Raw genomic sequence first — 144,179 nt, forward strand, 5'->3', positions numbered from 1 at the left:
AGTTGGCTTGTCAGGGATGGATGGAGCCTCAGGCCTCAGGGTCTGCACCGTAGGTCTGACTGCAAACAACAGACTCTCTCTTCAACAAGCACTTTAATCTTCCGGACTTCTGGTCAGTGGGCTGCTGCTGGCGGAAGATGTGTGTATGTATTCATACACTGCTTCTCATGATTTTCAAATTAGTCACAGTATACAAAATAAGACGAAGATGAATATAGTCACCAGCCTTACATAGTATCACCAAATGAGGGCCTCACTGCAAATGATTGCATTTGAATCTACAAAGCACATAACTGGAGCTGTTGAGGACAGCATGGTGGTTCTAGTGGTACAGCATCAACAGAGGGGAATTCCTGTTCAGAATCATTTTAAATCTCTCGCCAAACCTTAAAAATGTTGTGGTAGAACAATGAGATGGGTGTTAAGAAATGGTAGACTGGAAACTTTCCATTTGAAAAGGAGTCAAGCTCATGAACTGAGTGGATTCACCTCCATGTCGCCAACAGTGTTAGGGATACTGTGCTACAGTAATTCATGTTATAGCGCTCACGACTGGTCTTGGGGTACATTCCAAATCACATGCGCCTTGAACTTTGACCCTCTTGCTCCAATACCCATCGGAGTCTGTGTCATCGCAGTATTGCAGGATAAAGAACATAGTACAGACACTTAAATGTGGCTTCATCTGTCTTTCTGTCGGTAAGCTGTCAAATGTGTGTGCTCTCTTGGCTTTGTTTAGATTAGCATGACACATTGTGATGTATGTGACGTATTTGCTCAGAGGATTGTGGGTCAGAATAGCCACAAAAGCATGCTGCCTTCAATACTGTGAAATGCAGTAGGACATCCTGGTATTTTTGGCATTCTGCATTTCACACACTTGTATTGGGACATTCTAAATCTTTTTCTGGTATACTGGACAGCATGATTGTATGTGTATTGGAATGCAGGGTGAGTCTCAAGACCACTTTTTGAAAGTCTTGGTTTTGTCTTGGAATCAACTTCATTTTTACTGGGTCTTGTCTCGGTCTGAGACAAAGAGGACTCTGAAATTTATTTCGCAACCAGTCAGACCACAGCAGCAGGATCACTGTATTGTTTATTACATGCTGTACTTTAGTTGATTTGGTCTCGGACTTGTCTTGGGCTCGATATGCTCTGGTGTTGGTCACGACTTGGTCTTGGTTTGGGTGGTCTTGACTACAACACTGACTTTAAGTAATTTAAAGCAAAAGTATTTTGGTAATATCATAGTTACCATGTCATTTATTCACACCACACCACTTGAACCAGTTTACTACCAGAGTAGTAGAGTTTGTCTTCAGTCTGACCTCTGACTCATGTCAGCACTCAACAGAAACTCAGTTACTTTCTGTTATCCACAGCTCTTTTCTTTTTCCAGTCTAATCTCTGTCTGTTCATGAAGTAAGTTCCCTCTCCATGGAGCAGTCAAATAAGATAAAATGAACTTTACACCATGTTACAATGGAGTTCAGCACCTCCGCAGCTTGTTTGACGTCAGAAAACAGAATGAATGGGATATAAAGACTCTCTGTGTACTTAAGAAACAAATTACATCAAATATGTATTAAGTAACAAATAATTTAAAAATCCTTATCATATTTATTCACAACACTGAAAAACACTGATTCATTTTGCTGCTGTTTTTTTTGGTAAAATTTGTTACAAATTTTCAGTTCAGTTTCATCAATGATCATCTGAGAAAGCCTTACTTTATTTAGTGTAATTATCCAAACAGATTAATAAAATCTAGACGTATTAATGACACATTCAAACAAATCTGTTAAACAAGTACTACAAGTTGTGCATTTTGAGTTAATGTCTTTTAAAAATAATTAAATTGTCTTTTGATTATTTTTTTTTTTTTTAAAAATGACCTTTTCTCTTTATAAGAGAAAAATACTTGGAAAATATGCATATATGTACTTTTTGAAGTGTACCATGTGAGAAAAATCAATGAATAATGATGCAGTTCAGCTGACTGTAATATCACTCTTAATCAATATGCTTTTATCAAAAATGTGTTTGGAATATACTTAAGGCTCAGTTATAATGATTTTAATATAATGAAGGTTTCATTAAAGTAGACAGATTATGGAAATTAGGATGATTGTTGGATATAGTTATTCCACATAAAGTTATAAGGTAGGTTATTATACAGAGTGCTATATGTTTAATTGAAATTGGTAAAGGACTATAGTGTTATTTTAGAGACTGTTACATTAGAGTACATAATGTAATGTTATATTGTATTTCAGTGGGTGACAGAATAACACATTGTAGTGCACAGTGCCCCATGTATTATGTCTTTAAGTCAAAGCACTGTCTATCAATGCCAGATGATCTCATTACATCTGTATGAATAAATGATTAATTCTCCTCCTCTCTGTTGCCAGGGGGCCCTCTCTCGCTGGCCCCTCACTATTCATCCCTGTCTACGACATGATGTAGCCACATGGGGCCAAAGTGCTGACTCCAGCTCCTGACATCCTCCTCACTCGCAACCTTTGACCCATTACAAAAGAGGATATCTCCCTGCACAGTGATTTCCCTGCTGTTTGACGGCTGTGCAGCACAAAAGCCGCCTGGCCCTGTTGACACGGGCATTAAGGGGGACAATGAGGGGACAGACTGGGAGGCCCCCATGGAAAACAACATTTCCTGTGGCTGGATGGGTATATTGGCAAATCACCATATCTGTCTTACCTGAATGGTACTCTTCTCACGCTGAAACTGACAATTTGAGAAAATATCAAATTATCATTAGTGATGGTAGTATTAGCAAATGAGCAGACAGTAATATATAGGTCATTGGGTTTTTTTGTTGCAAACATCAAAGGTAAAGTCACAGAATGATTAATCTCACATGAAGATTGGGCCCCTTCCACAAAATACAATGGACTTTCTTTATCTGACAAATATTACATTTTACCTCAAGGTCCACTTTCCTCTTTGTTTCTGGAACATTCATTTACATCTCACGGTGTACAATGCTGGATGGAGTTGGTTCAGTTGACATTGTTCAAGAATGGTTTCGAAGTAGGATGTGTTGTCACGATCAGTTCCATACATCGGTCACATGAAGGCAACTGAAAACATCCCATCCGGTGATAAAGACTGTGAGAGGTTGGTTGAGAAACAAGTGGTGAAAAATAGTAAGTGGACCTTGGTTTAAATGCACAATTTGTCATTTCTGCCTCCCAAAGTTTCTCAGTCAAAACACAACAAAAGTCATAGTGGCGAAGTATCACGGGAGTTGCTGTCTTCATTGTTCAATGACCATTACAGGGCGGCTGTTGCTCAGGAGGTAGAGTGGGTCATATAGTAATCGGAAGGTTGATGGTTCGAATCTTGCCTCCCCTTAGCTGCATGTCGAAGTGTCCTTCAGCAAGAGACTGACACCCACCCACACTCCTGGAATGGCAGCCTCTGCCATCAGTGTGAGAATGGGTGAATCTGACAAGCGATCAGTAAACTGGAAGTTGTTACAGAAACGCAAGTGCATTTACCATTACTTATGAAAATCAGTCGCAGAAATGTTCACAGACGAGGTAACATTTTCAAATTTAATTCATGTTTTATTCTCGTATGTCTTCTTCCTCTCTCTAGCCCAGGAGTGCCCAATACGCCGATCGCCGGTAGATTGCAAAGGTAGTGCAGGTCGATCGCATCTCGGAAAAGTCAAATCTGTGCCACCGGACTGATGTACAGGACGGCCCATCTGAGATCTCTTCTTGTATGGGTCATGTGTCACGGGTCATTATGCATGCACAAGCATGCTAGCTACTGCAAAACACAAGCAGGCTAAGTGACATGGTAAGCAGCTTCAATTCATATCAACAAAAAAGGGCTATAAAAAAATGAGTGGGGAAGCTGGAGTAAAAAAATGAAAACATACCACTTCCATGCGGAATGGGAGGAGGACTTTTTTTTTTTTCACTGTGTCTTTTTCAAAGTGGATTTGTCAAACTACCATCACTGTTCCGGAGATGAAGAATGTCGTGAGGCACTTTCGAATTGTTCATAAAAAGTACGACGCTGACTTTCCCTCCAAAAAGCGAGCTGAGAAAGAGAAAGGTGAGGGAGCTAAAATCACAGGTAATCGGACGACAGTTGTTTTCCACACAGCTGAATTCACAAAGACACCAAAGCATCTTTACGGGTGAGTCACTCCATCATTAAGCATAAGAAGTCCTTTCCAGATGGAGAGATGATAAAAGCTGAGGCAGCTGACTCCTCGTTTTGGGATTTTAAAACAAACCAGAAATATTATCATCAATCAAAGCTCTTCAGCTCTCAGAAGTACAGTTACACAGTGCTGTGAAGTAATGGCTGAGAGATACAGCCCAAATGTGCAGTTTTATTTGGTTGTTGTTTACAGATAAGACTGCAAAAGAGGAGCTATTAACAATACTACCCATGAAAGAACGCACGCAGGGAGGGTTCATTCAAAAACTTTATGGAGAAAACCAGCAGCTCCCGGTGTGTAAACTGTGAGCAGTATTGATGGCTGTTTGTCACCTATGTGCATTACTGCTGTCAATTTATATGTGCAATACCAAGGGTTACATTACTCTCTCAATATCAGTTATGCATTGTGTTATATAAAGTATACTCAGTATGTATGAATAAATAGATGTTTAGTATTTTTTATGTAGGTGGATCATTTTGACCTGGTCATTTTAAAAAAAATAGCTCACAAGCTAAAAAAGTGTGGACAGCCCTGCTCTAGCCCCTTTCACATATGAACTGCGAACAATATCCAGAGAATCAGATCAGGATATTGTCCACATTTGCATGTTCACACATGTGGCACACAACAGGAGACTGTCCGTGTTAAACGTGTTTACACATGTAAAACACAGGTTTTCTATAAACTGATCAATGTACAAGTTGTAAAGTAATTGTGTAGTAAGATGCTTGGTGGTGGTGATGTTTAAGTCATGTCACCGTGATGTCATTTATAGCCTTATATATGTTTATAGCCTAACATTTGCTTTTTACTGCTACACACTTAAATTATGCTTTCGAATCACAACAGTTGTGTTCGTCTGTGAAGATTATCTTGCTCAACAAAACATGTAAGTATCATTGTCTTTTCCACAGAGATTATTTCGGTTATATTCCAAAATCCAATTCCAAGTCCCATAGGCTTATGTGAAGGGAATCAGGGTGATGCTGACTTCCAGAACTATAGGCCACAAGGTAATGGTCAAAGATATACTTTCTTTTTAACAAAGTGTTCATGTAGGATATTACTGAAGGGTACACCTGAAAGCTCAGGCCATGTAGAACTTGTGTATTTGCAAACACTAAACATGGTGACATTCAAGGAGGTTTTATTTAGTTAATTCTGAGATGTCAGCATAAAACCAATGGCAGCACCATGGTAGATGGCAATGAAATCAAGTACATTGTGACAATGGCAAGTATGTTTCTCTCTTTTTCTGTGTGTGTTGAAAATACTCAAACGTGTGTTTGAGTGTCTGCACCACAACACATACAACGACCCCGTCAGCTCGGCAACCTGCTCTAACCTTAAGCATCAAATATTATCTGAGGATGTGCACAACCGAAGACGAAGGATATGTAAAGAAGACGTAATGAACACATAGTTAAAAGCAATACATACGACCAGCTTGGTCATGGAGGAACAATGCTGCTAACTAAATTCGACTTGACCTAAGGGATCATGAGGCCATTAACAGGACCAATAAAAAAAAAAATCACTTTCCTGCAACACAAATGAGCAAGCCAAGAGTGTGGTATCTCATTTAACTGTCACATGGTTATTATGTTACATTTGCATTTTGGAACTTTGTGAATACTGTCAGTTTGGAGCTGTAAGTCATGCACGTGCCTGTATTGTCGTGACGGCACAGTAAAGTTTAATATAGGTTATTACCAAGTTGGTCTCATCAATACTCAACGGAAACTGGCGACGAGGATAATTTGCAGGGGAAGAGAGACACCTGGGGTCAGTACTAGTGAGTACGATGGCCCTGTTTGGACAAATTGATACATTTAAGCCAGAAAATGAGCAATAGATGGTGTACATCGAGCAGCTGGAGCAGTTCCTGTTAGCTAACAACACAGATGAAGAAAAGCATGTAGCCATGTTGCTAAGTCTAATGGGTGCAACTACATACGGACTCTTGAGAAACTGCAGTAAGCCACAAGAAAAAACGTTTGGACTGCATTATGGAAAACCTCATGAAAGACCTACAGTACCAGTGGTAGTTTTCCTGGATCACCTGCTCATCATGGGGCACTCAGAGAAGGAGCACCGTGACATACTGCAGGAGGTCCTGCAACACCTTCTGGAAAATGACCTACAAGTACAACACTCAAAGTGTGAGTTCAGCAAAACTCAGGTAGATTACTTAAGCCACATTCTGGATAAGCAGGTTATTCACCCTTCCAAAGATGAAGTGAGAGCGATACAGGAAGCTCCTTCTCCCACTAATGTGAAAGAGCTCCAGGCTTTTTTGGGACTTGTTAATTATTATGGAAGATTTGTGCCACAGCAAAGCACAGTTTTAGCCCCACTGCACAAACGACTTAGGGAACATGCAACTTGGAAATGGGCTGAGGTTGAGCCGGCTGCTTTTCTTAAATGTACAGAACAGCTGCATGGGTTAAAGCAAAAAAAAAAATCTTTTGACTGAAATGTTTTTTTCGAGCTGTAGCCAAGTCATATTCCCAATTTGTAATTTGTGAAACATGTTACAGGGCACGTTACTTGACAAGTGCTAAAAAAAAAAAAAAAAGACTTACAGCTTCACCCCACACCATGTTCTCTAATGCAGACATCAACTTTAGATATTTGACCAACAGTGTTTTACAGGAGGTTGATCTGAACAGCTGTTCTATTCACACTTAAAATGTTTTTTTTTTGTCTTTGATATCAGAGGCTGGAGTTCACATTCCATCCCCTGGTTAGGTTTAGGCAACAGAGGCACTTGGTTATGGTTAGGCAAAGACCAAGGTTTCTGCTCGATGTCAGTGTAGTAAACATGTCCTGTCTTGAGTTTCAAAGTCACTTTGAACTTTTTCACAGATTAACTGAGATCATCACTTCCACTCAGCTTGTACATGCCTAAAAGAAACCATTAAAAACCCTTCCCTTTGATGGGAAAGATGTCATTCCCATTATAACATTATTACTGTAGGCTGCTACTTGTGCATGGGGCAGCAACAACAGTCAGTTTTAGACTGTCGAAATTAGAAGTATTTGAGTGTAATCCCGAGGAGACGGCTGCGGTTTACTTTCTCTGTGCAGGAGGTCAGTGGCTTCACCACCCTGCTTTGTTTCTCCATTTGTTTTTGTAGTTTCACTTTAGCCTTGTTTTGGCCTTGTGGGTGGTGTCAAAGGGCTATGAGCCGACCTTTGACGGGGTCATAGTGGGTAACCTGAGTGGGGGCATCATTATTTTAAAACAGCATTCTCTGTTCTTCTATGTCTTTGAAAGTCTCGTGTTGCTATTCATATATTTGCATTGTACACTTCTATTTTTCTTTTTGTACATGAACATTCTTAGTTTTGTCTGTGCAAAATAAATTAGAGAAAGAAACATTTATTACATTTAATATTGAATATTTTAGATGTAAAGTCCATGTGGAGCCCATGCGCTGCATAGATATGCATTATATTGATAAAAATAAGGTTACATGACTCCGTAAACAGTGTCAGAATTTAGTACACATGTACACAGTTCGCATGCAATATTTAGTGAATAATGTTGCAAAAGGGGGCAAACATTCACCCCTAAACTATAATGAATTTAGTCTACTATGTTATTTGAACCCCAATCTCATGTTTTTTTTTTTTTTTTACTGTTTTTTTCTAAATCCTCACCAGAAAACTGCAGTATACATACATAGTGTATCTGTAGGCTATCAAAAAGATTGATGTAGATTTGAATAAGAAATTCAGACTTAGAATAGTAGTTTTAACAATATTAATGAGGTAATATTATTAACTTAGAACATTTGTCTTTTTTTCCCATAAGTGAATAATAAGAGCTTTTCTCAGAGGGAAATAAAGACACAAGAAAGGTGGCAGGGTCCGCCACATATCAACAAAGTAAAGCAGTATAAATTGTGCTTGCCTTTAAGTTTGTCTATTCAGATATTTCAGTCATGAAAACAAAGAGAGTTTGATTATTGAGTTTGTTTAGGCATTAAAAATCAGCCAATGAAGATCTTTCTCTGCTCATTAAAATGTGAAGTGGGAGGTTAACACAGGCTATTGTCACTCAGTCCATAGGATTAGTTGTATTCCATCACAAGTTGTTCACTTTTCTAAACTCCGTTTCCTGCTTTTAATACCTGCTTCAGTCACCGTTAACCGGTGTCGTTCTCCGTTCTGCGCATGTCCTCTGCTGTCCATATGCATGACTGAGAGAGAGAGAGAGAGCGAGAGAGAGAGAGAGAGAGAGAGAGGACCGGGGATCCATGGAGCATATCACAGCACCAGTGTTTTCCAAGTATTCTTGTCCACGATGCACTTTAGGATTTCAATAAGATGCGTGTGTGTTTCCAGATAATCAGTTTCTTCGTCGCCGTGAACTTTTACAGCCAGCCGCTTCGAGCTCAGGGTGAGTCTGCCTGTGTCCGTGACTTCAACTCCACAACTGTAAGCTGCATGTCCATACCGCCGACTTGTGTGTGCTGTACTGCAGATCAAACTGAGACCTGACAGGACAGCGTAGCTCCAGCAGACCGCCGTCTTATCTCGCGTATGTTGCATGTTGGGACGAACTTGTTGATTCAGTGACAGTTGGCATCCTGCTGACCCGCTAAATTCTCAGTAGTAATGTAGTGAGGACATCACACCAAACTCCATTCACAACTATTATATGTGCCATTATCTTGCTTGTAAGGTAACTTGAACATGTCGCAGACTAGTCGCAAATATTCCTTCTGAATCTTAAAAGTTAACTGGTGAATTCGGGTTGCGAAATGTCCAGCAGCCAGCACTGTATCCAATAAAACCTGTAAGTCTGAACTAGTTTCCAGCGCTAGCTACCACCCACTCCAGCGTGTCTATGGTAGGTGTGAAATGACTGGGAATAACGAAAAAAAAGAAAAAGACAATGTAATTTATTAATTATGGAACATTTATTGCGATTTGACGAGTCCGTCCTTGGGATTCACAAGAGTTTCTTAATGGTGACGTTTAGGCTTACCTTTGCGAGAAACCCAGCAACAATAAGTGGAGTTAATCCGTTATAAGGGTGAATGTTAGCATGACGCTGTGCAGTCTCACAGACGCACGGACGGGGTTAGCATCCTGTGTAGCCTCCTCTAACAACATGGGGATGTTTTGAACGCGCCTCTGAACTTGTGAAGGTACATGGCGTAGTTAGTCCACAAGTCCCCTTCTGGTTTCCTCCTCCTAGTCTTAGGCTTCTGGTCACACATGAGAGTTTTGCAAGTAGATTTGTCGGGCTCCTTGTGTGATATGCCGGGTATTGAGAGGAAACAGAGCGGACATAGCGGCTCGGGAAAAAAAAAAAAAAAAAAAAGAAGGAAAAGGAAAAGCCGTTACTTCGATGACAAGCAGCATTAACAATGTCAGAGGATTCCCTCCTCCTAGTGACAGCCTTCATACGATCCCTTATGAATAAGGAGGTTATACTCCCTGAAAACTCCAACATAGCGTTTCGTGTTTTAACTGCTGTTCTCCAACATATACCCAGTTAGAGCACAGTCATTTTTACTTCATACCAGGGACTGGATTATTTCCCATGGGTGTAGGTAAGGATTTAGTTCTAAAATCACGTTTCACCAGCTTCACTCGGCGAGAACGAAAGGAAATTAAACTGCCTGTCATTCTGAATGGAGTCTGGCCACTGCAAGAAAAAACAAAAAAAAAACTGCATGTGAGCAAAAATGTGTCTGAATGAATAAGTGTATTAGCTGTTCAGGGTGCTAATTAATTCACCAGGTCTTGTTAAGGGCGTTAGTCAAACACAGAGGTGTGGTTGGTGCTGTGGGACAACTGGCCTTGAAGCCGCTTTCACATGTTAATTGACCGAGTCAACATGGAGCAGCCACTTTGTGCCCTCTTGCTACATTTTGAGCCATTTGGCGAGGCGTCTTCTGAAGAGACCTTTTCTCCTCAGTGTCATTTGGGACGTGTATCCTAGCCTCCTTCAGCGAGGGTTTTAGGGGGTTCCATGGGCAGGGTTATAAATCGGTCTAACATGCTGGTGGGTAGGTCTTTGATGTTCTGTCCACATGGGTGCAGGATGTGGATTTGCTCTGGCTAAATATCACTTTGTACAGTTTTTTTTTCCCCCCCCTCTGACACATCTGCCAAGAACATGAAAGAAACGCGGCTCTTAGATCGTCATTTGGGGTGCACATTGTCTCCTAAAGTCTCGTGACAGTAATAAAGGTGTGATAAATCGCACCATGTGGGAAAGTGATCGGCTGGTTTCGGCCATGGAAGACAACGGCTTCTTCTCCAACTTGCCCCCTGTGCTTATGTTGTGTCGAAATTCCATACATTTTTTTTCCTGTGCCGAGTTTTGCAAAACCCTTCTCCTTCGTTTCTTTCATGTTGCGATTTGGTTATGGAGGCTAGCCGTGAGAGAATGCATCTGGAACCAATTTGACTCCTCAAAGCAGAAGGGGAAGAGGAGGGGAAGGAGGGAAGTGAACGGCAGCCCTTTTCTTTCCATGTCCACTGTGAGCAGGCCTTAGTCCCACAAAACCTAATTATAGTTTTCTGAACATAAGATTTAAGTGCAGTATACACAGTTGAATTTCTCAGCCACCCCACGGTATAGTGATTTTCGAAATGGCTATGAAACACAATGTTTTTCAAACCAGCAACCCGTTACCCTGAAAGAGAAATAAACCTTGTTACGTTAGAAAGCCTTAGGGTCAGTTATTTGGTTGACTATTTCTCATTTTCCTTAAATGAGTTCTGTGTAAATCTGGCATGTTTCAGTCTGTCTTAGTGCAGTAGTGGATTTTGCTTTGACTGAGACTCCTGACCCCGCTGTGTTCCCTGGAGAGTCTGAGTTCAAAGCTCTGTGCTATCGAAGGCAGCATCAGCAGTCTCGTCATAGTTGAGGTTTACATGCTAGTAAACAGTGCAGACATTTGCAGAGCGACGGGACCTCTCTCAGAGAGCAGGCTTAGCTGCCTACTATAATACCTTAAAATATACTAGATGCAGTTTTCTCAATAGTTGTGTAACCAGCCTGTATTTAACAAAGAGATTTCTGAATACACTTGGGGGTTAATGATAACATGTTGGTGGCCGTAGCTGTCAGCAGCACATCAGCATCCACGCACAACATCAGATTGTAGGTCCACATTAAAGGCCCGATTAGTAGGATAGTTGATTGTTGAGTGTCGTTTCCATTTCATCAAATATTGATTCTTTTGATAGGAGGGTCAGGCCTCAAAACCATGTCTGTGGTCAGTTATTATCTCTCCCAGGCATAAGTTGGGAAAGAACCATGCTTCGGCGATATAATGATAATATATTTTATATGAAATATCACATGAGATAGCATTTATGGATAAAAGAATCAGCAGCCCAGTTCTCTTTGTTTAGGCGTAATCAAATGAATGAAATACCCTACAGATCAAGGCGTGTCATCACAGTGATGTAAAATTCATACAAAAATCTGACATGACCGTGAAGCAGTCCTGCTCCTTGATTTGCAGTATAGTTTACCATAGTCTAAATCTCCTGAATGAAATTAAAGGGTAACTCCTACAATGTTACAGGTGAATGTGTGTTTACAGGTCTTGGGGAGTACTACAGCATATGTAAAAAAAGAGTAAAGATAAATTGCTTCCGGTGATTAAAATACGTAATTGCGATTAATTGCGTTAATGTCATAGTTAACTCTCAGTTAATCACAGTTAATCGCACATTTGTATCTATTCTAAATGTCCCCTGATTTACTTCTGTCCCATTATTTTTTCACATTTTAATGCTCTTATTAACATGGAAAAGTGCATTGGCTTTGATTTATGCAAATGTTTCATTTTATTGAAAAACAACATTGGCAAATAGGGCGATACAAAATAGAATTATAAAGTGTCAGGTAAACTAGGACTCAGCCTATTCTGCAGTTAAACCAGGGCTTAATACTTCCTTTTTCTCAAGTTTGCTTTGAACATAGCAGTTCATTCACCAGAGGCTCATCAGCCCAGCCAAAAAGAACGTTAATCTCACAATAAGAACATTAAAGCCGTTAAAATGGGTTTGCGTTAACACCGTTAATAAGGCATTTAACTGACAGCACTACTTTTAATGCATTGCAGTGGTCTAGCATTGCACTCCTATGACACTGTGGGACTCATTATGGACAGTATGACAACAAATGATCAAAATCCCTAGAGCAGAAACAGTGATACCGTCTTCCTCTTTTTCAAAACCTGTTGGCTACATTATGGTTGGGTGGTGATATGCTATCCCCCGGGGAATTTAGAAAAAAACAACAGTGTCCCTTTGATTATGGTAAAGAAATCATTTTGCCGTGCACTGTTCGCATGTTAAATGTTTGCCTTAAGATTGTGTGTCGCACAGCACCACTGTCTTTGTGTTTGACAATACAATAAAAGTGATGAGAGAATTTTATAAATGACGTTGTAAAACTGAAAAAACTAAAAAATCTGTAAAAAAAAAAAAAAAAAAGAGACCAGAATCGCTCATTCTCACCCATCACATGACAGCCTCTCCTCAGAATGGAGAACTTTCCGACTTTTCTCTCTGGGGCTTAGTGGTGGTGATAATTCCAACAGACTGTTACTGTAGTTCTCCCAGTAAACACATTGCCATCCTCAGCAGTTCCCTCTGGTTGTGTGCTTCTTGGGTTGTACTTCAATTCTGGAGCCTCTTTTTGTTGCCGAAGAGTTTGTTGGCTTAGTGGATAGTGGACAGGCTGGGTGTATGAAGGGCAGGCTGCCTCTGTCTAAAAGACTTGCATGAAGAGGGTGACAGCCAAAGATGGTTATAATTAAAATTGTTAGCGTAGCTCAAAATACACCTCAAAATAATTAAAATGACATACAATGAGTGCTTCACATGAAATCAGACCTCAAAAATGTCAATGAAATATGAAAAATGACAGTTGGAAGTGCACTGCAGCAGTACAGCCACTTTGTGGCAGAAATCATTGAATACTGCCTAACCTAGCCTACAGCTTACATTACCCATACTGCAATTTAATCAGAATCAGAATGTCTTTATTTGTCCGTCAAACAAGGGAAATTTCTTCATCACAGCAGCCAAAGGACAGTGGTATTGTTTGTGCACCTTAAGGAGATAGCAAACACGGTAAGAATATGGAAACACTTTAGATGGTGGATAAATTTGTATGACCGTATGTATAGCAATGTCATATAAAAGACCTCTTTCAGCTAATTAAAGTAGTGAGTAAAAGAAATATATCCAAAAGGAGCTGAATTAGAGCTGTTGACACTCAGTATACTGAAAACCAAACCAACATGGCAAACATTTTTTTCAGAAAGTGATCACAAAGAATATAACACTGATATATCCATGACTTTTAAGCCAATTTTAAGCTGGTCGAAGAATACCAAAAGAAGTTCACACACAAAATAACTGTAAAAAAATGATGGCTATGACATGACTGAAATATATTGTGCCAACGCACATTATGGAGACATTCACCAAATACTGTGACTGCTTTAACACGGGAGCTCAGAGGGGATAGCGGGGGATTTTGGGAAGATGGTTTTAGCGGGTACACTGTTTCGCTTTAACCAGTGTTACTGATGCTGTAATCTGTAAATATATGGGGCTGTCAATACAGTTGTGTCATGAGGTAAACCTTTCACCTTTTGGTTGATTGACATCAGAGTGCATAGTTGGACTATACATTCCTTGCCCCCACACCTCTGACCAGGCGTTGATTAAGTAATTTTCAGTCCCCGCTTTGCCTGGTATAAGGAGCACCTCTGCTTACAGTAGAAAAAGATTCTTGACTTACACACAGCAAAGACATTTTTGGAGGAAGGCATCTAGCACACCACCTCAGCCTACCAATATACTGTACTTGGGGAAGCCCTCCGCCCATGGTTGAGTAAGTGTAAGAGTGTAAGCTGTTAAATTCTCCTCTGTGTTCACCTGCTCATCTCTTAAGTGTGTCTGCTGGCTGTTTGGTGCAGGGAGAAAAGCTACCAGATTTGTAGGAGATTGTCAGGTATTGACCCATTTGATGGCCTCTGCATTTTGTGATTTTACTACCTGAATGTTATTGCTCTTCTCAAAGTAAAATAGAGGCTCTAAGTGGATCATTAATAACATTCACAAAACTTGCCATGCAACATACAAACGGACAATAATTATGTGAGTCCAGTCAAAGTAACACTGAAGGAAAACAAGATCGTAAAAGTCCTTGTGCCTGATTTGGAAATTCAATGGTAGACCAGTAAACGAACTAAAAAGTTGTCGATAAATTCCTTATGTTATTCCTTCAGCTGCTGACAAATAACAAGTTATCCACCCGCTAATATCAGTATGGATTTTCACTGCCTTTTGGGTTGAACCAGTGCAAGATATTTGACGGGTCCTGCCAGCCAGCCGTGACTGAGGGAATAGAGAGAGTGGCACCGTGGAACAGTTCTCATAACGTAAGGTTGCGTGCTGAGTAGCCAGCCAGTGCTGTAGAGAAAGAGGTAACTATGGTAACAGCATGAGAAGACAAGCTCTGTTGTAGACCCCGTAGTCAGTTTGATTTATCCTTTGGGATTGTCTGCTCATAATAAGTACGCCAATAAAACCTGTCGTCTGGAATACGGGACGATGCTGCACCTTTGTTGTGGTCCCTGCAGCATGAGATCTAACAGCTTACAGTAGAGCTGGACTCAGCAGGACAGAGTTCAGTGTGACAGCACAAGTCCACAGTAAATGAATGCCTGTTTGAAGGTATTGTGTACTTTTTTTGAGTTTTGAGTTACATACACTTTGCACTTCTTCTGTGGTTTACAGCTAACTTTTCATTTCATTCAGTCCTGTCACTATGAGTATGATGATTTATTACCTCAACATTTATTAGTGTTTATAACTACAAACAACAGATGACAACAAATAGAAGTTTAGGTTAAACCTGTTGGTGAACCCCTCCTCTGTCCCTCCTTCACTCAGTTTTCTCCCCCTCGCTTCACTCTATGTGGCCATATGAGCCTCATTATGTCATTTCCCATTACACACACAGGATGCAGTCGGCAGGGTCTGCATCCTTCTTTGATTCTGCTAATTGAATATAAAATGAGGGGGCGGGGCACACTCCGCCATCTGGAGGTTTGTGTGTGTGTGTTTGACATCTGCTCTTTCTCTGAGAGGATTCAGGTGTTACAGAAGTTTTGTTGATGCGTGGTTGGTGTGTGTGTGTGTGTGTGTGTGTGTGTGTGTGTGACTGTATGCTACCTTGGACACACCTGGTCAGCATGTTGTTGCACTTCAGCCCCTTACATAACTTCACAAACACACACACACACACAGACACACTCACACACACACACACACTCACACACAAACACACAAAGACAGCGGGATGCATTTTCAAGCTACTGAGATGCAATAAAGACATAAAGATACATATTTTTATTTCTTGAAACGTGCATATGAACGTTTTTATAGTGGATTAAATCTTCATTTACTTTGGGTACATCTTTTTAAGCATTTTTTTCTGAAAATATGGCCAGGGCTTAAGAGGCTAACCCTAACTCAGTGGTTCTCAATCATTTTTTGTCATGCCCTCCTAGAAGACAGACAATTTTTCAACCCCCCCGAATTGAAATACTATTGAGAACCTGATAATATTTATTTACTTATTTATCTGTATAAACCACTGTATGAATTGCAGCATTCCGCATACAATCACCTGATTCTCAGAATGGTTTCATGCTGTCCGCTGCCAGCGTTTTTAGGCATAAAACACAAACAGGTCTTTCCTCATTTCCAGCCGTGTTCATGGTAAACCCAAGGGCTATGTAAACATTGTCATATTTCCTGCTCCATAGTTCCCGACCGAAGAATTAGCAGAAGAGCTTGTGTTTGTCTCTTTCACATGAGAGATTTGTGTGCTGGTGTCAACACGGATTGTTTTATTTTGAAAAGTAACTGATGTTATATTGTTATTTCGGCGCTTGACTTCCTGTCTGCTCGGTGAAAAATTTAGCTGAATTGCTGCGTCGTGCTCCGGCATCCGCCAGATATAGAAGTCCTGCATAGCTGTTCCAGAGGGCCCCCCCGCCCCAGAAAGAAGTTCTGTTCATTACTGTCACCCATTGAACATTGTCAGAACTTAATAGAGGCACAGGGGTTTTTAAGACTCACAAACGTACATTTTTGCATCAGGAGGAAGTCAGGGATGGATGGATGGGTCAAGTGCCATCCACTTCCATTTGAAACTTTTAGGTGAAATACACAAACATTAAACGCTTTATGTAGAAGTTACCTTTAACTTTATAGGTAATAATTAGACAAACCCATGAGATGCATGTATATGTCTGCATTCATTATATTGAATCAGAAAAAAAAGTTGTTTAATTTATACACACTGGCTTAACATGAAGGAACAGCTTTGAATTAAATGTGATGCTTTACATTGAACGTTTCTAATAAAATGAGATGGAAAATGTGCGTGTTGTTTGAATAGTTAAAGTCAGTGTAGGAAAAACAATGTGTTTCTGAATCCTCTCTTGTTCTCTTCCAAACATGCCCTGTTGATCCTTTAATGCTCAGCTCCCTATGGCATATCTCAATTAATCAATGCACAGGAAGTGACCTCTGACCTCCATCCATTAAACTCTCCCCCCACAGAGTCTGCTGCGGCTCTGAGGAATGCAGGGAGGAGAGTGGCTACAAGAGGCTTCTCTGCTCTGTGTTTGTGTGGCTGTGTATTCCTTCGTACATACGCATGCCACCGTTGTTCATTCTGTTCAACATAATCGACAAAAACTTTACATTGTAATTACCTCCAACAAAAATTTGAGCTCAAATCTTTATCATGTCATTAATTTCTTCAACTGCACGATAAGTGGCGCTAGACATTAGCTGTATTTTCCTCCCCTCCAAACAGTAGTTGCTCTGATTAATGTGATTGCTTATCTTGCAGAGACCGGGACCGCATATTTCAGCTACTTCATCTGTGTTTCGTAGCAACATTGATGTGACTTAAACAACAAACAGATGTGATATTCATTGTGGAGGATTTGCCTACTTGTAGAGAGTGCTATGTCTCTGCTGTGTTCCTGTAGTGGAATGATCTTAAACCGGTATCTGCCTGGAAGGAAGGAAAGCACAAACCAAATATTTAAAGGCATGAAAGACTGCACCACACACAGGAAAATGGCCTCCAGTGTGGAGTAACTGGGCAAAACCAGCAGTGATGCCGTTAGATGACCAACTGCACCAATTTGTCAATTTTACTAGAGTTAAGGGGAGAATGAAACTAGACATTACAAGTGCAAAATATAAAGCTATATTCACAGTTCCTTAAAGATGGCTAGTGTTTATTTATCTGTGTGTTGAAAATGGTAAGGCACAATATTTGATACATCTGCTGTCGGGGCCGTCACCGGTCTCTGCCGAATGAGAATTATTTCCTGTCTTTGACATAATATATGAATACCTCCAATCATTTTAAACACATTTTCATCTAAAAAAAAATTTGTTGGGCTCTGGAACCTCCAAATGTCCAAGTGCCATACCACACCATCATGCCCCCCCTTCCCTCCACCCACATATACACACAGGAAACCGGATGGCAGGAAACCCAGAGTAATGTTACATTTAAATAGAAGGGGGTGCAGTGAAATTCCTCTCCTTATCGGCCCAGCAGCTGGCTCTCAGTCCTGAGCATGGCTGCTGTTCATTCATTGTTTGTTATAGCTGTAATAGTGCTTTTTAACTTTGCCATTTGAAGTGGGGACCCCAGTGGCTTTGATGGCTGGAATTTCAGACGAGGGAAAACAAAAATGAAGAAAATAGCTTTCTGTTATCGTCTGCACTCCATGATGAATTGGACTGGTAACAGCGCAGTCAGAAAATCAGGATGTTTCCCAGTTTGAAATGAATTGAAAATCTACTGACTGCTGAAGGCTGTGTTTCTACTCAACACCACCTCAGTTTAGTGATGTTTGTCCTGCTCGCCTGGTGCAGCTGTGATAGTTTGCCATCTTGTCCCGTACTGTGACATTCATATTTTTAGCTATGTTGTTTTTTGCAGCTTGTACATTGAAGCGACACCGCCAGGGTCAGTTTAGACTTCATTAGGAGCACTCCAAGTGTGAAAAAGTCTGTATGATGTCTTCTGTGTCTGTAGAGAGTACAACTGATTGATTCTGAAGGTTGTTTGTGCAGGTGTTAAATAGTTAACTAATTTGTTTGTGGATTGTGTCCACTTAATGGTGCCATATTAACAACTGGCTGGCTAACTGCTACCATTAGCTATTTAGCTCTGTTAACTGGCATCTAGTGGCTGAGACGGGGGTTGGAGCAGTGTTGGTGTTTACACCACTAGGACAGGAACTTTGGACTGGGATGGGCCAAGTCTCAGTTAGACTCATCTTTCCACAGTCTCACACTAATCCTCATTATATTTAATCCCTTTATATTTTTTTCCTCTCATATATATTTCCTCAAATGCTGCTTGCAATACCTGGGGCCCTGTTCTGCCTCTGCTTACCCACATATAACCCTAACCACTCATCAGTCCTAATGCCTAAGTCTAATCAACGTTTCTAGATTTATAAAATGTATCCTTACATTGTCACCACAATTTACAGACCAAGGGAAATTATGTCAGTCCAGATATTCATTTCTTCTGTTACATAACTGATAATAGCTGCTACTACACGGAGGATCAGTACACTAACTAACTAACTAACTGCTAACTATGCTAGCGTAAACACCGAGTTCAACCACTTCAGCCAGAAGAGCGTAACCAAATACCGCTGTGAACCATGGGTAAACTCACAAAGTCAGGAAAAAGGTGGATAAACAGGAAAAAAAATGAGTGGAGGAGGAGTGGCTGTGAATGTAGACAAAAACCTGAATTAAATAGCGTTAGAATGTAGACGACTTATTAGAGAGTCTAATAACTGAAATCTACATAAAGAAAGACAAATATATGATGATTAGATGTGTATATAGCGCACCAGGGTCTTGTGTTGAGTCTTTCAGGGACTGGATGGAGGAAATATTTTCAAAAATAAGTCAGAAGGTATTTTTCATATATATGATATTGATCTGTTAAATCCAGATAAACAAAAAATGAGTGAAGAATTCATCAACACAATATACAGTACGAGCCTATTTCCAAACATGACCAGACCTGTGTAGAGTAACATCCCACTGCGCCACTTAAATAGATATCATATTCCCAATCAGTTTTTTTACCTTGATCCTATTCCGAGACCTTTAATATTTAGTATCTGCCGATACTAAGTCCTGATCGGATACTCAGCCTTAAGATGCTGCACTGTGACAGCAGACCCTCGTGTACAGCAGCTGAAGTGTGAGAGACAGAGAAGTGAAGTGTGCTCACGCTTGGTACCTCCATACCATCCACTGCTTTTTTCATATTCCTTACGTCGTGTTGCTTGTCTATTTCACACGTGTTCAGCATCTCCTCGGTTGCCTGTTTAGATGCTCTACTGTATGAGACCCACGAATCTAGTGCGCATACTGGCACGTTGTAACTTGAAAGAGGAAGAAATGTAATGTAATGCTGAGATGGTTGGGCACACTGGGCATTCAAAAACTCCAGGTGACGAAGAAAACCCTGATCCTCTACCGCAGAGATGAGCTGGTTATCCAGAGCGATGAATTCAGTTAACTTCTCTGTAATATTTCATCGTACCAGATTTGTAGAATTAAATGCAGCTCTTTTGTCACCCCCTCGCAAAATGGTCATATTGCATATGTTAAATGCTGCCGTTGGACGGCTTTTGCTTTCTGTACTATCTGTATTACTGGCAGTTCACTGAGGACTGATCAATAATTGATACTAGATATTGGGTGGTGAAAATGGCACATTGATCATGCAGTTGTGGCAGAGAAGGAGGGAGTCAGATGAGTTTGCCTGGGGATGAACTCAATAGGCAGGAACAGCAAACAAGGCTGTGGATTTTATTTGGAATGTTAATGATGAGAGTCAGCATCCAGTTTCCTTAATCAATTAGAACATGGTTGACTGTGAATGTGTGCTGTAAATCAGAGCTGTTGTCAAGTAGCAGTTCAGATTGTGAACAGCCTCTTTAACTTTAGCCATCAAAAAAGTAACTCTATAGTTATGGATGTTATTAGTTATTGACAGACAGAACTACATAATGCATGTAAGGTTTATGGTACGCGGAGGGAAATGAGTCCCACCAGGAGCATATCCAGAGTGCTTTTCATGTGTAAAAACTCTGGAGTATCATTTCATATAGATTTGTTTGCATTTTGATCTAGTACAATTTTCCGTCATATAAGCTGTAGCTGAAATGATCAACGTAATATGACAGAGTAGAGTTAGCAGCAGTTAGCAGTTGCTCTGGTAACATGCTGCCCCCCATTTGATTTTAGTGTGATAGGACACTATTGATTACATAGAGGACTAGCTGTCAGACTGTGGCAGATAAACAGGACTCAGATGCAGGTAGCCAACGGTAAAGACAGGTTTTATTTTCTGAACAGTATCTCTGGAGTGAGAGACAAAACAAGAGGCTATGAAATACTAAATGTCCAAATGACAACACAACAAGAACAAAACACAACAAGAACAAAAAACACTCCTGCAGGAGGAATAACTACTCTGATCTTGTAATATTAATTCTATGAAAATTAAACAAAAAAAAAAAGAAATCACTCAAACAGGAAAAGAACACAGGCTATAAAATTAACTACTCTTTCTGTACTGAAAAATCTACAAACAAAAAAACGCTCCAACAGAGGAAAAGCAAAATGCTATGAAGTTAAACTGACTAGAACAAACAGAAGACTGACCAAAACATTACTAAGTCAAAATTGCTCTTCTTCAGAGGAACACTTTTGCAGAAAACAAAACTTGACAATACTTAGCTTGGTACAAGACAAGACTGTGAACAAGGCTGGAAGTACTCGACAGGACGAACAAAATACTCTGGCAATGAGGACGGGGAAGACAAAGACTTTATACACATGAGGGGAGGGAGCACAGGTGGAAACATTCAGGGATCAGGGGAAACGCCTGACCGGTGACACAAGAGGAAGGGCAAGTGACCTGAAACGAGAAGAGAGTTACTTTTCAAAATAAAACGTGAAATTCACAAGACAGAAAACCCAAGACAGGACGTCCTTCACCGCAATGTGACACTAGCTTACATTGCTCCAACCCAAAAAAGAACTCTGTGAGGACAACAGCCCTGTGCGTTCACTGTATAGAAAATAAAAACATTTTTAAATCATAAATGCAACACAAAGCACAATTCAAAATGTTCCCCCCTCACAGATGCCTTTAATATAAACTTTGTGATATAAATGTACCAGTACGGAGGTGCAATGTATGAATCTGATTATCCATTTCTATGATTATTAAAGCTTCAGTTATACTTAGACACCACAGCAAAACTTTAAAGGCACAATTTGAAAGACAGTTGATTTTTGAGTCTTATTCCCAGATTATTCAGAGAATATGTATTTTTTAGTATTAATATTAATAGCTGGCCTTCATTTTTCTGATTGGTGTGTTTTGAATTATTTAATGTGTCTGTTAATGATGATTAAATGGTGGTTTACACTGATCCAAAATCTATCCTGATGCTAACTGAATCTATTTATGAGATATGAAATTTGAATGAGACATTATTTTCTGTAGAGGTTGTGTACGATTTACTTTGGCATTCCTAGCACAACACTTATCAGTCTATAGGCAAGAATCAAAAGGTTTTTTTTTTTTTTTAAAATCACTTCATTTCAAATTCACTTTATTGGCATGAATGCCACAACAGCAATATTTCTAAAGCACCAAGAACCACGAAAAGAGAACCTAGCACAGTCCCGTTACTTGTGTGCTGTGTGAGGGATGGAAATTAGCACCCGCCACCCGCCAAATGCAGGTGAATGTGTGTGCTGGTGGGTGAATTGAATCAGTTTACCAGCCACTGTGGCGGGTTCGTTCCAGTCAGATCTGATCCAATTAATCTTAATGATCTTTAGTTAAGGCTTAACAGTGAGCTTTCCATGATCCTAGAGTTGGATCCGGTCAAAATGATATGTTTCCGCTTGGACCAAAGTGTCAGTTGGACTTCAGAAAGGTCAGAACTCAAACAATAGAATGGCCGCTAGACAATAACCTATATACTCTCATTACCCAATTGAGTGATGAATGCATTCATTGTGTCATGATATAAAAAAAAAAAAATGAAATAACACCAAAATGAATTGTACATTTATCAATATTCATATCATCGCACATAGTAGACCGTAATTATTGCATACATTTACACAAGAATTTAATAGAGAAAAATCCGAACACAAAAATTAACAGTTAAAAGTAACTTAGTGATTATGAAACATTTTATTTCAACACTTAATAATATATAATAAAACAATAATAATAATCGAAAAAGCTGGAAACGTGCTGATCTAACACACAAGGAGCTGTTGTGATCCCTGGTCACAGTCTGCAGATTCCCTCCGCTCTCCTCACAGTTACCACACTCGGGATGCAGACATTGTTCCTCAGCTTTCCCTGGAACACAGTCAGAATCATCACTTCAGCACCTTCCTGTTGAACAGCTCCGCTGTTTTGCGGAGGCGCAAGTCCCATTTTTATTTGCCCATGGTGCCAACCAGGCGATATAATACAACTATATGATATTTAACTCACAAGTAAATTCGTGGGGAAGCACAAAAAACGTAAAGTATGAATCCCCGCAAAATTGATGTGCGGTCGATATGACCGCTTATGGCCAAAATAGGTAAAACATAATCCGTTGTGACAGCGGAGCAAAAGTCAGCAGCTGGATTTTGCACCCACAGTCAGAAGTGTTAATAGGTGTTTAGGCAAACACACAAACAACAACCACTACGACCATTATTCATTGTGTTATTACATTTGTGGGAAGTTATTACAAAAAAGATGTATTACATGTGTGGGTTTATAACATTAAGTGCTGCAGATTTTTATTACGTTTGTGGTTTTATTCCATCAGTGGGCATTATTACATCGTGTTACATATGTTGGATGTGGTGTTGTTTTTGGAGGCAGGCATGATGCAGATATTTGTGGTTTGGAGCTGCAATTTGTCCATCAGGTGATAAAGAAAAACGGTGATTTGCAGGCAGGACAGTGAAGACACAAAAGACACAATTTACCCCCCAGTGGTTTGAGTAACCGCCTGCATTTTGGCCACATGTTCCCCCTGGAGAGCTCTCAGACCTCATGCCGACAGGTCGCTTGTGTGTATGTGTGTTCTTCTTCTCACAGTGTATCGACAAGTGATGTCCCAGCTCTCCAAATTCACAATGAGATTTGTCTTTTGATCTCAAGATTACAACTACATTCAACTTTTTTGATTTATATTATTTATTTTCAGCACTGATGGCCATACCTTTGTTAGACTGTCCTATCTGGATTTGTAAAGATCAACAGATGCTTGGTTTGACTTTATGGGCGACATTTTTGAGGTTAGGGTTAATCAAGTTTGAATAATGTCACTAATATAATATCACCAAGAGTCACTAAGAGAATTCCGAGTTCAGACAAAAATACCACCCTCCAACAACAAAAAAAAAAACATCCATTGAGTTTGTTACGAATGTTGGCTTTTCAAATCTGACCCAAGTAAACCCTCATGCCAAACCAATCAATAAAGGGTCTCTGTTAAATGTATGATCTGCATGATTATGAAAAGATAGAAATAAAGGCCAAACTACAAAAACAAGGCCCAAGTCGGACAAAACACCTTCACTAGAATCCAGAATTGTTACAGTTCTCATTGATGAGTGAAGCCCTGTGCTCTCAGTGTCCAAACAGATTTGTATGGTGGTATACGAGAAACTCTAAACTGTAATTTGGATGGCTGGATGAAGTTGAGCAGTGCAGCTGAGGGGCTCGCTGCACTGTGCTTCATTCCAGTGACTGAATGTAACAATGCAGCAGAGGGGGAGTTCTTGTTCCTGTTGTGTGAATGCTGATGAAGAATGGGGCCAGCGCTCATTAGCAGCTAGCCAGGGGCCTCATACTGTACATGACTGAATGGCCTCCATCATCCCTCCCTCAAACTATTATGTCACCTGCCATTGTCCAGGAATGATTTGTATGTGTGTGTGTGTGTGTGTGTGTGTGTGTTAGAGAGAGAGAGAGACAGAGATAGAGAGAGAGAGAGAGCAACTGTTCATTTGTTCTCAGTTCATCCAGGTCACGAGGTTCACCGGCAGATGAACAAAATCAAATAAGGTCACCAAAACTTGATTTGTGTCATGCACGCTTCGAGGGATGGCGATGTCTCTACATCACCCAGATGGACTGGACATTTGTACAGACCCTCATGGTTCCCAGATGACACATTCTGCTGACTTAAGTGATTATCTTGAGATATTTATCAAAAGACCTCATCAAAGGTTACATGGTTTGCCAGGATATTTGGTCCTAGCATTTGTTTTCCCCCTCAAGATGAATTGGAATATGTTTGGTGATCTTCTGAATTTTTAATCCTAGCCCCATCATCATGTCAACATGAAATTACAAATCATATCACGTTTTATTGTCACGTACACAATCATACACATTAGAGCATATTGTGAAATTCTTAGGTGCCTCGCTCCAGAATAAGTCTAACAATAGACACATAAAAAAGATGACTACTAATATAATTGCAGATAGATTAAATACAGTCAAAATATAAAACATCATGTGGAAATGTATGGAATTTAAAATGCAACCACTGCACATTACTATATGCAATAAAAAAGGATCTCAGTAGGACAGTGATGGAGCAGGATCCATGACTGCCGTTTATATTGGCGCCATCTTTAAAAAAGGAAAACTAAGAATGTTCCATGTGGTCCAGTGATTTTGTGCTTATTAGAGAATGTTAGCATGCTAAACTAAAATGGTGAACATTGCAAACATTATACCTGTGTAACAGCTATCTGCATGTTAACATTATTATTGTGAGGACTTACATGTAGGACTGCAACTGAAAGTCATTTTCAAGGTATGCCATGTTATGAAAATTGACGAGTATTATATACATTTGATAATCTATGGTATTGAATTTTACCGTTGAAGTGTTCTTAAAGAAATGATATTTAAAGTTTCTCGCCTGTCGGGACAGTAGTCAGAAAAAGATCTTCTGTTGTTTTCAGGGTAAAAGCTCTAAAAATGCAGGCTACAATAACTCGGCATCAGCCAGCAGACGGATAAGCTGTAGCAGCATAGAGACAGACATTTCCCTCAAGTAAATATTGGACTCACGGTTAACAACTGGACACAAACACCACCCCAAATTAAATGCTAATGTTGTGTCTGCTGGATATTTAAATAGGCAACAGCTTGCTAACACATTTATAAACTACACAAAATAATGGAATGCAGCCGTACCAATATTAAGAAGAAATATGAGATCCGACAGATTAAAGGTTTCTTTTTAAAGAAGACATGTCCAAAGCACAGTCTGTGTAAGCTAAACTGAATCTATAGATAGAACAGACACGTTTTTCATGACTCTGCGTTTACCACATGAAGTAGTCATTAAACCCTAAAAGGCTCAATTTAGGGCAAAAAGCAGGTTTTAGTTTCAATCTTATTCACTCCATTCATTATGCTCTCTCTCTCTCTCTCTCTCTCTCTCTCTCTCTCTCTCTCTCTCTCTCTCTCTCTCTCTATCACACACACGCACACACACACACACACACACACACACACACACACACAGTGTAAGCCTGCTCGTCTTTAGAGCATCAAAGATGAGTGCAACGGACTCAGTGATAGAATCCAGAAACTCCTCCAGTGTCAGGCAACTTAAGACACACACACACACACACACACACACACACACACACACACACACACACACACACACACACACATTAACAAACTGATAAGCGAGTGTTATGGTTTTCATCAGCCGGTGTCAGGCCTGTAGAGTACACTGACTTTCCTTGAAGTCTCATGATGCCTGCCAGCAGGGTCAGTGTATGGGTGTAACAATGGGACTCATGGCTGGTTGGTCGGGCCACAATGACCGGAAGAGAGAGAGCTCCAAATAAGGTCAGAAGACCAGAACACTCAAATGACATACATTTTCAACTTTCACATCAGATTTACACAAGTATATATTAAAAAGTCAGACTTCGACTATTTTTACATTTGAAAGCGGATCCTGTTTTGGTCACTTCAGAGGTTTCCCCATAAAATGGCCTGTTCTTAACATGTGTTTCCTTTTAACATTTCTGAAATATTGTGTCTTGACTGCCATCAACAGTAATGTACGTTTTAAATGTTTCTGTATGTGTTTGTGGCTAAAGGGTTGATCATAGATTTATGATGCAGGGCATATTCATTATTAGGTTTCTGTTGGTCTGCAGTTAATGCAGTTAATGTGAAGGAAACTATCGAACGTTTTATTGATGATGACAGTCTCAGTTTAATAAAGACGTGTCTATATGACTTCCACGAGTAAACAATACCATCAGTGAGAAAAGAGAGAGCGCAAACAAGCCCATTACTTCAAATGTTGAACTGATTTATGTCACTTTGCGCTCTCTGTTGAGAGTTCAATGACAGTACCCAGGAATTACCCTGAGCCTTGTTTGGCATGTACCCTTTATGTCCTTTAACCACTATTTTATACTCGTGCTGCTGTCTGAAAACAGAAAAACAACTCAGGTTTCAGCAACAGATTTCAGGTGTTTAGTGGCGTGCAGAAATGGTGATTACTTAGAAAAAGTGACGCTTTATAGTCATTGAGTATTAATCTTTGAATTATTTCACTCTTTGAAATAGTTTCACTATGTCTGATTTTTGGTGTGAGCTGTTCTTTTTAACTCATTGAATGACTGACAAGAGATATAACAAATTAAATCAGATTATCCGTTGTCCCACTACCTGCATGTCTGACCTACGTGTCTGTACAGTCCTTACAGGAAGAGTTCGGCCTAGCATCACTGTGTTACAGTGTTGTGAAGTCCACATATGAGGAGGTGGAGGCAGTTTTTTGGACGGCAAACGTAGCCAAGTCATTACTGGAACCCAGGGCAGGGCTTGTGGTTTAGAGCTCCGCCGCAAGCCAGCAACTGCTGTCTTTGTGTGTTTACTATGCTGCTGAGCTGCGAGTCGCAGTATTATTCACAGTTTATGAGTGATATGAATGTTGCATTGAAAGGATGAACATATCTTTGCTCCAACACCAAACATTTATGAACTTAATGTCAAGGAAAAACAGGGTGATGCTAACTTCTGGTTAGCCTTCAAAAATACATCACTGCACCTCTCTGTAGGCTGCTTTCTCAGTCAGCCCATAAGGTCATTACTGTGATGAGGATGGGTGCCCAAAATGTTTTCCTTGGAGGCCCACAGCTGAGCGTTAATGGTGGGCCATGGGCTACAGCACCGCCCACTGTACTGTATTGTAAAGATGCAAAATGGTACGAGGAATTTTCTTGACCTTTCTCCCATGCTGTCAGTTACAAGAGATGCTTTGCTATGACGTTTGCTACATATTTTAAGAGCATTTTTTTTCCCTCACAAAATCAGGCAGCAGAAGTCTATCATACGTATAACAATGTAATACCCCAACTGTAATGTGCCTGTCTGCAGATCCCTCCTGTTGCCACCATGCTGCCGAGTTCTCGCCTTGCAAAGAAGCTTGTGACCAGGTATAAACACACACACACACGCACACATTCACACTCACACAAGCCTGCTCCTCAGCCCATTATACTCGGCCTATGAATAGAGGTTTCTGAAGGGGAGTGGTGTAAAGTTTTTTGTCTCCCGGCTCTTTGAAGTGCCGAATAAAAGTTCTGTCTCACCCTGTTTCAATTGGGAGCAGGTGATGCTCTCTCTCTCTCTCTCTCTCTCTCTCTCACACACACTCACACACACACACACACACACACACACACACACAAACACCCTGAAGCCCCCGTGTCCATTATGGCAAAGAGACACAGAGTAAACGTGAAAGAAGCCTTTCTCTGGCAAACAGGCAGAGAGTTAAGACCTTCCTCCTGTTTTTGAAGTGGTGGAACGCTGAAGAGGGATGCTGAACAGAACTTACTGCATTCTCACTGGCTGACATGCCCATTTCGCTTTCCAAACAAATAATGAAGCGGACGGAAACGGCAATAAAAGTGAAGAAAAAAACAATATACACAGAGAAAGAAGGACAAAAAGAGGGAAGAGGTAGGAGGTGGGAGGTATACCTTAACAGAAAAATGAGAAAGGAAGAGAAGGGAGTGATGAAAAAGATGAGGAAGGAAAGATAATAGCCTTTTACAAGTATAATGGCCTCAACATACCCTTCAAGGGTTGTAGTTAAGGCCTTGAGTGTGTGGGTGGGTGTTGTGATGTCACCGATGGGTGTCAGGTCCATCCTGTAATCACCAGGACCATTTTAGCTCTAATGGAAGCTGGCTTGTGCCCGGTTACACCCAGAAAATGAGTGGTTCTTCAAAGGTTCTATTTGTAGAAGCATAACGGCTTCTTTTTACTATAAATTAATGAATCAGTAAAGATCCTGATATGGTTCCAGGCTGGTTTGTTGATGTTGGTCAATTTCAGCACATGGTGAATATCTATATCTAGTGATATCTTTTAGGGATTCAACATGGAAGCTCTGTGTGACATGTGAAAACTACATTCTGCTGATCCATTTGTCAAGTCCAATCTAAACTGCTTTTTGTCCTGTGTTAATGACTGAAGGAGTTCAGTGTTTTTTTTCCAGGATAATATTTTCAAGCCTCTCATTTCTTTTCACCTACTAGGGAAAAACGGTATCTGGTGAAAATAATAGCTTTGGCAGGATGACCTTTCTAAATGAATTGTTTGTTTTTTCCATCTGTGAGACCAAGCGGAGGAAAAAAAGTTTGGGCAGGAAGAATAGGAGGTGAGCTTCCTCGGGAACAATAGTCTTCATTAAGCCTTAAAAAGGAACTTATTGTAATTGGCTTGCTTCGCGTTACTCACGTGTTTGATTACAGGCTTTTCTTTCGTTTTGACTCACGTCTGCTTGTGCGAGTAGCGCAAATAAAATTGACCACAAACACGTGCAACAATATTTTACACTTCGCTTCAAGGGAAGAATCGTGCCATTAAGGAGTCTTCAGACCTGCATGAGCGAGACTGAATGATTATGCCACTGCAGACGCTGAGAATCTGTAGCTACTGTATGTTATTGGCATTTGCATGTATTCGTTCTTAAAGAGCAACAGCCAGTGGGTAAACTTAAACATGGCTGTCCCGTGGTGTGACTTCAGTTTTATCGGGCTGGTCCTGCGTCACTGTCATCCAACCAGAACCAAGAAAGAGGAAAGACCGTTCTGAAGACACTTCATTAATAATAAGTCATCCAAATCTAAAAGTTTCTGTATTGCAAAATTCTGCAATAAACTTTGGTTTTATAATCATTAAATCCCATTTGACCTCTGCAGATATGGTATCATTATCTGGGGTAATATGGAGCTCAAAAAACTGCAATTATTCATCTTAAAGGTGCACTACGTAGTTTGGGGGAGACATTGAATCAGAAGGGAAAGATCTTCATGTGCTGGTAAACATAATGACCAGCCAACGCTGTCAGCGTTTTTTTGTGCCTCTGATTCATGTCGTCATGTCACTCCGCGAGTACTCCATTCAATTGTCACGATGGAACTTCATTCAAAGCAGAGCTCCACCAGAGAGCCCGCAATCGCTGCAGAAGGTTGTCTGATGATTTTGATTTTGCTGATGACATGATTTTTGTAGGTTTAATATCAAACCAAGTTATCTTGAAATCGATTATTATTTCATTTATGCCATTTGCATAATTTCAACAAGTCCCTGTTTAAGTTGAACTGACTGAAGTGACTGAAATCTTCGTCATCCTACTCAAAGGCTGCAACAGGCGACTCATCGAACCGGGATGAAGTTAGTTTCAGGTTGGATATTCACTCGGATCCATCCTTTACTGAGGTTCACCCAGTGTTAGCAGCAGGAGGACGGCTAGCTCACCTCCCAGAGCCTCGCGCTGAATCACTGGACACTGATTTAGGAACCGTCATTAAATTACTTAGCATAAATACATTAATACAAAATAATTGCAGTTTTTTCAATATCTTCCATGTCATGTGACCCAGTGACTCCAAACCAGCAGCAGATTGTATTAGTAAACTGGATGAATGAGACACAGCTCGTTTTATTGTATCTTAGTGCTTCCTCTATTTTACATGAATATTAATATGCAGAAATTATGATTTTTTTTTCTCAATAGCTTCCGTGTCATGTGCCCCACTGACTTCTGAAAATACTGGTAAAAAAGTTTTCTTATGCTCAAGAGGTTAACGTGTGTGGTTTAAGATACAAGGCAAAGAAATGATGACAATTTATATGCACACCTGGTGAAGGAACCTTGTTCCTTGTGCCAACACATTGATGAAAAAAAATCTCTCTATTTTTCACAGCCCAGTGTTGGCAAGTATACACTGCCTGATTTTTTTTTTTTTTATGTCTACACAAACAGTGTTCTTTGGAACTTCATTATTACTTCAGTTTGAATTTCCTCTCCAAACCTCCAGTGCCCGTTTAAATGTCTGTTAAATGTACTGGACTTGTTACAGTACCAGATCACTCCACACTGGATGGCGCTCTGGTGATTTGGTTTCTAAATCTCTGCAGTTAGTTTGGTGACTATGACACCAGACTCATCTGTAACTCAAAGGAGATTTCATTGCGGCTAAACACCACAGGAGTTATTTTGACTGTCTGACGTACCTTCATACATAGAGAGGGAATCAATGTACAGAATCTGCTATTTTTTACTCTTGCTGTATTAAAAAAAAAAAAAAAGATAGATTCTCTGGCACGTAATTGGAACCTGCTGCTTTACTTAATGTTCTTTCTTCGGCGTGCGCTGTTTGATGAGCCCGACCCTGGAGAAAGAACCCATCAGTCTGCCAGCAGGCACTTATTCACCTTTCCTACAGACTGAGACTGTTACAAATGGTGTGCTTGGCTCATTGGTTTTCAGAGTTGGCTTTTGTTGCATCAGAGAGATTTTTTTTCTCTGATTATCTGCCAAACAAATCAATGTTGCTCTGTTTGGTGTTGTGTTCTCCACGAGTTCAGCAGGGACGTAACGACATTTGTGGAAGGAGTGCATGAAGTTACTGTCAATCTGCATTGTTCTGATTCAGTTTGTTTCAACAAAGAAGAGTCCAAGAACACCTGATTACAAACACATTAGGAGCACCTGCAGCCTAGAATGAACAAAACATTTGCTGTTGGGAAATCAGCTTCAAATCCTCATGTTTTACAACTGAACAGAATTCTACAGTTTCTCAAATGAAACACCTTTAGTTCTCCCTTTTTCAGTGAAAAATAAGACATGTTTTCAGTAATCCAGGCTGGACACAAGACTGTCACAGCAGAAAAAATAGAACTATCATTAGAAATTCAGCAAATTGAGATTATTAAACATTGCAGATAAATTCCACTTCAGTGTTTTCCGAAGAGCAAATTAAGTACAAAAGTGTGTGAGATTAACACAAAAACAGGTTATAAATATACATACAGTAACTGTAACATTTCGTTAAATGTCTCTCGACCACTCTCACCTCAGTTAGGTGCTTTTGGTTTTGGCACCTGTAACTGCTTTGAAATGGCTCCAAATGAATTTCCTGTCAATAATGTGCTCTCTCAGATCAGTGCTGAGCGCTTAAGTTTGGGTCACATTTTCTGCAGACCTGTAGTAAATTCCTTATTGAACCAAACTTCATGAATGTTTTTGCGACAAAGTCGTTTTCATAGTTCTGTTTGGGGAATAATTGTAGCGTTGGAGCTATAGTTTCCATATTACTGGGGGGATGTGAACAGGAAGTATCATGTTGGCATAGATTCAGCTAGTTAGCTGTGACGTACAACATTCAAACCATTTTTTTTTTTTCGTTTACATACTTGCTGGTAAACTGGTACAATTAGAAGTGTGCAATAATAGCTATTAGCAGCTGTACAACCAACTACCTCTGGATGACTTGACTAAAAAACTTGATCAGGCAAGTTCTAAAGTTATAAGGGGCATGTTTTAATGATTTTCGAACATTGGAGATAATAATATCCATCAAACGTGTAACAAATGTGCATCATGTCTGTGTGGTTAGACTTGACTGAGTTATGACTCCTCAGTGGCTGAACTACAAACAAATGGCTGCTTTTCATTTTTAAGAACACTGTCATTTATTTGCATCCCCTCATGCAATATTGATGCCTCAAATCTCTCCCTCTGCACCCACTCCAACTTTCCCCTGCCTCACAGTTTGGAAACCTCTGCCATTGTTTGAGAATGTCTCCGCTCACAACCAGCCTAGTATCTGTTTATGGTTCGTCTAATGGTTTTATTTCAAAGGCCAGAGCGAAAGACAGCTGAGTAGACCTCTGTAACGTTCCTTAGAGCGGATAAAAACCATGACTGCAGACCATCAAACATCTTTGGTATCTTTGTTAATTTCCACAGTCAGTGTTCTGAGTCACTGTAATGTCTAATAGTTGTGTAAAGACAGAGATAATCCACAAAATCATGGAGTCCTCCCAGCAGCCTCAGCGTGAAGCTGTAAATCTCACTCACTCGGTTTCATGACTTCACACTTCAGCCAGAGACCGTTGGCAGTGGCTGCATTCTCCCAGGCTCTCGCCTTGTATGTTCACACAGCACTTGGATGGGGTATGGCTGTGTGTGTGTGTGTGTGTGTGTGTGTGTGTGTGTGCGCGCGCGCGTGTGTGTGTGTGTGTGCGCGCACCACAAACTTGGATGCATTATTGATGTCTAAGTGAGCATATCTCAGAAGTGTTGGGACTGACTACATTTTCCAACACTTTCCCATGGCCTGAGCACATTCCTCTATGTAGGAAAACAACATAATAAATGAGTAAAGGTGCAACACGTACATTTTAATGGGTCATGGATCAAAGGGAGCATGATAAACTGTGTCTATGATACTTGTCCGTACCATTGACTCAGTAGAGTTTAGAAGTGTGGTGAGCTGCTGGCTCTGGAGGTATGTTTCCCACTGTAAATTCACTTTCAAATTTATATGTTCCTCGTCTTAGAAGCACGGGAGTCTCCTGGATTATTTACAGTAATTGCACCATTTCTATGAGCAAGAACTCATTTACACGTGGAAATCAGAGCTGTGACGATTTGGACCTTATTAGTGATCCTTTAGAAATGTGTCTAGAATCTGAAAGTGGATTGATTCTGCAGCGTTCACATTTGTACATGTCATCGGCTACATTCTGAGTGTCTTTTGTTCTGTTTCTAAGCAGCTAGAAGAGTTACGGACAATTGTTAGTAACAAACATTGGCGTTACTGCCGTCACTGGAAAGAATTATCCTGATCCTGATTCCAGGAGTGTGTGCTTCATGTGACTTCTGTGTGTTAATCTCTGAGTCCCTCTGAGAAGATGGGAGCACTTTTTGATGCATACTATGTTCACTTAGTTAAATTATTTTATTGCCACACTATGACGTGTAGCTTTTTGCTAGAATTAGATTGGGAGCTATGATGTGTGGTAGTCACCTACCTTTTGGCTTTTTTTAAAAATTAAATAATCTGCTGTTTTTCTACACTTTCTTATCAGCCAGGAGAGATTTGTGTCCATCAAAGCCTTGCAGCGTTCCAACTTTAACTTCAAAGAATGAATGTCGCTAGTAGGTACATTAAATTGATTGCGTGCATATTCAATACTGAAAAATTATTATTGAAGAACCAGCTGTTTCCGTTCCATTTGTTAGGGTTTCAGTCACAAAATTGGTCACCCAGGGTTTAAAAGAGGAACTGTGCAGAGCTTGGGATCCTGCTCTCTGAAACCAGCAGACAAATACATAATGAATATAGCCGTGTCAGTAGTTGTTTTATAGGAGCCAAATATATTACTACAGATCTGAGCTGTGATGGAAAAGAAAGGAGTATGGCAAGGTTGTAAGGCTTATGAATGTCATTCATACCCGAGAGAAAATTCATAATGTAAAAATTGTTATGAATTTAAGTGTTCTCTTCAATCATGCATGCGGCTGAATTGTTATCCAGATGAACAACTGCAACTTGCAGAAGTCAAGAGGAAGTTCACTGTTTATCTCATACTCATAGTTGGAAATTGGCAACATCAAAATCCAGCCCCATGGGAAGTGGGGCAAAGGCATACTAAACTTCTGTGCTATCTCCTGCTCAAAATCAGAAAAGGGCACATAACTATGGATTTCAAATGTGTTACATGGCTTCTTTATTTTGCTCCTGTCTTGCAGCTCGCTACTATAAAGAGTGAGTCTCGTCTGAAGCATCTCCTCCAGAGGTTACCGGGTTACTGTCCAGAGTCCATGGTGAGTTTGCTGCCTCTGTTACACTCTATGACAATAACACTCTATTACAATAACACTTATAAGCAAAGACAACTGCCCTTTTAACCTGGTTGGGTCGGCAACATTCACCAATTCAAATGAATGCAGTGAGACGAAGCATCCTGAGCTGTGTTGTGTTTCATTGCACCATAAAAAAGGTCTGAAGGGAATCATAGTGAAACTCTGGCTTGCTTGATTGAATCTAAGATGCGTTGAATGATGTTGACTCTGGTGCTTTGGTCTTGCTGTTGTGGTTCACTGGTCGAGAGGTTACTGTTTTTAAATGAGGACTGTATATCAGATCTGCTCCTGTGCATGCTGTATTCACAAAATCATATCTAATTACTAAATAGCCAATTAACTGATGAGAAATCTTACTGGTGGCGCAACCAACATGATACCACTGGCCTTTCTAAACTTCCTTCAGAGATGACTTGATTAACTACATTAAATGAATCAATTTAAGTTGACAAGGTGATGTTATAAAAGATCCTCAACACTATTATGTAAACATGTATACAAGTTTCACGAGTTTTGTAAGAGTAGTTATGAGGTGATATCACTGCAGGGAGAAGAATCTTATTAGTACTGAACTGTGCTCATGAGCTGTGTTCTTGGGTTTTTACCAATAGTCAAACACAGAATCTGCATTTACGCCACAAAGCAGTCTCGCCTTTAAGCCGCCTTTGTTTGTTCATACTGAAGCAAGCAGTGCCACTGTAAAGCTGCCCCAGTGTGTCATGTCATCAATGAGGAACCAAAACAGGCATTACGGTACACACCATGACGTTGACATCTGTGTTTTTTTGGTGGGGGTTTTTTTTGTCATTTTTTTTTCAAAGCATTTCCCCGAATGCAGCCCCCAACATCCACCACCCAGGTAGACCTTGTCTCGCCTCTGCTGCGGCTCTGACAGTACCTCCAGAGGTGGATCAGAGCTGCAGCAAAACTGTCCTCCCTCACTGCATCTGTAACTTTCATGCAGACAGCAATGTGGAGAATCAGCATCAAACTCATGTTTGATAGTACGGTCCTGAAGCAGGTAAGGCCATCAGAGGTGAGGGTTGGGGGATGTGCATTGGAGTAAATGAGGGGCTGATGTCTTTTTTCCTTTCTTGGAAAAGAAAGATCTGCTGTGTTTCAGCCGATACTGTCCTCACATTTTAATGGATTATCAGAAAGCAAACCAAAATGTTATGCTGCGATGATTATAACCAAAAATATGTTGGAAGATGTTTATCATAGCAATGAAACCATGAAGGCCTGGGATTTGAACTGGAGTGGACAGTACAGTATATTGCATTTATATAGTGTTGGACACACACTATAGCTTGCTTTTTTTTACAGCTGATTAGAAATGACTTTAAATGCAGACATCTGTTGCTCTTACTGCACAGACATTCATGTTTCACATGTTTAGGTTTCTTTGGATGTTAATAGATGTAAAAGAACATAAAGAAGTCTGTCATTTACTTTACCCACTTTATATCCAACGTTGTGGCCCTCAGACCTCATCAGGTACAATGAATATGTCGAATATTTAATGTGTGGCTTTTCTGTGTTTGTTCGTTTTGTCCACACAGTTTATGATGCGACTCAGCTGTCTGTTAGACGCCGCAGTGGAAGAACTTTGTAGAAAGAGTTTCCTGCTAGATGTTTTTTGAAACATAATAGCGGACGAAGGGACCACACGCCCCAGCACAAGCACTTCGCCCCACTACATCAGCTGGCCGACTGGTACCGCCATTGCTGAGAGCAAACACCTAGTCGTGACTCTTCTCAGTGGTGGTACAAACTCCCGACCAATGCCAGGACAGCAGAGTCACGCGCCATCTGCCGCAAAAGACTCAAGGCTCATTTGTTCAGACTCAACCTCGACCCTGCATGGCATGACTCCCCTACTCCCTCTCTAAGTGAGGTAGAAGTAGTTTTCCATAACTTTTGAGTCTTTTATTTGAGTCCTTGTCACGCAGAATCTAAACATGGTGTTGTTTCACTGAATCCATGGCAACACTTGACCAATGGAATTATGATTGAAAAAAATAGCTTTTTTTTTTAGTTCCACTTTATTCTGGTGCTCTTTTGCAGGTTGGGGTCAGACAAGTTCAAATGATATCCAGCAAAAATATTGATTACATATATATATATATATACTGTGAGACATAACAATGTTTTTTTTTGGTCCAGTGCAAAGATTGTCAATCATATCAGCTTTGAACACCAAAGAAAAGCTAATCAGATGTTTTATTAGACACGTACACAAAGGCCCTGGCTCACTGGGTAGACGGGAGGGTGTTCTGCTTTGGCTCATCTGATCTTCAACGTTACACTCCCTGACGTGTTCTTGCCTTATTGGCCCCCCCCCCGCTTCATCACAAATCATGTTTACACCTCATTTACAGACACTGTTACTCTTCGGCCTGCTTTATAAGTGCTGACGCCCTCTGACAGGAGTCTTTGTTCCCCAGCCAAGAGGCACGGGGGGTGTTAACAGGGATGTGTATTTACATAAATGACATTCCTGTAAAGCATAGGAGCATGAAAAGGATTCTTTTTTCTAGCACTCTGTGTCTTTCTGTGCTGCTGTCCCTGTCTGTGCTGCTCTCTGTCCCTCAGGCAGAGGAGACAGACAGGCTTGTTTGTGATGATTAATCCCACAACATTTCACCACAAACCCAATGGAAGTTCATAGGATTCACATGTTTTCCTGTTTTTCAACACTGTTTTGATCCAAGGAATGCAGTGTTTGTTCTGTGTGACATGAGAGAAACTTCTCACAGCTTCTTTAGTACCCTTTACACTTCTTCAGCATGTCAGTAGATTGTTCAGTATATATACACTTCTCACAGGGTCTATAATCACCAATCAACACTAACCCGAATAATATACATTAGACCTTTTTTAAACAGCTTAAGCTATGAACATAATGAAGCACAAGTGTGACAGTTACTCTGTAAAGCTATAACCAAGAGTCTACAATCGCAGCGGAAGCAAACTGACCAGCCACAAGATTCTTCGACACTGAACGGGTGATTTTAACTTGATTTCAAAAACCACTTATAAATCCTTCTTGTGATCAAGAGCAGGTTAGGAAGTGATCTCAGAATTGGCTATTGAATGTAAATGATGTATTAACCAAGGTAACATGTCATTTTTCAGTTTACAAAAACTGAGTTACAACGTTTTAGTACTCTTCAAGTGACATGTGACCTATTTACCTTCTTTGTTTTTTAGAATGAACTGTGGATGTGCATCAACTCTACACTTCCAGGTAAGAGAAGAGCACTAATATGAATACCTGTATGTGCAGCATTTTTAAATGTCTGTGAAGTTGGCACCTCATAATACTATCATAAAAGACCCCCATCCATAAGTCTACACGAACAATGGGTCATCCATCTAATGTCGAAGGTGTTGCTTGTAAGATAATTATCACTTCTCAGGGTTAGGATTAGGGTTAGGGTTCTTCTCAGCTCTATGGAGCACTTTAGCCTCTTGATCTGTTATCTCCTTACATCATCCTGACACACCCACTGTACACTGTCTTCCCAGTGGCAAATAACAGCTGGCTCACAGACTAGCTGGTGAACATAGTGGCGTTGTTAGCAGCTAAACAGTGAGATATAGACCAAAACAGAGCCAAAAGAGAGTAAATATTTGTCTTACATCCGTCACGTCATCAAGTGGATGTGTCAATAGGAATCTCTTTGATTAGTCTAGCATACATATTGTCAGTATTATACAAAGAACACAAAATTCATACTTGAGTAGATATTGTGTAAAAATATGACTTTGGTAAAAGTGAAAGTCACCCATATAAGTTACAACTTTTGAAGTATCTGATATTAAATGTACTGAAGTATCAAAAGTACAATTTTTACATATATTGATGCACTTTTTAACATTGGTCCACTGAGTATACACTGTCGAATATCAGAGCTGACATTTTTCTGATTGTCGGAATTAGTGTTTTTTTTTTTTTTTTTTGGTTTGGTTTTTTATCCAATTGCTGACGAAACAGACCAAGTTGAAATATACTACCTTGGCTCTAGCGCAGCCTGTAACCTGTAAATTAATCAGTAGCAAAAGTTTTAAAATCAATGTAGTGAGTAAAAGTACAATAATTGCCTCCAAACCTTAATGGAGTGGAAGTATAACGGTGCAGGAAATGGACATAGTGAAATAAAGTAGAGAAACCTCAAAATTGTACTTAAGTACAGCACCTAAGCAAATGATGCAGTAATGTGTAACTCATGTGGATTGTGTTCAGTTTATTATGGACTTCTGCTAAGAAACTTCTCTGACTGAAGTTTCATAGTCCACAAAACATTTCTGGAGCTCACTTAATGTCTCCAGAAGCCCCAAAATGATTGAAATGAGGTTATTTGTTCCCTCAGTGTGTGCTCGAGCTCCTGCGCCCACTTCAGACGGGTTGCACTCAAACACTTAGCAGCTCAGCATTTACAGTGTTTACAGTTTTGACTTTAAAAGCGATGTAAAGGGGAGACATTATGTAGCTAGGTACACAGTTGTTTTCATCATCATATTTATACCAATATTTAAACCTGTATGAGGCCATCATCGCATAGGTCGCAGAAATTAGGCTGGCTGTTTGGACAAATTTGTAAAAAACGTGGACTGGAAGAGTTTCCCACATCTGCTTGACTAAATTGAATGTGCAGACAACAAGTCAAAATGACTCAAACACTTTGACACATGAATCATGACATTCAACCCCAGCTGTATGTACTGTCTGTACTGTATCTGGTTGCATGGGAAGAGATGGTAGCTCATGAAGCTGTCAGAGCAGTGAAGAGAGCTGGGCCTCAGCCGGGCCGGCAGCAGGCAGGGGATCAGAGGCCTCGGTCCTGCTGCCTGTGCTTCCAACAGATCTACCTGCCAGAAGCCTAATAGCATCCAGATTGGGAGGTATTGTTATTTCTGCCTTTTTGTACCAACTAAACAGAATGCCTCAGGAGTCTGTTAAGATTTAACCAGATAAGGAACAAGCCTCCCTCAGATCTGCTCAGACTGTGAGATACCGTCGATTCTCTGATATTCACTGCATTCCAGCAGCTTTTGAAGGATTACTTTGTCAGTTTGACTAACTCTCCTGGACATGCCAGCTTCAATTAATGTTTATTTTTTCTTCAGTCTTTTGTTGGAACTCAATATATAACCGATGTTAAAATTGACAGCTCTGTATAGCGTGGGTAAAGCAGGGCAAACAAAAAATAAAATGTTTGCCACTTATTTAAAAAAAAGTTATTATTATGATAATGTCTATAAATCAAATGAATATATGATATTTATAATGATCTAACTATTAGCCAAATAGTAAAAGCCAGCTGTAGCATTTAAGCATTCAGAGTCAAGTGTTGGTAGCTCTTCATTATCTTTGATGTCCATCTGTCAGTAATGAGAGTACAGTATGTACCAGGGCAGGGTATAATTCCTGGACATGACCACTGGGTGGAACAGCAGACTGACTGATGCGTACAGGTCCACCTTATAATGTAACATTTATGCAGCTCCTCCATAAATTATCTCCCTAAATAAATTGGTCTTCAAAATCTCTATAAGCTACCCTCCCTAAAAAAAGATGAGACAACATGTGGGTGATTCTGGGGTGTTGGATTTGTCTCCAGGAGTGTCCAGGAAGTCAGACGGCTGGGTGGGGCTGGGCTGCTGCGAGCTGGCGATCTCAGCTGAGTGTCGCAGGGAATGCAGACAGGTGAGAGACCATGAGAAGAGCGTGTCCTACTTTGTTTTTTAAGAATGGTTGACCTCACATTAGTTTTGCATGATCATTCATTCATGTCTCTGTTAGCTCTACCTACCTAGCTGTGGTTGGCCGCTCTGTGTTTTCATGATGGAGTTGCCTTGCTTTGATTTCCCTTTCTCTTCCTTTTCAGGCATCATCTAAAAATGACATAACAAAAGTATGCAAAAAGGTCACAGAGGTAAGTCCAGTTTCAGTGAAGTTACATAGTTGTGGGTTAACTGTTTGTTTCAACTGTTGTTCACAGTTTTTTTTTTAAATGTTTTCTTACTCTGACATGACCAATAAAGATTAGGTAGAATTTAGAAGACAGTATATTACTTCCATGTTTCCTGATAACATCTAACCTCTTCTTTCTAAGCTTACTTCTACTACTTAGAAAGAATTAGCGTGTGAAAGCATAAAATAATATAATATTAGTTTAAAGTTATATAAAGATGTCACCACTGATTACATTGTTATATTGTATTACATTGTACAGTATTTATTTCAGTCAGGTGTCCCCATTTATCTGAATGAAATGTCCTTGTAAGTCTTATATCCAGTCCTGCCTCTTACTTTCAGAGTTGTCTTCATAGTTTTCGACCATTATGTTACATAACTGAGTGACCAGCCCCTTGCTGAAACAAAACCTGACCCTAACCTAACCATGTTCTTAACTGTCATTTTATGGTATTAGTTTATCATTGGCATATTGTAAGTTTTCTTTAAATTAATATTTTGTGGAACTAATCATATTGTGCAGTTTGGTTCCCCACAGTTTCTAAGCGCAACACCGCTGCTAACGATGTGTGGGAGCTAGCTCATTCCACCATTACAACACTGTTACGTGTTGAAAACTTTATCCTCTCACTGAAACTACATAGTGCTGAAACAAGCGATAGGGCAGTGACAGAGACACCATTCGTCCTATCACAAGACACAGTCCCTCAGCGTAGTTTAAAGCTGTTGTTTTAAGGTAAAAAAGTTAGATAATATTAAGTTAAATCATCACTGATAAAGGAGATCTCTACAGCGTTAACTAATTCATTAGGATGAGAATGTTTTCAAAGCTTAATGATAAAATAAAGCAGTCCCAAACTGGGTTAGGGTCACAAAAATCCCTGAGTTAAAACTGAGATGGAAAATTCACACTAAGGCCAGAAAAAAGGGTTGGGAGCCCCTGAGGTAGAGCATTATTGTACTCTCTAATTCTCTGTGAAAATAGTGGTTTCACCATAGCGTTTCTCTTCTCGTTTCAGAACTCCCTCTACAGCTGCATCACCAAAAATGAAAGTAAGTTGTTCCTCACACAAGAAGATCAGTGAGGAAGCCAAACACTGATCTCATCTCTCTGTCCAGCCAATAAATAAATAAACCCCTCCAGCATGCCGCTATCTTATTGGACCAGTAGATAGGCTTGTTTGTGTTCCTTCTCTTTTTCGCTCTGTGTCTCATTCTTGCACTGTGACACAACATGCACAGATGCACACTCACAGCACAGCCATGTTGCTCACTTGGCAGGATGTGAGGTCAGTAACTTCCTGCTGAGAGGTCCAATGTTTGTCAGTCAGAATTGGATTCAACCCACAGTGCATGGGTCCAGTCACTGTCAGTGAGACAGCATTCAGGACCAAAAAGTGAATGAATACTCAGACCATCAGAGGCACTGTTTGATGTATATAGGAATATATTGATTAACAGTCACATACGTGTAGTGGGTGCAGTGATCAGCTGTCAATTACATACATCCATCAGTGGCAACATCCACTATCACTTCATATGCAACAGTAGTTCTTTCATGCAGTATTGTGCTCTGCATCAGCAAAGAGGTAGAATGATTCACTGCCATGTTACTGTATGAGTGAACTTTTTTTGTCACTGTGCGAGCATTGACCAAGGAGCTGAGCTAACTGCCCGCTGGCTGTAGATTCATCTTCATCATACAAACACGAGAAGGGTGTAAATCTGCTTATTGCACACTCAGAGAGAAAGTGAATAAAAGTGGTTCAATGAGTCAGTAACAATACAGTACGTTACAGTGTTTAAATACCTGCGATACACAACTTAGCAAAACAGAAATTTACTTGAACTGTGATGTTATCTGACTCAGCATGTTGACTGGTTGAGACTGAAATTTCGCTGACTCACTTCTTATTCAGAGGGTTGCTATCTGATTACAAATCTATCACCACTGCATCGTGATGCTAGCAGACATCTGTTAGCTTCAGCATTTTAGCTGATTTGCCCAGCAGAGCATTTTTTTAATTCCATAGACCTGCCTACTGTGCAGTTGACTGGTTGCCTTGTTGGTTGGGTTAGTTAGGTTGGGCATGAGGAGTGAAATTATTATTATTATTATTATTAGTGTTGTTATTATTATTATTATTATTATTATTATTATTATTATTATTATTATTATTATTATTATTATTATTATTATTATTATTGTTGTTGTTGTTGTTGTTGTTATTATTAGTAGTAGTATTGTTGTTGTTGTTGTTAATGATAAAAAAGTCTTCACCTGATTACTCACAAAAGGCTGTGTGATGTTTGATGTGTGTTTGTGTGTGTGTGTTCCTCCAGTGGGCTCCACATGCTGCAGCTATGCAGGTCGTCACACCACCTGCAGAGAGTACTGCCAGGCCATCTTCAGGACAGACTCAACCCCCACCGTGTCCCAGATCAATGCCGTCAAAGAGTACTGTCAGAGTCACAGCGCTCAGCTGCTCAGCTGCGTCAGCAACTTCACCAAGTCCTACCCCATACGGAGCCCCATAGACAGTAAGGCCAGCTACAGTTTATACTGCCCACATACCGGAGCACTGGATTCATTCGTGAAACAGAGATGTATTCTTATTTTGCCTGTAGTTGGCTCTAGGGGATTTGTCTGAAGAAATTATTTGCTCCTGGGTTATACAGTATATTCATGCACAGGTTTTGTTGTTATTTGTCCAGATTTTGAGACACCTTTCTCTGGCCAACTCAGTTTCATTCCAAATACAGCTGTTTTGCCTGTGGTGTGGATTTTCTTGCTATTTTCCACATAGAAACAGGTGTGGGCTACATGGATAAAATTCTCTATTGCAGAATATGTAACTCTTTATGGTGGGAGTCATGTGTAATATCACACAGTACATTTTCCATCACTTATCTGTCCATTCGTCCCTCCAGGTCTGTACTGCTGTGATCGGGCAGAGGCTACCCACTGCCAGGTGGCTTGCCGGCGAATCCTTCGCACCATGAGCACAGAGCATGAGATCATGGAGGGTTTGATCAGCGAGTGTGGCTCCCAGCCTCTCCCTCAGGAACCTATGTGGCAGTGCTTTCTGGGCAGCGCCCACCCTCCTCCCCCACCCGAAGAGGAGACCCCCCATCCTGCAAAGATGGACTGTGCCAAGCTGCACTGCTGCTCCAAGGCTAACACCTCACATTGCAGGTATAGCTCAGTGGAAGCCAGTACATTTATGCATATATTCTGAGGCTTAGCACAGGTTGAGGTGAAATATGTTTGTACTCTGCTCTGACAGGGACATGTGTCAGGAGATTAGCACCAACTGGGGAGGCCAGACATGGCAGGACTTTGACCAGCTGTGTGAGTACAGCCTAGTGGAAACGGAGCTCATCAACTGCCTGGCGGATGTCAGAGAGCCCTGCCAGCTGGGCTGCAAGGATCTTTCCTACTGCACCAACTTCAACAACAGGTGAGACTTGGAGACTCGACAGGGTTGAATTCACATAGGCCTGCTTCCCTTCTCAGCTCTTCTCTTTATCTGTGCCCAGTATTTTATCCACTAATGATATTTTGAAACTATATATGTATAGTATAAATCTGTCTCACAATGAAATCACATTTGTATGTTAACATAATGACAAACAGTGATCACAGCTTTCTCCAAAACAACACAAAGAATTCAGAATCCTAACTCTTACTGCCTTTCAAAGCTACTATTTGTCAGTCTGACACCCACCAGTATAACTTGTTTTACGTTCCTATCAGCAAACAAAATTCATCCTCAGACAAAATGGTTTTTTTTGACCAGATGTTTTCAGAAACAAGTGATTAACCAGAGCATACTTATCTCATATTGTGACATTTTCAACATTAAATAGAAATTTAAACAGCTCAAGTGTTTCCACTTAAACTGACATTTTCACATGTTCAGTTCTGCTAACAGTCCGACTACTTCAGTTGATATGTCAGTTAGAGGTGTGGTGATATGCTGGTATTGAAATGTTGTATCTCAATAATACACATACTGTCTGTTAATATCTTGCAAATCTTTGCCACGGTGGGCAACATTTATGTGCCTTACTGCAGTAACGAGTTAGTTACTGTATATACTACCACAGTGAGTTACTACTAGTACTGCACAAAAACATGTCAGATACTCTACCCATGACTTCTTTTCGTCACAATAATGGCACATCAAAGATATGATATAGTGACAGACCTAATCTCAACTGCTGTCTCTGTTCCCATATGTATAGGGCTCTTACTTTGACTGCCTCTAGCTCTACAAATGAAATTAGCTGCTTTCATCTTTCATTTCAGCTTACAGTTCATCTTCTTCCAACTTATACACTTAACTGTTAGTTCCATCAGGAGAGACTTGTGTTTTCTTTTAATTGATGAATACATATTGTAACATGCACATCAGGTAAGAGAAATAAGAGTCTTTGGCAATTAGGCCCCATTGTGACGTCCATTAACCTTTAAGAGTGAGGGTGAAGCCTTGAGTAGTATAGAAAACTCCCCCTGTTGGAGCTTAGACACTGGTGAGGATGAAGTGGAGAGAATGGCTGAAGATCTGGATGTGATGAGGTGGACTGAAGGTGAATGGTGTGGAGGAGGGTGGCAATGATTTTTCCCTGAATTAACGCTGACAACAGCAGTTAGGAGACCAGATTTAAAATTGGACGGTAACAACATGATTAGTTGGTGGTTTTAATCTAGAAACAAAATCTGGTTGTTGTAACTGGAGGAGTAAGTGCCGCTGGTCAGCTGATTGATTAGTGGTGCAAGAGAGAGAAGGACAGAGAGATTTGCGAATGAATAAACATGGCTGAGTTCACTTCCACTGCTTTCAGCTGCTTTTAGTTCTAACACTGACACCAAAAATTGAAATGAAAAAAAATCAGTTCTTCAACAAAAAACTGCAACTCTCCCACGGTATTTTATAAAGAATTAACATTTTAATGTTTTACAGTCTTCACAGCTGCTGTAAGCGAAAACCTGCATTCTTGGGTAATACATTGGGAAATGTAGCCTCTACTCTCATTAAATTATTTTGGATTTTCACACTCATTCCTTCATGCATTCACTTTGCTTCTGAACATCTGTGTGAAAATGCGTCATTTAAAGCCTACAGGAGAGAGAAAACAAGAAACAGATTGATACTGAACCCAGTGTGACCCTGGCCTTATCAGAACCACAGCATGTTTTACACACTGTCAACAGATGGGGCCAAAGGCCAAATGGAACGGCTTCAAAGGCTGCGCTGGGAAGTCACACTAACACGCATACATCAAAACAAACTCAAATGTGCTTCACACATACACGCAGCAGTCTGCAGGTCACCTGGTGAGTGAGGCAAACACAACATCTCTCAGCCACGTGAAACTGAGCCCTGTGAGAAGCCTGGGTCATGACCATGATTTGCACCTGAGGAGAGACGTGAGCTTGTCTTATGACACGGGACTCAAATAGATCAGAGGATCAAATATTAACAAGGAGGTCAGTTCAATTGTTCGCTGTAGAAATATTTGGTTTGTGTGTTATTTTAAGTGTACCTATAAATGATTGTGAATCACCACTGGAGTTTCTGAATTCAGTAAGGAAAACGTTATGATCTGCTCGCTCCCTGTGTGTCCCGGAGTGTTTATTGTCTGTGAAGAACTTGGTAACACTTGACCAAATGACCAACAAGTGTCAAGGCAGCAAACACGGTCAAGGCTTTATTTGAAGCTTGAAACATCGCAGAGCAGAGGAGAATTTTATACCTGTCCGTGGAAAGGCGTTAATAGCTGTCTACATTTATTTAAATACTGACATTTGAAAGCAAGTCACAGTAGTAAAGAGAAGTGAACATTGAATTGAAAACTGTTGTCTAGAGAAATCTGTATGAAGAAAGAATCGACTGAAATGGCTTTTGGATGTAAAACACCTTTAAAGAGAATGTTTTTTTTTTTTTCATTATACACAGAAATACTTCACTTTATTAATAAGATACAGAAGCCTAGCCAGAACTTCAGGCTACATCAGATCACACATAAACTTGATTAGATGTATCATAACTCTAAGAGATCCTATAGTGGGGTGGTTTAACAGCATAATTCCAAAGAATCATGCACTTTGTGATAAAAGCATGAAATTTGGTACACTTATAACCAAAGACAGTCCAAAAAAATGAGATATCAGGCCATCGCAAATTTTGGCCATGGCAGCCATTTTTCAAAATGGCCGCCATTGACTACCATTTCCATGTGAATTTTCTTTTGTGTGTTGATATAATATGATATTGATCATATAGTTAGCCACATTTATTTACCTCTTTCGAGTTTGTACATGAATGACACAAGTACATTTCAAGATGGCTGTTATTTTTCAAGATGGCCGCCATGACTGGTTTGAAAACCGTTACCGCTTCAAGTTGCACGGATTTCTGTTGTATGAATGACATGGGTGTCAAATCACACATTTGTATGGTTAGGAATTCAGGTGGCAACTTTAGTATTTAGCCTATTTGGAAGCTCACAATGCAAGTTAGGTCTAACTGACAGGAGTGACTGTCCAAGCACGGGGTCAATCATGGAAGGCTCTCAGCAATCCCCTTCACAGTAACAGGGAGCCGTGCGGTCTAAGGCAGCTTTTTTGCACTTACACCGCTTAATACAACCCTTCTTACATTTGCAGGGGATAAGTTCAAAGCTGGACTGGCCTTCATCAGGCAGCATGTCCAAAATGGTTCATAATGACCCTCAGATGCCTTTGACCAGCCCCATCTACAAGCAGAAGGAAGCTCTGGTGTTGACACCTGCATCTGACCCCATACATGGCCTTCTTGATAGACTGCCCTCTTAACATGCTCTTTTAGGGCAGCCTCTGTTGGAGGCATTGACTGCACATTGTGCTTCTCTGCAAATGACTTCCTACTAGCTTGGTCTATGTCTGTGGATGTACTGGTTCGATCATAGAGCAGGATTATAAACCTTTAGTTGCCATTACCTCCTGTAGAATGTCATCTGGAGCAGAAGACAGTTCTAATAGGGCATTTGTAAGCTCTGGAAAGACAACCCACACAGCCCATGCAGTCTTTTTCCCATGCCCAGCAAATCTTGATACTGTGTTACAGCCAGTCAAAGCATGAAACACTGGAAGAGCATGGGCCTTCTCAGGCCCAAGTGCAGCTGAGATTTCATGGGCTGCTAGGTATCATAAACTCTCTCCAGTACCAAATGCCAACCAAAGCTCATCTTCTGCCTTTAGATCTTGAGCTGCTGCCACAGCAAGAACCACAACATCAGTATCAACAGTTTGGATCATAATTTTATGGTGACCATTTTGTACCGCATGGGCCACACATAACATGCGAGTGTCAGTGTTCTCATGTGTGTATGGAGAAATTGAGGACAGATCAGCAAGGGATGGCTTGCTGAGGACAGCAGTCCACCATTTGAAACGTGGTATTAGCTGGGAGTGTCACGATTCTCCAAATCCTCGACCAGATTACATTTTCGACTCTAAGGTCACGGTTCGATTCGATTCTCAATTTATGCGTTTATTTTTTGAAAGCACGGGTTGCTATGCCATTTTATAACTAGAATTTTTGCAATATAATATCTGACCTTTGTTCGCAATGTACCCCACTACATTGTCAAATTTAAGATATTTATTAATAACTTCAGTGAAAGAGAAGCAGGTTCAAGTTCCTGCATCTGCAGTTGCCATTGTTGTAAGAGTGGTGTAGCCCCTTTCAGGAACAGGGCGGTGCCTGAGGTGTGTGTGCGTAAGGTGCGTAAGATGTGAGTGGGCGAGCGAGAATGAGGGAGCGAGCATACGTGCAGACAGTGAGTGAATAGGAGAGGAAGGAGAAGCAGCAACAGCAATTAAGAGTACAAAATATGCCGCAGTTTGGCTGTGAATAAAAGGGACGACTCCTCTAGATACAGCAAAGCTCCCTGGTATTATTTCCCGACCAGCTTAACACGTGAAAGTAGTTCACCCCGAGGGGAAACTCAAACTTCGGCCCTGGAGGAAATCATCTCCCCTGTGCTTCCCGACCATGGTCCAGGTGCTGAACAGGAACGATGTAACACCATGCTATCGTTTGACTGGCTGTAGCTAATAGCTACTGGCTTAGCTAGTAGCTAAGTTAGAGCAGGTTGACTCGCAGCACTTCAACACGTGTGTGTTTTTCTCCACTTGGCAAGCCACCCAGATATGACATGGGGGTGTGGCAGCATTGACGATTCTATTTTTTAATTCAATGTTTGAGATTGTGACGTAATGTCGGTTGATTTCGATTTAAAATTGAAATTGTGACACCCTTAGTATTAACATGTTAGCACGGTAGCTATTTATTTTCGAAAAAAAGTTTAATTTATCTATTTCAAGCCTAAATAAAGCAGACACGGTTCTGTGGTATCCTCCTAACAAGTAGTCTTATATTAACAGCAATCCACCATTTGAAATGTGGTATTAGCATGTTAGCATGTTAACTATGTATGTGGAACAGGGTGTCAAGCGTCTCCTCAGTCTCTGTAGCTGTTTGGTTGTGTTAGCTTGCTGTTATAGCGGCAAGCTACAAACGGTCGCTACTTTCAAATTAAAAGCACCCTGCTAAGAACCCAGTTCTAAACTCCAATGGGTGCAACGTAAAGCTCTTAATTTGAAGACAAATTCATTGTCACTGTTCACAGCCCAACTTCGTGCTTCACATCACGTCACACTTGCCTCAGTGGCGGCAAAGTGGCAGCTTTTGTAAAAGGAGGAATATTACACCTCCCTTTTAGATTGACAAGGCGGCACATTACAGCCTTTACCTTGCTGCAAATGTGCTGCCTTTTCTATCTAAAAGGGGCTTCTGACAGGAGTGAAAAGAAAAAATGAGGAGGCATCAGAGGAAAAAAAAAAAGTGATTGTAACAGGCTAGTAACCTAGTAAGAGCAGGAAATACGATGATGCCTACATAGCCCTTGGGTTTACCGTGAATGTGAATGAGGAAAGACCTGTTTGTGTTTTATGCCTAAAAGCTCTGGCAGCAGACAGAATGAAACCAAATAAATTAAAGTTAAGTGTACGCAGAATGATGGTGCCAGCAATTCATACAGAGGTTTATACAGATAAATAAATATTATCAGGTTCTCAATAGTATTTCAACTTGGAGGGGCATGAAATCATTTATGTCCTCTAGGGGGGGCATGACAGAAAACAATTGAGAACCACTGTCTTGGGCACAGCAGTGCATTGAGAAAAAATGCTGATGCTAGTATGGATGAGCTGAAATTTTAATTGATGACATTGCTAGTTGAAAAGTCAGGAGATAAACAAATTCATTAGACTTCTTCCTCTGGGGACCACGTATGTCCAACCACAGAGCCACTACACTTGTGAAAGCATTTGGTATTCTGAGCAAAAACTGTAAAACCTTTATTGCTTTACAACCCCAGAGAAGATGATACATTCAGGCTCCAGCCTCCACTCAAGTGTTCACCCTGAGCTATCTGTTATTACTCACAAAGAAAATAATTTGACAAAGTGTGGTTCTAGATCAGGGTGGCATGGAGTCCATGTGATGAAATTGTGGGATTTAATGTTCAAGCAAAAAAAAAAAAAAAAAAAAATGTGTGTGTACGGCTCTTTGAGTTTCCTTTGATGAGCTCCTGGAGAGCCTTGTATGGTTTCCTTCTCCCCTGAGGGGTTCAAACGCTGGGCTGTGTAGCCTGGAGCAGCATGGAAGACAAACACTGCTCTGGAGGTGGTGGAGCATGGGGATAACAACTGTGTGTGAGCGTCTGTCTTTTTCTGTCTGTGTGGGTGAAAAGCAAACAAACGTTCCCCAGTCTTAAATTAGAAACAAGTGTCTAAACCTATCATCCTAACCTCGATTAAGACTACTGTGCCCAGACCTGGATGTTTCTGGATGTAATTCACCTCATTTACACAGGAAGTAATTAGCTAGATCACAAATGCAGTAATTCTTTATTCATTACATTTACTAATTGATTCTTTACTTCGCTTATGGTTAGTGTATCTGCCCCCTAGAGGTTGTGATGATGCATCGCAGTAAGAGTGAATAGTGACCCTCTAACGATGAACGCACGGCAGACATGACAGTAGCTGTATATCCCAATTCAGGAACTGGTTCCTTTACAAGTTCCCTCAAAATCAGGTCCCTCTTGGTCTGACCAAGAAGGACTTGGTCTGACCAAATACAAGCATCACAGAGACTGAAGTGATGTTGCATTTGGGCAGTAAAACACCTGCCCTAAAAGAGGCATGAAATAGTTTTTTCATTCTTATGCTTTAAATTGACATGTTTGTTAGGCACACCGTGCGTCCAAGCAAAGGCAACAGTGGTTCAACCTGTTCCCAATGGCCACCCTTGAAGTGTTGAAGCTCTATGCTCTCTGATGCAGCACTTCTCCAATGAGAACTTGCAGATCTTTGACTATATTGTGTATGTGCTGCTGCCTTCAGACAGCAGCAAAGAGTTGTTATACTGATTTAAGTTTATCTATTATCTGGAAAGTGTTTCATTAAAGTGTTTATGTTTGAAGCTTTATTGAGTAATTGCTGATCACTGGCTCCAACCCACCATTTATTTTGCTCTCGTTAAAAGTACTAGTGCATTGCCTGTAGGAAGCATGTATTCCTATAGAGAAGTGGGAGGTTAAGTAGTTTTTTCATAGATGGCCAAATGAGGTTGTGTTTGAAGGCGGGACATCAGGGATATAATTGGCTGTTTTTGACTAATTTTGACTTTACCATTATATTTCACCTTAAAAACTATTTACCTTGCCTTGTTTGGTGTCATTATTTTCAGCAACCTCACATGTGTGACTGTACAGTTCAGTTATTTTTTCATTTTGTCATACTGTATTAACACAATGGACCTAAAATCACAAAAAACATTAAATCATTGTAGGAAAAAGTTAGATTTTTTTACTGTGAAAACCACAAATATGATTAATGAACTATTTAAATTACTTATAATGCAAATATAAATTGTTGTTTGTACATTCATGCACAAATTTAACAAAGTTATATGTAACTATTTACATTTAAATGCAGGCAATGCCTCAGGCTCAGGGCTCCTCACCTCATTCCTGCCTGTTCCACATTCAGCCATCTCCTCATTGTTTTGACTCACAATACAAAAAAAAAAAAAAAACGACTACACTACACACTAAACACACTGCACTAAACACTATATAACATACTAACTATACACTCCAAACACGCTATATGTCACAAATCTCTCAACTCTCAAAACTCGCTATCTCTGTCACTGTCACTCTTCCGCCTCTGTCCCTCCCACAACTTCCCCTGTTCCCCAGCAATTAAACCACATGGTTTGCCATATAATTTTGTGATTGGTTGGTGTGGTGCCTTTTTCCACCAATAGGAATGTGTTTTCTTGCTTGCAAACACTTCCTGGTTGCGGACACTTTCATGACAAAAGCCCGTTTTTATCGTTTCTTCCTGCACCAGACACAAAGCAAACGTGACGGCAATGTTCACAAAGTGTGGCGGACATTATTTATCGTAAGTCCGGTTTTGGACGCTCCGTCGAATCAGGAGGTGGGCCGTGGGGGTGGGCTAGCAGCTAGCTACACATGAACAGCCACAGATTCCATTGTTGTCCTCGCGTATCCGGATCTCCTCAGAACAGACTCGGTCTGGACTTGTTTAGTCTCATTAATCCACAACAGTCAGTTTAAATCCGCTTGTTTCTTAAGGTATGTCGTGGGTTTGAGCTCTGCAGTGATTGGCTCTGGTGCACACGTGACTGTGGTGGCTACAGTTGACAATGCTAGCGGAATTCGTAAAGCATTTTCCACCAAAATGACAGGCATTCGTTTTTTGTGCTGCCTCGCACAGACGGGGAAATATCAAACTGTCAGAGTGCCTGGCATGAAACCATGAAAATGTGTCTGCTGTGAGTTTTAAAGGTCTTGATGCAATAAAGGGGCATGACAGTGTACACTTTCAGATAGCCTCGCTTGAAAAGGCATCCATAGTGTTGCACTCAACTGTACATACAGACAGTGACAGAGGTAGTTGGGTGGAGAGGAACAAAGAGAGAAAGGCTCAAAGTCTCCTAATAACAAGCATCTGATTGCCACATGTAGCTTTGGTTTAAGAGGACAACCACTGTTGACCATTTTGGGGTTGAATCAAATTAAGGATCCATGGTTTTACACACACACACACACACACACACACACACACACACACACACACACACACACACCCAAATAAAAACACAGACACACACACAGACACACACACCCAGAACTTCTGCCTAGAACCTTCTCTTTAAACCACCAATTAGCTGACTCACTAGAGAGCAAACCCACCAATCAGACATCAAAGACGCTTCCTGGTGCAGTGGAGGGAGGAAACCATCCTCACATTTCCCAGAGGGACTTGTAAGACCTGCAGAGCAGACAGCAACAAGGCTACCTAATTCTGCAATCACATATCGACCACATTGTTATTGCTTTTTATGCCACATTGGCTTCTTGTCTCTGTCCACAGGCCAACAGAGCTGTTCCGCAGCTGTAATGTCCAGTCAGACCAGGGCGCCATGAACGACATCAAGCTGTGGTCCAATGGCACAATCAAGATGCCCTTCATGCACATACCTGTGCTGGACATCAGGAAGTGCCTGCCAGATATGTGGAAGGCTGTGGCCTGCTCCCTGCAGATCAAACCCTGCCACAGCAAGTCCAGAGGGAGCGTCATATGCAAGTATGTACTACCATCCTGCAAGTGACAAGATACTACACAGTAGTAACCAGTAACAAGGTCCCATATGACCAGGAGGGAAAATGTGGAGTGAAACACCACATACAGATATGTTGGCTTGTCAAACACAAGGTTTATCACTAACATGACTTGTTTAATTAACTGCATTCCAAAAGTGTCCGAGTCAAAGTGTCACCAAATTCATTTGGTAACAAGAAGGACTGGAAGGATTCTGATGCTGGTTGTCATCAAGATTCACAGATTTCACAGAAAAATTCCTTTTGGACTGAATTCAGTTAAGGTGGGTGATGAAACATCACCTGCGCTGGTCATTTCGATCCTGTCTGGAGGGTGTATGTGAATGTTTTTTTTTCTGTCATCCACCCTAGTAATAAATTTAAATATTAAATAAATAAGACCTAATGTTTTTCAACCGACTCTTTTGGTCCTCCTGCACCCGGATTGATGTCTTTGTATTTTAAAGTAGATCTCTCAGTTGTTTTCTGTGCTGGTTATGCTTCTACCTTTTACTTTTCTTAGCTAAAATGTTTTTGTTTAGTTTCTCTGTGAAAATGGATGAGGTCAAAAATGTTTTTTTTTCTAATCTGGAAACATGCTAGTAGCAGCATATAGACTGATTTGGGAAATAGTATGACAACAGACATAACCAGAGACCACCTTGTGATGGGTTCACACCAGCAACAACCAGACATGTTCAGGTTCTGACCCATGACTATTCAGAACTGGTTAATACATATAACATGAGACTACACCCATCTTCAAAGTCAGCGTTCATTTGATTTCAACTGTGTACCTGTGACATCTCTTGACTCCATCAGACAGTTGTGATGATATTTTAGTGACAGAAATATCTCTGTAGGCAAACAGACATATAAACAGCAGGCACTGTATCCCACTCAATAGGTGTCTCCAGAACCACATTTTGTCACTATGACACATAATCACACACACACACACACACGCACACACACACACACACACACGCACACACACACACACACACACACACACACACACACACACACACACACACACACACACACAAACACACACTCACAAAGTGAAAACATTGCCACCTGACGCTGTCTCGGCTGGTAGCTAAAGCCACTGGGAGAGCAAGACAAGAAGCTTATTATGGGCTGTTATAATGTGAGCTGTGAGAAGGTTTTTTAGTCCATGTTTGGCAAACTGACACCAGTAAACGTTTTAATGGGTTGATACTAAAGAAAACTGTAAAACCTGATGAATCGCAGACAAGCTCTGAAAGATTTATGGACTATGGTTCTCATCGGAAATTACAGTTACTGATATTCTCGGAATAAAACAAAAAGTCAAATTGAAAGATTACTCAGTTACCATTCAAATTCACGCACACAGTGTCTTTACCCACTTCCACTGCCTTCCCCTCCTGGGCAGCTTTTGGTTTTATGCTACTAATTGTCCTTCTCTGTGACAGATCCTATCCTGTAATTTCCAAATGGTTAAAAATTTCATATGAAGCGAGGAGGTAAATCACAGAGGAGCACAGTCAATTTTTTACTCCCTCTCCCTCCATAATGTTAATCCTGCTGTCGGAGACGTCATTATGTGCAGGTAGACTAGTTAGTAGACTCAACTACTTAGTAGTCCTGACTTGCACACTATTCTAACTCAAGCTTTCACCAAGCTTATTTTCAGCAACAATCCAGAATCTAATAGTAAATTCCTCCTGGCTTTTTTTTTCAGTTGTGTGTATTTAGGACTTACAAATCTGCTTTCTCAAGAAGAAAAATAAGAGAAGAAAATCATGCTTTGCAAAAAAAAACAAAAAAACAGGTTAATCCAAAAAGGCCACATGGTACCTACAGAGTTAACATGATCAGTTTTTGCGCTGAGGCTTCCTCCAAAAGGCTCATTTTATGCATTTAGGTTGGTGTAATGAGTTTTAATTATTTGTTTTCTTCAGAACTGTCATGGTTGAAAGCGTACTTTCAGCAAGCTATATTTCTATGAAGGCATGAGTGAATTCAGCTGTCCCACATCAGTACTGAGTGATGAGAACATGAAAATGTGTACTTGGTGTTTGATGCACAAGCGGAGGATCTGCTTTGTCATGTCTGTATAGTGTGTGTGTGTGTGTGTGTGTGTGTGTGTGTGTGTGTGTGTGTGTGTGTGTATACAGTACATGTCTTGTTCAGTCATTGTTCAGCCAGCTCAGTTTACACCCCTTTTCACCTTCAAGCAGAGTCACACAGACTTTTAAGTGTTTCTGTATCTCTTATCTGTTCTCAGGTCAGATTGTGTGGACATCCTGACCCAGTGTGGAGACAGGAAGCGTTTCCATGAAGGACAAACTGCAGAGAGAATCTGTAGCCAGCTGTCGCCTATCGATGACCCTGAGCGCTGCATTCCTCTCCACAGATACCTCTGTGAGTCACGACCGATAGCACATATTCCTCACAGGGATGTGGGACGTTTGTACAGCTTCAGTGTTGAGCAGCAGTCACTCTCTCCTGGAGTGAGTTAAGTTAAATATGGAAATGCCAATAACATACTGTACAATAACTGGAAAGAAACATTTCCATGCTGCAATCAGTCCAGAGCTGCCTGTAAATCAATCAGTAGCCACCAGGGGGCAGAGGAACACAGACGCTCAGAAGCTGACAGACAACACTCACAGTATTTAATCCTAAAAACTATTAGGGCTAATATTTCAGCAAACAGTTGGCTAATTTTACATTCAGCAGGCACAGAACCTTTCAATAACTGTGCCTGTCTTTTGTTTGGTGCTGAGCATTTGGTGTTGTCTGAAAACAGCCACGTGCTGATTCTGGAAATATGGTTGATAAGAGTGCTGGGACAAAACTATTCAATAACTGTGCCCAAAACCAAAACAATGAGAAAAACAGTTATTGTTTAGCTAATCAGCGCAGAGTCAGTTCCAAGTCTTAAACGTTAGGCTCGGAGTCTCAAACTGTGTTGTAGATTGGCCTCTTGATAAATAGAAAGACACCCAAATAATCTCTAATAAACAATACAAATGAGTTAATTAACTATTTATGTCATTCAAATAATCAATTAGACGTAATTCTCAGCAATGCAAATGTGTGTTTACAAGTGCATTGAGCTACACACAAACACACAGACACACACACACACAAACACAGTGTTTGTAGAGGCCAAATCGTGTAAATTATATCATCACGTGACACTTTGAACACTTTTCACAATACTTTTTTTGAGCATTACAAGCCCCGTGAAATGTTTCATTTCACTGTAATAACTGGAGCCGTTCAGTCCGATAAAATCTGGGAAGTCTAGAAGAGCCACAGAAATAAATGATTTTATCCAAATTCAAGTTAAGTAGGTGCTAAAGTATCTGGTGCGCACACTCGCACCCCCAGCCCGTTTTATCAGCACAGCGCAACACAAATTGTCAAGCTTAATGGAAAACCATCTTTTCTAGTCACGCTGGTCTAACACAAGTTATTATTTACCTTTTAACATTTAATATTTTGCCATTTCTAAACAGGGTAACAGTACACATAGTGCATTTAGAGAAATAATTATTTATTTTAGAAACACAACTAATGCAGCACAGCGTGTACATGTGTTTAGTCTGTCACCAGAAAATACTACTTAATCTTATCTGACAGCCATGTTTCATCCCGCTGTGCATTTCCATATCCGCCCCTCATATTGCCCTCCAGCCCCCAGTCCCCTAGGCCGCAGTGTCGTTGAGGAGGTCATCCATCCATGCAACCCCAACCCCTGCCCCAGCAACCACTTATGTCAGGTGAACAGGAAAGGCTGCCTTGATGAACTCAACTGTCAGCCATACCTCTGCGTGCCAGGTACGACCATCTACTACAACAGTTCACAGATTCACTGTGTTTGCTGTGCAGTCTTAGAAATTGCAATATGGTAGTCCATCTGTGTGTGTGTGTGTGTTCAGGCTGTAAACTGGGCGAGGCCTCAGAGTTTCTGGTGCAGCAGGATGCTCGTATCCAGGTGCCGACTCGTACCGGTCCTGCTGGGTGCTACGAGGTCTGCAGCTGTGGCCCGAGCGGACGTCTGGAGAACTGCGTGGAGATGCCCTGCGTGGACACCAACAAGCCCTGCATTGTAGAAGGACAGAGGAAGAGTAAGACCTCCGTCATGACCACCTCTCTTAAAGACAGAGTTCTTAAAAAAAGTTTTAGATACAGCAGAATAAGTCTCAGGAGCTTAATTCATTGAGTGCACCTGGTCCTGTGCGGGAATGGCACTGACTAAAAAGTTACGCCATCACCGGTCTACCACACAAGCCCGGAGGACCCTCGTGAAATTAAAAAATTAAAATTTGGACAGGTGTGATTTATCTACAGCATTTCAGTTCGAGCAGTGGAGCGGAGTGCCGAGTCAAACTGTCCCAAGCTGATTTGAGTTTCTATGACTAGTTTAAGTGCACAAGAGTTGTGCTAATACACGGCCAAAGATGAACTGTCCCTGGGCCCCCCCCCAACCCAATGTGTGTTGCAAGAAGTCTGACCGTAGCCCTTTTCACAGATTCCACAATAGTGCCGAAATCGATAAATCTGTAAATCTAAAAAAGTTTCAGCACACTTTTTTTTATGATCATGTGGATGCTGTTATACTGTATTGTGATTTAGATCCTGACCCACCATGCATCCTGGAAAGCAGTTTGTTTTTCTGCCTGAAATTACATCCCATAATCACCATGAGTAAACAGCCGACCCTGTCTGGCACACAATCACGGAGAGGAATGCAGTTTTCTGGGGGGAAGTTCACTGGAGACTAAGGAGGGAGGGCTGACCGCATGGTGGCTTGTCCTCATTGAATTTGGCGATTTTATTTTCTATATAAGTAACCAGAGCCAGTAACTACGACAGCATACTAGTGGAAGGCGACAAACACATGCAAGTTAAAGATTTTTGCTCGAGATCATGTCAAAATATCACCTGTCTGTCATTTGTCCCACTTGGTGCCGGGGAGAGGGAAGGAGTGAGATAAAGGGTCGGTAGGACGGGACGACAGCCACTATATATGTATAAATTCATCCACAACTGACACATAATCCAAATCTGAATTCATTAGGGTTAGGGTTAGCACAAGGGTCAGTTATTTACACATAATGAAATGTGACTGGTGCAGCCCAAACAACTGTAATAGCAACTTAACACACAAAGACTTCAAGTTCCAATACCAGTATGTTTAAATGTCAAGGTGTGTTTTAAATCTTGTGTCTTGACCTTGCAGATAACTCGTCTGCTCAGTGAGACTTACAATCCGACTTCACTTGCTAAAAAAGTCTGCAGACTCAGAGTGATCCAGTGTCAGTCTGAGAGCAGTAATACATGAATGAAGATGAATGAGTCAGTCAGGCAAATCAGACATTCACAGGCTTATCTGTTTCTGTAGTCTCAATTTCTAAATAGAGAATTTGGACTACCCACTGCACAGATAGAGGCCCTCGCTCGAAAATCATATTGTATTTTATAATCTTGAGTCAATTTTCACAACTGGTTTATACAGTGAATCAGTATAACAGCTGAAATATGATTGGCTGGTTCACCCCATCACAAATTATTATGATAGCAGAAGTTTTGTTCGATGAAAATTGAGTCCAGTAAATCCAGGTGAAATTGGTGCAGTATGAGTTGATTTGATTCTGTAGGGACTCAGTTTGCAGGGATCATTATGTTATTTCTCACGCTGCCAGTGGGGGGCAATAAAGAGAAATCTGTCAAACCCTTCTCACAGGGGCTCTAACATTTTATCATCAGTGCATGAGCACTTAGTCATTCCACTGAACTAATGATTGTTCTCTCTGTTTAGATGTGGCCATTCACTCTGAGCACCCCCTCCTCTCTGCCTTCAGCAGCTCACAGTTCTCTGGTTTAATGTTCCTTCTAACTTTGTGCTTTTATGTTTGTTTTCGCCCGCACTTCTAAGGAGGACTGAGCTGCCCTGCTCTTATTGAAGACAGATGTTTGGCTTCAGTTGCACACACGCTGTTCTGTTTTGAGCAGAGCCGAACTCCATTTAAAAGTCTGGCAAATGAATGTGCTGTTGACTAACAGCAGCGAAGGACACATCACAAAATATGACTTTGCTTTTCTGAATCTGCAAGAGCCTCGCTTTAGATCAGCAAGCTGATGTTTTACCAAGGTGCTCACATTTCAGCGAAATCACTGAAATGGTGGACCTTTTCTTAGCAGGTGTCAGAGAGATTTTCACAATAATAATACATGATATTTGTATAGTGTTTGTCATGAGACTCAGACACTTGTGAACATAAAGCAATACTCAAATATTACATTTAAAAAAAATACATCACACAATGCTTCACGCTCTTTTGAAGCTGATTGCTCCGCGGTCATATTGTTGACTGTTGATAACAGTTAAAGGCATGTCGTTAGGAGCACATTTAGCTTTGAGTGCTGAGAAGCTTTTGTAGCCTATTGTCATTTACCACCAAAACAAATGATGGTAGGTGAGAAAGTCACGATTGGAAGGAAGTGCTGCTTGCTGCTCCTTGCTTGAGGAGTGTGCTGAATTGAAAGATTTGATATATTAATATTTTCATCAGGCTAGCAGATTATAACCACCGAACAAACACCAAACACTAACAGAGGCAGTGAGATGTGGTTAAAAGCTCATTTACTAGACAAGACTAACATTAGCCAGATAAAAATATTCTGCTCGTAACTCAGCTAAGTCCTGTAAACACAGACAGAGGCTTGATTTGTTTGTTTTGGTGATGCCGTCTTTAAATAAAGTTTTGAAGGATGGCTGAGTGCTGGTCATTTGATGGTATGACTGGCTGGCATGGCACTGTGGCAACACACGCGTTTTTACTGGACATGTATAAATACGGAGCGAAAGTCAAGGTATAGCTTTGTTTCGTAAAAACCACTGAAAGCAAGGCGACACAGCTAGCCTGGCTCTTTTCTTTGCCTCTGATTTCAGTCTTCATGCTAAGATAAGCTCTGGCTCTCAGATGATCTGCAGATTTGTTAGTGAGAGGATATTCCCTCATACTGAAGAAGCACCTGATCGGTTGCAGAAATGTCTCAGCTTGTAGGCAGTAAGAATAATTAGTTCAAGTAAAGGCTCTAAAAAGCTAATCCACCTCTTAGCATGGGTCATTGTTGGCCATTAGAACCAGTACATCAGTTTAAAGCCTTAGTTAGTCTCTATGTAGCCTGAGAAGAGAAACCCAGGGTAAAAGATCTAGAAAGTGCTTGCTGCTGCTTGTTATTGCTGTGAGCTGTGTGTCAACTCATGTTTCTCTCCAAATCAAACCAAAAACTGTTAAACCGTGGGACACATAAAGGATTTGACTGTAATGGTAATGGTCCTAATCGGGCTTTGGTTCCCCTAAAGTCTAAATTTCCCAGAGCGACAAGACATACAGGCAACTGTACGGCATTTTCATTAATCTGAAATATTTACAGTCTGCTGTCATTGACCAAGCAAGGAAAAAAGGCAAGCTCCATACCGTAAATCACCATTCCCAAAACAACACAACTGTTGCAGCCTACCAGCGAGAGGCAAACCGGACCTTTGTCTTGCAGTCCCAGTTTGATTACGTTTACGTACTAAAACTACTCGGTTAGGTTTCAGACAACAACAGTTTGGCTTAAGATCAGTATTGTATATGTCTATGTCTATGTAACTTAAGTTACAGTATGTATGTGATGTTACTTAACTACATTACAAGACAAAAAGCAGCAGTCTCCTTCATAGTCCTGTTTTTGTTTGTTCCACTCTTCCACCCTGTTCTCCTTCCCATGCAGTCACTTTTTATACCATGTCATCTCACTACCTCCGTTGCTCCTGTAGTAATAAGTATGTCCACTAGAGGTTGCCTAATAGCCAGCATAAATATGGGTAGTGATAAGATGAATTACAGACAGCAGGACAGTAATGGTAGTAATCAATTACTGTTTCAAAAAAAAGGAGAAATTTAAAATCATTTGTGACACCAATAACAAGTCATAAGACAAATATTAATCATATTCAGACAGAGGTTTATAATTTTATCATTCATGTTCTTTCTTGTCTAGTTATCTGGAGATACTTTTTGTTTTCAAGACCACTCATTAGTTCATCATACCATACCTGCAAAAATGAGGGATAAATTATTCACTCCTCTGCCCAGCTCATGTCAGTGCAGCTCATCTGCAGAGCAGGTGAACACTAAACTCATAGAACTGTTTCATGTTTTACTCACACCTGCGATGTGAAAGAATTCAAACGTGTGCCTCGTGCTCATGGTTGAGTTATTAAATCCTGGCGCGCCACAGAGCGTCCCTTCTGCCGGGCAGCTGAAAGTGCTGTCAGACCACCGCAGTAGAGAGGGTTTAACCAGATCCTGGTGTAATTGTTGTTTAGCTGACTTCACTGGCAGCACAAAGCTCCAAAGCAGAAACAGACGTGAGTTGTGTTGCCTCGCACGACCCCCTCTTCCCATCAGCCCTCTCCACTTCCATCACAGTTATGTTTTCCCACATCACCATTTCCATTGAAATCACTACATCCTAAATACAGTGATATGTTCTTCATGTGTTCTTCTGTTGTCTTGCTGTGTGTTGCTTGTTACCACCAGACCATGGGACATCTTTTAAGAAGGATTGTCACACCTGTTCCTGCTTCGCCGGTGACACCATCTGCTCCTCCAGGGAATGTCTCAGCTACGACAGCTCTGATGAGAACCGCCGACACTTTACAGGTCCGTGTGTGTGTGTGTCTATGTGTTTGTTTGTCACGTGCCACGTGTGCACATGTCTTTCAATAGTGTGATGGTTTAAACACGACAAGGTCATTTCAAGGTCGGTCAACCAGTGAAAGTGTGGCTTCTGATTGTGTAAGAGATAACATTCAAAACATTCAAAAACATGGTTATAGTGATGTGTTTGTTATATTGTGACACAGATCCTAACTGAACATTTCCAAAATTAAGTATTCATTTGCTGGGCTGATTTGTTGTCAGCTGAGAGGTAGATTTTTGTTTTGCTTTGATCAGTGACTGAGGCGTCTTTCCAGGAGGCAGTGTTCATTTTGGTACATGATTTTTATTTAATGGTGTTAGTTTAGTTTTTATTTCATTTCATTTAATTTTATTGTTGTTGAAACATATTTTAATCTAGTTTCCATTTATGATGTTTTTGTCTCATTTTTGGTGTGCAGTTTTAAGTTGACTAATCATTTTCAGGCAACTGCTGTCGCCTTTGTTGTGTGCAGATACCATGGTTACTGGTGATGTTCTTGTCCCTTGGCTGAAAAGAGACACTGCTCACTTGTTTCTTTACATTTTAGGGCTTTTATTAGATACTTGTGTCCAAAGCAACTTATAGTAATTTATACATTCATTCATACACTGATGGTGGTGGCTGCCATGCAAGGTGCCATCCAGCACATCAGGAGCAGTTTGGGGTTCAGTATCTTGCTTCAACGTGCAGACCAGGGGGAATTGAACCAGCAACCTTCCGATAACAATGGATGCTGTTGTGATGTGTTGTGATTGAAAGTGACAAAGTTTTTTTTGCTGTAAATTATATAGAACATAATCACCATCTGTAAACTGCATGCTGTCTGACTGTCACTTGCGGGGAGGAAGGCTGTTTTCTGGGGCAAAGTTCACTGAAGTCTCAGTCTGGAGGGCTGAACGTTGCAGAGATTTTTTTCAACACAAACACTCGAGTGAGTTAAAGTTTTTTGCCGGTGACAGACGCTGTTTGACGAAGAGTCTGTAGGCAGGAGTACAGACAGGAGGACAGACACTTCTCCACATATAACTGTGTATTTTTTTCCTCATACAAGCTGCCAAAGAAAGTTATAGTTAACACGTTACCGTTGTTTGGTCATGTGATGTTGCTTGGACATTTCTTTTTATTTTGTTGAGTGAAGGACCTGTGTAGTTAGACTGGCAAGCCCTCACTCCATGCCACTGGCTTATCCATTCACCCTGGTTCGGTTTGCCTCTGATACTACCTCTGATACTACCTCTGATACTTCCTCTCCTACTTCCTCTGATACTTCCTCTGATACTACCTCTGATACTTCCTCCGATACTTCCTCTGATACTTTTTCTGATACTTCCTCTGATACTACCTCTGATACTTCTTCGGACATTTCCTCTGATACTACCTCTGATACTTCGTCTGATACTACCTCTGATACTTCGTCTGATACTACCTCTGATACTTCCTCTGATACTACCTCTGATACTTCCTCTGATACTACCTCTGATACTTCCTCTGATACTACCTCTGATACTTCCTCTGATACTACCTCTGATACTACCTCTGATACTTCCTCTGATACTACCTCTGATACTTCCTCTGATACTACCTCTGATACTTCCTCTGATACTACCTCTGATACTTCTTCTGATACTTCCTCTGATACTTCCTCTGATACTTCTTTTGATACTTCCTCTGATACTTCCTCTGATACAGTGTGAATGGGGCTACCTCTACCCCTGAGCCACAGTCGCCCTGTCCCACTTTCTGTGTGACTTTGGCCTACAGAACAAACGGATTCTCAGCAGTTAAACCAGTCAACATGATGAACTCCATCTCTGTTGTTTCTGCTCAGCTACCTTATGCGTACACTGCTGAGCAGCTGATCATCCAGAAGCTAATTCACTACAATACTGTTATGTGTCTGGGTTGAACTTAAACAACAGGTATTGATATTTAAAGGGATGACTGAGATGGCTGATCATCAACACGAACTTTGGAACTTACTCATTCACTCTGATAGCAACATGAAAGATAGCTGACTGAAAGTTGTGTTGCATTCATGGCATGTGCTCCCTGCGTGTGTTTGTTCTTTGTCTCATTTGATTTGGTGCTGCTTGTTGTTTAACTCTCTGTTTTGACAAAGAATGTCAGATAACATTAGTGATAGACAGAATGTTTGTGAGTTCAAGATGCTTCTTACTAACAGTCGTCCAGCAGGTCATGCAGTTAAATCGTGCTCTGAACATGGGATATTAAATTATTACTATTATTGGGAGCTGGAGGAAACAGTTTTACTTGTCAGGAGCTACAGCAATTCTGCATACAGGTTGTTAAATAGGACTTAAGACATTTACAGCAGTAACTAGTTTATTTGTTATATTGTTCATCTTTTCTATATATAGTTCTTAATTTCTCAAAATTGAATTTTATTTAGTTCTTGTCTCATTTTTGTTGTGTAAAAGGCCATCTTTATATTATTTTGGTCATAGTTTTTGTTAATTATATTAACTCCACAGTTATCAAAAACATTTGTTGAGTACTTGTTTCTAATTTAAAACTGTAAAGGTGGCCCTTTTGTGGCCCTTTTTACGCTATTTTTCATGGATCTAGCTAGCTGTGTTAAAAGATGACTTCTCCATTCTTAATCCAACCTGTGCAGCTCTGATTGGACATATCTGAAGTTGATTACACAACAAAGTGTCTATTTAAAACTTGAAATGAATATGAATTGTTGGACAGAGGCCTGATCCAACCTGTGACACACCAGCAGTGCTGACTATTGCACAGAAATCTTCCTTTACTTACCCAAGTTTATCACAACATTAGTAATATCTTCATAGCTCTGGTCATCAGTTAGTCATTGGTGTAAATTATGAAAACATTTTGCTCACCAAAGTAATCAGGAGAACTGTAAGTATCACAATAAAAAGGTCCCAAGGGACTAGAAAATACCCAGATCTGCAGAACCCCACAATGTGGTGGTGAATTCAATATCAATCATAACCATCACAGCCAGTGACCAGAACTATGAAAATTAGACCCAAGATCCAATAACAAGTACATTTCCTTTAGACTGAAGATATATTATTGTAGCATCACTGGTGACTGCCACACTGTAAATCTGTGCTTTACAGTGACCCAGTGCATTGTGTCAACTGTTATCATTCCATAACTATTAAAGCCATGAATACTGTCCTCCCTCATACTATATGTCCTCTCCCTCCCTGCCCCCTTTGTCCTCCTGCAGGTCTTCCCTGTAGTTGTCCAGACCGCTTCGTACCAGTATGTGCCTCGAATGGGCGGACCTATCCCAGCGCCTGTGTTGCTCGCTGTATGGGATTCAAGGACCATCAGTTTGTCTATGGCTTGTGCCGTCTCAGTAACCCTTGCACCAACAAACCCTGCCAGAGAAACCAGAGGTAGGTTTAGCGTGTCAGTCAGTGTAGCTGCTGATAACAGTGAGCACCAATATCAAGGGAAATCTCACTTTGTGTCCCATCTGACTGACAGACAGGTTGTTGTTTCAGGTGGCTGTGTTTCTGGTAAGGGGGCTTCGAGGCCCTTATCAGCATGGGGTTTGTTATTCTATTAAATTTACAGATCATCATCATCCCCCACATGCACCCATAGGCTTCGACCCTTTACCCATGGTCTAAATGCTGTCTCTATAGCTTTTCTACCCAGACAGTAATACAGATCTAAGGAAGCATAGGCTGACATTTATAATCACTACTGGTCATTGAAGTTTTCTGTTGATTCTCTAACCATCTTAACTGCAGAGGCCTTTCATTGAAGCAAGCTAATATTAAGACAGGTCTCATTTCTGAACTTTTCCTGATGTAAGGGATTAAGGCTGGGTTGTACCAGCAAGGATATGTTTTACTCCTATTAAACATAGTTCAGCCTAAATTCAGTTCCACGAAACTCTAAAACTATCTTAAAATTATGAAATATTTAAATTAGACCTTTTTTTTTTTTAGATTTCCTCTACTACTCTGACCTGATGAACTTTAAACTACAATTTAAACTGTGAACCATTATCATTTTTAACGTACACTTAAAATGATAGCCATGTTGTGATGGATTAATTTCAATAATTAAGTTTATTGATTATACTTAAATAAGAGACTCAACTCAGTTGAATTTCATGATTTTGCTGAATTCCTGTAGCAATACCGGTTCAGCAAGAAAGACTGTTCTGGCGCTGAACAGAAAGCCTCTGGTATTTCCTTTGATACTACCTCTGATAAATCTTCTGATACTACCTCTGATACTTCATCTGACATTTCCTCTGATACTATCTCTGATACTTCCTCTGATACTACCTCTGATACTTCCTCTGATACTATCTCTGATACTTCCTCTGATACTACCTCTGATACTTCCTCTGATACTTCCTCTGATACTACCTCTGACACTTCCTCTGATACTATCTCTGATACTTCCTCTGATACTTCCTCTGATACTACCTCTGATACTACCTCTGACACTTCCTCTGATACTATCTCTGATACTTCCTCTGATACTTCCTCTGATACTACCTCTGATACTACCTCTGACACTTCCTCTGATACTTCTTCTGATACTTCTTCTGATTCTTCTGATACTACTTCTCATACTTCCTCTGATACTACCTCTGATACTTCTTCTGATAGTACCTCTGATACTTCTTCTGATACGACATCTGATATTTCCCTTGATACTTCCTCTGATACTACCTCTAAAACTTCCTCTGATACTACTTCTAAAACCTCCTCTGATACTACCTCTGATATTTCCTCTGATACTACCTCTGATACTTCTTCTGATATCACCTCTGATATTTCCTCTGATACTTCTTCTGATATTACCTCTGATATTTCCTCTGATACTATCACTGATATTTCCTCTGATACTTCCTCTGATACTTCTACTGAAACTACCTCTGATACTTCCTCTGATACTACCTCTGATACGTCCTCTGATACTTCCTCTGATACTACCGCTGATACTCCCTCTGATACTTCCTCTGATACTCCCTCTGATACTTCCTCTGACACTACGTCTAATACTTCCTCTGATACTACCTCTGATACTTCCTGTGATCCTTCTTCTGATACTACCTCTGATATTTCCTCTGACACTACCTCTGATATTTCCTCTGATACTACCTCTGATACTACCTCTGATACGTCCTCTGATACTTCTTCTGATTCTTCTGATACTACTTCTCATACTTCCTCTGATACTACCTCTGATACTTCCTCTGAAACTTCCTTTGATACTTCTTCTGATACTACCTCTGATACTTCTTCTGATAGTACCTCTGATATTTCCTCTGATATTACCTCTGATACTACCTCTGATACGACATCTGATATTTCCTTTGATACTTCCTCTGATACTACCTCTAAAACCTCCTCTGATACTACCTCTGATATTTCCTCTGATACTACCTCTGATACTTCTTCTGATATCACCCCTGATATTTCCTCTGATACTTCTTCTGATATTACCTCTGATATTTCCTCTGACACTACGTCTGATATTTCCCCTGATACTACTTCTGATACTTCTTCTGATACTACGTCTAATACTTCCTCTGATACTACCTCTGATAGTTCTTCTGATACTACCTTAGATACTACCTCTGATACTTCCTCTGATACTTTCTCTGATACTTACTCTGATACTACCTCTGATACTACCTCTGATACTACCTCTGATACTTCCTCTGATACTATCTCTGATACTTACTCTGATACTACCTCTGGTACTTCCTCTGATACTACCTCTGGTACTTCCTCTGATACTTCCTCTGAAACTACCACTGATACTACCTCTGATACTACCTCTGATACTACCTCTGATACTACCTCTGATCTCAAAGGGCAGTGTGATTGGGGCTACAACTTTAATCCACTTTTCTAATTCACAGACACACTCACACACACACACACACACCTTCACCCCATGTTGACATCTGCTGTCGCACTACATGAACTCTGTTGAACCCTTTTCCCTGCTTTCAATGTTTATGTCCTTGTGCGTTCACTCATTTAACAGAGTGCAGGCATGTGTGCCGACTTGGTGGTTGCTATGGTGACAGAGCAGGGTGTCTTTGTGTGTTTAGATGGCTGATGTTTGCTCATATTGTTCTTGTATTGCAGCTTTTTACCCAAATAATCTCCTGAATTTGTGTTGTCTACTTCCTACATGTGTGAATGTGTGTTTTGGGTGGTGTTGGTTTGAGCTTAATGCACAGAGGGTGCATTCCGTGCATGATAATAGCAGTCTGATCTCGACTGGTCTCTTCACACAATGAAAGAGAGCAATACAGATGAGTATATATATAAAGGAATATTTTGTGTATTCCAGGTGCATCCCAAAGTATCGTGTGTGCCTGAGTGACTCGTCAGACTGCCCACAGTACGAGTGTGTTGGCCGGCCGGCAGCCTGTGATAAGAACAGTGTGGAGCCAGCCTGCGATACAGACGGACTGGTCCACCCCAGTCTGTGCCAGCTGCAGCAGGCTGGGAAAACCCTGGCCTACATGGGCCACTGCCAGGTATGTCAAACAAGAAAGCAACACACAGCAGCATTCAGGTCTTCATCTTTACAAACACTAATGGCTCTACAAAGTGCAGACCACCTGTTTTTCCACATCCAGCCTTCAGTGCTGTTAAAACTGAAAAGCACTCAACAGAGTGCAGACCTCCATCTACGAATAATTATCCTCTGAATTAGCTGTTGCCTTCAGTCCACACAGTATAAGTCAGAGGAGCAAAAGTCACAGAGGGAAGTACCTGTACAACTGCAGTATAGTGTCCATACACACTAATGTACACAATCTGCAATCTGTACGTTTCTTAACCCATTCTGACACACCCTCTACACACCCTCCTGCACTCTGAGGTCCACTTCTGTCATCCAACTCACCCACAGTCTTGACTAAGATGAAGTCTAGAGCCTTCCTCAAAGTGTTCACTCACACATTCTCCATACGTTCAGATCCTGTCGGCAGTGAAAACACATTATTTCAGACAGGCATACTCTGTCTGATTCTGTCTCCACTGGCTATACTCACATTGATGATTTTTTTTGTATTTGTTCACTAAGCCTCACCATTTGCTTGCATTTTGCAGTTATTTCAAATATGATACATATTACATGGATGTCTTAGTATTTGGTATGTCCCCCTTTTGCTTTGATGACAGCATGCAGTCCGGCTGGACTGGGCAGGCATTCTGTGACATCATGAGAAAATTTGGGAAACACTGTCAAATAATGCTGGGATAACATGAGTCATCAGGTTTTACACTAACTTGTGGAGTCCATACTAGCTTGAGGGCATTTCTTTGAAAAATGTACTAGCTGTAATATCACACAGTGGTTTTATTTCAGTGGTAATAATTTGTGCTGAGTTTAGTTAAAGGTTTTCTATCTCTGTGTGATACCTATTGAGCATTTTGCCTTTGAGTTCCAGCTCTGGTGGTTTGGTTTGTTTTATACTAAGTGATATCTTCTTTTTCCCTGAGTCTGGACAAAATGTTAATATTAATGCTTGTCTAAACAAATGTCCTTGTAATTAATTAAGATGATTAAAATATGTAACAACTTTGTACATTTGCTTGTGTTGTTTTCTCAGGATGCCTGTAGGAAGCCTCAGCAGGTTTGTGGTCATAATGGTGAGACTTACAACACAGTGTGTGATGCCTTCTCTGACCGTGTGGCCGTGGACTACGAGGGCCCCTGCCATGCTGTGGGGGCCGTGTCTGATGTGGCCTCTGACACTGCATGCAGTGTGATTCCCTGTCCACCTTTGTCCACCGCAGGCTGCTGGCCTGTCACCCCACCTGGTGAGTGCACTGCTCTCAGAAAACCACTTTCAGACTCAATTGAATTACAAAAGGATTCAGAGTATCTTTGCAATAAATGTCAGATAGATTTTGAAGGGTCTTTCCTCATGACATGTACACAGCGTTAATAATCCATGACCTACAATCTCTTTCCAGGAGCCTGTTGTCCGATATGTGCCAGCATGCTGCAGATCCTGTGGAATAAAGAGCAGATGAATGCATTCTCTAAGGTAGTACTGGGTCACTTTCCATCCATCATTTATGTGACACATGTACCATATATTCACTGTCCACTTTTGAATTGTATGTAGGTTAAGTCCCAAAAACCAATATCACTGAAAAGCTTTTGTCATTTTTTTTACATAAAGCAGATTTTAGCTCAACTGAGTTCTCAGCTGTGCTCTCTGCCTGGATGCTGCTGGTGGTATTAGATGTAATTATGGGTGCTGGCCACTTGGGAGAGCTATAAATCCAAAGAGCTCCTTGCTGCTGCTTCATGTAGACTGCACAAATATCATACTCAAAGGAACAAAGCACTCACATTACTTACATTATACAAACAGTGCAGTTACTCAACCCACAAAATGCTGTGAAACACACATTGTTTTTAGGTGTTCATTCCATTTCCTCATAAATCAGAATTAAAAATACTAAATTGATTCCTGTACCATCTATGATAGAAATACACATTATGAATATAAAGGAGATATTGCAATATGTAATAATTGATAGGAGACACAGCATTGTCAGCATTGTCTGGCAGATGTTAAAGGACCTAAGCTTGAACCTCAGTGTTACAGTTTGTTTGTTTTGCAACACACGCACACACACACACACACGCATACGCACACACACACACACACACACACACACACACACACTGTAAGTGAGTAAAGGCAGCGCCCTTTGGAGACCCGACCCTGATGCTGTAAACCACTAGACTAAATTAACAAACTGTATATGAATAAGATCAACAGGCTCCACCTTGAGCAGCTGCTGCAGTGAAATGCAACAAGTTGTTGAATTTATAATTCAATAATGTCTCATATTTCAGTCAGAGGTGACATATTACTGCAGAATGTGTACTTTTCCCTTCAATACTTCACGGAAAGAGGATGTTGAACATTGAATGTGAAAATTCAATGCTTTTTGCTTGTTTTGACATCTTCATGAGAAGAAAAGATAGGTATACATATTCTTAAAGAAAGAAAGAAAGAAAACCCTGGAAAGTAACCATAAGTTGTTGAATCTGAATTTGATAAGGCTTGATCAGATGTTGATAATGTATGATTTATTAGAAAACTGTTTACATAACAGCTTCAGAATTGTGCTTCAGGTCAAAATGTTTTGAGTAGTTTTCATAAAAGCATCAGAAAATGACTCCAACAATGATGATTTTTCTACTTCATGTGTGCGGATATTGAAACACTTCTCTTGAATGATATTTGTACTCGTAAAAAGTAAATTATCTGCACCAGATACTCATTTGAACTGAGTACTACCTGAACCCTAGTACATTCAAAACAGACACACAGGTCCAAATGACAAGTTAAAAAGGATAGATGAGTCCAGACATTTAACTAATGCACAGTCCGCTTAATCTACATATGCATGCCAACATACTGTTAACTGCAAGTCACTGCACTGTTGTTCCATAGGTATATTCCAAAAGAAAACATTCATTACACACTAATGAGAGGCACTTCCTTCCTTCCACCTTCATCCACAGCTTCCTCTCACACTCCTCCCCCGAGCCTCTCTGGATGTGTGCCCAGCCTGTTGAACAGTAGGAAAGCCCGAAGCCCGCTGATGCTGACATGTTAGCAGCTAATAAGTACCACTGGCATCTCATTCTGATCAGCTTAATTATCCAACAAAGCCCCCTTGGCTGTTAGTCAAATTGGCTGCAATCCCCAGCACAAGCACATCATAGTAAGACTCAGCATTAAGCCTGCTAATACCGCACACAAGCAGAGCTGATTTGATCTGCAGCTGCTAAGACACATGAAAATATGAGTTGTGTTATACTGTGCTAACACTACAGCTTAGCCTGCTGAGAGCCCCTCTGAACTGTTTATACAGCAACAGGCTGCTTTCATAACACAAGATCATTTATTTATCTTTCCTTTTATTTATGTATTTGTTCATAAATCAAACGTAGGACTAAATGAGACTACAGAGTTTGACGGGGACATAAAATGTCATCACAGCGAACATGGAGACTCTTTAACTCATTAGTCCGTCTTCATAGGCCCACTTTAGTTACACACTATTCTAACTCTGATTTTACAACTTATACATCGATCAGTTTATAGAAAACCTTGATAGTAATTGTGTAGGAAGACATTACCTTTTTATTTCAAGTAATTTAATTTACACTTTATTTTTGATTATCTTGATGAACAAAACCTGTAAATGGCACCTAAATCTAGAGGCTCGTGGCTACATTAACCGCTACCAACACAAAACACCTGATTCAGAAAATCTGTACTGTCAGTGTTCAGGTTGCATTGCGGGAAAAGTCTTTTAATCGTCAACCTTTTTTTTTTTTTTTTTTTTTGGGCCTTTTCTGGCTTTATTGATAGGACAGCTGAAGAGGGTGACAGGAAACGGTACTGAGCTAAGCGGTGCCCCGTAAACCTTTTTTAACCCCATGAAATTTTCATAGTAGTGTAATGCTTAATCAGTGAAATATCCTTAATAAATAGTCTGCATGCTGTTTTCCAGCCTGTGTTCTATCAGTTCAGGTTGTATTGTCTGTTGAATTGTCTGTACCTGGAATGTCATTATGTTTTTAGGACCATCATTGCCACTCACTAATCATGTGTCTCTGATGTCACAGCTTTGTGATTCATGCTGGTTTTCCTGGAACACCATAATTAATGTTGCTCTAAAAGCCATTATTTCTTATGACCGAAAAGCTAAAAGGTCCACATTTGGAGCAAAAAGTGTGGCTACATGGGTTAAGTTAAAGACTCTCATCTAGGAAACCAGGGTTTTTGTCCCATTTCTTGCATATTGTTAGATTGTTGAATATGTCACTTAATTCACTTGTTTTTTTTGGGGGGGGGTTTCAGTCTCCTGAAAAAAACTTTGTGTTTTGGTAGGTTTAGTATTTAAAATACTTGGTTAGGGTTAGGCAACAGAAACAGATTTAAGCCACAACAATACTTGGTTAGGTTTAGGAAAACATGGTTTGGAATTAAAACACCCTTTAAGAACATTAACCATGTGTTATACACTGTGTGCACAATTATTAGGCAAGTCTTATTTTTGAGGATTATTTTTTATCAACGAACAACTACAGTGCTCTTGGCTAATCCAAAATGTTAATAAACCTCAAACGCGAATATTTAAGAAGGTAAAAGTGAGGTTTTGGCTTTCTTAGGAGAATATCTATATGTGCACAATTATTGGGCAACTGTTAGTGTGCAGAATTATCATGCAACTAAATGAAAAACACACATTTTCCCATCTCACTTTTTTAATTTTCATCTGTTTAAGTGATAATTAGAAACAAACTATTCACAACTGTCAAAACAACATTTCTGACATTTAAAAAAAATATCAATAAAAAAATTAGTGACCAATATAGCCACCCTTCTTATCAACACTGAAAAACGTTCCATTCATGGAGTCTGTCAGTTTCTTGATCTGCTGACAATTTTTGTGCAGCAGCAACCTCAGCCTCTTAGACACTGTTTGGAGAGGTGTACCGTTTTGCTTCACTGTAAATCTCCCATTTAAGAAGGGCCCACATGTTCTCAGTTGGGCTCAGGTCAGGTGAGGGAGGGGGCCATGTCATCATCTCTGGGTACTCCAGGTAGGTGGCAGTTATGGAATATGACCGAACTGGAAGATAATGGGTTCCTGGTAGCTTCACGAATGATTCTTCTCAAATCCTTGACAGTTAATTTGCGTCTTTTTTTTCTCAATGCATGTCTTGCGACCCTGTTGACTATTTGTAACAAAACATTTGATGGTTCTGTGATCACGCCCCAATATCTCAGTAATTTCAAGATTTTTTGTCATTTTTGACTTTTCAGAGTCAGTTAACACTCTTTTTTGGCCCATTTTGTCTGAGGAAAAGAAGCTGCCTAATAATTATGCACACCTTGATGTAGGGTGTCGACCTCCTTAGGCCACACCCTCCCTCATTACACAGATACACATCACCTGCTATGCTCAAATCCATTAAGCATTCAAGTTTATACAGCTTGGAGTTAGAAAATATGCATAAAAATAATGATATGGCCAAAATACTCACTTGCCTAATAATTGTGCACACAGTATATACAGTACAGTTCTGGTTGGAATCTCTTCTTAAAGCTACAAAATAAGACTACAGGCGTAGTCACATCAGGATGTCCGCGTAAAATGCAATAAAAGTTTGCTTTTGGCAAAACTGTACGCACTATATTCAAATCAGAGTAGAGACAGCACCACAGCAGAGGGAGTAGAATAAGAGGACAGTCTGTACTGCTGTCACACATGCATGTTAAAGTCTTATTTTCCTAGTTTTGTTCCTAGCTCGGTTATTATTTTTCTTGCAATCATATAATATCCATGCATCGATTATTATATGTTTCATTAAGCTATAGCTGTACTTTATTAGTTCATTCAGCCCTTATTTTTATTTTTTTTAATTTCAGTTTGCATTGTGGGCAGACATTCAGGTGTCTGGAGGCAAATAATGGTTTAACTACTGTCCAGTTTTAGGAAACAAAGCAGCAGAAGAATTTAAAGAAAATTGTAACATGTCATGATTTTGTGAACAGAGGGAAATTTTCTTCCAAGAATTTTCTTCAACTTTTTCTTGAGTTGACCGCTTTTTTGAATTTCTATAGAATAAATTGTATATTTTTTTTATGATAAAGACATACCAAATAACTTTCCTCATTTTTAGATTTAACTAATTGACACATAACTGTAATAAATCAAAACAAAAAAAAATAAAAATTTCTCATGGGTTTTGTCCTGACGTTTGAAAACTTAACTGAAGTTCTGCTTAAACATTGGACAGCAACACTCAACCCCCTCGCTGTTTGTCCTCTGACCCCTGTGTGCAGTTGAATAAGAACCAGCCGGTGACGGTTCACGACGTCCTACAGATCCTGAGGCTTCATGTCTCAGTGCCACAGTGCGATGTCTTTGGCTACCTGAGCATCGACCATGAGCTGGTGGTCCTCATCGCTCCAGTGGACCAGCAGCCAACACCACTGCAGGTAACACAACCACACACACACACACACACACACACACACACACACACACACACACACACACACACACACACACACTCATGTATTGAGCAAACTCTGATGAGATTCATGCTGAGGTAATGTCATGGACATTCCTTTACAAACACATTCTAAAGCAGCATTTAGAGCATACGTGCACATGGAGATAAATTAAACGCAAACATGATTTAATGTTTTGTAAAGTTTAAATGAGAAAAAAAAAAAATGTCCTTTTATATTTTGTGATTTAAAATGTTCTTCAACATCATGAACACACTGTAGTGTGTTTTAACTCAGCCCCACACTCACCATCCTGCTGTCCCAAATGCTCATGAGAACGAGAGGATTAATCTGTCACTAAAAAAATATTACGAAGAAATACACTATTAAGTTCTGTTTGAGTAACACTTGATTCAAACTACAGTGACCAGCTGTTGAAGGAAATTACTGACACTTTACATGTGGGACTCAATTTAAAAGATTTCCCTCTTCAATAGGAGGCAGTGGGCCATGAGCTGTGAGTGCATGAATGTGAAAAAGTATTTCGAATCAGACACCCTTTCATTCCAAACCCTTTGAATTAGTTCACATGACCCTGTCACTTTAATAACTTAACAACTGATATCTTAGGGGAATGTGTTCAATGCTAACGATAAACTACTTTTATAAAGTATTGAGGAGCTCAGCATCATGGTAGAAAGGAATGGTATCAAGCACAGAGGTCTGACCAGGCAGAAGATAATTTTGGTTGTATAATAATGTGACTGTGGCCCTTAAGTAGGATCATGACGTACTATCTGTTCTACCTAAGTATATGTTTTCAGTGTATGACACAGTAACTTCAGCCGTCACAATATATGCTCACTAATAAAATATCCTTCAAGCTTTTGAAACAATTAGACTAATATCACAGAGATATTTATGACAAATTTCATAAGACAAGATGATGTTCACAGCTAAGATTGACCCCTTATCCTAACCCAGAAGGTAGGTCTCCTGACATCAGAATTGTTTTCCAGGCTACACGGTTTCTCCCTGAACTGTTGTATCTCCCCTTTTTCTTTTATCACACACACACACGCATGCATGCACACACACACTCACGCACAGGCACGCACGCACGCACACACACTCACACACACGCACACACACACACACACAGATGAGAAACTTCCAAAGCAGCCATGTTTAGCTCTGCTAATTATCTGCCTCACTCCTTGTGGACATTAATATTCATGCACAAGGGGCTTACAGTGGTAAAGTAAGGGGGAGGACACATCTGTCGTCCTCAGTGTCTCACTTCGGTCTTTCCCATTTGTATTATTTTGTGGTTATACAGTTATGACAAACGCAGTGTGTGCGTTTAAAAACATGTTGACATTTTCCTGCTAATGTCATATAAAAATGTTGTAGAAGTGTAGTAGAAGTAAGTACTTCTTATCATCATCGACATGTCAAAATGCTCTTGATGCACCGATGCATCAATGACCGACTGTATTTGAGCAAAAACATTCCATTTGTAAATCTTTTGATTGATTAGTGGTCCTTGGGAATGTATATGAATTACCATAACCTCAAAAATTCTATGGCCAACTGAAAATTTCCAAACTGTCTCTATATACATTCGTCCTTTACAAACATCGGCAGTGGCTAGATCAGGGGCTACACTGACTGTTGTATTGGAAACATGGGTGGAAGGGCAGGTCGAGAGAATAATTTGTGTCAAAGTGTATGAAACACATCACCAAAATGATCATGTATTCTATCATTATGCTACTAATGGATGGAATTAATTAATTATAATACAAAATGATTTATTCCATTTTTGTTGGGGATCAAAGACCCACTGGGATCCTGTGACCACACTATGAGAGGCCTTGGTCTGAATTCATTTTTAATGGTGAATTTTACAAGATGAGCCATAGTGGGTAGATTTCAATGAAAGCGTATCTCTAGTAGCAGCCATGAAGAAGAAGAATCTTACTTATGATACCTGTGGCCCTTGCTTCATATATGGAAGCATTTTACCAACAGCACCACCATGTGGCTATTTGTTAAAAGCCTCCTATGGACAGGAGTAAATTAACAACCTGCTATATACGGTCATTTTGGGGCATCTGATGCTTGTGCATGACTGTATAATGCAGCACTAATGTATCTGTTATGCTCATTTCAGATAAATAAACTAAACTACACCAAAAGCACTTCGGATCTATCTTCATAGGCCGCTGCAGTGTGTCCCTCACCAATATTTTACCTATATTTTACATCTTGCTAGAATGAGTGGGACATCTCTTGTCACCATACCTAAAATTATGAACTTAAAATTGGTTCATTAATGGCATTTCCTTGGTTACCAGACCAGCTTCTCCATGCATGCAGTAATACATGCAGTACAGCTGTTTTAGGGTGGACATGTATTTATCTTTCTCTCTTTAAATAACCTTGTGTTGCAGCAGCCTTGAATCTTTATATGATAGTATTCAGTTCAGACGTCTGCTATCCTGAAAGTTGTACGGTAATGTTAATAACCGAGTAAGACAGCTATATTTAAAAGGGATTGCGGTGCCTATTTAGACGTAAGATCAATTTAATTGTATGCTATATAGCCTCAGAGAACTAATCTCATAATTTATTTGACCGTAAATCAAGTATTTTAGCCCACATTTTAACCTCAACTCACAAAAGGGGATCATAAGAAGAAATGTATGTGTGTCATTCAGTAAGTGGGTTAAAAACATTGAAGTAAAGCTGAACTTTATCTGGAGCTGAGATGTCTTCAGGCTGGTGTTGAACTGCTCCTGCTGGTGGCAATCTAATCTAATCTTAGACCACAATCAGTTCATGCCCAAAAGCATTGAACATGCATCATACAAAAGCTGCTGATAGACTGATACTCTGCGATGGGAGAATTAAAGGATGGAAAGAAGGGCAGTTGCATGAAATGAACACATAAAATTGAGACATTCCAAAGCTGCACCCTCGTTACTCTACACTGAGTGGTTGACACTGTTCTGAATATTTACATGTCCTGCATAAAGCAGATAATTCCTGTGCACACTGAGTGCCACCTGCGGACACCGACCAATCATACATCATTTTCAGTACATCAAGTGTTGACCTCACCATGAAAATGGAATCAATCAAATCATGATTGGAACACAAGGCTTACTTCCCTTTGCCTGTTGGCAAAATAACTGGTTCCTTACTGGAAGGAAAAGTTGTCTGATCTGGACTCTTAACAAGCGTGAAATTTGAGACAGATTGGACAGTACACACCCAATTTACAACAACTTCCTGTTTCATGGCAATTATTATTTTATCATGACATGGCTGCCCTCATATGAGGAGAATAACCTGTTAGACTAATCAGGCCTACTGTAGATGTCTTCAGACCAAACCCTGATCAAACATGAAGTTTGACACTTGGACAGTGGCACCCACTTCCTGCTGGGTTTAGGTCAAGGCGCTAAGAGACTTGATTTAAGTACTGCGATGTTAAGTAGGCCCACCAAATTTCATACATCTAGATAAAACGTACTGCAAAGGCTACCTTTAGGAAATTTTGCTGGGGGCACTCACTAGCCATTCGTCCACGCCCCTGTGCAAGACTCATCACATGGAGAAATTTTCACCACTTCTGATGCGTGTTCAAAGTTTCAGGAGTTTTCACCTTTAGTTGATCAAAAATGAAATTAATTTGAACGAATTAGAAGTAGTCCATTAAAGAGTGGTCCATTAAAGAGGGTGCCTGGCTGATAAAACAGCCTTTTGGTTTGTAAAAGGGAATCATAAAAAAAAACACTATCAGAGGAAAACACTTAAGAATAGAAAAGTTCCAACATCAAAGCCTCTTTCACATGAACAAAATTTCAATTATTTATTGAAAAAAAACATTCAGAATTGTTAAACAGTTCATGTCTGGCCAGTATACTCACTCTTTACTTTCACAGTTTCAAAGTACTGCTTCTACTTCATCATGAAGTAAAGATATACTTGATCAAAGTTCTCAACCAACTACACCAGAGCAGCCTCACTGGGCCATCTAGAAGAATTTTCCTCTCAGTGTATTTTGACTTGGCATATTTCAGAACAACTGTCAAATGAAACAGCACCACTTACTGGGATATGGTTAGTTAGATGAGTATTGGCAGCAGGCTGATAGAATAACAACATTTGATGGATGTGGTTCATGGTTTGTGAAAATCATGCTCCTACATATGCAGGTTCATTACCCCAGATGGTATGGATGTCATCTACATTGCATTCATCAGTGCAATATGTAGCTAAAAACACTTGAGGATTCCACCTATATGGAAGCATATGGGTGCAGACTTAAAGTTCACCTTGCATTTTGGTTGGCTAGAAGTTGTTAGTTGCTAGTTAGTGGCCTGTGCCTCTAAGGATCTGCTCCTCACTGTCTACATGCTGCCTGAATGTGAAAGTTGATCAAATTGTCTGAGGCATTCTGTTTCCCAGGCCTGTGTTTTAGTTTATCAGTTAGAAGAGAAGGGAAAAAAAAATCCCCTTCAGCAATCTTGGCTTCTGGGCTGATTACACCTCAACTATTAACCTGCTAGTTCTTGTCTACATGCAGTCTTTCAAGGCCATGGCGATGCTGAACCACTGTAAGACTCAGTCAGTTGATCATTTATACTTATATACTTCAAAATACACAGTGTCAGGTCTGATAGGCTTTCAAAACCTTGTAGCTGCAGATAAACAAGGTTTGAAATAATTGAAGAGGACCTTGTGTCGAGAACTCTAACAGAAATAAGGACATAAAGAGAAGATTAAGAGTACAGATGACTAACATTCATTTTTGAAGAACAATAATGACACTCTATCAGATGTTCAGGAGCCGTCAATTCTGAAAAATATTAAATTAAAAAAATGTTTCATGAAACTAATCAAACGCCTTTCACTGCTGTCTTGGCTGTCTCCCGCTGGTGCGCCCCACTGGGCTACTTGGGCCCAGGTGGGGGGTCCCCTTGCTTGCCCCCTGGATGCCCCGGTCTGGCCTCACCCCTCACTGAAATCCGATATTCCAGGGTATAATTGGCCGTTTTTGACTATTTTTGATTTTGCCATTATATTTCACCTTAAAAACTATTTACTTGGTGTCATTATTTTCAGCACAACCTCACATGTGTGACTGTACAGTTATTTTTTCATTTTGACCCACTGTATTAGCACAATGGACCTAAAACCACAAAGAAACCCATAAAATCCAAGTAGAAAAAGTTACATTTTTTTACTGTGAAAACCACAAATATGTCTGACAAACCATTTTTTATTTCTTATAATGCAAATGTAAATTGTCGTTTACTAAATATGTGCATACATTTTAAACATTTACAAAGTTATATGTTACTATTTACATTTAAATGCAGGCAATGCTCAGGTCTGCCTGAGCTCCTTCCAGCTGAATGAAGAGCTGCACTGCCTGCTCCACATTCAGCATCTCCTCATTGTTTTGACTCATTAAACAAAAAAACGATGCCACTACACACTAAACACACTACATAACACACTAACTACACACTCCAAACACTCTAAATGTCACAAATCTCTCAACTCTCAATATCGTTGTCTCTGTCTCTACACCAACGTCGTTGTTGTTGTCATTCATCCGCCTTCGTCCCTCCCACAACTTCCCGTTCCTCAACAACCAAACTTGCTGCTTGGACACTTTCGTGACAAAAGCCTGTTTTTACTGTTTCTTCCTGCACCAGACACAAAGCAAACGTGACGGCAATGTTCGCGAAAAAGCGTGGCGGACATTTACCCTAAGTCCGGTTTTGGAGCGTCATCCTTTGGGGCCAACTTTGGGTTCATAACTGCTTGCAGTTCTAGTTTTTATTGTATCATCTATCTATGCCATATTATATGTGTATATAATACCATACTAACTCCCTCTCATCCACATCCACACACACACACACACACCCCTATACTACCTATATACATATCATTATAACTTAATGTTGTTTACTGTTGTTATCTGTAACGTATGTCCTCTTTCTGTACTTGTAGTCCACATGGTGTTATGTAATTGTCCCTCATGTCACCTTGTCTGTCACTTAATCTCACCAATAAGAAAAATAAACAAACAAACACATAAAAAAACATTTTTAAAAAACTAATCGAACAAGCTTCACAACCTTTTTCTGAACAAAAGGATTTGAATAAAAGCAAAGGATGGAAGTCTGGAGAGGCACAGTGACTCATAAACAGAAAGAAGTCATTGGATTTCGAGTGAAGAGCAAAGAAACAACGAGAAGAAGGCAAACAGAATGCTAACAGCAGTGTCAGTGGTTCAGGGAAGCTTCCTCTGGTAGGAGTTTACTTTTAACTGTTGCTAGGAAACTGTTTTTTCCCATTTGTTTTGGGCAAGTAAAGTAATATTTCTCCCCAGCTTGATGAAAGCTTGGCCAAACAAAGTATCTACATTCCTGAACACATCTGAGCACTGTATGCAGTGCACTTTCAATTTTGTTCCGTAAATAATGAGATCGCAATTCTGTGGTCAAGGTTTTAAGGCCAAAGTCCAGTCGAAAACCAACAAACTGATTCACAAAGCTCAGATCAGCTTTTCATCAATTCACCATGGTCATATTCATTTAAATTCAGTCTTTTATAGCAACTTAAAAAGTGACTTGACAGGAAGATCAAGACTGTTCATTTTACTTGCATAGCAATGTAGCCCTCATAGTTTTATATCTATTGTGACACTTTACATGGCCAGAAATGTTCACGGTTCTCAATTGGAGTCTTTTATTTAAGTAAAAGTATCTTTAAAAGGTCATGGGACAATATAAAAGGCCTTGTGTTCCTGTCTGTACCGATGTTCCTGTGAAGCATCATCAGTCACAGCCCAGCAACTACTGTTGTAATTAAAAGTCCATATGTAGTCCAGATGACCAGCAGTGTTCTTACTCAGCCTGTTTTAATCCGAGTAATTTGGGCACTGATGTGCAGGCAGCCAAGTAACCCAGAACCAACTTGTGGTTATTGTTATGTTTGACTAAATTTGGATATTTAAAGCAACAAAGTAGCTATAGAGATTGTATATTGTAAATGTGTTCAGTTTGTTGACACAATGCCCTTTGATGAAACGAAAAAAAAAAGAAAAAAAAAAGGTTTGACTCCTAAACAAGTTTGAACTCTTAAAGTCCTTCCCCTTCTTATCTACATCCCCATGCCAGATTTACTTAATTCCAAGGACATTAAATTTTAAAAACTTTAAAAATACCTACAAAATCAACAGTACATGCTACAGTTTGCTTAGAATCCAACATGTCCAACATAGACATCTTGGAAAACTCTGCTATCAAAACAAATCAAGGTGTTTGTAGAAATCAGAATAATACCAGATCTAATTGATCAAAATCTACACCAAACATTTTCTTATTATAAAAGGCACTGATCTGTTGACATTAAGAAATATAATATGACTCAAATGCAATTAAAAATTGCATAAATGAAGCCTGCTCTTCTGTTTTCCAGATCGAGGCCTGCAGTAAGGAGGCAGAGAAGATCGACTCCCTCATCAACTACGCCAGCCCCACACTGGTCTCCCATGTCCCCCTCTCTGCCTTCCTCAACTCTGAGATCAAGACCTCCTCCATCCACTCGTCTGGAGGCTCTCCGCCCTCGCCTCTGCCCCCCGGCCTGTGCTTTCTCCTGGGCCTCCTCATCACCGCAGCCCCTGTCTTCAGCCACCTCTAAGTGTTAATTGACCCTAACCAGCCTCCCCCACCAACTCTTAAGTGTTCCAAAGTTCCCCCCTCTTCCTGGGATGACAGGGGTGTCATGAGGTGAGTGTGTTGGGGCAGTCGTGGAGCAGCAAGAAGCAGCAGCAACGTCTTTTGACAATCATTACCATTGACTCACCTGCGTGTCAAACAATCAAGCGGTGGAAAAGCTTCTAATGTGGAAAGCTTTTGTGTGAACAGTGTAATCAGTGGACGAGTTCCAGATTTGTGCTAAAAGCGTGTGTGTGTGTGTGTGTGTGTGTGTGTGTGTGTGTGTGTCTGTGACCTTTAAGAAGCTTTTGACTTCATACCAGCAGTGCTTATCCATCAGTCCCTTCAGCAAGCTCTCCTCCGGAAGCTGTTAAATGGGAATATAAAATTCATGACTCACTCCGTCTGAGGTTTTGTGTGTGTGGTTGTGTTTATGTGTGTGTGTGTCCGATTGGATGCTGGAGACAGACAAGGACAAAACATCCCAGTCTGGCAGCACATCTGTCCGACAAATTACCCAAGATTCCCTCTGTCATACAGATACACTTTGACGCATTCTCACACACAAAGACAGATGTCTCTAAATCTAGACTTCTCCGGAGTCTGATCAGCATTTAGGTAATACTTATCAAGTCTCTATAATGAGACTATACTGTCACAGTGCATCATGTACATACATGTGAGGTGTATATGGACCTAGTGTTTGAACCTCTAACCTCAGCAGTATTAGTGCCATGCTCATGGACTGAGCCAGCTCAGATGAAACTAATCCAGCCTCCAAAGTCGGTTGTAACTACTGACCAAAGTGTCCAAAAGTCAGTCAAAAAGATTAGCATTAAGGGAGTCCAGGTTCTGTTGTGTTTCCGACAGCAGTGTAGTGGAGCAGATCAGAGGTGAAAAGATGATTAAAGATCTAAAACCATCTTTGATAACAGTTATTACATTAAGATTTTCTCCTTAACAACCCTGGTAACACTTTATCTGATGTGGTGTTCATAAAGCTTCATAGTATGTAAGAACATTCCAAGCTCATAAACAACTAGAAGAACGAAAAGGAGATGATATGCTGGTGCCAACATGACACAACCAAGACCACCAGGATTCCAAACAAGATTCATATTGAAGCAGTTGTTGATCACTTGTGGAGATTACACAAAAGAGCATTTTAAAGGTGTAGGTCACCTCAAAACGAAAATTAAGTCATTGGCTCACCCTCATGCACATGGAAAGTTGGGTGAAGTTGTCCACAAAACATTTCTGGAGCTTCACAGCAAAACAGACGTGCAGATTTGGAAAGATGTTATTAACACCCCAAATGAGCAACTGAGCTTGTGGCCTCACATTTGAAGGGGGGTTCTCAAGTCTTAATGAGACTTGGATTAAGCCTCACAAGCATTTTAACGAGTGACACTAAATATTTTTACAGAACCTTCGAAAAACTGTTTTGGCCACAGGTATTTTAATCCAAAGAGGAGATTTCCCTGACCCTAACCAAGTGCTTTTCGTGCCTGAACATAACCAGAATATTGGCATAGTTTTGTCACACGATAACATTTTTCAGATTTATCACACGCTCATGCAGCTGCCAGTCAGGACTGTAATCAAAACTCTGCCCAGTGGTACACTGAACAGTGCTTCAAAAGCTGACGGTCATGTGCCGAGAGCACCGATGTGCTCCAGTGTGTTGTCTGGAAATCAAATCCAGCTGACAAAGGAAAATGTGCATTTGGTTGATTGTGCCTGGAGAAGATTGTTGTTCAGATGCTTGAATCCCAGAGCATGTAGTCTTCTTTAATGCCACAAGAGAATTAGTCTCTGCCTGCAGCTTCATAACACAGAACATTTTTTAAGACAGAAATAAAGGTGTTCACTCAGCTGGATCACCCATCTCTACGTTCACAGCTCTGCAAGTTATTTTTATCACGTACTCAAGTGAAGTGAAACGAACCGCTTTGTAGAAGAGAGGAAACCATTTGAAGTAAACTTACTGTGTGTTTTGGAAAGCAGTTGTCAGGAATTTTAATGAGCCTATGTATTATTTTTAGTCAAAGGGGTAACATTGCAACAGTAGACGGCTGTTGTCAAGAACTTACAAGAGAAAAAAAGAGGTCGGGAATCGATGCAGCAGACACCAAATCATACTGACAGCTTTTGGTGTCATATCCCATAATGCAACTTGATAGACTTTTACTAAATCTGAATAGCCGATAACACCAGCATCTTTGCCTCATCCATGCACCTCCAAGCCCATAACCCTGATGACAACAGCAAGATGTCATGTGGGTTCTTTACCGTTCCCACAGTACTCTCGCTGACTAGTACACTGACTATAAGAATCAGTGAAGTTTCTGTTCAGTGGGCCAAAATATGTCAAATCATTGTACTTCTTCTTACTTGTTGATATATCAACTATCTTTGCACCACTTCTAATAAAGTGTTACCAAGATGTTCTCCAAAACAGGTGAAGGGTCACGCTGATGTGAAACAGCAGACAAGCCTGGATCAGTGCTCCCTTTGTGTGAGGCCAGTAGCTCTGAAAGCATTAAAAGGGATGCTTCATGTCTGTACAGATGAACTAGAAGCCATTTTTATTACTAAAGGACAATCAACTGGTCACTACCCACAATCCATTCTGGGTAAAGAAGGTTACCACAGTATGCCTTGCATATAGTGTCTTACATGAAGTAATAATGAAAATGCAATAACTTTATATTTGTTAAGAATTGTCTCTATATTTGATATGTATCTGATGATGGATTCAGAAAGTGTTCACCTATGTGCCATGTTTTTTAAACCAATAGCTGTTATTCTCTATTGCATGATGACAATTATGAAGTGTTTTTACTCCAGAATGTATTATAGTGTGTCTTGTTCTGTCTCTGTGTGTTTGCCTACCTGCCTGTATAGCACAATGTGTCCCCGTCTCTAACAGTATTACTGTGCTAGGCAGCTCTGTAGCAGGGAACCATCACCACGGCTCCTCCATCTATTATCATTATTATCATTATTATTATTAATATGAATATGGTTATTGTTACGTTTGTGTCCTCCGTTACTGGTTACTTTTCAAGATTTGTGTTTCTTCAGTGAATTATTTTGTTTGCATATCACATTAGCAAAAACTAAAGAAGAAAGAGTTCAAAGGTACAGATTGAGTCTGAAATGTTATTTCAACATTTTGAAAAGTATGAGATGAGAGGATATGGAAGAGGATTTAGACCACGTTAAAAAAATACTGGAGTCCTGAGGGAAAAGTAAGAGTTCTGAATTCAAAGTCAGAAATATAAGGGAAAAAGTATGAATACTGAGAAAACAAACCAGACATCTGACTTCAAACAAAGAATTCTGACTTTTATGTCACAACTAAAATGTTCACATGTGGCCCTATCCTCTTCCAAAGGCTCGACTTCTATCAATGGGTTTGTGCTCAGTGCAGAGCTGGAATCGAGACATTGTTGGCTTAGCCTCAACACTGGAAGCAGGGGTAAACGGCTAGCCTGACCCTGTCGGATGGGTGTTTCATGTTGGTTTCAAAACTGGCTCTAAAGGTTTTGGTGTTTTTCATGGCCACTGTTGGTTCTCCTACACGTGGAAGGGAAGGGTGAGCTGTACTCAGCCAGTTGCCATCTGCAATATTATCGCTAAATGCTACTAACTCTTACATACTGAGCGTATTAGTAGTAGTTACAGTGTGACATGCGATCTCTATTGATAGGTTTCTAATGTACATATCTAGTGAACAAGACATGTTACATAATGTTAACATGACTTTTTTTAAAAAAATTTTATTACAAAGACCTGACCACCAAACTCTGTATATGCTGGGTGTTACATGAAGTGTAACTGGACTGTGGCAGTTTCATTGAGGGGTTGAGCATTCAGTCGATCTGTTGCAGTTGTTGTAGGTGAATTTTATATCTTTGGACAGAGCCAGGATGAATGTTTCCACTTCCAGCCTTTATGCTAAACTAATCTGCACCCCGATTCCAGCTCCCTATGTAACACACAGACTGATCTTCTCATCTCACCCCCAGGAAGGAAGCTAATCAACACATTTCCCAAAATGTTATTACATTATGACTTTTTGTGTGTTTTAGAATTAAGTTGGCAGCCCTCTGGAGCCTGAGAGGAACAGTATTTTTAGCAGGAAGACTGTATTTCCTGTCTTGCAATATGATGTAAAAGCAGTGTTAGGGAGTGTCGTTGAACAATCAGCTGTTCTGAGCAGATAAACCCCTCGGGCAGGCTGGAGGAGTCAGTCCTATCAGCTGAGATGTTGTCAGTCATACTGTGGGTTTCAGTTACATTATTTGTTGCTTTGGTTTGATTTGATTACCAAATTGTCTCTGTTTGTAAGAGTCATGGAGTGTTGTTTTTTTTTTTTTTTATTTTATTTTCACTGTGTTTGACTCTTTATAAGTGCCATGAATTAAAACAAAGGATTGGAAGAAAGTCAACAGGATGCATATAAAAAAAGAAAAAGTAATACCAGGACCAAAAATGTGTTGTTGTGTTTTTTTTGTTTTTTTGTTTTTTATGTGTTCTAGCTCAGCATTCACACCTGAATATAAATACCACAAACATGAAGCGCTACTGGAAACCTAAAGAAGGGATACTGCCTTCGAATCAGAATCATTGTCTGATCTGACAACAGTTCAGCAATTGTATCAGTAACTAGCGTATTTGCAGACTGACATAAAGGCTGGACAGGAACTGTAAGACCGGCTTTAAAATATAAGGTGAGACATCCATCTTTCATCAATCTAGACACGAACACAACCTCCTCAGATTCTGTCGGCACATCAGGTGTAAATCCGGTCTGTGCTGCACAGTGATTAAAGTTATGTGTCAGAGTGAGATAACAAGGATCATACAGGGGTTGTGAACACAAACATATTGTGGAGAAGTATTTCTGTGTTTTATGAATAAATTGAGTTATAGTTTGAAAGCTGTAGTCTGGAGTTTTTAGGAAAAATTGGACTTCCCAGGTCCCTCCTTCTTCCTCTCTGCTGCTGCAGCCCTGCCTTCTAAGCCCCTCCCACAGAGGAGCCTGCTGTGCATGAGCAGGCTTGTAACCACGGTAACAGAGGACTCCACATAACCAAGATGGTGCATTTACAGTCACAACAACATAAGATTGATTGTTCTATTTCTGACCAATACAACTAAATTACAATGACAAGCACCTCATGCCGATCACTGTCGATATCGAGTAACAAACAATATTCCTCACATCACTGTAGATGAAGTTAGCTAATCATTACTGCAAAATCTTTTTTTAACATTATTTCTCTAAACCAATTCAACCACTTCAGAGCGTCCTGAACACAAACGAATGTTATAACTGCCCGGTCGCTTGAAAGACACTTTTGGTAACCAGTAGGCATAAACACAAAGCTAAACACTGGAGTTAGCATACAAGCTAACAAGCTAGATTCAGCAATAAGCTACCTAGCTCGACTGCAACATCGTGCGGCCATATGCGCTATTGTGAGTATTACTGTAACTGCCGCCACCATAGCCTTGTGGCTAAAACATAGAATGAAACATATCAAGCAGGGGTCCTTACTTGTCCAGCAGAAAAGCAGCAAACTCAGCGTCGCTCTCGAATCCTTACAAATCCAGCAGCTCCCTCCACCTCTGAAATGATGCTCCAATATCTATCCTTGTTTTCTCTCTGGCTCGGTCCATTTCTTTCTTTTCACACTATAAGTTAGTTCAGTTAGTTGTGGAGGTAAGACCTGTGATCTCAGAGGTGACAGTGAGCCCAGCTGAAACCGTGTTGAAGGTGAAACTGGATGGATGCAGTTTGGAAAATATCGTTTAAGAAAATATGAAGTTGTGATCAAATATATTTATCCTTGAATAATTAATGTGCTGATTGAGTAGTGCACGGAAATGATTAGACGTGACTGTATAAATGAGTGGTACACATATTTTAAGATTCAGGGGCACTGTTCCATTTCATTTGTACTCAAAGCAGTCGTGTCCTCAATATATTATATCATGGTTCTCAGATCAGATATTTTATTTCCCAGACCCAATGCAACACATGAAGGACACTGTGAGAGAGTTACACAACCTCTTAGAGGACATGACAACAACAACTCTCTCTGAGTGAGTTTCATGACAGAACTGAGGAGAGCTGCTCATGTACAGCTCAGAGCCAGCCTTGTCTCTGGCTTTGGTCTTAACTCTGCTACAGCATTCTCAAGCAATCAGCTCAATTTTCACTCATTGTATGAGGGCAGAGATAGAAAGTGTGTGTCATGGCTAACTGTGTGTCATGTCAGGAAACAAAACACACAGAAGCTTTGAAACCATGTAACAAAACTATCTTTAACCGATGAACCGAAAAAATTCCTTTGAGCGTTCAAAATGAGAAATGTATTATGTATAGTTATATTGCAACTGTCTTGTACCTTTCCCCATCAGAAATCATCATAACTTTATTTCTTTGTGTTTGCTCCAGGTGAAAATTCATACATCTTTTTTCTACTGAAGACTACTGGCAGGATCTCAGCTCAACAAATCTGACTAACAAAGCCTTTTGTTTGCTAGGTTTATCATAAAGCTGGCTGCCTTCAAGCTCTTCTCTCTGTAAGCATGATTTTTACCAACTGATCTACAAATTCTGCTGCTGCTGCTCCAACCATAAAGCTGAACTCACAAAACTCACAAGATTCTAACACCATTGTACAATGTTTTTCAGTGTAGCAAGTATTAATGGCTCCTTACATACAGTCATGATCAAAAGTTTCCATCCAGATTTTCCAGAACATGTTCATGTCAGTCTTCAGTTCCAGTGATTTCAACAGCTGTCATTGTTCTGTGATTTAATGAGAGGAACACAAACTACGTTATCATCAAAACATCAATGAATGAATGATTGGTTCAGTAACAAATTTATTATAGGAAAATGAAACTGTGACCAAATCTAAAGAGCTCACATTGATCTGAATGAGCACATTACTGATTCATTCCAGAAGTCAGGAAAGTCATTTGGAGCCCTTTCAAAGTAGTTACAGGTCCCAGGATGAACTGTACAACAACTGTTTGTGAGTATAAAGTACATGGCACAGTTGTGTCACTGCCTCAATCAGGAAGAAAACACTAACTATCACCTGCTGCTGAGAGAAAACTGGTCAGGATGGTCAAGAGTCAACCAAAAACCACCAAAAGCAATTGTGCAATGACTTAGAAGCTGCTGGAAGACAGCTGCCAGTGTCCACAGTCAGGTGTGTTTCACACCAACATGACTGAGAGGCTGCTGTGTTAGAAAGAAGCTCTTGATCCAGACATGGAACCTTAAAGCTGGACTGAAGTTTGGAGGGGTGAGGCTCATCAGTCTCCCTCTCGCCAAATGCCTGGTATAACCACCATCCTGGTTCTGCCAGTCTCTCTGTCCCTCTGCCTACTTTTCCCTCTTTTTTGTCTCCACTGTTCTGTGCCAGTCTCCTCATCTTTAACTTCTCTGCCAGGTGCTTGGTCCCACCTGTCGACCCACGCCATTAGTCCTTTGTGCCATTCTCCGAAGCCCAATTGGTGGCTGCCAGTTCTTGTAACAAACGGATGCAGGCCTCCAGGTGCAAGTTATCAAGCAACCAAGTGAGCTAAGGGAGAGTGCAGACATCAAGCAGTGACAAGTGCAGACAAACCTGTTCATAATAAAACAATGCAATAAAACTAAACTTGTGCAAATAAAAACACAGCACGCAACAATATAAAATACAGAAAACAGTCACTGGTAATTTTTTACACTTCTCTTTACATCACATTTGCATTACTTTGCAAAATGGCCTGTTGTATCATTGCCAATTAACAACATATGACATTAATACGCCACAGAACAGGCAGCAATTTCCTCCACTATGAATGATGCTACAATTACATGTCCATTTTTTTTTTTTAACCTGCCGTTTAAAATCAAGCTTTGTGTACTTACTTTGGGATTACTGAATTTGGAACAGTAGTTCTTTACACTACTCTTCACAGACAAAAGTAATGTGATTACAGTAATTTGTTACTTTGTAAAACCCAACTCTGCTCCTTAGATACACACTATATGCATTCTTTGTGCCCATACCCAATACTGTCCAGTGATGGTGGAAGTATTCAAATCCTTCGCTTATTTAAGTAAAAGTAGTAAGTATCATCGGTAATCAGCCAAATTGCCAGAATAAATGGTAGCAGTGTACGTTTCTGCAAACCATGGACATGTTCAAACTTGACGTGTCTTTATGTTGTAACTTTACATTTACAGTGTTGTACTGTTGTAATCATGCTGCTCTTATGAGCTGGTTAGATTTAGACACAAAACCACTTGGTAAGGTTTAGGAAAAGATTGTATTTTGGCTTGGCTGGTATTGTTGCCACAAACAATGCTCAGTGTCCTTAAAAATATCCAGTGGTTTAACAGGAACAAATCTCGATGCGTTGTCTCTAACTGTGGTCGCTGGCTTGGCAACCTTTTCTCCAACTGTCAACTCCACCTCCACCAGGTATATTATTATAATGCCACATTATTAGACTGTAGATAATGATGCATTCATGTGTAGACAGAATTTTACTGTTGTAGCTGCTTGAGGTTGAGCTAGTTTGAATTACTCATACAATTACCTAGGTTAGTTGAGTTGGTCCCAGTAAAGGGGTTGGGACCCTCTGAATTAAAGTACTTGAGTAAATGTACTTACAATTTTTTACCATATACTTGTAATATGTCCATAATGACATGCATGTTCTGAAAGGAAGTTAGGATAGGAGCAGGCTGTATAATTCATATGAAAGAATACTTTCATATTAATAGGCGAGGGCTGTGACACAACATGAATTTGATTTTAGCAATTTAATCCTGTAACACAGCCAAAAAGCCATCCTTGAACCAAATGTAACATTCTTGTGCAATTGCAGTGACTTTATAGAATATGTCCACAGCCTCTGCAACCCATGTGGCAAGCTCCCACACACAAGTCAGTGGCTGTCACTTTAGCTCTTGTAAGACTGAGCCTGCTGGCTTAGCCAACAATGTGAAATTAAAGTGACAGAATTGTGTCAAGACAGCCACTTTTTTTTTTTTTTTTTTTTTTAAATAATTCTCTGTGAGACGTTTTTCTATAGAACAACAGTACTTGACATGTTTACACCAAATGAGCAAACTCTTTCTCGTCAGTTATTTAAATGTCAAACTTCTATCTATCTTTGATCTATCAACATGGATTAGCTGAGTCCAACTCACTTCACATTGTTCTTCTGGTTATAACAAAATTATTAATATGTGCATTTATTTCACACACTACAGATGTGCACTGCATTCACCAAATCACTACCTTTTTATAACATAATTAATTGAAGATGATTTACTAACTGATGAGATCTCTTATGCGAAAACAACTTGAAAATGAAATGGGTCATCACTCATCACTATTTAAGGAGACTGGACTCAACTTTTAATATCCCTCTTGGTTTGAGACGGTGGTGTTTTATGCATTGAGCAAATAAAAAATTAGGTGGCATAATCTCTTTTTGTAAGTGAAGGATGTAAAATAAACAGACATATGCTGCATGCTGTTGGATAATTGTATGCACTGTATTGGACTCTCAAAGCAACAATCAATATGGAAAATATGTCAAGATTACAGATATAAAGTCCTCAGACTTCTTCAGGAGGAGAGTGCTCTATGTTCAAAAGTAGCTAAACAGGTCCTGGATACTTCTTGTATACAAAATCAAACATCACATATACACATCACATACACACCAAGGTTTCACAATGTGTGACCCTAAAGTAAACTTACGGCTTACTACCGTGTTTACTGTTGTGTTTCCGTGTTTACTGCCGTGTGCCGAGCGTAGTGAGTGTCTAGTTTTCATTGTGGATTAATCTGGTTTTAATTATTCCTGACAAGAGTGACACAGAGCGCAAAGTTTTAGTCAAGACAGAGCATCAACTTCGCTAACGTTAGCTAACTGTTCCAAAGTCGTGGCTAAAAAGTAAAGGTGACCGTTCCTTTGCCATCAGGGCCTCTCAGCTTTGGAATGCCCTGCCTGACGAGATAAGTCTCGTAGGATCAGTAACTTCTTTAGTCAAAATTACTGCTTAAAACCCATTTTATAGGCTTGCCTTTATGTGATTTCATCATCCTTTAGCTTTTGCGCCCACCGTTTGAGTTGATTTTATTAATTTATTTGTTTTGTTTATTTCACCTATTTGATTCATTCCATCCTTTTATTTTGCTTATTTTATCCATCTTTTTGTTTCTAATTGTTTAGCTATAAATGCCATTTATTTAATGTGTCCTTTGCAATTTTACACTAATATGTTTGTTCTACTTCCTTCTGCTTTGTTTTGTCAAAGCACTTAAAAAGTGCTCTATTAATAAAGTTTATTGTGTCTTCATCAGTGTCTCCTCCTGTGTCTCCCCATTGGTATGTTTCTAATTTCTGCTCCTTGAGTTTGCATTGGTATGCACTTTGCTTTTGTTTGAACTTTGTTTAAGCTCCTTTGTTGACACTTGGTCTTTCCTGTTGACTCGTTTTAGTTTTTTCTTGATTTCTCTAAAGCTTGCATTATGTTCACCAATCCTACCTCCCGTGTTTTGTCTGCATTTGGGTCCTCACCGTGTTTCAACCAAAATTGTAACACATATACCTACACAGAGCAAATAAAGCCAAGATCTTTTTAAATAAACAAATGTCCTTGGACAGGGATAGGGTTAGGGATGAGCAGCCAAAGGATCAAAGTCTGACATTATAAGATAGGAATATATATGTTATACTGTAGGCTTAGTGAAACACAACAGACCTGTACTTTTTATAATGTTGCCTATAATGACTTGACAAGACAAACATCTCTTCTTCTATGCCTTTTTTATTATAGTCCACAGAACAAGGAATGCATGGGCATATGTGAATCAAGAACTGTAAATTAAAGTGCGCTCAGAGGGTTAGGCTTCATCATTAGTCCTACGAAATATGGCTAATTTCAGTCACATACTGAGTTAACAAAGAACTTATAGGCTCAGCTATATTCGACACACCTATAGCCTGTATTAGTATGGTCATGTTGGTGTGGATGGATTCTTAAAAAAACAACAAATGCTTCTCACAGTCACACATGGTATGGTAATATATCACCAAAATATTATTAGTAATGCCGTATATCAATCCGTTACTGCTGAAAGGCATACAGTATCTCACAAAAGTGAGTACACCCCTAACATTTCTGGAAAATATTTTATTATACCTTTTCATGGGACAACACTGAAGAAATGACACTTTGATACAATGTAAAGTGGTCAGTGTACAGCTTGTACAACAGTGTAAATGTACTGTCCTCGCAGAATAACATGCAGCCATTAATGTCTGAACTGCTGGCAAAAAAATGAGTACATCCCGAAGTGCAAACGTCCCAATTGGGCCCAAAATGTCAATATTTTGAGTGGCCACCATTATTTTCCAGAACTGCCTTAACCCTCTTGGGCATGCAGTTCACCAGAGCTTCACAGGTTGCCACTAGAATCCTCTTCCACTCCTCCATGATGACATCACGGAGACGGCGGATGTTAGAGACCTTGTGCTCCTCCCCCTTCCATTTGACGATGACCCACAGATGCCCAATAGGGTTTAGGTGTGGAGACATGCTTGGCCAGTCCATCACCTTTACCCTCAGCATCTTTAGCAAGGCACTGGTTGTCTTGGAGGTGGGTTTGGGGTGGTTATCATGTTGGAATACTGCCCTGAGGCCCAGTTTCTGAAGGGAGGCGATCATGCTCTGCTTCAGTATGTCACAGTACATGTTGGCATTCATGGTTCCCTCACTGAAATGTGGCTCCCCAGTGCCGGCAGCACTCATGCAGCTCTGGACCATGACAGTCCCACCACCATGCTTGAATGTAGACAAGACACACTTGTCTTTGTACCCCTCATCTGGTGACACCATCTGAACCAAATAAGTTTATCTTGGGCTCATCAGACCACGGGACATGGTTCCAGTAATCCATGTCCTTAGCCTGTTTGTCTTCAGCAAACTGTTTGCAAGCCTTCTTGTGCATCATCTTTAGAAGAGGCTTCCTTCTTGGATGACAGCCATACAGACCAGTTTGATGCAGTGTGCAGTGAATGATCTGACCACTGACAGGCTGACACCCCACCCCTTCAACCTCTGCAGCAATGCCGGCAGCACTCATACGTCTATTTTCCAAATACAAGCTCTGGATATGACGCTGAGCACGTGCACACAGCTTCTTTGGTCAACCATGGCGAGGCCTGTTCTGAGTGGGACCTGTCCTGTTAAACCGCTGTATGGTCTTGGCCACCGCACTGCAGCTCAGTTTCAGAGTGTTTGGAATCTTCTTATAGGCGAGGCCATCTTTATGTGGAGCATCAATTCTTTTTCTCAGATCCTCAGAGAGTTCTTTGCCATGAGGTGCCATGTTGAACATCCACTGGCCAGTATGAGAGAGTGTGAGAGCAATACCACCAAATTTAACACACCTGCTCCGCATTCACACCTGAGACCTTGTAACACTAATGTGTCACATGAGACTAATGTGACACTAGCAGGGAAAACGGCTTATTGTGCCCAATTTGGACATTTTCGCTGGTGTACTCACTTTTGTTGCCAGCGGTTCAGACATAAATGGCTGCGTGTTGAGTTATTTTGAGGGGACAGTAAATGTACACTGTTATACAAGCTGTACACTGACTACTTTACACTGTAGCCAAGTGTCATTTCTTCAGTGTTAGTGATATAATAAAATATTTTCCATAAACGTGAGGGGTGTACACATTTTGTTTGTCTATTACTGTAACAGCTGTTTTTGTAACAACAACACTGCTTTTAAGAGCTATGAAAATAAAACATGGAATAAAGACACTTTTATTTTTTTTGACCAATCGTAACAATAGTGTTACATTCCCAAAACAGTAATGTTAGCTAGGAAGTGGTTGAATGTTAATGTTAGTTGTAACAGAAGCTTTGCAATGTACCTCCTTTAACATAATAATGTATTTGTACTTGAATGTATATGCTGCTATAATGACCTAATTTCCCCTTAAGGCTCAAAGTTACTTAGTATCTGTCTAATCTGTGGAAGAAAGTTGATTTTTGAGTCTTATTTCTAACCCATCAAATCTTGGAAAATGCGACGTGCAATCCGAAAGCGTCAGTATTTGCTGAGTTGGGAATGAGACTCAAAAGCCAACTTGAACTAAATGAGCATTACACATTTGTCCTGTGGGCTCTTTTGTTTTTGTAAGTCTGAACTTATTTTTCTTTACTTACAACGACGGCCTGACATGAGGTCACATTTGATTCGACAACCGACTACTGTCAGCTGTGCCGAAGGCCTCCATGTCCTAATCTATTGAGTTTCCAATAGAGGACAATGAATGTTGATGAGTCACGGCACCTTTAGTGGCCCCTCTTCTCCCCCTATATGCAGCCTCATTACTCATATGTCGTCCTCGCTGTATCACATTTTGCTGCTGCCAAGAATCCACTTCCCTGTGGGGTCATTACTGCTCCCTCTCATGCCCACTCCTACTCCTCCCCTTCTTCCAACATCTGTGATTCCTAGCTTTCCTCTCTCTCCTCCTCCCACCTGTGTGCCCACTTTGCATGGTGGTGACTGGGTGAGGCAGCAGTCTACCCTCCATGAGCATTAATGGGACCAGCAACCCCATCTGTCCCATCAGTAACCCCATTGTGCCTGCTGGATGCCATCTGTTGCCAACACATCCCTCAACATTGCCGAGGAAGACAATATGGACAAGAGGAAGGAGAGGTGAGAGAGAGGAAAAAAAGAAGGACATTAGTCCAGGAAATGAGGGGAGGGAATGGAACATTAATAATGAACATTAAGCATACAACTCCTGTACTGAAGACATTTGTGTCAGGCCTGGACTAAAAGGAGGACTCGGATGCAGGGCAGATTCAAAATTCAACAGGCTTTTATTCTGAAATTTCAGGCATCAAGACAAAGCGATAACCAAATAGGCTATAAAACCTGAACCTGACTACGCCACCAGAACGAGAATGAAACCAAAAGATAAAAAGGAGAAAACAAAACCACACCAATGGTGGGAACTCAACGAGAACCAGAGAATACAAAACTAAATCTGACTAATCTCAAAACTAATCATTTACAACAGAAATCTGTCATAGGGAGGAAAACACGCCTAAAAAACTAAAAAGTCTATACACAAAAGAAATCAAAATCCCTCCAAAAGGGAGGAAAGCAAACAACTAAACTGAAAACTGTGAGCTGAGCTACACTATCAAAAGGTTACAACAAAAAAAATCACTCTACTCGGGGCACAAAAATGACAGAAACAAAAACCAATGAACTTCAAACAATACTCGACAAGACTGTGATGCTTAGCGAGACGAGGCTGTGACGAAGGGCTTAGGTGAAGACAAAACACTTTGGCACAAGACGAGGGGAGACACAGACTTAAATACACAGAAGGGTAATTGGGGAACAGGTGGAAACAATCAGGGATCGGGGAGACGTCAGACTGGAGACACATGAGGAAGGGCAAGTGACCTGAAACGAGAGGAGAGTCAGAATTTTCAAAATAAAACAGGAAGTTCACAAGACAAAACACCCAAGACAAGATGAACCTCACCGCTGTGTGACAATTTGTCACTCTGTGGAGCACTATGTGATTGATTCATTCAAAATTAAAGCTGACAATACCAATAGAGTTTGATCTTTAACTGGCAGTTACAGTCAGATCATTGTAAGCCGGATAACACATGAATTAACAAATTGAAGCCCTTGCCAATTAAGGTCACACAATGTTGATTAAGCATATCGCTGCCAGGTAAACATCTCTGTATGTTCAAGGCTCACGGTAAGATTTTTGTCATTATACACAGGGTTTTATAACAAAGTGGGAGTTTCTAACTTTCTAAGTCCTTCATTCTACACAAACATATAACACATATACATACACATAGAGATTAGGCTATAAATACAAGCAGTATACACAAACGTATCTAAACAGCAGCAACAAGATGGGGATGGTAATATGGTCGTCACCTTCATATTAACGGTTCAACATCTGCTAAACACTGTCCATCAACTTTGACTGCATGTGAGCACCAAGCATCAATGACAGCCAAGCTCCATCGTAATATTATTAATGTTAAACTCGCTTCAAACTCCATTGCATAGCGGACCGAAGCGGAGCTAACTAGTTAGCCTGTTTCCAGCTGACTTCACCATTCTCGTAGGCAACTGTAATTACTATCAAACTGCGGCAACACTTTTCGGTGGCTCGGGTGCAGTTGCTGGGTCGGGTATGGTTGGGACTGATCCTTTTACAAGGGTCAGTGTCGAGGCAAAGCCAGCTTTGTACTCACCCTCATTACTGAAGCAGTCTGATGTGAACCGATTAGCACACACACAAGCTAACACGAACCGTAGCCAGCTTGTTGTCTTAAAATATGAAATGCAACCACTGTCTCTTCTGTTGTTCTGTAGCTGGGACAGAATATAGGCACTGATGTTGATTTTTACAACCAACAACAGAGCTGTTAGCGTGTCGAGCTTTAAGCGACAACATTATGAAACACTGCTGTCTCACTGCTGGACACACCGAACTTCACCTCGGAGATGAACGCCCCCCTCTCAGATATCTCCTATCACCACGCAGAGGAGGTCGGCCTATGATAATGACTCCTTTCCTTACGTAACGACAGGAGCAGAATCTGAACAGCCTGTAGGAGCGCCATGTTACCAGTGGGTGGGCTGCAGAGACCATGTAGGAAATGCTTGTTTTCGTCATTCTGGGAGTTGGCAGGCTCAGGGAGGACCAGCATATATATGTAGAGACCAGAGAAAACGTGTTTTTTATGATATGGGACCTTTAAAGTGAGGTTAAAATACCTACTTTGGTCACAACAAACACAACTGGAAAACTGGGTGTTTCAAGGTTACACATCACACCCATGTAAGTGGCATCCTGGACAAACATTTGGTTTAGTCAAGCTGTGATCTCACATTGTCTTGTTCGTACATCAGGTGTTAAAATGGGATTTAAGATGAAGAAATAGAAACTTCAGTAAATGAATGTGGAATCAAACTGTCATACAAAATTCTGCACGGCTTGGCTCAAACATCGCAGTGAAGGAACAAGCTTGGAAAAAGAAGAAAAATATGTTTTTGAGTTGAGGAAGGCTTTAAATATTTACAATCTAACAACAAGGGACCCCTGGATCCAGTTGAGCTTGTCTGTAAGACCAGCTTGGCCGCTTTCACATAAACCCAGGCAAACTGTGAAAGCCAAACCAGAGCACAAGCAGCAATAAACCTCTTGGATATACAGACATTGTCTTGTCTGTCTTTATCTTTTAGTGTTCAGTTCAACAAGGTGTTTATAACACATCCAACTTAGATTTCAATGCAAGTTTGCTATCACTTAGTCATTTTAACTAAATTATCAATGAGTAAACAAACTTTCTTCAGCTTGGCTTGTTTTTTTTTTTTACATGTGCACTTGTGAATTACAGTGTACAGATGAGGAAGCCATTTTGCACAGATACGTTGTTTGAAAATCAGACACACTGACACTGTAAGAAAAAATGTGTTCTGTCTTACTGCAGTCTGGTCTTTCACTGTAAATGCCAGTTCAAAGATATGATATATGATATACTATGGGACTTCTTCAGGACCTCCTTACTACAGAGCCCTGGAGGTGACATGGATGTTTTTTTTAAATCTCACAAGTTCGACTTATTATCTCACGAGCGCGAGATACAGTAAGTTGCATGTGTGAGATAATAACTCGCACTCGCCAGATAGTAAGTAAGATGCAGTGGCACTCTGGCTCAAATTACTGAATAAAGTGAACACTGTGGTGTTAACTCGACAATAGTGGGATGCAGGAATCATGAACAAGTGTTGTTTACTTCAACTTCATGTAACATAGTTCTCCGTCGCAGTGTCGTATTGTCGTTATCGTCACCATCTTGTGTGTTAACAGAGTGTTAACTACCACCAGCCTTATATAACAGCATCCTCTTGTGGTATAGAGCATTATTACACTTGAATGGGCCAGCGCTTTAACACTAGAGACACCCGCTTATTGCATCTCAAGCAAGCGCAGAACGTAAACACTACTGTGGAGCTCGCACCACGTCAAAGTGGCGTGTTTAGAAAGTGCTGAGTCGACAGCCTGAATCCCCACCTCCACATGGCGATGGTGGTATAGTGGTGAGCATAGCTGCCTTCCAAGCAGTTGACCCGGGTTCGATTCCCGGCCATCGCAAAGAGTGCTTTTAGTCTTTAGGTGATGAAGATGCGCACATGGTAGGCAGCGGCACATTAAGGCAGCACACCGGCATCCGGCGTGTCCAGCCCTTTAATGTTAACAATAAGCCGCAGCCACGTTAGCTAAGGGATGTGCTAGTGCTAACAGGCTTGACACACTGGATGCCGAGTTCATGCATAGTTCTTATGAGCAAGAACTATGCATGAACTATGTGTAACCATTCTGTACCACATGTTACCCGAGCTACATAGGTTGTCGTGGCCGAGTGGTTAAGGCGATGGACTAGAAATCCATTGGGGACTCCCCGCGCAGGTTCGAATCCTGCTGACAACGGGAGTTTTGGTGGGATTCTACCAATGACCACCATGCTAGTGAGGGTTACGTGGCCTCATCACAATATCCAGACAGCAGTATTTGCGGGTGATGTCGCGCCAAGTCTGTGATTGCTGAAGGCCCTCTAAACTGCTCTGAATCCGTTTAAACAGGTTGAACTGCTCCCAGAGGGTGCATGAGATGCACCCGTGGCTGCTACGTTGCGTTATCTAGAGATTTGCTGTCTCGCCTATTTCTACAGTGACACAGGTGCAGTTTTTGGCAAAAAGCTACCTGAAAACGACCTGTAGACGGTCATATGGACATCAGGCCAGCATTTTACTGCAGTTTTAATCTCTGTGTGTGGACTCACACTGGACAGGTTGAGATTTAGTTATGTGTGGAATGTTTCACAGCGATGTCAACATTGTTTACATAATGTGTGTCCTCATAAGTAATGGTGTTGTAGCACCAAGCATTCAAAACGTGTAGGACTGTGTAGCTAAACAGGTTGTCGTGGCCGAGTGGTTAAGGCGATGGACTAGAAATCCATTGGGGTCTCCCCGCGCAGGTTCGAATCCCGCCGACAACGTAAGTTTTAGTGTGATTCTACCAATGACCACCCTATATACATATCGCAATATGCATATCGTGCATGTGGCCACATCACAATATACAGATTGTGGTATTTACAGGTGTTCTTGCTCTAAGTCTGTGATTGCTGCAGACCCTCTGAATATGCTCTCCATACCGCATTGGCATAATAACCCATTAGACTGCAGCTATGGTGCTGCAAATCTGAATGTTCGAGTCTCTACTTGAATACTGTAACCTGGACTACATAGAATTCTGAACCGTCATCTGTATAGCTCTAAAGTCAGTCATCCTAATGCAGCCGAGTCTGTATGGTTTATCCTCCTTTCTCTCACGTTTCCTCTGATCCTGTCTTAGTCACATTCTAATTCTAAGTATGGTGGAAAGTTTAAAATCTCGCAAGTGCGACTTATTATCTCACGCGCGCGAGATACAGTAAGTTACATGTGTGAGATAATAACTCGCACTCGCGAGATAGTAAGTAAGATGCAGTGGCACTTTGACTCAAATGACTGAATAAAGTGAACACTGTGGTGTTAACTCGACAATAGTGGGATGCAGGAATCATGAACAAGTGTTGTTTACTTCTCCATCGTATTGTCGTTATCGTCACCATCTTGTGTGTTAACAGCGTGTTAACTACCACCAGCCTTATATAACAGCGTCCTCTTGTGGTATAGAGCATTATTACACGCTCTTCTTAATGCTGTAGAATGCTCCATTCACTTGATTGGGCCTTCCCAATGTTCGGCGGTCAGTTATTTTCCTATAACTGACCGTATTTGATCGTTGTCAAGGAAAGTGGCCTTTTTTCCTCTGATTCACGTATTTCGTATCACTCCGCGCTCTAGAATCTTTGCTCCGCAAGTGGTCCGGTCACTTATCACCCCAGCGTCTTCAGTTGCTAAGCGACGTCAGCTGATCTGTAGTCTACTTCATATTGGAAAAAACATACTCCTAGGCCACTAGTATGGATGAGTTTCACATTAACTTTAATATTTTAGAAAAATACGGTGATTTTGAGTCTTGGAAAAAGGCTGAGTTGTCGCCACGGTCAAGCAAAGACAAAGAGAGGAAAGCAGTGACGATGGAGAAGCAAAATGGCATCAGTTAGGCGAACTATATTTCTCTGCTGAAAAACACTATGAATGGTAACACACTGTGTAAAGTATTTTTTCGTGCTGGCAAGCAACTGTGTAATAAGCGGGATAATGTATAGAACTGCGGTCATTGGGATGGATCAGACCCCTCCCACTGCATGAAAAGTGGGATTTTCCTCCCCGTAAACGCCTGAAAATCTCCCTAATTTGGGGCAGTTAACAGCAATTTACAGCCTGCAAACGCCGCTTTTGTCTGTGCCACATACTGACGGAAACGAACCATGATGTATGTGAAGCTCCCAGAGGTGCAAACGGCTCCAATTTGCATTTGAATAGTAGCGAAACCACGCCTTGTTTGTCCTTGATGCTTGGTACTGCACAATGCACTGAGTATGGACACAACACATCTATTAATGCACCTGAAAAATAGTCACACTGACCAAAAACGGGTCTAATCTAATAAGTCTTACCCTCTTTGTTCTCAATCGACTCCGAGCTGATCTCCTCACAGTTTCCGCCTGCGATGCTAGATCTGCTTGTTTGTACCTGAAGCTCCTGCGTACTGTGTGGTAATGTCTTACAGGCAGCTGGAAAACAATTAAAAGGGGGTGGTATGAATAAAGTTTCATTTTGATCGAAAGTAAAGAGCGCTGCGTGCATGAACCTCTAGTCCAGCGTCTTTAACACTAGAGCCACCCACTTATTGCATCTCGAGCAAGCGCAGAACGTAAACACTACTGTGGAGCTGGCACCACGTCAAAGTGGTGTGTTTAGAAAGTGCTGAGCCGACTGCCTAAATCCCTGCCTCCACGTGGCGATGGTGGTATAGTGGTGAGCATAGCTGCCTTCCAAGCAGTTGACCCGGGTTCGATTCCCGGCCATCGCAAAAAGAGCATTAGTCTTTAGGTGATGAAGATGTGCACATGGCAGGCAGCGGCACACTAACGCAGCACACCGGCATCCGGCGTGTCCAGCCCTTTAATGTTAACAATAGGCTGCAGCCACACTAGCCAAGGGATGTGCTAATGCTAGTGCTAACAGGATGGACACACTGGTTGCCCGCGTACGTCATTTTCCATTATGAGCGACAAAGCGCGAGGGGGAGAGAGAGGGAGGTAAGGAAGGATAGAAAAATGAAAGAGAGAAACTGCCCCTCACCTGTTGTGTGTGTGAGACATATTCTACACATACACACACTCACAACTGTAGTAAAACTCTGGTATGATGTGTGCATTTTGTGTTTTCTTGTAATTAATGGTATTATAACAATGTGTAACCATTCTGTACTACATCTTACCTGAGCTACACAGGTTGTCGTGGCCGAGTGGTTAAGGCGATGGGCTAGAAATCCATTGGGGTCTCCCCGCGCAGGTTCGAATCCTGCCGACAACGTAAGTTTTAGTGTGATTCTACCAATGACCACCCTATATACATATCGCAATATGCATATTGTGCATGTGGCCACATCACAATATACAGATTGTGGTATTTACAGGTGTTCTTGCTCTAAGTCTGTGATTGCTGCAGACCCTCTGAATATGCTCTCCATACCGCATTGGCATAATAACCCATTAGACTGCAGCTATGGTGCTGCAAATCTGAATGTTCGAGTCAGTACTTGAATACAGTATATCTGTAACCTGGACTACATAGAATTCTGAACTGTAAGTTGCATGTGTGAGATAATAACTCGCACTCGCGAGATAGTAAGTAAGATGCAGTGGCACTTTGACTCAAATGACTGGATAAAGTGAACACTGTGGTGTTAACTCGACAATAGTGGGATGCAGGAATCATGAACAAGTGTTGTTTACTTCTCCATAGCAGTGTCGTATTGTCGTTATCGTCACCATCTTGTGTGTTAACAGCGTGTTAACTGCCACCAGCCTTATATAACAGCGTCCTCTTGTGGTATAGAGCATTATTACACGCTCTTCTTAATGCTGTAGAATGCTCCATTCACTTGATTGGGCCTTCCCAATGTTCGGCGGTCAGTTATTTTCCTATGACCGACCGCTAAGCATATTTGATCGTTGTCAAGGAAAGTGGCCTTTTTTCCTCTGATTCACGTATTTCGTATCACTCCGCGCTCTAGAATCTTTGCTCCGCAAGTGGTCCGGTCACTTATCACCCCAGCGTCTTCAGCTGCTAAGCGACGTCAGCTGATCTGTAGTCTACTTCATATTGGAAAAAACATACTCTTAGGCCACTAGTATGGATGAGTTTCACATTAACTTTAATATTTTAGAAAAATACGGTGATTTTGAGTCTTGGAAAAAGGTTGAGTTGTCGCCATGGTCAAGCAAAGACAAAGAGAGGAAAGCAGTGACGATGGAGAAGCAAAATGGCATCAGTTAGGCGAACTATATTTCTCTGCTGAAAAACACTGAATGGTAACACACTGTGAAGTTTTTTTTCGTGCTGGCAAGTAGCTGTGTAATAAGCGGGATAATGTATAGAACGGCGGTCATTATTGGGACGGATCGGACCCCTCCCACTGCATGAAAAGTGGGATTTTCCTCCCCGTAAACGCCTGAAAATCTCCCTAATTTTGGGCAGTTAACGGCAATTTACAGCCTGCAAACGCCACTTTCGTCTGTGCCACATACTGACGGAAACGAACCATGATGTATGTGAAGCTCCCAGAGGTGCAAATGGCTCCAATTTGCATTTGAATAGTAGCGAAACCACGCCTTGTTTGTCCTTGATACTTGGTACTGCGCAATGCACTGAGTATGGACACAACACATCTATTAATGCACCTGAAAAATAGTCACACTGACCAAAAACGGACCTAATCTAATAAGTCTTACCCTCTTTGTTCTCGGTCGACTCCGAGCTGATCTCCTCACAGTTTCCGTCTGCGATGCTAGATCTGCTTGTTTGTACCTGAAGCTCCTGCGTACTGTGTGGTAATGTCTTACAGGCAGCTGGAAAACAATTAAAAGGGGGTGGTATGAATAAAGTTTCATTTTGATCGAAAGTAAAGAGAGCTGCGTACATAAACCTCTAGTCCAGCGTCTTTAACACTAGAGCCACCCACTTATTGCATCTCGAGCAAGCGCAGAACGTAAACACTACTGTGGAGCTCGCGCCACGTCAAAGTGGTGTGTTTAGAAAGTGCTGAGCCGACAGCCTGAATTACTGCCTCAACATGGCGATGGTGGTATAGTGGTGAGCATAGCTGCCTTCCAAGCAGTTGACCCGGGTTCGATTCCCGGCCATCGCAAAGAGTGCTTTTAGTCTCTAGGTCACATGTGTCAAACTGATCCAGTAAAGGGCCGCTGTGGCTGCAGTTTTTCATTCCAACCAAGCAAGAACACATCTGATTTGGATCAGCCAACCAATCAGCCAACCAAGTAAGAACACACCTGATTTGGATCAGGTGTGTTCTTGCTTGGTTGGAATGAAAACCTGCAGCCACAGCGGCCCTTTACTGGATCAGTTTGACACCACTGCTCTAGGTGATGAAGATGCGCACATGGCAGGCAGCGGCACATTAACGCAGCACGTCGGCATCCGGCGTGTCCAGCCCTTTAATGTTAACAATAAGCCGCAGCCACGTTAGCTAAGGGATGTGCTAATGCTAGTGCTAATGCTAGTGCTAACAGGATGGACGCACTGGATGCCCGCGTACGTCATTTTCCATTATGAGCAAGAAAACACAAGAGAGTGTGGAGAACATATTCAGAGCAGTTTAGAGGGCCTTCAGCAATCACAGACTTGGCTTATTATAACTATGTGTAACCATTCTGTACCACATGTTACCTGAGCTACACAGGTTGTCGTGGCCGAGTGGTTAAGGCGATGGACTAGAAATCCATTGGGGTCTCCCCGCGCAGGTTCGAATCCTGCCGACAACGTGTCTTTTGGTGGGATTCTACCACTGACCACCATGCTACTGAGGGTTACGTGGCCTCATCACAATATCCAGACAGCAGTATTTGCGGGTGATGTCGCGCCAAGTCTGTGATTGCTGCCCTCTAAACTGCTCTCAAACCATTTAAACAGGCTAAACAGGCTAAACTGCCCTCACAGGGTGCATGAGACGCACCCGTGGCTGCTACGTTGCGTTATCTCGCCTATTTCTACAGTGACACACGTGCAGTTTTTGGCAAAAAGCTACCGTATTTTCACGACCATAAGGCGCACCTAAACGTCTCAAATTTTCTCCAAAATGTGCGGCGCGCCCTATAGTGCAGTGCGCCTAATGTGTTGTTTTTTTGTAAGGCGGATTACATGAGAACGTTGAAGGGTGAAGTGTGAGCGTTATTGTTGTTGTTGTAAGGCGGACGTAACAGAGGACTAGATGAGAACGTTGTGCCGGTATGTACGTCATTGTTTTGGCAACCCCGATAATGGCAAAGAGACACGCTTACGAAGCACAGTTTAAACTGAAAGCTGTCAGTTACGCGGTGGAACATGGGAATCGAGCAGCCGCGAGGGAATACAATATCAATGAATCCATGGTTCGCAAGTGGAGGAAGATGGAAAACGAGCTGCGACAGGTCAAGAAGACGCAGCTGAGTTTCCGCGGACACAAGGCGAGATGGCCCGAGTTGGAAGACCGACTCGAGCAATGGATTGCCGGTCAAAGGACAGCTGGAAGAAGCGTCTCTACAGTCACCATACGACTAAGGGCAGTAACGCTAGCGGAAGAAATGAAAATTGAACATTTTCAAGGAGGTCTGTCTTGGTGCTTTCGCTTCATGAAACGGTGCCATCTTTCCATCCGGGCCAGGATTTCAATAAAGCACAACCAAACTCAGTTTTGCTCCCGCTGCCTTTTTAAATACACACACTAGCATGCATGTGTGTGTTTTACCATGCCCGCGCCCTATGGTCCAGTGCTCCTTATGTATTTGTTAAATACAGAAAAAGCACCCGTAACTGAAACCGCGCCCTATAACCCGGTGCGCTCTATGGTCGTGAAAATACGGTACCTGAAAACGACCTGTAGACGGTCATATGGACATCAGGCCAGCATTTTTCTGCAGTTTATGCAAATTCACAGAGAACAACATTGTTTACATAATGTGTGTCCTCATAAGTAATGGTGTTGTAACACCAAGCATTCAAAACGTGTAGGACTGTGTAGCTAAACAGGTTGTCGTGGCCGAGTGGTTAAGGCGATGGACTAGAAATCCATTGGGGTCTCCCCGCGCAGGTTCGAATCCTGCTGACAACGGGAGTTTTGGTGGGATTCTACCAATGACCACCATGCTAGTGAGGGTTACGTGGCCTCATCACAATATCCAGACAGCAGTATTTGCGGGTGATGTCGCGCCAAGTCTGTGATTGCTGAAGGCCCTCTAAACTGCTCTGAATCCGTTTAAACAGGTTGAACTGCTCCCAGAGGGTGCATGAGATGCACCCGTGGCTGCTACGTTGCGTTATCTAGAGATTTGCTGTCTCGCCTATTTCTACAGTGACACAGGTGCAGTTTTTGGCAAAAAGCTACCTGAAAACGACCTGTAGACGGTCATATGGACATCAGGCCAGCATTTTACTGCAGTTTTAATCTCTGTGTGTGGACTCACACTGGACAGGTTGAGATTTAGTTATGTGTGGAATGTTTCACAGCGATGTCAACATTGTTTACATAATGTGTGTCCTCATAAGTAATGGTGTTGTAGCACCAAGCATTCAAAACGTGTAGGACTGTGTAGCTAAACAGGTTGTCGTGGCCGAGTGGTTAAGGCGATGGACTAGAAATCCATTGGGGTCTCCCCGCGCAGGTTCGAATCCCGCCGACAACGTAAGTTTTAGTGTGATTCTACCAATGACCACCCTATATACATATCGCAATATGCATATCGTGCATGTGGCCACATCACAATATACAGATTGTGGTATTTACAGGTGTTCTTGCTCTAAGTCTGTGATTGCTGCAGACCCTCTGAATATGCTCTCCATACCGCATTGGCATAATAACCCATTAGACTGCAGCTATGGTGCTGCAAATCTGAATGTTCGAGTCTCTACTTGAATACTGTAACCTGGACTACATAGAATTCTGAACCGTCATCTGTATAGCTCCAAAGTCAGTCATCCTAATGCAGCCGAGTCTGTATGGTTTATCCTCCTTTCTCTCACGTTTCCTCTGATCCTGTCTTAGTCACATTCTAATTCTAAGTATGGTGGAAAGTTTAAAATCTCGCAAGTGCGACTTATTATCTCACGCGCGCGAGATACAGTAAGTTACATGTGTGAGATAATAACTCGCACTCGCGAGATAGTAAGTAAGATGCAGTGGCACTTTGACTCAAATGACTGAATAAAGTGAACACTGTGGTGTTAACTCGACAATAGTGGGATGCAGGAATCATGAACAAGTGTTGTTTACTTCTCCATCGTATTGTCGTTATCGTCACCATCTTGTGTGTTAACAGCGTGTTAACTACCACCAGCCTTATATAACAGCGTCCTCTTGTGGTATAGAGCATTATTACACGCTCTTCTTAATGCTGTAGAATGCTCCATTCACTTGATTGGGCCTTCCCAATGTTCGGCGGTCAGTTATTTTCCTATAACTGACCGTATTTGATCGTTGTCAAGGAAAGTGGCCTTTTTTCCTCTGATTCACGTATTTCGTATCACTCCGCGCTCTAGAATCTTTGCTCCGCAAGTGGTCCGGTCACTTATCACCCCAGCGTCTTCAGCTGCTAAGCGACGTCAGCTGATCTGTAGTCTACTTCATATTGGAAAAAACATACTCCTAGGCCACTAGTATGGATGAGTTTCACATTAACTTTAATATTTTAGAAAAATACGGTGATTTTGAGTCTTGGAAAAAGGCTGAGTTGTCGCCACGGTCAAGCAAAGACAAAGAGAGGAAAGCAGTGACGATGGAGAAGCAAAATGGCATCAGTTAGGCGAACTATATTTCTCTGCTGAAAAACACTATGAATGGTAACACACTGTGTAAAGTATTTTTTCGTGCTGGCAAGCAACTGTGTAATAAGCGGGATAATGTATAGAACGGCGGTCATTGGGATGGATCAGACCCCTCCCACTGCATGAAAAGTGGGATTTTCCTCCCCGTAAACGCCTGAAAATCTCCCTAATTTGGCGCAGTTAACAGCAATTTACAGCCTGCAAATGCCGCTTTTGTCTGTGCCACATACTGACGGAAACGAACCATGATGTATGTGAAGCTCCCAGAGGTGCAAACGGCTCCAATTTGCATTTGAATAGTAGCGAAACCACGCCTTGTTTGTCCTTGATGCTTGGTACTGCACAATGCACTGAGTATGGACACAACACATCTATTAATGCACCTGAAAAATAGTCACACTGACCAAAAACGGGTCTAATCTAATAAGTCTTACCCTCTTTGTTCTCAATCGACTCCGAGCTGATCTCCTCACAGTTTCCGCCTGCGATGCTAGATCTGCTTGTTTGTACCTGAAGCTCCTGCGTACTGTGTGGTAATGTCTTACAGGCAGCTGGAAAACAATTAAAAGGGGGTGGTATGAATAAAGTTTCATTTTGATCGAAAGTAAAGAGCGCTGCGTGCATGAACCTCTAGTCCAGCGTCTTTAACACTAGAGCCACCCACTTATTGCATCTCGAGCAAGCGCAGAACGTAAACACTACTGTGGAGCTGGCACCACGTCAAAGTGGTGTGTTTAGAAAGTGCTGAGCCGACTGCCTAAATCCCTGCCTCCACGTGGCGATGGTGGTATAGTGGTGAGCATAGCTGCCTTCCAAGCAGTTGACCCGGGTTTGATTCCCGGCCATCGCAAAAAGAGCATTAGTCTTTAGGTGATGAAGATGTGCACATGGCAGGCAGCGGCACACTAACGCAGCACACCGGCATCCGGCGTGTCCAGCCCTTCAATGTTAACAATAGGCTGCAGCCACACTAGCCAAGGGATGTGCTAATGCTAGTGCTAACAGGATGGACACACTGGTTGCCCGCGTACGTCATTTTCCATTATGAGCGACAAAGCGCGAGGGGGAGAGAGAGGGAGGTAAGGAAGGATAGAAAAATGAAAGAGAGAAACTGCCCCTCACCTGTTGTGTGTGTGAGACATATTCTACACATACACACACTCACAACTGTAGTAAAACTCTGGTATGATGTGTGCATTTTGTGTTTTCTTGTAATTAATGGTATTATAACAATGTGTAACCATTCTGTACTACATCTTACCTGAGCTACACAGGTTGTCGTGGCCGAGTGGTTAAGGCGATGGGCTAGAAATCCATTGGGGTCTCCCCGCGCAGGTTCGAATCCTGCCGACAACGTAAGTTTTAGTGTGATTCTACCAATGACCACCCTATATACATATCGCAATATGCATATTGTGCATGTGGCCACATCACAATATACAGATTGTGGTATTTACAGGTGTTCTTGCTCTAAGTCTGTGATTGCTGCAGACCCTCTGAATATGCTCTCCATACCGCATTGGCATAATAACCCATTAGACTGCAGCTATGGTGCTGCAAATCTGAATGTTCGAGTCAGTACTTGAATACAGTATATCTGTAACCTGGACTACATAGAATTCTGAACTGTAAGTTGCATGTGTGAGATAATAACTCGCACTCGCGAGATAGTAAGTAAGATGCAGTGGCACTTTGACTCAAATGACTGGATAAAGTGAACACTGTGGTGTTAACTCGACAATAGTGGGATGCAGGAATCATGAACAAGTGTTGTTTACTTCTCCATAGCAGTGTCGTATTGTCGTTATCGTCACCATCTTGTGTGTTAACAGCGTGTTAACTGCCACCAGCCTTATATAACAGCGTCCTCTTGTGGTATAGAGCATTATTACACGCTCTTCTTAATGCTGTAGAATGCTCCATTCACTTGATTGGGCCTTCCCAATGTTCGGCGGTCAGTTATTTTCCTATGACCGACCGCTAAGCATATTTGATCGTTGTCAAGGAAAGTGGCCTTTTTTCCTCTGATTCACGTATTTCGTATCACTCCGCGCTCTAGAATCTTTGCTCCGCAAGTGGTCCGGTCACTTATCACCCCAGCGTCTTCAGCTGCTAAGCGACGTCAGCTGATCTGTAGTCTACTTCATATTGGAAAAAACATACTCTTAGGCCACTAGTATGGATGAGTTTCACATTAACTTTAATATTTTAGAAAAATACGGTGATTTTGAGTCTTGGAAAAAGGTTGAGTTGTCGCCATGGTCAAGCAAAGACAAAGAGAGGAAAGCAGTGACGATGGAGAAGCAAAATGGCATCAGTTAGGCGAACTATATTTCTCTGCTGAAAAACACTGAATGGTAACACACTGTGAAGTTTTTTTTCGTGCTGGCAAGTAGCTGTGTAATAAGTGGGATAATGTATAGAACGGCGGTCATTATTGGGACGGATCGGACCCCTCCCACTGCATGAAAAGTGGGATTTTCCTCCCCGTAAACGCCTGAAAATCTCCCTAATTTTGGGCAGTTAACGGCAATTTACAGCCTGCAAACGCCACTTTCGTCTGTGCCACATACTGACGGAAACGAACCATGATGTATGTGAAGCTCCCAGAGGTGCAAACGGCTCCAATTTGCATTTGAATAGTAGCGAAACCACGCCTTGTTTGTCCTTGATACTTGGTACTGCGCAATGCACTGAGTATGGACACAACACATCTATTAATGCACCTGAAAAATAGTCACACTGACCAAAAACGGACCTAATCTAATAAGTCTTACCCTCTTTGTTCTCGGTCGACTCCGAGCTGATCTCCTCACAGTTTCCGTCTGCGATGCTAGATCTGCTTGTTTGTACCTGAAGCTCCTGCGTACTGTGTGGTAATGTCTTACAGGCAGCTGGAAAACAATTAAAAGGGGGTGGTATGAATAAAGTTTCATTTTGATCGAAAGTAAAGAGAGCTGCGTACATAAACCTCTAGTCCAGCGTCTTTAACACTAGAGCCACCCACTTATTGCATCTCGAGCAAGCGCAGAACGTAAACACTACTGTGGAGCTCGCGCCACGTCAAAGTGGTGTGTTTAGAAAGTGCTGAGCCGACAGCCTGAATTACTGCCTCAACATGGCGATGGTGGTATAGTGGTGAGCATAGCTGCCTTCCAAGCAGTTGACCCGGGTTCGATTCCCGGCCATCGCAAAGAGTGCATTAGTCTTTAGGTGATGAAGGTGTGCACATGGCAGGCAGCGGCACATTAACGCGGCATCCGGCGTGTCCAGCCCTTTAATGTTAACAATAGGCTGCAGCCACACTAGCCAAGGGATGTGCTAATGCTAGTGCTAACAGGCTTGACACACTGGTTGCCCGCGTACGTCATTTTCCGTTATGAGCGACAAAGCGCGAGGGGGAGAGAGAGGGAGGTAAGGAAGGATAGAAAAATGAAAGAGAGAAACTGCCCCTCACCTGTTGTGTGTGTGAGACATATTCTACACATACACACACTCACAACTGTAGTAAAACTCTGGTATGATGTGTGCATAATGTGTTTTCTTGTAATTAATGGTATTATAACAATGTGTAACCATTCTGTACTACATCTTACCTGAGCAACACAGGTTGTCGTGGCCGAGTGGTTAAGGCGATGGACTAGAAATCCATTGGGGTCTCCCCGCGCAGGTTCGAATCCTGCCGACAACGTAAGTTTTAGTGTGATTCTACCAATGACCACCCTATACATGTCGCAATATGCATATTGTGCATGTGGCCACATCACAATATACAGATTGTGGTATTTACAGGTGTTCTTGCTCTAAGTCTGTGATTACGGCAGACCCTCTGAATATGCTCTCCATACCGCATTGGCATAGTAACCCATTAGACTGCAGCTATGGTGCAGCAAATCTGAATGTTCGAGTCAGTACTTGAATACAGTGGATCTGTAACCTGGACTACATAGAATTCTGAACCATCATCTGTATAGCTCTAAAGTCAGTCATCCTAATGCAGCTGAGTCTGTATGGTTTATCCTCCTTTCTCTCACATTTCCTCTGATCCCGTCTTAGTCACATTCTAATTCTAAGTCTGGTGGAAAGTGCTGACTCTGCAGCCTGAATTGCCACCTTCTTGTAGCGATGGTGGTATAGTGGTGAGCATAGCTGCCTTCCAAGCAGTTGACCCGGGTTCGATTCCCGGCCATCGCAGATAGCATTTCTTTTTTTGATACACATGCTTCAGTCTTGTTGGAGACACTTTTAGTAGACAAACTGCTGTTGACAACTATATTTGAGGCTTTTTACCTCCACTAACCAACATAGATATCACTGTGGATCACTTGGTACACTGATGGGGCACTAACAAAGGACAGCTGAAGATGCTAACATTTGTAATTTCAGAGAGAAAAACCCAGTTTGGCATATATAGAAGGTAAAGTTCTTGTAATTAATTCAATGATGTATAAATATTTTCTGGGTTTGTATAGAGCAGCTTGTTCCAGGAAGCTACTAATCAACTGCTTACGCATCAATTACCTGAACTAATTCAGCAGTCTCCGAGCTTCGTCTCTACTCCTTATGAAAAGGAGTGGATGTCACGTCACCTGATATCGAACATGATCATTCAGCTCATGAGTAAGAACCCATTGCACATGCGCAAATCTATAACCTCGCTGCCCTTGGGGCAGTGGCACAGATGGCATCTGCCTCAGATTTCGGATAGGTAGCTTGTTGGATCAAGAAACGATTCAAGATACGTATATCGTGTCATTTCAGCATTTCTTTTTGGATTTGGCGAGGCACTGCCAGAAGCTGCTCTGTTTGTCCATCGCGCCTTTCAACATCTCTTGTGTCATAACCTTTAAACGTGCAACAAGCTCGGCAGCTGCCTTAGCATGTCACCAGAGTAACTGCTTACTGCTGCTAAATGTAGCCGCCATTAGCTAGTAAGCTCAGCGCGTAGCTAACGGTCGGGTCAGCTGACTCCAGACTGGGAGCTCAGAGTGCGGATGTTGTGGTCTACCGGATCATTACATCTGAAGGCGAGGGGCTAGCTGGTTAGCATGCTAACTTTAATAGATCTCTGCAACACAGTACATCGTTTCTGACACAATGTCAAAAACAGTTATTTCTTCACATTCTGTGGGTAATTTTTGCAGGGATTTTTTTGGACATTTTAAACTAAAACTCTTAAATCTTGCACCTTAAAACTTGCAGGCTTTGCACACATGAGCTGATAAATGTCAGATCCTTCCTGTCTCCACCATCTGTATCTCAGACTGAGCACCCATCAGAGTTTATTTTTCTTGACCTCTGCTGAGAACATGGAGTTTACTGGGGAAAAAAAGGTGCCAGACGGCACACAGAGCGGCGTGTGTCTGCACAAATGGGCCAGGGGACCCACAAAATTCACAGTCTCGCTGGATGCGTGTCCTGGTTTTCTTTTTTTTTTTATATAGCTTTTCATCTGTTTTCTGGATTATTGGACGCAAAGGGCTGAGGCTAAGCATCTGTGATTATGGAACAGCCTCTTATAACTCCACGTCTTTCCTCATACTCAGCAAAGTTTGACTGTGTCTTCAGTACCAAAGGTTTTCTCAGGACACCGCCACAAACAGGAAGCGCTGCGTAACACATGCAGCATGACTCGAGGACCCGGCGCGTTAACAATTACTTACACACAATGGCTTGTAGATATAGCTCCGAGCTAATAGGAGGTCACAGCCTAGATATGAGGCGAGGTTAGTCTGTGAAAACAAAATGCTCACAGCGATAAACCTCCGTGTCCCTCTGTGGCAGCGAAGTGCCCTCCGTCTGCGACACTCTCCGTGGCGACCCGGCAAAGCTCCTCCCATCAGCGCAGGCCTCCTCTCGAGCTCCCTACATTACTGACCTGTTGCATGGAAATGTACTGTAGGTTTTAAAGTCACCTGCTCATACAGTTTATACAGATGTGGTCACTCCTTTCTTGCCTTAAAGGTATAATATGTAACATTTCTGCATTAAAACAACAACAGCCAGACCATTTCATATGTGGTTGAGTTGAGTACTTACAACTTCTTAAATAAACCAGGCAAAAACCAGGTGATTCCTTAGACTGTGAAATTCAATAAGTTGCCCTTACTTTAAAAAAGTATGGAAACTTGTGTGAAAGATAGTGAGTTATCAAAGCTTGTTTACTGTCAGTGGACAGTACTAAATCAAGTAGTACAATAAACTATTTTTGAGTTTGTGTAACTTAATAATCATGCTTTGTGTCAACTTATTTTTTTCATTTTGTGTGGACTGCCTGATACAAATTGAACCCCACTTAATTCACTCAGTACTCACAACTTAACACTTTTAGTTCTACTTAGTCATCAATTTTAAGGTACACTTAAATTAAACTCATTTCCTTGAACTTAAGATAATTCTGCCCGCATTGTCCTGGCTTCCTTTTTTAAACATTATTGACTGCAAAGGTTATACGTAGAGTGCTATCTGATAGCTGTTGACTCTTCACTGGTCTAACCCAAAAGCCTGTTTTTCAGACTTAGTAGTTTTGGTGGGAGGGTTTTCTTTCCCAGTCCAAGCGTCACTGTTTCAATGAACTTGAGTGTATTCGCCATGCATTTTGGGTAATCCAGACTCAAAGCGCATGTAAGCCCAAATGACAGACAAACTACCTGAGGCAAGTTCTTAATATTATTGATAACAATAAGAAATATGTGGTTTGTATGATTAAACTAAAGCTATGCAGGCATATACAACGTGTTCCACACATTTTGACTTTTCAACCTAGACTCCTGCTGCTTAGATCCAAAAAAGATTAAGCAGAACAAGGTTTATGTAGCCAATTAAAAGATAATTCTCAGAGTAACTGTGATAGGACGCAGTTACCAGGTAATCATTACCCATTTTTGCCATGCTGCCTTTCTGAAGCAGGAGTAACGTTATTTCTCAAAACCAATTCAACGACTTTAGACGCTCCGATATTTATCCTTGTTTGCTCTCTGGCTCAGTCCAAGTCTTTCTTTTTACACTGCTTTTCTTCATCAATCTTATTTATTCTCTTTGACGTGGGCAATGGTGGGGCATTTTTCTGCTGTTGCCTCTCCGCCATTGTTTACAGTGTGAATTTGGCAGGCACATAATTGACACTTCTCAGACACTCCCCTTGGCTCTGATTGGTTGTGTTGATTCGGGAGCAGTGGATTCTTGCAAATCAAATTACAGCCACTGGTTGGAGCCACAGATGGTGGATTTTAAAACAGCTTACCTGTATCTTATTCTACTGTCAGATCATAATGACAGTTTCAGCAAATATAACAAAAAAACATTACAGACTACAGCTTTAAATGCACCTGTCCAATGAGCACAAACATTTAGAGAAGTGATTTCAATCTGCTCAGTCAACACAGTGCGCCAGCTTGCCAACCTGTTGAACAAACCAAAACAAAAGCTAGATGTATGTACTCTAACAGTTTGAATTAGTTTGCCACGTATCTGATAATTTTGCAAATTACTGTAAACTGCTGCTGGCTGGGGCTAACCAGCTCATTCTCCCTTTGCCAACAGAGGGAAAAAGAAATCTGTATTCTTTCACTCTCATGATGTCAGGAAAAATATTCATTTGACTGACATAAGATCTTTTTTTTTCTTTTTTTTTTCCATATTATTGGATGTATATAGGGATTTTGCTGCTGTAAACATTACTGTTGCTACTTTAGAAATAACGTTAGCTATATATATATATATATATATATATTTTTTTTTTAAGATATTAAAAAAAAATACAATTATTTGCAAATGAAAATCTGACTTTTATATGACTTTTGGCTGCACACAGGTAAACATGAAGTCTCTTTTTTCTTTTCTTTCCCCATAAGGTGGTACTCAGTACTTTCTTCAAAGTTGGTAGATCTGCAACAGTACTGACATTGCACCAAAGACATTTATGTATTGTGTTGAATTTAGGATGCTGACCAGCAAACCGAGCCCCTTCTGGCCCTGTCATAATACTTTGCATCTCAAGAGGTGACAGTGAGTCATTGTGAAGTCCAGTCTGCCCTCAATCCAATAACACCGGGTGATTTTCATGCTGCTCTCTGCCAGCAATCCAAGCCCCAGACCTGAGAACCTTCTCCTAACAGCAGTCCAAAGCTCCTGTGCTTAGGCCTGTCACAATAACACATTTTGCTAGATGCTAGATTTATTGCATATGAATTTATTTAAATATGAATTTAATTTATTGCAATAAACGCTAATATTATCGTTTTGTGACCATTTTCCAACTAATATAATGATAATGACATAATAATGTAAGCACACACCTGGGAGTTCACCTGAACAATAAACTGGACTGGACTGATCACGCTGCAGCTACATATAAGAAAGGTCAGAGCAGACTGTATCTGCTGAGGAAGCTCAGGTCCTCTGGGGTGCAGGGGGCACTCCTGACCTCTTTCTATGACTCTGTGGTGGCATCAGCCATTCTCTATGGAGTAGTCTGCTGGAGCAGCAGCATCTCGGCAGCAGACAGGAGGAGACTTGATAAACTTATCAAGAAGGCCAGCTGCATCCTGGGATGCCCTCTTGACTCAGTGCAGGTGGTGGGAGAGAGCAGGATGATGGACAAGCTGTCATCGCTGCTGGTGCAGGAGTCCCGCCCCCTGCAGGGCACTATCTCAGCACTGGGCAGCTCCTTCAGCAACAGACTGATACTGAGCCTATAGACCTCACCCTGTACCCTGCACTGTGCAGTATGTCTGCACAAGGTCACTTCTGTTTTTGTGTTTTTCTGGTCAATTTTCTTAACACCATAACCATTTTTTCCATATTTATTATCTGTATTTAAAATCTATGTTTAAAACAATGCAATACAAAACACTACAAGAAAAACTGCTATTAATTGTTTGCACTATATCATGTCAATATGTATATATGTCTATTTTTTTATTCCCTTTAGAATTTAATTGCTTATTTTTGCTATTGTTCCTGTTCTTGTAATATATTTCTGTTTTTGATATTTTCTGTCGCTGCTGTGACAAACAAATTTCCCCATCTGCGGAATATTCAAGGATGTCTGATTCTGATCCTTTCAAAGATCAATAAACATGTATTTCTAAAGAATATTGGAGAGAAGACATTTTAAATATCCCCCCAAAAATAAACAAAACAACCAAAAACAATAAATAAAATGGACTCTCAGTCTCTGTTAACATCACACGCACTTGAATAAAAAGCACTTACAGCCCGAAACAATATATAAAACTGATCCTGTTGCTGATAAGAAGAAAGCACTCAAATAAAAACCACACACAACCAAAGCAATAAATACAATGGATTATCAAGTCTCTGTGAACAAAACTGCACTTCAATAAATATTAAAACTTAGGCTCAGACGTAAACGGTGCCTCAACAGGCCATATGCAAATCAGCAGCTACTTTAGTGTGGCAGATTCCGAGCAAGAAATACCAACATGCTGACTTTGTGTGGCTTAAGGCAGGCTCTCTCAGGGGTAGTAATGTTGACAGCTGTGCTAAACATTTTTTCTGGTGCTTGTTGCACAAATGCACATGTACTTTTGAGCCAACTTGGCCATCAGAGGATATCTTCTTTGACTGTCACACCACCACATCAAGGGATCCCAAGATGCATCAAGTGCATCTTCTTGGAGGAACTTGCATCAGCCTGCACTCTTTTTGGAACTGCAGCCTGGGCCTGACCTGCGATCTGACGAGCTCTTCTGTTTTGAAGGTCACTCAGCCTCTTCTTCTTGGTGGGTGCAGTAGCAGGAAGTTCATCCTTGTTTCCTCCAGCAGCAGCTGTGCTGCAGCTCTGACCACTGGCATCTTCTCCACTTTTTCTGGCTCTTTTAAGTCCAGTAGCTCTTGCACAAGCTGATGTTTGACATCATCCAATGCCTCTGCCTCCTCCATGCTGCCACGATACCTTGGATCCACGATGGTGGCCTTTCTCAGGAGAGAGAAGGTTGTCTTTAATCAGTTCCAGCACAGGTTTAACTGAGGACACTGTGACGTTTTTGTTTTTTTTTCCCTGAGAGCACATCTGTGAAGTCAGCCAGGGGCTTCATTGCTGCGTTGATGGACTCCAACACAGAAACATCCTGCCAGGTTGGATTGAGGTGGCTATGTTTTCTGTCTTGAACCAGGACACATCTTATGGCTGGGAGTAGCTCTAGCACCCTCTCTACCATCTTCTGCTTAGTGACTCATCGTGTGGCAACATCCTGCCCGGGTCAATTGGCTCACCACGGTCATTTGCCTTCAATCTGAAGTGCTCCCACACTGCAGCTGTCGGCTTTGACACGAATTCCATGTTTGTTGTTATTCCTCCAAATCTCAACTAGCGTTACCTTTGGCTTGCTACTTCTCACGCCGCACTCTGTATCTGTGTGGAGACAAACAGTGACTGACAAGAGGCTTCACACGAGAGACACGAGGAAAACAAACAAGCATGCAAATGGAAATTGTCGAGACTGGCAAAATTATCAAGCTTATTTTATTTATGGTGTGATTAATTGATTTATTGATTATTGTGACAGGCCTACCTGTGCTACTGTTACACCAACACTCCCTCTGCACAGCTAACTGAGATAACCAGCTAACGGCAGCCACAGTTAGCAGCTGTTTGTGATTACTCTGGTGAGATGCTGTCCCTATTTGTTTGGAATCTGACTTCAACAGATGGCCAGGAAAAAAACTCTGCTGTACATGAGACGGTATTACAGTTGAAGGGAAGTTATTCTCCAGTGAAGGAAACACAAACTGCAGGTGTTATTACATCCGTTCAGAAGCCTGTGGGTGAAATCACCAATGCTAGGTTATAATTTTCTCTAGGGGTGTCATGATTCTCCAAATCCTTGATTCAATTCAATTATCGATTCTAAGGTCACGGTTCGATTCGATTCTCAATTTTTACATTTATTTTTTTTAAAGCACAGATTGCTATGCTATTTTTAGACTACACTTTTATGCAATATTATATCTGACCTTTGTTTGCAATGTACCACACAATTCAATTCAACAGTCAATTGGAAACTTAAACCTGCCATCTAGTTATTTCAACTGTATTTTTTTTTTTTTTTTAATTGTTGTTGACAAAGCGAACGTTGTCAACATAACTCACTGGAAATCCAAAATACTTCCACACCGGCGACTTCAGTGAAAGAGGAGGGGGTTCAAGTTCTGTTGATGGGTCTCCTGCATCTGCAGTTTCCATTGTAAGAATGGTGTAGCCCCTTTCAGGAATAGGGCGGTGCCTGAGGTGTGTGTGCGAGCGAGAGTGAGGGAGTGTGCATACGTGCGGACAGTGAATGAATGGGAGAGGAAGCTTAACACGTGAAAGTGGTTCACCGCGACGATAAACACAAACTTGAGCCCTGGAGGAAATCATCTCCCCTGTGCTTCCCAAAATGGTCCAACACTGTGTTATCGTTTGACTGGCTGTAGCTAATAGCTACTGGCTTAGCTAGTAGCTAAGTTAGAGCAGGTTGACTCGCAGCACTTCAACACGTGTGTTTTCTTCCGCTTGGCAAGTCGACCGGATGACATGGAGGTGTGGCAGCATCGACGATCCCATTTTTTAAAAATCAAAGTTTGAGATTGTGACTTAATTTTGGTCAATTTCGATTTATATATCAAAATCGTGACACCCTTAATTTTCTCCAGCATGTTGTTACTGAATATGAGCCTCATTAATCGTATCAGTAGCTTTCCTGTCATATGGGTTACACTGTGGTGTAGTTTCATTTCCAAAGAGAAATTCATCACAGTCATGTTTTCTTTTTTGTGATTTATTTTTTGAAATAAGATGAAGGCTTGCATGCATTTCTATGAAGTGAAAGCTGACATTTCCCAGCCCCTGAGGCTCATAAAAATCTCCTGAACACCCTTGGATGAGGTAAGAAAAGCAGAAAATCAAGTGATACGTGTCTTTCTTAGAGGCATATAGAAGTATTAGGTCTACCTTCAACTCTTTCAATACATTTTTCTGATTTACTCCTGTCACCTATCAATGAACACATTACAAAATGCTGTAAGATGGGATGTCTCACATGAACAAAACTATACTAGACTGGTAGTCAGTTTGAACAGAGGCATGATAACTTTCAGAACAAGGCCATCCATATGAGTTAGCCAGTGGTGGATACTTTTTTGTTCTGTTGGTTGTCAATATTCATGCTTCTGTGTAAGAAAGCAATGTCCCTGGAGTACATACTAGAGACTGTATACTATGTTGTTACTACAGAAACCCATACAGATAGATTGGGGGATGTCGGAACACAAAAGTCTGATCTGAGCACTTGCCAGTAACGGTGCAGGCAGGCTGTCTCGAAGATATTATTTGAGAAAGAAATGTTTTTTGCCTGTAGCCAGAGTATAGCCGAAAGGTCTGAGCTCCAGAGGAAATCATGCATGAACAGAAAGAGGACTGAGGCCCCATCAGAGCTGAAGTAGACCAGAGTCCTCAAAAAGAACTCAGTACCTTGTCTGTCCCTGTCGGTCCACTTTTAGAGGACTGAGTTTGGTTGATTAAAAAGAATATATATGACAACCCCCGAATATTAACTCATAATCAGGTGCCACAATGAACCCTGTCCCAGAGGCACTATGTCGTTTTAAAGAAGAAATTCAAACTCAGAATTTAAATATTTGAAACATTAATGAGGCACTCATACAAAAATGTGTATTTTTGTGACTGATTAAACAAGCACTGGGGGAAAAAAAGTCTCCAGAAGCCTGTTTGTAGCTAGAAAGGTGGCAGGGTCCGCCACATATAAACAAAGTAAAGCAATCTAAATTGTGTTGTCCCTTAAAGTCAGAGTATATTCAGATATGTCATGAGAACAAAGCAAGTTTGATTATTTAGTTTGTTTAGACATAAAAAAAATCAGCCACTGAAGATATTTCTCTGCTCATTAACATTTCTTGCCTAAAATTACAGAGTGCACCTTTTAAATCAGTATCGACAGTGCACATACAAAATATCTGGAAACTCAAACTGTATGCCATAATGGTCCAAACCTGCAGGTTTTCATACCCATCAAGCAACAGTTGATTTCATGAGGTGGAATTTACAGCTGCTGTAGGGTTTTGGCAGGAAACTTGCTGACTCATGTGTCTGTGCAGCACATAGCTGCCACACACATTGTTTTGTGTTCCATGGTCTTTAAAAATCTGCCAACAAAAGCTCAGCTGAGAGAAAATAAGGCTGGAATCCCAAAAGAGAGAAACACATGACTGGAGTAGTAACCGGCTGCAGAGACGTGGGTGGAGGGCCTTCCTCTTATCAGCCTCCCACAAGGCTTGTCTCTGTGGGAAGCAAAACAAAACCTTGCTGCTGGATATTCTCATTACCAGCACTGATCCTATCGTCTTTTGTTTATTTGCGCTGAGATTCAAAAGGAACACACCGTACCGACACTTTCTGGGCCACACTGACAAAGATTCTTTCCGCTTTTTCCACAAGATAACAGCGCTGCGGTTAATATCTGCTCAACTCTTACTGTCCTGCCCTCAACTTGCCACAGACTGGCCACCAGGAGCTCTATCGTTGCAATAATTAGCTGAGATGTTGAATTAATTGGAAAAGTGCGGGAGAATGAAAACATCACACATCTCTGTAAATGGCAGAGAAGTTGCTACCTTATGCATGGACAGAGACATTGTTATAGCAGAAGAGAAATTATTTAGAATCGAAATTAAAGTGTCTGGCGTCATGGCAACAGCTGCTCCATCCCTCTGACTTCCCTTTTCAGCCTTTCGCTCATCTGACTAATAAATGTGCTGTTCATACTAACTAGAACTCTTTTTTTTATTGATTTTTTAAAAATTGATTTATATATTTTCAGGTGCAGTACACGTGATGAATGTGAACATACATACATAACATGGCACAAGACGAGACAGAGGAACCAATAACAAAAAAAACACAAAAAAAATATCATTTAAAAACAATATAAAAAAAAACACATACTGTACAGATTTGAAGTGAGTAGTGAAACATCAGTTACTATTATCATTATTGCGTTAGGATGTAATAATTACCCATTACGAAGTGCTTTTTTACCTTATGTGACACCCATCCACTTCCAAAAAACTAATCAGCAATTACATTTTTGCAGCCAGTGTAGTGAGTGAAAACTCATTGTGATTAAAGTGTAACAGGGTTGTTATGACCACTGTTCCATGCCTGGCTGTGCACAGTAGACCTCTGACACTGAATTCTGAAATACTTTTTCACTAAGCTGCAAAAAAGGGTACTGTAAAGTTTTATTGGTCAAACAACAACTGATTGCATACATTCATTGGTTATGCAGGAAAATCACTGAAAAAAATATTGTCTCTTGACTTGACCGAACTTGACTCGCATAACAGTCATAATGCAATAGCAGCCCTCCTCAAATTGCAAATAATTCCATCCAGCAATACTGATGAATGAAATAGACATACAATTTTTTAATAAAGTTTTCAAATAGGCCTCCCTGGAAAAATGAAATGCTCCTCCCAGCTGGCAGAGGCTCTGCTAGGGATGTGTGTTGCCCTTCAGTCACCACAGAATTGCTGTAAAGCTGGTTATCCTGTTAACAGGTTTGTTATTTGTAAGTTTTCTTCACTCCATGACTGTCTTATAATTACTATGTAATGGCTGATACCTGTTCTGATGTTTACCTATATTTCTGATTTTACTTTTCACTGTAGTCACAATACATCTTTCTTTATAATTTGTGACTTTTATGAACTTTTGTATAGTCTGTCTTGACAACTGTAATCATGGTCTTCATCGGTGGATAGAGCTCAGTCTTCATGCAGCATGTTCAGGTATCATTATATGACCAAATTATGGGACTTACACGAGTCACATGGCAACAGGTGGTGAGACATGATTGAAAGCTCAGAAATAGCTAGTATGTGAACCTTAAAGCTAGTGTTGACAAGTTATTCTATACAAGACTTCTGGTTTTATTTGTAGACAAATGACTGTATCTGAGGCTGTTGATGCTCACAGTACAAGGACACTGACCCTGCTCTTCAGCAGCTTGATAACCCAGTAGCACAAAGCCTACAGCCGCTGCACAAAGATAACCCAATTAGCACAAAGCACACACCTAAAGTGGTAAGGAGTAACTGTCACACTGGGTAGCTTTTGCAGACTGAGAGCTAAAAGCTAAGAGAGCTTGTTGGACATAGCGAACTAGCTGCTAACTAGGGAAATGACAATCTGGTATTCAGTATTGGTATTGGTCCGATTTTGGCCCAAATCACTGGACTGGATATCTGAGAGGGGGAAAATGTATAATCGGACTCGATTTATCAAATGCTCCCATACTGTACATGTGTGACATGCTGCGAAGAGAGCAGCATGTGTCATTTGACTGGCTGAAGCTAGCTTCAGACTGTTGTCCGTTTTCCCATCAGCACATTTGGCTGCGCAGAATCAAACCAATTCTCGCCGATTTGCTTTTAGGTTTCTAGGACAATCTTACTAACCCCAGCTTTAAGCCAATATGTTTTTGTTTTTGTGTCAGATTACTCTATATTTACTCAGTGTTTGATCTTTTGTTTTACTGTAGGTTACTGTTACATCTTTGAAATGTGAATATGAATCACACTCATTCATTGAGCTACATGTTTAAATCTGAACGTCCACTTAAACTGTAGGCAGAGGTTCACAATAATCCTTCAATATTATTACATTATGGTGTTGTTTGTTTGTTTAGTTTTCATATCTTTAATTTAAAATACATTAAACGGTGAGTTTTCACGTCTTGAATGTGCCCAACACTGTCAGATTCATTATACAAAGTCTTCCTTTGCCACTTAAAAAGACTCAGTCTCAAACACATAGACACACACAGCATGATTTTTGATGAAACAACAGACCAGTTTGTGATGAATAATTTCAAAGTAGAGAACATATTAAACTTTCATTGATGTACACTGTTGCTGTGCACACTGCAGTGTGGATCTTAGCTTGAGTGTTGCTCTTGAGGCCTTAGGCGTCAAATCCAAACTTTTACATCAGAGGCAAATCTTAAATATTTTAGCTTCCTGTCTGTTTATCAAATGTTTTGAAGACTCTTTTGAACATAAAAATGTTGCCTACATTAATCTGGAGCTACGTGATGCAAAGTAGATGACAATCACTGGAAAAGGGCATAGCTTAAAGGTCTTATTATGAAAATCACTTTTTATCAGATCTCTCCATATAAGCTGGTCCTCACTGAGCCTATCAACTCCCAGAATGAGGGAAGCAAATAAGTCCTGCATGGTCTCTGCCACCCACCCACTAGTAAAACAGCGCTCCTACAGGCTGTTCAGATTCAGCTCATGTTGTTACGTAACGAAAGCTGAGATTTTCATAGGCCAGCCTCCTCTGAGCGGTGATAGGGGATCTCTGAGAGGGGGGCATTCATCCCCAAAGTAAAGTTCGGTGTGTCCAGCGGTGAGACAGCAGTTTCACAATGTTGTCGCTCAGAGTTAGACACGCAAATTGCTTTGTTGTTGGTTGTAAAAATCAACATCAGTGCCTATATTCTGTCCCAGCTACAGAACAACAGAAGAGACAGTGGTTGCGTTTCATTTTCAAAAAACAACATGCCGGCTGCGATTCATGTTAGTTTGTATGTGTGTGCTGACCACTTCACATCAGACTGCTTCAGTAAAAAGGGGCAGCACGAAGCTGGCTTTGCCTCGACACTGACCCTTGTTCAGTCCCACCCATACCGGACCCAGCAACTGCACCCGAGCCACAGGTAAGTGTCGTCGTGGTTTTAACAATTGCCTACGAGTATGGTGAAGTCAGCTGGAAATTGGCTAACACTTCAGTCTGCTATGCAATGACGTTTGAAGCAAGTTTAATGTTAATAATATAACGATGGAGCTTGGTTGTCACAGTAAAAAGTCTGGAAACGTGCAGACTGGAGACAGAGATGATGCGAACAGTGTCCAAGAGTTTGGAGACTGTGTTGGAGACAAACACAGCTTTCGTTAGCTGTTAGCCATTAGCTACATGGTATTAACTGTAACAACATACGAACAAGTTATCATTATTCAGACACACTAACCATTCTGGAACGTCCTGCTGCAGCCGCAGAGTCTGTATTTCTTCAGGAGCCTCTCCTTCTGGGTCCAATTCTGGGTCAAACTGGTATGGTTGAACAACAGCATCTCAGCGATCCATAGCTATACATCCACCCTAACATTAGCACCATTAGGTGTAGCAGGTAAGGCAGGTGTGGACAGATGGAGCTCATTAGCATTTAAAGGTGCAGGCACAGAAACAGCCTGATCTCAGTAGAGCTCACTTGTGCGGCTTTTAGACAGCTGAAATTCAGGACCACGGATGGATTTGGGGCAATGCATTTCAAATACAGTGTTGTTAGACCTCTGACAGCTGTGTGAAATTGATGAAAAACAGTATAATATGGGACCTTTAAAGAAACATTACATTATGACTGTTTTACATGTATGTAACGCTGTGACCCTCCCCTCTCACTAAAGTTATATACATGTCATGTCCTATATATTTGTGCGGTATTATGGTGCTTGCTGTGTTTTTTTTGTTTATCTGTGTTGTGATTTCAGAGGGGCATGGAGAGGCTGGGCGGAGCTTTCTATGACCGGAGCCACCGTCACACACGCACCTGCAGCAGGTTGGCAACCAGCGGCTGCTGATAAAACCCTGTATTTCACACTAACTGTTGCCAGCTGATTATTTCTACTAGATGTGGTATTTGGCTCTCATTACACTGTCGTTCTCCTTGAATGAAATAAATCTCAATAAATCATTTTTTTCAAACTACTTCCAGCTTCAGTGTCCCATAGTTACATAGAAGAGAGAAAGAGGAGTAAGAGGAGAAAGAGAGAAAGAGGAGGGGAAAGCGAAAGAGTGTGGGACAGTAACACAGCTGGCAGCTTGTGGAGACAGAACTCAAAAACAAAAGTTCACTAACAAGGCCACGCTAAGTTTTACCGTTTAAAGTAGTTTATTTGAATTGGTGAGAAATTTTGGTGAGAATAGTAAAGATTGGTCAGTGTGGTTGGATGAGGAAAGGGGGTCGAGGTTGGTGGATGGAGGAAAGGGGTTCGAGGTGGGTGGATGAAGACGGGGCTTTGAGTGGGGCTGCAGATTGCCAGACCATCCAGGAACCAGGGGTTGAGACTCAGAGTGGGGGTACGTCTCAATGGGTGCACGGCCTAATAGGCGTGGCTTCATCTTACCCCAAAAGGTATTACTGGGTTATGCAGATGTGGGCTTGATGGATAACGCTGAGGTGGACCAGCGGCTAAGGAGTTTGATGGTGTGGTCGGTAATTCCTTGTCGTGAGGTGGTGGTCCAAGCTCCTATGCAGAAGGAGTGGCCAGAGTAGAGTATGGGAGGGATTCCTGACATGGATAATATCTGGCGGAGATGGTGATGAAACCAAACGTGTGTGGCAACTCTGCCTGATTTGGTGATGAAGAGTGGATCTTAGATATGCCTGGTGGGTTCATACAGAGTAAATGGGATGAGAGAGGCCGAACTGGTCGGTTTTGCTTTGTTTGAGGTTGAACCAGAGGGTGTCATGGGAATAGGAGGAGAAGTCTGAGAGGGTTTCATGTTGAGAGGGGTCATGGGTAAATATGGTGAAGGTCAATTCTGAGCATCATAGGAAGCCGAAGAATGCCAGGAGGAACATCGACTCAAGGGTTGAGGGTTGCCCCAATTCAGGGTCTGCATCCATTAGAGGCCGCATTTGAAGGCCAATTACATCACTCAAAGGCTGATCCAAATGCACCCCACAAATGCAGCCTTCTTTTACCTCTTTTTCAAGGATGGACTACTACTATACCTCACAGCCTCCCATATTCTTTGCGCGCCCAAAAAAGAAGAAAGAAAAAGAATGGCAACATCGCGTAGACATCACATAGATGGTCACTTTCACAGGCCTGGGTCGCAGAAATCACCACATAAGGGCAGGAACATCTGGTGATGCAACCAGAAAATGCTCCGAAGGCTAGGCCATCCCATTTACAGTTGACGCAGCCTTCAAAGGTCTCACCAAAGGACTCACCTTCAAAGACTGCAAAGGATGCCGACCTTGAATTGGGACACGGCGATGAATGGAGATGCACCCCACAAATGCAGCCTTCTTTTACCTCTTTTTCAAGGATGGACTACTACTATCCCTCACAGCCTCCCATATTCTTTGCGCGCCCAAAAAAGAAGAAAGAAAAAGAATGGCAACATCGCGTAGACATCACATAGATGGTCACTTTCACAGGCCTGGGTCGCAGAAATCACCACATAAGGGCAGGAACATCTGGTGATGCAACCAGAAAATGCTCCGAAGGCTAGGCCATCCCATTTACAGTTGACGCAGCCTTCAAAGGTCTCACCAAAGGACTCACCTTCAAAGACTGCAAAGGATGCCGACCTTGAATTGGGACACAGCGATGAATGGAGATGAATATCCTGAGCGGAGGATAAGGACACAGTGGGTGATGAGGTCTGCGGTTAAGGGTAAGCATTTAGGTGCGAGCTGGGGTTCTGCCTTGTGTGGGCCTTTGATCAGCATGGTGACGTGGGATGAGAAACAGAGGGAGTTGGAGCTCTGGAGAGCAGTTTGGTGAAGAAGTTGATGCTGCTGAGGTATACTTGAATGGTGGATGTTCTAATTTTAAGGACTGTATGAGCATAGGAGATGAAGGTAGTTATTGTGATGATGTCGATAGAGGAGAAATGGAGGTTGTGGAAGGTGTGGAATGACTTCAAGCTGCACCATCCAGGGTACTATGACAAAGGGGTTTTCAGTGACAAGCTATTCAGCTGGGATGAGGCGACAAGATGGAGGAGATGTGGGTTTACAGGTAGATGGTTGCTGAACATGGTAGGATTGGTGTTGGGTGAGGGTCCAAGTCTGCTGCCAATGACTTGAATTTCTGAAATGAGAACCAAGATAGTGATTCAGCAATATAGTTCAGGTGGCTAGGATTGTGAGCTGGGCAGATGATTAAGTGTTGCTGGGCCAAGACTAAGGTGAGGCATCGCATGAATTTCATGTTGTCCAGTGATTTGAAGATGTCGTGGCTGTGAGGTTGTCTGAGTGTACGAGGATTACATTTCTGGACCACATTTCATGTCCCCAAGGAAGTGCAGCGATTATGACTAGGTAAAGTTCAGAGAGGGTGGTCGAAGGGGAGTGTAAGGAAAGTTCTGGGGGCCAAGCAGAAGCGAACCATCTGCTGCTGTAGTAGCCTCCAAAGCCTACTGATGGTGCAGCATCAGTGTAGAGCTGGATGTCTTCTGGTTGGATGATCCGGTTATCACAAAAAAAGGACATGACGTTCCAGGATGACAGAAAATCATGCCATATCCTCAACTCCATTTTGCATGATTGATCTACGGTGATGTGATCGTGGAGGCATGGAAAGGTGGAAGGCAGGGATAATAGGTGGGAGTTGAAGGAATGGCCCTGAGGTGATGATGTGGGTGGCGTAATTGAGGTGTTTGAAAGAAAGGAGCTGGCACTTGGTGCAGCGGTGGAGGAGGTAGTTGGAAATTAACAGGGATGTGCACTTGGGAGGCTTGGGAGGTAAGTGAAATAAGAGTGATGCCACAAAATTCCAGGGGCGTGGTGGGTCCGGAGGTCTTTTCAGGGGAAAGGGGAACGCCAAGTTGGGAAAAGGTTGATTTGAGGGTGGAGAGGCCTTGTGCTGGAGGGGAGGATGGTGCGGTGACTGTCAGAAAATCATCCAGGAGGTGGACGACACGAGGCAAGTTTTGATTATTGAGCAGTATCCAGCAGGTCAAATATTTTAAGTCTATTCCTGCATCAGAAACTTATGTGGACCATGAAGTAGAAATGGCCATTCCATGAAATGCCTTTCCAGTTTTCAGAACTCTGGATGGATTAGCAAGACTTTGAGAGTGCTGGTGATGTCCACCTTTGGCAGCCAGTAGTTGGAGAAGCGGGGACTGGAAATTGGTCCAATCATAAAGCTGTCCTTGAGCTATTTACGGAGTAATGTGTCAACTCTGTCAGGTTTAATGAGTGCAGATTGTAGGTTGTGGCGGATGAGTAATGAGTCAGGGATGGTTTCGAAGCCTGGGTGAAGCCGACAGTGAAACTGTGGATGAGGAAGTGGACAAAGGAACGGTCAGAGTGGTGATTCAATGCAATGTTCAGGGTGGTGATGTTGATGTAGGTGTCTTTAGGTGGTGGCTTAGTCAAGGTGCATGTTTAATGGGTTTATGGGGGCAGGTTGACCTGGCGTGGGCGCCGCCACAGGACAAACAAGTGTGGAGGAAGCGACAGCTTGAGAGGTTGTAACTGGGGTCATTAAAGTTGTTGCAGACCTTCCTGCCGCCCTGGAAGAGGACTCCCTTTTTTGTTGACCCACGTAAGAGGGTGCTGTGGGTGGATGGAAATGAGTCAGCAGGTTGGTGGAGGGCAGGCTTGGAAGGGATGGAAAAGGAGGAAGTTGGGAAGGGCCAGAGGTGGACACCCCTCAACCAGCGGTGATGGTGGCTGTGTGGCTGCAGGTCGGTTGGACACACAGTGCATGGGAGACTGGCTAGTTGAATTGATTAGGCGCAGGCAGTTAGGTTGGTGAGACGCAGGTGGTTTGATTGGCTGGGTCTGGGTGGCAGATTGGCCAGAAGTGTGGCATGGTCCAGTTCCTGAACCTTATATAGTAATAATAACTTCATTTATAGGAATGTAATTCTAATCAGGATAAGCAGACCCAGATTGTTTCTCATCATAAATTCTAATACTATGGGCACGATAGGAAGAAGCCCTGCAGCCAGCTTACTTCTTCTTAATTACAATGTTGCTGTAGCTAGTGGTGCTGTGTACCTTCCTTGTTTCTCCCTGTGTGATGCCAGCACCCTAAGATTAGCCTCCATGTCGCAAGCTCTGGCCCCAGGTAAATAGTAAACGGTGGCTGATGACACTAGCTTAACGTTGCGGGTGATGGGGTCTCTGATCACTAGCGTGTGGAGTTTAGCCCCCTCAGCAAGCTCTGGTGAGGCACACAAGCCAGCAGGAATAAAACCTGGGCTGGAAATGACAGAAAACTGATTAGCAGTCTGGAGGGGTGACTGCTGACCAGGACACACAACTAGTGACATGCTCCTGCTCCCTATCCCACGGCAGGGATGGGGATAAACCCCACAGCATCTGCCGATGAGACTGAACTAATGCTAGGGCTAGGCCTGCTGTCAGGCCCGGGGCTAACACTATGTGCAGTGCCCGTGTTTCTAATTGAGAGAAGCTGCTCTAACTCATGGACACATCTCTCTAGTAGAGATATCCCATCTGCAACTGCAGAACAGTTAGCACAAGCCGTCATAACACTTGTTGCAGAAGCTGTGTTTCCTGAGGTGAAAGGAAAAAACAATGAAAAAACGTACAAGTTATAAAAGCCTAGTGTTAGCTATGATACAAATCCAGTGGGACTATGAAAGACTCGGAAATTGAAGAATCAACAGCTAAGATAGAGAGACGAAGAGACGGAGAGAGGGAGAGAGAGAGAGAGATAGAGAGAGAGAGAGAGAGAACTACAGCTTTCAATTTAAACCTAGTGTCTGGGTGGACCTTGTATGGTCAATTGTAGTGTCTGTAATATAAATTCCTGAATATTAAATGCACGTGTGCGAATCGTCTGGTGTGATCAAAGTAATATTTGCTCTTATGATGTACTGAAGTCGCAGATCACATGACATTGTTAAATGATTTTAACATCACTCTGCTCTGAGCTGGACTCTAACTGTGTGTCTTCTCTTCTCACAACAGCAGGTTTAATGTTGTTTTCCAGTTTCCTTCCCTCGTGGTGAATATCATAGTACATTCTCTGTCCGGTCTGTGAACATATGATGTTGCGTGCTGTATGGACTGTATTGATTTCTCACAAAGCGGGTGTGTGTTGTGTATGCTGACCCTCTGGCTTTACCCTTTTCCCCCGAGCTATCTATATCTATATCACGGGGGCTAGGAATGAGGTGGATATGAAATAGTCACCTCAGATTCTATGAGTACAGACACCACTTTTGCCAACTCCTCAAGGAAAGTCGATATTGACTGTCCTAAAAGTCACTAGAAGTCGCTATATGATGCCATCACCAAATTTGCATAACTGGCCATGTGCATTTAATTGTAATGGGCACTGTAGAGGAGATGAATGTTGTGGGAGATACAAATTTTGTAAAAAAAAAAAAAAACAATATGTTTATTACTACAAACGTATTATTTAAATGTGTTTAGCCTTATTTTGGTGCAGTGATTTATTTTAGACAAAGAAAATTTTACAATTCGCAGTATGGATGGTCTGAACATCTCTACTGCAGCAGGGAGGGACTGTTGCGTAAGGACTGTGCTGCCTGTGCGGGCTTTGGGACAGGGTAGAGGCCCACTGCAGTGCCTGCTGAGATGTGTAAGAACAATACATGCTTTCATGTCAGAGTCTCCAAAAGTCTCCAATAACACCAGAAAAAGTCGCTAGATTTGACGTTCATGAACTTCTAACATCATATTTTGGGTGAAAGTGAATTGAACGTATTGTATTTCTGCCTGATGAACGTTATTGTGTTATTCTGGCGTTTGTGAACGGCACTCTCTTAAAGTTCAGACTCTGCCGCCACCATTAATGCGGCATTTTCATATGATAACTTAAAACAATTTATGAAAAGGTCAGTGATGATCCAGGTGGGAAAAATCTGACCTTTTTGTGTAAACTTTGCCGGGTTTTAAGAAGCAATTCCGTGCATTAACAGTATCAACAGCAAACCTGAAATGGCACAAAACAGATCCTCTACCACCCAAATAGCATTAACGGTGAACAGTAGTGGCTCCGCTGTCTTCATCTCCCAGCTGCAGCTGGACAACCTGGTTTTGCAGTATATTGTCGGAGAGCTGCAGTTTCAGTGTTTAAACTAATCAAATAATGGCTGTCTGTGGTTCTATATGAGCTGTGGCAATCATTTTGAAAAATAATAGCTCGCAGCAACATATGGAAAAAAAAGAACTATGAACTAGTTCATTTTTGGAACTGTGAACTTAGTGCAAACTTTTGAATTATGAGCTATGAATCAGTTCTTGTAGAAAGTGAACTTTCCCAACACTGGGCGCAGAATTGGCAAACCAAACCAGTGTGAATTGATAAGCCGGCTGCACGGAGCGAGGGCATGTCAACCGGACCATCTGATAACTTCACAGATCCCTCACTCAACAAAATAAAGAAAAATGTCCCACAAAGCAATGTTACATGATCAAACAAAAGTAACGTAGTAACTGTAACTGTCTTTAGCAAACTATGTGAGGCAAAAAAATACCGCAGTTGTGCGCAGAGAAGCATCTGTCCTCCCACCTGTCCTACCGACTCTTCATCACGGTTCTGCCCGAAAAACAGCATCTGTCTCCGGTAAATCACTTTAGCTCACTGTTCTGAGTGTTTGTGTTGAAAAAAAATGACCGCAACCCACAGCCCTCCAGACTGAGACTTAAGTGAACTTTCCCCCATAAAACAGCCAGACAGCGTCCAGTTCACTGATGGCTATTATGTAATTATGAAATTTATAGCAAAAAAAATGTAGCTTTGACATTTTCCAGGATGTTTGGTCGGTCAGGATCTCAATCACTACACACTATAACAGCATCCATATGATTATAAACTGTCCGCGGGTTTAGATTGACAGGAGGACACCAGGGAAAAACCTTGAAAACACACAGACGTCATCATCATGACGTAACGCCACACACCTCTTACAGAGCAGTTCGTCTTTATGCCAACGCTGCTTGGTTCTGTGTGAATGACTGAAGGTGGAGTTTTGGTGAACCTCTGCTGGGGCGATCATGCAGCTTCTCTGTGTGAAAGGCGCTACAGACAGGCACAGCCCTCTAAGGTGTTGGCCCTAGTGGTTCCTTTAACTACCCATGTAAAAGCTGTTTTTGGACGCTGACTGTCCAGACACAGCTTAACTTACACACAAGGGCCCTCATTTATCAATCTAATGTAGAAACCAGCGCAGATCCGAGTGCAGAAATCACCTTATGACAGGGTTCAAGTGTGATTCATGAAACACTCTTATCTCGCCCATCACAGTGTAAGAATGCGGCAGCTGAAAACAATTGTCATTTAAATATCATGCCCTTAAATATTCTCAGTTTAGAGGCCTCGCCCCAAGAGTTTATGACATGGAGATGCATAAAACGTCCAAGAAGAGGAAATTCTCTGTCCTTGAAATTGTGGCCATAACATTGCAGATACAATTAAACAAAGTTTTATTTGGAAGCCAGAAAAGTGGAATCAAAGGAGTTGAAAGAATGCTGTATGGAAAGAAATCACAGGCCAACAGCGTTGCCGTTGTCAATTGAACTCTAGCTGAGGTTTGAATATTTAATTTTACATCCACAATATGTATAGTCATATATATGCATATTATATCTATAATCGATTATATCACAATTTATATTTGGGTCAAGAAAAAATGGTCTGACCTCAAACTCGCCACCAAAAAGCATGTTGCGGCCCTCAGGCACAGTACCACGCTGACTGGAGGAGGCCAGATAGACCCTGGCCTTGCACTAATCCAGAGAGAGGAGCAGGTGGCTGCACTGATCGAGTCTGCTTCAGTTTCGGGCGGACGAGACACAGGCCATTTTTATACAGGACAATAAGCTGCCAATTTGGCCGTCTTTTTTGCGGCTCAGTCTACGGTTTTAGACAGAGGAGGGTACACTTATTCCCGCCTCGCCTGCTATCTAAAAATGAGGCATCAATGTGCCGGCAACTGTGTGAGATGGGCGGAGGTGTCGCTGACGTGCACTGTTGTGCGACCCACAGCCGAGGAGTTTTAAAACCAGGAGGAAAACAGCTGATCACAGCAGTTAGTCCATCACTTCATCCGTGGACTTCAAGATGAACAACTGGGCAGCTGCTGAGATCCGAAGGATGCTAGCGTCTCCTCGGTCCATGTAGCTGTTTAGCTGTGTCTGCTTGTTGTTGTAGTGGCAAGCTGTTACTTTCAAATTAAAAGCCCCCCACTAAGAACCCAGTTCTAAACTCCAATGGGGTGCAATGTAAAGCTCTTATTTTGAAGACAAATTTGTTGTCACTGTTCACAGCCCAACTTCATGCTTCATGTCACATCACATATTTACACCTATCTCAGAGGCGGCTTTTAGAAAAGGAGGAATATTACGCCTCTGTTTTAGAAAGACAGGGTGTCACATTGCCGCCCTTAACTTGGAGCAAATATGCCACCTTTTCTATCTAAAAAGGGCTACAGACGCATTACCTGAGTCTGAGTCGGATAATGGTAAACATTTAATAGTTTACTAATATTTTTTGTACAGAGTTCAGGTGCTGGAAATCTCTGAATGCTTGAAGCATTTTGGCTGTTTAGCCTATATTTAAATTAACCACAACCATATGGTGCTTGAAAACTTGCAAATGCACCTTAAAGTGTTTGTATTTGACTTGGAAAAAGGTGTATGAACCATTGTAGTTTAGATAATTACTCGGTTGCAGTCAGAGCTTATTTCTTTATGTAAATAATGTTTCAGATCATTCGGAGCCTGGCACAAGTGGAGTTGTTCTGGCTGCGGTTGAAGAGCGAGTCCCACAGAGCCAGTCATCTGCCAGCTGTACGTGCTGGCCACGACCCTGGATTCTGACAGCAGAGGTCCTGGAAGAACAAAACGAAATGTGTTGGTCAATGGCAGATAAACCGCTCACTAAACAATAAACAACACTTTAAAAGAGATCAACAAAAACTTGAAAAGTGCATCACATTAATAAAATGTTTGACGAGACATTGTGCATTGTCTGTTTCCCTGTATTGAATAGTTGCCAAACATAAGTATTTAACACTTTTTTAGAAGCAATGAATGGGGTCCTGTCTCCTTTGTATAGCCTCTAATTGGGGCTGTGCTGGCTACAGCTCTCTGGGCATAGGTTCATCTTGCTGCACCAGTACATCAAATGGCACCCTGTTATCCTGCACAATATTGTGCAGAACCCCGCAGGCTAAAATGATGTTGCACACTTTCTCTTGAGTGTACAATAGGGTTCCCAGACAGAGCCATCTGAGCCACCTGCCCTTAAGCAACCGGATGCAGCACTCTACCATTGCCCGTGTGCATGTCTGCGCATGTTTGAAACCGTGCTCCTGCTCGATTGCAGGGTTTGCCAGTGGAGTTATCGGGTATTCCTTGAGGGGATAACCTTTGTTCACCTAGTACATGAATCACACCAAAATGTTTTTGTAAGTAATTTGATCACGTTTAGAATATTAATTTAACACAGTAGTTAGGCTACTCTCCGAGGCAATTACTCAGGTCCTGCACTGCGCCCTCCTGTAGCTGTGTCCCTACGCTGCTGTTTTGCCAAATGAAGGTGTCGTGTGTCCCCCTGGGCCACCGGGCTGCCACGTTTAGGAGAGAGAGAGCCTGGCATCACAAATGACTTGAACGTTTATGGAGTGATAGTTTAAGAATGCATAATAATTCATGGATGGTGGCTTCAGATGCACATGGGTACAATCAATCGCACCAATCACATTAGGAAACCCAGCAATCTCAAAAAATTCTCTCTTAATCACAGTTTGCTGAGCATCATTGTAAGGAAATTGAATATATTGACAAGAAAGGGACTTGATAGTGGCCAACGCTGCTGGAACTGTTCTGCTAATGGTTGGCTGTGATATACTGGACCTATCCCCAATCTCCCGCTGAAAGGTCCTGGTGGCCAAATGCCCCAATGTGGAGATCACATGCACTGGCACAGGTATGGCATTTGAGCGTTGTGTTCCTCTCCTTAATTGAGGCTCCAAATTGTGGCATAATTGCAAAAGGAGATGCCTTGGAAGACGAAAGCGACTTAATAGCCAGTCATCACTCTCCATAAAAAGATCCCTGTGGCCCCGGAAAAACCTCTCACATCTTACGGGCGCAGGTAGGTCTGCCATTGTCGAGATGGGGTGCCTGTCAAAGCTCTTGTTTAAATAGGTAACTGAGTAAGCATCTAACCTATCACATTGCTTTCCTTTTAGTTTAGTTGCTTGTAATTATGTCACCTGCCTCAAAAGGTGACATAATTACTAAAAAAAATCTCAAAATGAAAGAGGGATTAATGTTACAGCAATAAACTGTCAACCCATTAATTGCAAACTGTTTGAAACTAGTAGGCTACCTTTAATGAAGCTCCTCAAAGTTCCTCAAAATAAATGTAGTCAGCTACTATTCACCACTGCAGTCTGCGCTGCAACCATCTTAGGAGCTGCAAACAATGATTTTCTGCTGCTTCCAGTGTCTCAACCCCCATCCCCGCGGAAACTGGCGTCCTCCTTATTTGGCAGCACGAATGCCACTGGCAAATGAGGTCGCCGACGTAATGGGGTTCAGCTGGTGTGACAATTAGCAACACGTGCCTTTGTTTTGACAGTTCGGGAGAGGCAGGTAAACACACTCACAGTTAACTAAAAAGGGATTGCACCACTGAACAGCATATAAAATTCTCACTGTGAAGTTTACCATACATCATATTGACTAACATGGCATTCTGTGTCCTATGACACTTCCCCTCTCCTTTAATAGTTGCCGTCCTGACAAAATTTTAAGATCCATACCTGTCTGGCCTACCCCTATTTTGTCTGTGTGACCTCCGCAGGGGTGGTCCATCCCTTGGTACCTCACTTGTGGATGGGGCCACAGAAGGGGCTGCTGAGGCATCTCTATCTGGGCCTACAGGAAGGGCAGATGCTGTGGGCACAAAGGTCAGTGGTAACAGTACGGGTCTTGGAAATTGGGCATTGGGAACAGTTAGTTTAATTGTCTCAGTGTTTGGGTCTGGATGTGGCTCTTGTGGCACATTTGAGGGGTCAAAAGGACAAGGTCGGAGATGGTTTCGATGGATTGTCCTAACAGGGCCTTCCTGTCCTTCTGGCTTGATCTGGAAAACTGGCAAGCCAGGATGTAGTTGCCTGAGGACAACGTAGAGTTGAGGCTGTCAATGAGGTGCCAACTTGCCTTGCTCTCTACAGAGAAAGTTGCGTAACAATACCCGTTGTCCAGACAACAAGGGGAGATGCTTTGCCCTCTTATCATACCTCTCCTTGTATCGCATTCGGGTTTCTCTCGTCTTTGCTGCCACCTGTCTGTAGACTTTCTGAAAGGTCTGGTCATGTTGGTGAACCCAGCCTCCCAGGCTGTGTCTTTGGGTCAGTGGTGGTGCACCAATGGCAGTTTCTACAGGCAGGCGAGCATATCGGCCAAACATTACAAAGTGTGGGGTCAGTCCAGTGGTCTCATGGATGGTGTTATTGTACATCTGTAGCAGAGTGGGCAAGTGATCTGGCCAATGCACTTGGTCCCCTAAACTCAGTGTTCCTAAAAGAGACAGAAGAGTCTTGTTAAATCTTTCACAGGTACCATTCCTTGAGGCCTGTAGGGGGTAGTTTGAACCTTAGAACACCCATAAAGGCTACACAGCTGAGCTACCAATGTTGACTTGAAAGCTGCCCCTTGATCAGACAGGATTTGTTCTGGACATCCCCATGGCTGCCAAAGGTGCTCTTACCTCTGGGCCTCTTTTCTGTTGGATACAGCTTGTACACCTGGACGCCCATTCCTGCAGGTTAGTGCTCATCCCTGGCTGGTAAAAGGTTTTCCTCAGCAAGGCCTCAATTTTAGTCAAGCCCATGTGGCCTGAGGCATTGTGGTATTTCTGCCATAGCTCATGTGTCTTGCTTAAGGGCACCACAATTTGTGATAGGTTCAAACCAGTATGACACTCCTGGACTCTCCGTTTCAACACACATTCCTGAATGTGTAACCAGCCCCATTCCCGTAAGAGACGTCTAACTGCGGGCTGGCTTGCTTTCCTTTCCTCTGCTTTTGGGAGACTGTGTCCTGCAACCCACTCCCTCACCTGAACCAATGTTTGGTCTTCTTCTTGCTAGTACCTCCAGTGGTCTTCGGTGTCCTTTGCCTCCACCGCTGCAGTCTCCACATGGACCTCCTCGCTGTGTCTTTTTCTGTGGGAACCTGGACAAGACATCAGCATTGCAGTTTGCAGTACCTGGGTGATACTTAAGTTTGAAATCAAAATTTGCCAGCTGGGCTGCCCACTGCTGTTCAGTGGCCCCCAAGTGTGCCGTGTCAAGGTGGACCAATGGATTGTTGTCTGTAAAAGCCAAGAATTTGTTGCCCCACAGATAGTCCTTAAACTTTTCAGTAACAGCCCACTTCAGTGCCAGAAACTCTGTACCAGAACTGTAATTTTGGTCGTTCGGACAGAGTTGGGTCTCTGTGCACAGCTGGGGTGCTCTGTGAGGAAAGCTGGCATTTAATCTCTTCTGTAAGAGTCTCTCTGATAATAGAAAGTTGGTCTTTCATCTCTATCCTTAATTTTGGTCTTACCGTTTCCCTCTACTCTTCTAGGCTAGATGTTGTTATGGCCTGTTGTGGCTGTGACACTGAGACACGTGATGCGCAGGCAGATTCCATTTTGAGTTCGGCCTCCAATGCTTTAGCTTCTTTACACACTTCACCGAAGGACACTGTAGGATTTCTACGCACCTGACATTGAGGTTCTTGTTGCACTGTACCAGGCTTCAAACCCAGGACAAGTTGGTCTCGTATCGTCATCTCATCCTGGGCAGAGCCAGTTGGCTCATGTTCTCGCCATGTGGCAAACAGTTCACGGGGCCTGAGGACGTAAACAACAACAACTTCCTCCTCCTGTTGGTGACATTTGAAATATTTTGCCCGGAGCTGGGCCACTGGGATTACTTGTCCGTACAGTTTATCTAGTTCCTGCAGCATGGCTGCACTAGTTAAACGTTTAGTTGGGTCTAGTAGCCATATCTCTTTTTTAGCTTCATCTTCGAGTGCCCCAAAAATAAAATCAATTTTCTGTTCCTCATCTAGACCCTGTGCCCTCAGCATTGCTTGAACTTGCCCCTTCCATTCTGAAAAATTCATTTTGATAGGGTCACCATTAAACTTTGGGATCCATGGGACCCCCATAAACCAAGGCATCATCAGTGCATTAATCACTGGCTGACCTGCCAGATTATTCTCTAGCTGGGCCCCATTTCCTTGTGATACACTACGACCCACTCCCACTGCAATTCATTTTCATCTGCCATTCTACACCGTGTGATGTGGGAGGGGAAATCCAAGCCAAGCCGTCAGTGTCCATCAATCAATATGCTGCTGTCGCTGCTGCTCCGCCTGCGCCCTTGGACCCGGTACTCTCAACAAACAAATGGAGATGGATTCAAAACACATCCACCAACTTAGCTCACGCAGAGGGAATGGATGTCTACTTTCATTAATCGAAGAGTTGCAAGCGCTGACACAGCCGAGTCTGGATGACGGCTTCACCAGGAGAGAGGAGGAGGTCCACACTGTGACTGTGTGGGGAGCTGCAAACAATGATTTTCCTGCTGCTTCTGATGTCTCAACCCCCATCCCCGCGGAAACTGGCATCCTCCTTATTTGGCAGCATGAATGCCACTGGCCAATGAGGTTGCTGACGTAATGAGGTTCAGCTGGTGTGACAATTAGCAACATGTACCTTTGTTTTGACAGTTCAGGAGAGGCAGGTAAACACACTCACAGTAAACACTTCAATCTGGTCCATCGCTACTTTGGCGCACAGCAACATAACAAGATCACACATTAAGATCATGCAAAGCTCATATAAAAAGGGATTGCACCACTGAACAGCATATAAAATTCTCACTGTGAAGTTTACCATACATCACACTGCTTAACATGGCATTCTGTATGCTATGAAAGTCACACCCCACGTAGCACAATAATTTACACCAATACACTTTAGTAAGAGTACATTTGTCTTGTCAACATGTCTTTGCATCTTAATTTCATAACATTGTAGCTTGAGAGTGAGCTTGGTCACACACAGCTTTCATCACGTTACAGATGATTGAAGATGAAAAATGATTGTCCAAGTTACTGTTAGCTTATTTCCTCTCAAGATCACTCTCTGGTGTCTTATTAAATGACAGGTACAATGTTAATCTACAAATGTCAGAGACCATGTTTCTTTTGGTACTACTGACTTTGACTCCTGGATGGCCCGCACATACTCAACTTGGTAAAGTCACAGCCAGGAGAGCTCCTTTAGCCAAGTTAATGTTAGCTAATGTCAAAGTAAACAAAACACATTTAGTGAACTTTAACATTGAAGTGTCTCTCCACGACAGCTAAGGCTATGCTAGCAGCATATATACTCAACTCAACTCAACTCAATTTTATTTATAAAGCCCTTTAAAAACAGCTGCAGCTGACACAAAGTGCTGTACATAAAATAAGACATATAAAACAAAGAACAATATAAAAACAATAATAAACGATAAAACAATGTTAAAATAATATTAAAACAAAAACAGAAACAGAGTCTCATGCTGGATTAAAAGCCAAGGAATAAAAATGGGTCTTAAGACGTTTTTTAAAAACGGACAGTGAAGGGGCTTGTCTAATACATAACGGGAGGTCATTCCACAATTTAGGACCAGCAACAGAGAAGGCTCTATCCCCTCTGAGCTTCCGTTTGGCCCTTGGTAACTCCAGGAGCAGCTGATCAGCTGACCTGAGGCACCGGGCAGGAGTGTATGGGCGGAGCAGCTCAGAGAGGTAAGGCGGGGCGAGACCATTTAAGGATTTGAAAACAAATAAAAGAATCTTAAAATGGACTCTAAAGTGCACAGGCAGCCAGTGGAGAGAGGCTAAAATGGGAGTAATGTGCTCCCTCTTACGCGTTCCAGTCAGGAGGCGAGCAGCAGCATTTTGAACTAACTGGAGACGCGCCAGGGAGGACTGGCTGACTCCAAGATAAAGTGCGTTACAGTAATCCAGCCGCGATGTAATGAAGGCGTGGATTACTGTTTCAAAGTGCTTTTGTGCAAGGAAGGGCTTCACCTTTGCCAGCTGCCTAAGGTGAAAGAAGCTGGACTTAACTATTGCACCGATTTGCCGGTCAAGTTTAAAATCACTGTCCATCTTAAAACCCAGGTTTGTAACTGTTTGCTTCCTGTAAGGCAGCAAGGGGCCCAAGTCAACAGGAAGTGGTTCACAAGAGCCACTGGGACTGAACACCATCACCTCTGTTTTATTTTCATTAAATTTTAAAAAGTTCAAAGACATCCAGGCTTTAATGTCTTCAAGACATAACAGAAGTGGTTTCAAGGAAAACCCGTCCTTCTTCTTCAGTGGCATATAAATCTGGGTATCATCAGCGTAACAATGAAAAGAGATACCATGTTTTCTCAGGATGGAACCCAGGGGCAGCAAGTACAGTGAGAAAAGCAGGGGCCCTAAAATTGAACCCTGTGGAACCCCATATGACAGCGGAGCAGAGCGGGACTCAGAACCACCAAGGCTTACGCTCATAGTCCTGTTTGCCAGGTAGGACCTGAAGCAGTCCAAGGCGGTACCAGAGATGCCTACTAGCTGCAACCGATGCAGTAAAATGCTGTGGTCCACGGTATCAAAAGCTGAACTTAAGTCAAGGAGTAGAAGGGTTACATAGTCTCCAGAGTCATTTGCCAAAAGGATATCATTAAAAACTCTTAATAGAGCTGACTCTGTGCTATGTAGTGTTTTAAATCCGGACTGGAATACCTCCAGGACCTCGTGCTCATCCAGAAACGATTTCAATTGAGTATACATAACTTTTTCCAGGATTTTTGAAATGAAAGGCAGTTTGGAAATGGGTCTAAAATTGGCTAGCACACCAGGGTCAAGACTGTGTTTCTTGAGAAGGGGTTGCACCACAGCATGTTTAAAACTTTGGGGGATATAATATTTAATGCTATTATCCACTCAACTTACCACTGTTTTGCATTTTTTTCTCCTCTTCATTTTGTTTTGATTTGTGGTTTTCCACTTTATTGTCACAAGGTTTGTTTAAAATGAATCAAGCACATGCCACTTCAATCGATAGTAGGTGGGGTTAGGTCGGGCCACATCAGGAGTATTTACATTAAGATTCCACTGGATGCACATCCATTGCGGTCCTGCTCTAGTACATCAACCCCTACCAGCTGCGTTCTGAGTCCGGCACAGCGCAGCACTGTTGGACAGCTGGAGTTGCAAGACCGAGGAGTTCCTGTGATAATCAGGTATGTGTTATAAACACAACAACACAAAGTGTTTCCAACCAAAGGATTAGAAGCAGTGCTTGTGTTTTGCTCTTTTTTGAGATTTTCGTGCTGGCATCGACACAGGGTTATTTATTCATTTTGAAAATTAACTGGATCTTTTGTTGTTGTTGTTTTGATGCGTGACACATAGACTAGACTGAAACCTAACAGCTCTGCTACTTTGGCGGAGCTGTGACAGAGCGAAGACAGGCCAGGCACGTATCTGGTGGAATCTTGGGATTAGGGGGCTGGTAAGTATTATACTCATGAGTGAGCACAATTTCACTCAGATCCAAAAGATTGTATGGAGCAGATTAAACTGTGTCTTTTTATATATTGGATTAGGCCTGGTTGAATTAAGAGGGACTATTGGACTGTTGAAATGCGCTCTACTAAGTGACGTTCTAGCTCTAAAATTGATGGCAGTAATATGTAGCAAACAAATTGGAGTGTCATGCTTCTGTGTCTTGTTGTGTCATGTTTTGATTCCTTTCCCTCTCGTGTCTTCCCAGTGTCCTCTCTGTGTTCTTGTCTCTGTGTTTCCCTTTCTTGTTGCATGTTTGTCTCCCTCTGTCTGTCAGTATTGTTTCCCCAGTATTTCCTCCTCTCTGCTACCCCTTTGTAATCTCACCTGCTGTTCCACCTCACCTGTTCCTCGTCTTGTCATTAATGTCTGTGTATATAGTCTCTGCCTTCCTTCTTGTGTTTGTCCTGGTGTAGTTTCCTCCTGTGCCTCCTCTCGTGTCTCAAGCCTCCTGTTTGGTACTTCTGGATTTTGATTTAAACTTTACTTTTGGTTGTACTTTGCTTAGCCTTAGTTGCTACTTTCTACTCCTCGTCATTTTTGGTTTTCTTGTTTGTTCTTCTGGTTTTTGTATTTCTCGGCTTTGTTATAAATGAAGCTCTCCTTTGTTTCCCCCATTTCCTACCTCCTGAGTTTGATCTGCGT

General features: G+C 41.5%; 1 protein-coding gene and 14 non-coding genes across 15 annotated transcripts; all 15 read left to right on the forward strand.

Annotated features, from left to right (window-relative positions):
* Window positions 1–8,066: 8,066 nt before the first annotated feature.
* On the forward strand, window positions 8,067–87,804 carry reck (reversion-inducing-cysteine-rich protein with kazal motifs). Its single transcript, XM_037079597.1, has 21 exons — window positions 8,067–8,621; window positions 27,816–27,874; window positions 34,495–34,569; window positions 37,822–37,858; window positions 40,236–40,321; window positions 40,503–40,550; window positions 41,611–41,644; window positions 42,935–43,132; window positions 43,523–43,787; window positions 43,879–44,052; window positions 53,115–53,327; window positions 55,617–55,753; window positions 57,035–57,178; window positions 57,280–57,468; window positions 61,939–62,061; window positions 65,325–65,496; window positions 68,435–68,624; window positions 69,705–69,915; window positions 70,072–70,145; window positions 74,985–75,140; window positions 82,665–87,804. The coding sequence occupies exons 1-21, from the start codon at window positions 8,549–8,551 to the stop codon at window positions 82,884–82,886; spliced, it is 2,880 nt and encodes a 959-aa protein (XP_036935492.1). The 5' UTR covers window positions 8,067–8,548; the 3' UTR covers window positions 82,887–87,804.
* A 12,301-nt stretch (window positions 87,805–100,105) lies between these two features.
* Window positions 100,106–100,177, forward strand: trnag-ucc. Its single transcript has one exon. It is a non-coding gene; the product is annotated as a tRNA-Gly (tRNA).
* Window positions 100,178–100,431: 254 nt separating this feature from the next.
* Window positions 100,432–100,513, forward strand: trnas-aga. Its single transcript has one exon. It is a non-coding gene; the product is annotated as a tRNA-Ser (tRNA).
* A 489-nt stretch (window positions 100,514–101,002) lies between these two features.
* Window positions 101,003–101,084, forward strand: trnas-aga. Its single transcript has one exon. It is a non-coding gene; the product is annotated as a tRNA-Ser (tRNA).
* A 1,916-nt stretch (window positions 101,085–103,000) lies between these two features.
* trnag-ucc lies at window positions 103,001–103,072 on the forward strand. Its single transcript has one exon. It is a non-coding gene; the product is annotated as a tRNA-Gly (tRNA).
* A 424-nt stretch (window positions 103,073–103,496) lies between these two features.
* Window positions 103,497–103,578, forward strand: trnas-aga. Its single transcript has one exon. It is a non-coding gene; the product is annotated as a tRNA-Ser (tRNA).
* Window positions 103,579–105,343: 1,765 nt separating this feature from the next.
* trnag-ucc lies at window positions 105,344–105,415 on the forward strand. Its single transcript has one exon. It is a non-coding gene; the product is annotated as a tRNA-Gly (tRNA).
* Window positions 105,416–105,967: 552 nt separating this feature from the next.
* On the forward strand, window positions 105,968–106,049 carry trnas-aga. The gene has a single exon. It is a non-coding gene; the product is annotated as a tRNA-Ser (tRNA).
* Window positions 106,050–107,292: 1,243 nt separating this feature from the next.
* trnas-aga lies at window positions 107,293–107,374 on the forward strand. Its single transcript has one exon. It is a non-coding gene; the product is annotated as a tRNA-Ser (tRNA).
* A 489-nt stretch (window positions 107,375–107,863) lies between these two features.
* Window positions 107,864–107,945, forward strand: trnas-aga. Its single transcript has one exon. It is a non-coding gene; the product is annotated as a tRNA-Ser (tRNA).
* Window positions 107,946–109,861: 1,916 nt separating this feature from the next.
* On the forward strand, window positions 109,862–109,933 carry trnag-ucc. Its single transcript has one exon. It is a non-coding gene; the product is annotated as a tRNA-Gly (tRNA).
* A 424-nt stretch (window positions 109,934–110,357) lies between these two features.
* Window positions 110,358–110,439, forward strand: trnas-aga. Its single transcript has one exon. It is a non-coding gene; the product is annotated as a tRNA-Ser (tRNA).
* Window positions 110,440–112,204: 1,765 nt separating this feature from the next.
* On the forward strand, window positions 112,205–112,276 carry trnag-ucc. Its single transcript has one exon. It is a non-coding gene; the product is annotated as a tRNA-Gly (tRNA).
* A 416-nt stretch (window positions 112,277–112,692) lies between these two features.
* Window positions 112,693–112,774, forward strand: trnas-aga. Its single transcript has one exon. It is a non-coding gene; the product is annotated as a tRNA-Ser (tRNA).
* A 431-nt stretch (window positions 112,775–113,205) lies between these two features.
* trnag-ucc lies at window positions 113,206–113,277 on the forward strand. The gene has a single exon. It is a non-coding gene; the product is annotated as a tRNA-Gly (tRNA).
* Window positions 113,278–144,179: the final 30,902 nt, after the last annotated feature.

Source organism: Acanthopagrus latus, chromosome 19, assembly GCF_904848185.1.
Source record: "Acanthopagrus latus isolate v.2019 chromosome 19, fAcaLat1.1, whole genome shotgun sequence".
In the NCBI taxonomy this organism is placed as follows: Eukaryota; Metazoa; Chordata; class Actinopteri; order Spariformes; family Sparidae; genus Acanthopagrus; species Acanthopagrus latus.

What these genes read in the sequence shown, in the direction of transcription:
- reck (XM_037079597.1), top strand. Translation starts at nt 8,549, where the DNA reads ATGCGTGTGTGTTTCCAGATAATCAGTTTCTTCGTCGCCGTGAACTTT. An exon ending in CCAGCCGCTTCGAGCTCAGG is followed by an intron (nt 8,622 to 27,815) that starts GTGAGTCTGCCT and finishes GCCTGTCTGCAG; the next exon opens with ATCCCTCCTGTTGCCACCAT. An exon ending in CATCAACTCTACACTTCCAG is followed by an intron (nt 37,859 to 40,235) that starts GTAAGAGAAGAG and finishes ATTTGTCTCCAG; the next exon opens with GAGTGTCCAGGAAGTCAGAC.